This window comes from Leucoraja erinacea, chromosome 15, assembly GCF_028641065.1.
Source record: "Leucoraja erinacea ecotype New England chromosome 15, Leri_hhj_1, whole genome shotgun sequence".
NCBI classification, from domain to species: Eukaryota; Metazoa; Chordata; class Chondrichthyes; order Rajiformes; family Rajidae; genus Leucoraja; species Leucoraja erinaceus.
The window spans coordinates 25,905,842-26,017,304 of NC_073391.1; the positions used below are offsets into that span (position 1 = coordinate 25,905,842).

Here is a 111,463-nt window from a genome sequence, read left to right on the forward strand (position 1 = left end):
TACACTGAAGAGCAAGCCTGCACCACATTCTACTGTTTCTTTGAGCTGGAGAGGGGTGTTCTGTCGAAAGTGGATCTGTTGTACAGATCAAGAAATTGTTTTGGATGGTGCCGATCTTAGAATTTTGTTGAAACTGCATTCATCCCGGCAAGTGGACAATATTTCATTGCACTCTTTAACTTGCCCTGAAGGTAATAGAAAGGATTTCTGCAATCAGAAGGTAAATTAGTTGTTGCAGACAGCCCAGCTTCTGGCAATTTTCAGAGAATGTTGGATGAAGAAGCATGGGAGTTTGATGTTCTGCCTTAAAACAAAGTGGAAAATATCAGGGCCCCAGTTTCATCTGGTTCACAATATCCACAACTTTTTACCACAATGATGCAGCTTGATAAGCATTGGTTAAGCCACATTTGAAGTATTGTATGCAGTTCTGATCGGCCCATTGCAAGAAGGATGTGGATGCTTTGGAGATGGTGCGGAGGAGGTTCACCAGATTGATGCCTGGATTAGGGGGTATTAGCTACTGGGAGACGTTGGACAGACTTGAGTGTTTTCACTGGAACACCAGAGATTGTGGAGATCTTACATAAGTATATAAAATTATGATAGACTTTTTTATGGTAGACAGTCAGAACCTTTTTCCCAGAATGGAAATATCAAACACAAGAGGGCTTTAAGGTGACAGGGGAAAAGGTATTTTTATTAACATAAATACATGGTATAATTCTACCCCCCCCCCCCCCCCCCCCCCCCCCCCCCCCCCCCCCCCCCACCCACACAAAATATTATTTCCAACATATGCAGAAAAGGGTAGGTTGGCAAAAAATACATCAAACCAACAAAATATGCTTGTTATAGAAGGAAGTATAACAATTTGATCAATCTATATCTTGCTGAAATAGTGCACATAATATGTATAAACAGGTTATCTGGAACATGCTAAACTGAAGCAATTATTTAATGAGAAAAAAAGTTCTTCATGCTTAATATTCCAGTCAGATGATTGAATATTCTTTTCCACAGCCACCTTCTAACACTTTTAATTTCAGTGACTGAGTGGTAAAGATAGAGGAGTTCAAGAAACGCAGTGCAGTTTTTCCTTTCTTCAGAGTGGAATGCCCATGACATGGCAATACAGGGACCGATAAAGTTCACCTCACATAGGCGACGATTCTAAATCACAGAGAATCTCCAGGCTTGAAAATACAGCCTTCCGGTGGTAAGCAGAGCTCACAGTGGCTGAGCTTGTGAGCAGGCAGAAATAATTATCATTTTACTGTTCATGTTACGAAATTGTGTCACCAAAAGATACGACGGGGCCTGCTTAAGGTTATTTATAGAATGGCAAAATCCTCTTTCAAGCTCCTTGACCATGTTCAAATTTTAAGCACTTGAAGGCTAAATCATTCTCAATCGGTTAATGTGCAGCTATGGAAGCAGCAGGGCACAATCATTGTTATATTCTTGTAAAGTGTTTCCAGATGACTCCCTTGAGATTGGATTGAGAGTGCAAGTGCAGGTCAAGTGTTTCACATCTCAATGCTCACTTAATTTTCATCCTGTGTCATGACTTCACATATAGCCCATGTTACTTTTTGTTTCCCATCTTTTCTTTGCTTCAAATCTGGATTGTATTAAAACAAAAAGGTACAATGTTAGTTTATCTGGGTTCAGAGTGTTCTATTTGATTCAAACACTTTTTAAAGTGGGGTGAATCCAGAATCACAGCAGAGGAAATAGGCAAATTATCTCCAATCTCTGCCTACCAACATCTGACAGGTAACAGCAGGCATGAAGGTACATGGGACTAGTTTCGGGATACTTTCAATACTTCCCTTCTTTCTTGCTGTCATTTGTTTCTAACATGTATTTGCCAAAGCAATAAAGGCAGTGATTTTGGATGAGAATTATCGCATATAAACACACATGGTACCTAATGGGTACTCCAATGTTCAGCACCATTACGCTATCTAAAACTAATGTATTGCACCATTGACAAATGACAAATGAAAACATTTTTTTAAGCTGTGGCATCCTATGAATTTTTAACAGATTTTCCTTGCTAGAAATATTCTGAAGATAAGATTCAGATGCTGTTCCCACTGTAACTAGTCCAATTACTCATGTTATGTATTGCTGCCACACAATATATGCTCACAGAGTATTGTTCACATTGAATCCATAATTGTGATATGGACAGCTGGTGAATACACTGTTATTGTGTCAAATTTTGCTGTTTCAGCATCTAGGCCCTTGGCTTAGTTTGGGCATCACCAGAATCATGAAAGCAGCAGCAAGAAGCTTCCAACTTGAATCATTGATTGTGGATGCAAGGAACAGCAGATGCCGCTTTACAAAAGATGACACAAAGTACTGGAATAACTGAGCAGGTCAGGCAGCATTTCTAGTGAACATGGATCGACGATGTTTCAGGTCGGAACCCTTCTTCAGTCATCGTTGATTAGCTGGTGTCCACAGGTCATAGAAACAGGAAAAGGAAAGGGATTGAGTTGCCGCTGAATCGACATGGGGGCAGAGTTATGCAACCCTCCCTTGATATTAAGATACTAAATGGCCTACATTGTTATATGCCATATTGATTTTCACAGATACATCTGCACCAAGTAGTATCTTAAGTGCTGAAAATAATTCACTCCTGCAGCTGTCTACTGCATTTTTAGGATGCCACTTAGATTATGTAGGGTAATTGTAGGTCCCAACATTTAATATCTAGAAACTGCTTTTTAGGATAAGAAGATAGACACAAAGTGTTGGAGTAACCCAGCAGGTCAGGCAGCATCTCTGGAGAAAAGGAATAGTTGACGTTTCGGGTCTGTACATCTTCAGACATCTTAGGATAAGGCTGATGTTAAGTGTTTAGTGCATAGACTGGGTGTAAGCAAAGAGACACAATGAGTTGGAAGTACACAATGTTAGTTGTGGTTTTCAACAAGCAATTTGGTCTGTGCACAAGTTTCAAAATAAAATTGCCCAGCAACTCAATTTTCTTCAAATGTTTCTGCTGTCTGCTGGTAAATTTTCCCACATGTTGGGTTGTTCTTGCTAACTGCCTGGCTAACAACTAAAGGGCCTGTCCCACTTCGACGACCTAATCCACGAGTTTAGAAGAACCTCGACGAGTTGAAAAAAATGTCAAGGTCGTGTTGACTCGCCGAAGTAGACGACCTCCTACGACTATGTCTACGACCTCCTACGACCATGTCTACGACTTCCTACGACCCCCCTCGACGTCAGTCTTCCACACCTAAGACCAACTACGACTAGCTACGAGTGGAAAATGATCACATGATAAAATGATGTCATGTTGGCATTTTTTTTCTCGGGCCAGTTACCGACCTATGACTACATACGACCACCATCACGACCTACCTACGAGTAAAAAGTATCAATTTTTTCCATGCGGACTTTTTTTTACTCGTGGACATTTTTTATCAGGCTGGAAAAACGCCGCGGCCTACTTGAGGCCACTGGTACGCAGAGACCACTCACTAGCATGAGGAAAAGTTACGAAGACCTCCTACGACCTCGTGGCGACCATGTTGCGAGTATGAGTCAAGGGCAAACTTGGCAGAGGTCGCCAATTAGGTCGTGAAAGTCGGACAGGGGCACTAAACTCATAACATGTTAAGCAAATGATTACATCTTCTGTGATTTGAACCCGTGACAAGAGACATGTCAAGCCAATATCTTAAGGGCCTGCCTGGAATTTGTTAAAACAAAAAGGAACTATAAATCTTAACACGCTTTAACATAACATGGAAAATTTCAGATATTTTTTGTTCCCCCTAATTTTAAAACAAGTCATAACATATTGTGCACATTATCAGGTTTATGATAAATGACCCAGATTTTCCTGTCAAAATACTAATGTGCTGGCAGAGATTTATGTGCAAATGGTATGGTAACTTCAGAGCTAGAGAAACAAACGGCTTAAGTCAAGTATTCAAAAGTTGCTGTTTGGCTTTGCCGTTAGCTTCATGGAGATGGGATCTCGATCTTCAAGGCACCATTCACATGGAGAAAGTGGGTTGAATTTGATGTATGTGCAAGGCAAGTATAAACTAATATCACTAGTTGGTTGCTAGTCTATTTCTATTCAAACCTCTTTTTTTGAGAATAGAGAACAATTATTGCCAAACAATTTCTATGGAACTGAAAATTTAACCACTGTGGAATCTCAGTCTTTTTTGTTGGAATTATGTGAGATTAAGAAAATCTATTTTGATATTGACATTTGCCCTTCTTTTAGTCAAATCTCCCTTTCCCTCTATTTATTTCCCATTTTGCAGCTAATTGAACTTTAAACTTCCTCCTGTTGCTTGCACATCTTGTTTCAGAACCCTTCAATCTGGACTGTCCCAGAAAGAATGGAGTTACTTATCCTCAGGCTCAAGATGCTGGACTTCTCTTTGCAGTGAAAAGACTGGACTAACTCAGCGGGTCAGGCAGCATCTCAGAATATAGATAGGTAACGTTTCAGGTCAGAACCCTTCTTCAGACTGGGAGTCTGACTGGGAGCCTGACCCGCTTAGTTACTCCAGGACTTTGTATCTTTTTTTGTAAACCAGTTCCTTGTTTCTACTTCTCTTTATATAGACATTGTTATGTCTAATTCTTACTTCCAGCATCTATCTGTAAAAAAACATTTAATACCCGAATTTGCAGGGCCAAGTCTAACTAACTTCGGAACTAGGCCAGGGAATTTGGGATAGTTAACGGGGATATCTTGAGGGCAGTCCGTATTATGGTCAAGTAGGTACTGTACGTCCTAGAGCAGCTGAAGGCAGGTATATCTCCTGTGCCTCATCAAAGATATCCGAGGGTACTGTGGGAAGCTAGAGCACAAACTGTGGCAGCTTTTGCTGAGATATATGAATTATCATTACACACGAGTGAGATGCTGGATGACTGAACAGTGCCTAATGTTGTGGCTCTATTTAAAAGGGCTGCAAGGAAAAGCCTGGGAACTATAGACCAGTGAGGCTAACATCTGTGGTAGGCAAGTTACAAAAGAGAATTCTGAGGGATAGAGTATATATGCATTTGGATAGTCAGGGGCTGATTAGGGATAATCAAGCATGATTGTGTACACAGGAGGTTGTGTCTTTTGAATTGATTTGAGTTTTTGAAGAAGGCAAGACCTTAGTTGTCTATATAAACACCATATGGACTCCAGCAAGGCTTTGCTAAAAAATAAGATATTCATTAAATGCGTCAATGTACAGTGCAATCAGGAAGTATTGAGACCCCATCGATTTTCCACATTTTGTTACGTTACAGCCTATTCTAAAATGGATTAAATTAATTTTGTTTATCATCAATCTACCCACAATACCCCATAATAAAAAATCAAAAACAGGTGTTTAGAAATTTTTTGCAAAGTAATTAAAAAGAAATAACTGAAATATCACATTTACATAAGTATTCAGACCCTTTACTCAGTACTTTGTTGAGGCACCTTTGACAGCGATTACAGCCTCAAGTCTTCTTGGGTATGACGCTATAAGGTTGACACCTGTATTGGGGTAATTTCTCCCATTCTTCTCTGCAGATCCTCTCAAGCTTTGTCAGGTTGGATGGGGAGCGTTAATGCACAGCTATTTTCAGGTCCCTCCAGAGATATTTGATCGGGTTCAGGTCCGGGCTCTGGCTGGGCTACTCAAGGACATTCACAGACTTGTCACGAAGCCACTCATGCGTTGTCTTGGCTGTGTTGGAAGGTGAACCTCTGCTCCATTCTGAGGTCCAGAATGCTTTGGAACAGGTTTTCATCCAGGATCTCTCTGTACTTTGCTCCATTCATTTTTCCCTCAACCCTAACTAGTCTCCCAGTTCCTGCCGCTGAAAAAGATCCCCACAGCATGATGCTGCCACCACCATGCTTCACCGTAGGTATGGTATTGGCCAGGTGATGAGCGGTGCCTAGTTTCCTCCAGACGTGGCGCTTGGCATTCAGGTCAAAGAGTTCAATCTTAGTTTCATCAGACCAGAGAATCTTGTTTCTCATGCCTTTTGGTAAACTCCAATGATTTGGAAAAACTCCAAGCGGGCTGTCATGTGCCTTTTACTGAGGAGTGGCTTCCGTCTGGCCACTCTACCATAAAGGCCTGATTGGCGGAGTGCTGCAGATATAGTTGTCCTTCTGGAAGGTTCTCCCATCGCCACAGAGGAACTCTGGAGCTCTGTCAGAGTGACCATCGGATTCTTGGTCACCTCCCTGACCAAGGCACTTCTCCCCCGATTGCTCAGTTTGGCCGGGCAGCCAGCTTTATGAAGAGTGCTGGTGGTTCCAAACTTCATCCATTTAAGATGACGGAGGTCACTGTGATCATCAGCATGTGCAATGTTGCAGAAATTGTTTTATTCCCTTCCCCAGATCTGTGTCATGACACAAGCCTGTATCGGAGGTCTACGGACAAATCCTTCGTCTTCATGGCTTGGTTTTTGCTCTGACATGCACTGTCAACTGTGGGACATTATCTAGACAGGTGTGAGCCTTTCCAAATCATGTCCAATCAATTTAATTTACCACTGATGCACTCCAATCAAGTTGTAGAAACATCTCAAAGATAATCAATGGGAAACAGGGTGAACCTAAGGTTAATTTTGAGTGTCATAGCAAAGGGTCTGAATACTTATGTAAATGTGATATTTCACTTAATTATTTTTCATTACTCTGCAAAAATGTTTAAACACCTGTTTTCACTTCTTCATTTTGGGGTATTGTTTGTAGATTGTTTTTATTTTTTGTCTAGTTAAATGTAGTGTTGGTGTTTTTTAATACTGGTTTTAAATGTGTATATGTGGGGGGCGGGGGGGAGGGGGAAACTGTTTAAAATCTCTTCCCTGTCCGGGAGACCCGACCTTTTCCCTGTCGGGTCTCCGTTGTCGTTGGGGCCTAGCACCGTGGAGCGGCCTCCAGCCTGAACGACCCGGGGGCTCGGGAGACTGCGGAGCTGCGGACTGCTCACCATCGTGGGGCTGGCCGACCTCGGAGCGTGGGGAGCGGTGGTGGCTCGCTGCTGCGACTCGACTCCTGGGGCTCGGAGGCTCCAGCAACGCAGCCGCAGGTCCGGTGGACTGGGACATCGGGAGCTCGCGGGTCCGGGTGGAGAGACCGCTTCCCGGAGCTCCCGCAACGCGACTTCTCCAGCCCGTGTCGCGGGGTTGGAACGACCCGGAGCAGGGACGTACATCGCCCAGCGCGGCTTTAATGGCCGTGGGACATTACAACGCCCGCCGGGGGTTCCAACATTGTGACTTTTCGACCGGGAGCGAGGCCGTAAATCACCCGGCACGGCCTAAAATGGCCGTGGGACTTATCATCGCCCGCCTGGGGCTTGGACATTGGGAGAGAAATGGAGAACAGGGGAGAGAAAAGACTTTGCCTTCCATCACAGTGGGTTCACTGTGATGGATGTTTGTGTGAATTAAATTGTGTGTATGTCTGTAGGAAATTGTCTTTGTTTGTATGGCTGTGGAAACGGAATTTCGTTTGAGCCTCACTAAGGCTCAAATGACAATACATTGTATTGTAATTGTTGTGATTGTAGATTGATGAAAACATGTTTTAATCCATTTTAACGTAACACAATGTGGAAAAAGTGAAGGGGTCCAAATACTTTCTGAATGCACTGTAACACAATGTAGTAAAGTGTTGAGCCATGAATTTTGGTAGTAGGAATAAAGGCATAAACTATTTTCTAAATAGGGAGATATTCAGAAATTGGAGATGCAAAGGGATTTGGGAGTGCTGATGCAGGATTCAAGTTAATTTGTAAGGTGAATTGATAGTAGGGAAGCCAATGCAATTTATTTTGAGAGGGCTACAATACAAAAATAGGGATGCAATGCTGAGGCTTTATAAGGCACTGGTAAGACTGGATTTTGGAGTATTGTGAGCAGTTTTGGGCCCCATATCTGAGAAAGGCACTGGGCCTGTAGTTTAGAATTATGAGGGAGGACCTCATTGAAACTTACCAAATAGTGAAAGGCCTAGATAGATTGAATATGGAGAGGATGTTTCCACTAGTGGTAGAGTCTGGAACCAGAGGTCATAGCCTCAAAATAAAAGGATGTATCTTTAGAAAGGAGATGAGAAGGAATTTATTTTGTCAGAGGGTGATGAATCTGTGGAATTCATGGCTGTGGTGGCCAAGTTAATGGATATTTATAAGGCGGAGATTGACTGATTTTTGATTAGTAAGGGTGTCAGGGTTTATGGGGCGAAGGCAGGGGAATCGGGTTGATAGGGAAAGATCAGTCATGATTGAATGGTGGAGTAGACATGATGGGCCGTATGACCTTATTCTGCTCCTAGAACTAATGAGTGTGCACACTCTCACTGTTACTGTGTGGGTTTCCTCTGGGTGCTCTGGTTTCCTCCCAGATCCCTAAGATGTGTGGCTTTGGAGGTTAATTGGCCTCTGTAAATTGCCCTGTGTATGTAGCGAATGGATACAAAAGCGGGATAACATAAAACTAATGTGAACGGGTGATTGATGGTTGGCGTGGACTTGGTGGGCTGATGGGCCTAGTTCCGCACTGTATCTCTAAGTACATTCAGCTTAATATTTCAGTACACAATCATCCAGCATAAGAATCACTTATCATGAGAAAGATACAGCAATCAATGCTCTTCAGGTCTCTCTTCATAGGAAGGTGAATGGGTGAAGAAGTAGAAATAAAGAACTGTAGATGATGATTAATACACAAAAGGACACAAAGTGCTGGAGTAACTCAGCAGGTCAGGTAGCAACTCTGAAGAAACGGACAGGTGACGATTCAGGTCGAGACCCTTCTTCAGACTTCTATAAAATCCATAGAGGGTAGAGGGCTGGCAAGGGGGAGGGGAGTCCAGAAAGAGGGTGAATGTTAGATAGGGGAGAATAGGTTTGCACTGGGAGACGAGGACTCTTTCCCATAGAAAATGGTCTGGAGGCAATGGAAGGAGAGCTCTACATCATGGTGGGTGTATGAGAGTAGTTTTCACTAGTAGTTAGTAATGGGAACCAAAATAAATGTTCATGTAAAGTCAACCCACCAACTGTGCAGAAAATGGAAAACAAAGTCTTTTTTTAATGATAAAAGACTGAAACGAGTTGGTGTTCAGAAGGACTTGAGTGTCTATGTCCACAAATAACTGAAAATTAACATGCGGCTTCAGCAAACAATTGAGAAAGCAAATTATCATCCTTTATTGTGAGGAAGTAAGCACAAGGGTAGAAATACGCTCTAATTATATAGGGCCCTGGTGAATCTATCATCTCTGTGAAATATTGTGGAATGTAAAGGGATTAAGTATATATCAGTAGATGTGGTAAAATGGTAGTGAGGTAAAAGGTCGGTCATGATATTGTTGAAAGGCAAAGCTCAAAAGAGTCAAGAGTGTGTAATTGACGTGTACTAAAAACAGAACAATGAAATTCTTACTCGCAGCAGCATAACAGATCTGTAAACACAGTACGCATAAATGACAAAATAAATAGAAAAATATTCAATAATTATTTTTTTTTAAAACAATAGAAGCCCGACGTCTCTTGCTCAAATGTGAGACATAATCCTTTTCTATTTCTTAAGCTCAGCTTTCTACTGATTAAATTACTATGTAGTCAGGGAATACTCCAAATCATTATTTCTATTATTTCTAGCTTCTGTCCCATACCAACTTCTTTATCCATTATCCCGATCATCTTGTATTACACATTTACTTCAGTGTCTATAAAATCGCTTTTTTTGTAGCGTTATCCAACATTTATCCAATTCTCCTGACTTCATAATTCAAATTCAAAGCCAGAACTATCTCATTCTCATTTGGCTAGAATATTGCATCGGTTGTTTTTCAAGCAGCCAGGGAAGAAACTATTAATGTTTGCTGATTGCCTCAATAGATTGAAATATCAAACTGCTGACATAATCTTCGGACAATCACAATTTTAATAGAACATGCAGGTAGGCATTATAATCAGTGATCCATCATGATATCAGTCAGATCATGATGTGTCAAAATAAGTTAGAGTTTGTGATGCTCCAAGCTTAAACTATATTTAAAACTTAATTGTGCACGATGGTCTATTGCTGAAATTCACTTAGAACAAATGTTTATTCTATTATTGTAATGTATTCATGCATATTCATGTATATGTTAATGAGTTGGTGTTCAATATAAGCAGGGAATATATGCCGTCCTTTGGATTGTATGAGATTTTCTTTTGTCGAGTTCTTCAAGCTGAATAGCCTTTGTACAGCTAAGTTTTAGGTGAATTGTTACACCAGAACAGACAGGAAATTGGGGTTTATGAACGGACTTTAAAAAAAAAGAGAACAACACGATGGCAGCGTTCATGGGCTATATCTTGGCACTTTTGACTAGAGAGCCGTTCAGCTCCTGTATGAAGAGAAGGAACATGTTTTTCACAGTAAACAACATAATGGAGATAAGTGGTGAAGGAGAGATAGTGACTAAAACAAATAAGGCCGTTTGCAAATGCATGAAAGCGATGCTGCTCACGGAGATCGGACCTGAAGTGTACGGCACACTCGTGAATCTCCTTGCGCCCATAAAGGCAAAAGACGTGCCATTCAATGACATTATGAAGAAGTTGGAGGAGCACTTCAACCCAAAGCCTCTGGAAATTGCAGAAAGCTATAAATTTGGCACTAGAAACCAGAAGCAGAATGAGACAATCAATGAGTACATTGTTTCCTTGAAAAACTTAAGTTTGCACTGTAACTTTGGAACCTTTCTCGGACACGCAATACGCGACAGATTTGTTTGTGGTCTAGTGGATGAATGAATTCAGTCCAAACTCATGAACACTCCAGATCTTACATTTGAGAAAGCATGCAAGATTGCTACCACAATGGAGATGGCATCAAAGAATGCTCGCGAGTTTCGTCCACCACAGACTGCAGTGGCCGTTTACAGTCACAAGGCAGTGCCTATGGCCAAACCAAGAGGCGCTAAGCCAAAACATGGCGGGGAGCCAAGTTCAGCCAGTTGTTAATGTTGCAATGGTAATCACCCATCCTAATTTTGTCAGTTCAAAATGGCCAAGTGCTATAACTGCCAGAAGAAAGGCCACATCGCCTCAGCATGTCGGGCCAAGCTTAAAACAGGAAACCAACAATCTGCGGGAATCGAGCGACAACACCAGAGAGGAGTTCACAACTTGGAGGTGAACCCAGATGGAAATGAACTTGGGGTGTACACCATTTATGCAACCAACATCGATAAGCCTACAACCAGCCATGGCAAGAACTTTCAAACTAAACTATTGATAAATGAACAGTTAATCGATATGTGTATTGACACGGCAGCAGATTGTTCGGTCATGAGCAAAGACCAATATGAAACAAAGTTCACACAGATACCATTGTTTGAGAGTAAGGTCAAGTCGAGAACCTACTCGGGCGAAGTTTTGGAGACGTGGACAAATGAACTGTAAAGTTCAGCAAAATGGTTAGTCAGTAACACTGCCCATTATCGTGGCCAGCTACAGAAATAAACCAACCCTCCTTGGAAAGGATTGGCTGAGTAGAATAGAGTTAGACTGGAAGAACATTTTCAGCGTCAATTTGTCCAAATCACGTCTTGAAAATGTCATAAGCAAACATGCAAACATTTTTGCTGTCAGTTACACGGGAATAACAGGGTACTCTGCACACATACGACCTGTACCATATGCACTAAAGCAACAAGTGGAGGAAGAACTCAATGTCGACAAGGAAAGTCACCAGTACTTGACAATCAACACACATAAGGGCTTGTATTCATATACAATGCTGCCCTATGGTGTGAAATCCTCCCCGAACAATTTCCAGTCTGTCATGGACAAAATGTTACAAGGCGTTCCGCACAGTGTGTGCAACCAGGGTGACCTACTGATATTCACAGAGGGCATGGTAGAACATCTGGAAATCCTTGAGCAAGTTCTCACACGACTGAACTGCCACAATGTCAAACTGTGACAAAGTAAATGTGCATTTGCACAGTCAGAGGTGGTCTACCTTGGACTCAAAGTAGATGCCAACGGACTTCGCTCTTCGCCAAAACCCAATAATGTCAGAGCTACGATCATTCCTTGGGATGGTGCAGTTCTATGCACGATTCCTTCCAGATTTAGCAACTGTGCTAAAGCCACTACATCATCTGCTACAAAAAGATGTGAAATGGACGTGGGGAAAGGAACAGCAACAGCAACGTGCATATGCAAGGAAAACTTGACAAGTGACAAACTCCTTGTTCACTACGATATCACACGCTAGATGAAACTTGCTTGCGATGCTTCAAGTTATGGTGTAGGTGCAGTGATCTCCCACATAATGAATGACGGAAAGGAAAAGCCTATTGCTTTTGCATCCCGCACCCTATCACCGAGTGAACGCAATTATGCACAGATAGAAAAGGAAGCAGCATCGTGTTTGGAATCAAGAAATTCCAAGTTTCTTCTCAGCAGACCATTCACCCTAGTGACTGATCCCAAGCCACTACTAGCAATACTTGGTCCCAAGTCAGCTATACCTTCCATGGCGGCATCAAGGATGCAGCGCTGGGCAATTTTGCTGTCCCAGTATGACTACAAGGTTGAGTATAGAAGCTCCAAGTGCAACGCAGTTGCAGATGCGTTGTCCCGGTTGCCCCATGAGAACTCTGACGTGGGAAGTGAGAACTCAATTTACACACTGCAAGTTGTAGATGAAGACTTTCCAGTGACTGCAACAGAAATTGCATCTGAAACCGAGAAAGACACTGTGCTGAAGTGGGTATATGAACAGACATTGAACGGTTGGACTGAAATCGATAGTGGATTGAACTCAGAGCTGAAGCCTTTCCATAATCGACACCATGAATTATCATGTGAGCAGGGATGCATTAAGTGGGGTTACAGAGTGGTTGTACCAGAGTCTTTAAGAAACAAAATTATAAATGAACTTCATGCCGAACATCCTGGCATGGTAAGCATGAAGTCAATTACCAGAAGTTTTGTGTATTGGCCTGGTATTGACAGTGACATTGAGTAACTGGTGAGCTAATGTAGCATCTGACAAAATTGCCACCAAAATTGGAGTAAACCACCAAAATCACCACTGCAACCATGGTCATGGCCAAGTAGACCTTTTCTGAGAGTTCATGTAGATTTTTGAGAAAAGGGTAATGATCACTTTCTGGTACTAGTTGTCATTCCAAATGGATTGAGGTTAAGCATATGGGATCAAGCACTACTACTGAGTGTACCATAGATGAGGAGATCAATTTTTGCAGGGAAGAGCTTGTTTCTGATAACCATATAACCATATAACAATTACAGCACGGAAACAGGCCATCTCGGCCCTACAAGTCCGTGCTGAACAACTTTTTTTCCCCTTAGTCCCACCTGCCTGCACTCATACCATAACCCTCCATTCCCTTCTCATCCATATGCCTATCCAATAACGAGCCTCAGTTTCGTTCAGAACGGTTCAAAGATGTCATGCAACCAGAGTTTACAACAGAATGGTGTAAAACACACACTTGTTCCCCCATACCATCCAGCCTCCAACGGGGCGGCGGAAAGGTCTGTTAGAGTTGTCAAAGATGCTCTCAAGAAACAGGTTTTGCAGGGTAGTTCAAAGCTCAGCATGAAACATCGTTTGGCTAGTTTCTTGCTGAAGTACAGAACCACACAATACACAACAACAGGTTACTCACCTGCAGAACTGTTGATGAAGAGAAGGCTAAGAATACGCCTAAGTCTAATTCAACCCTATTTGGCCTTGAGAATTGAACAAAAACAGTTGAGTCAAAAACGCCATTTTGACTCCCACAAAAAGGAGAGATACTTCAAGCCAGATGAGCAGGTTCGTGTTCATGTTCACTATTCCTCCCAACAAGTCCAGTCGAGATAAACGGGGTGTTGGGAAAATAGTGGAAGTGTGTGGAACAAAAAGATGCTTAGTTGAAGTTGGAGATAGGATTAAAAGTGTTCATATTGATCAAAGATTCCACCCAAAGATGAACCAAAAACTGAGCATGAAGTTCTAATCCCTAAGTTTTTATTTGAAAGCGAGTTGGAAGAGACCACTGTGTTTGAAACACAAAGTTCAGTTAATACAGACAAAGAAACAGATTCCTCGGGTCAAAGTCAGGGTACTAAAACAGAGCCAAACAAGCCAACAGTTGAGTCAACACCTAATACTGTTACATCTGTTCCTGTTAGACGATCAGGCAGGGTCCGTAAACCAGTAGTCAGGTTAGGTTTGTAAGTTAAGTAACTTACTGTATAAGTAAAACGAAAATGTGTAGATGTAAAATAAATATATTATGTTTATCATTTAAGATTTCATAAATACTGGTTTAAATCAAGTATCACAACGATAAAATTGTAACTGAGTACTTAGATTTAATACTTTAAAAAAGGAGAGCAGTGTAATGTATTCATACATATTCATGTATATGTTAATGAGTTGGTGTTCAATATAAGCAGGGAATGTTGGGTAATAAATCTCTCTCTCGTGATCCAAGCAACTAGCCTGTAAGTTGTTATTCATTCTGCTGTGCGGAATATAACAATTATATTCCAGTTAAATGGAGAATGAATACATTAAATGGAGTAAAGGACTTGCATTCAAACCTTTCACAAACTTGGGACATCCCAAAAGCACTTCATAGCCATTTAAGTACTTTTTGAAATATTGTCTCTGATGTAATGCAGGAAATTTGGAAGCCAATTTGTGCATAGGCTTGACAAAAATCATGATGATAATGACCTAATAATGTGCGTGCATTTAAAAAAATAATTGATTGAGTGATTGATTGAAAGATACAACAAGGAAACTGACCCTTCAGCCCATTGAGTCCATGTCGACCACTGATTACTCGATCACACTAGTTTTATGATAATCCACTTTCACATCCACCATCTATATATACCGAGGGTAATTTACAGACACCAATTAACCTACAAACCCGCACATCTATGGGATGTGGGAGAAAAACGGGTATGTTGATTAGAGATGTTGATTGCAAGATAAATCACGGGATATAGCTTGTGCTTCCTTTTCCTTCTTTGAAACTTTGGCAGCAATTCTTTTATTTTCCATCCATCTGAGAGAGCAGTTGACTCTCTACTTAATATATCAACCAAATCGCAACACTTATAACAGAGCAGCACACAGTAGTCAATAGTGGTCAATTGTACATTATTGTGACATGTACCTAGATGCAGTGAAATTGTTGAAACAAATAACTGCAGATGGGTCCTGACCCAAAACGTCGCTCTTCCTTTTAAAATGAGACATGAAGAACAAAAGTTTCTTGTTTATTAAAGTTTTACCTTGTTGCCTGCCTCAACAGATTGACGTATCAAACTCATGATCCACAACAGCAATGGAATGGATAAACATTACAATAGTTAAGATACAGGTTATAAACGGCAATGCTTCAAGCTTAAACTGTGCTTAAACTGTTAATCATACAATGCTGTCATGGCTGAAAATCACTCAAACTACAAGAGTTACCATATTACAAACCCAGCACTGCAAAGTACATTTTTGAACACTCCATAGCTAATTGTGTAGGAAGGAACTGCAGATGCTGGTTTGTACTGAAGATAGACAAAAAGTACTAGAGTAACTCAGCGGGTCAGGCAGCATTTCTGGAGAAAAAGAATGGATCGGATCCCTTCTACAGATTCCACACTACATAATTAACTGATCCTTATAAAAATATAATCTAAACTTTCACTGAGAGATTGATTAATTATTAGGTCTGTGCAAGATAGCAGCATGGAACAGGGTTGATTGAAGTTCCCAATGACCAACGACCCGAAGAATCCGAAGGACATTTCTATGAGTTCTGGAAAATACTGCCCACTAATGCCGACATCAGTTTGCGAATAAATTACCTCCAAAACATCCTGCTCTACCCATTAGCCTAAACTAAGTCACTCAAATTCATCAGGAAGTGTTTGAAATGAATTTATAAAGCACAACTCACCCCCATGGAAGTTGCTTCTTCTTTGGGGCCTGCTGAGAAGCCTCAGCCTCTTGCTTGGCTTTTGCAAAATCACGACAATCAACAGCCTTTGCAATTTGCACACCCAGCTATTAAAAGATCAAAGACCAAGGTAAGAGTTAGTCACAAAAATTGATGCAAAATTCATTCTGGTATTGCACATCTGCTTTTTCCATTCCCAGCATTTAAACTAGAATCTCAGGACTGTTTTGTTTATCATAATTTTGATCAACAGGTCAAGCAGCATCTCTGGAGAACATGGGTCGAGACCCAAAACGTCAACAGCCCAACTATTCTCCTATTGAAACAAAGAATTCATTAAGTGGTTGAAATTGCAGATGAATATTTTTTTGGTTTAATAAAATAACAAAAGGACACAAAGTGCTGGAGTAACATACAACAGGTCAAGCAGCATCTCTGGGGGGGGGGGGGGAGAGGTGCACATGCGGGTCGAGACAGAAAACGTCACTTATCCAGTGTTCTCCAGACTATGCTGCTGTTTGTCCTACTGAGTAGCGCCTTCCAGCACTCTATTCTGTCTTCTTGCCCTTAAGAATATGTCCATTTCTCTGTCTGTCCTGATCACCTTCCCTGTCTCATGGTGAGATTCATAATGCAAGTCAGCAGGTTGAAATTAAATCAGCAAGGTTAAGTCCACTGAGGACCCTCAGGAAGTGCAGCCGCTGCTGAGCCTTCTTGATGTTGTCCGTCCAGGAGGTCAGCAGCGATATCGAGAAAAAGTAAAACCCTCTCCACACAATCCTTGCTAAAATACAAAAGAACACAGCAAAATGTAACTGAATTAAATTACTGCCAAAGGCACAGCCTCCCAAACCATTAAACTGAAGTGTCAGCATTCCTCTATTTCAACAAATATGTTGCTTCTCTTGAAATTTAGGAAGGGGATAGGGGTGGAGGTGGTTGGGGGAAGAAGGAAACCACAATAACTTTATAGCTTCTTCTTCTGTCGTATGTCTTTTAGACCTGCAGCTCCATTGAGGTGAGCCAGGCCAACGTGTCATCGACCAGGTCATTCAGACCTCGTTCACCATTCGGTGGCCAGGGTTTGGGGCAACTGGTGAATATGTGCTCCACTGTCTGTGTTGGGTCCCCACACTCGCAGGAGGCGCTGTCCACGGGGCCCCACCTCTTCATCGCCACTCCATAGCGTCCGATGCCTGTCCTCAAGTGGTTGAGGGTTGTCCACTGCTTTCGGGGAAGGTCCTGGCCAGGGACGTCCATGGGGTCATTGATGTACAGGTGTAGCCTAGACTTTATAGCTATGAATGGAACAGTGAACCAATTTTTCAAAACCACATGATTTGTCACAGGCTGATCAAGTGAATGGTCTGCAGTATTACATTTTCAGTAGATTATGTTCTAACCCTCGTTGGGGCTCATGTCCTAATATTTCAAGCTACTCGTAACCACTTTCCACATCATTGTTTTTAGTTTAATTTCATTTAGAGAAAGCGCAAAAAGGCCATTCAGCTCACCGAGTCCATGCCGACCAGTACACTACATTATCCTACACACTAGGAACAAATTTAACCTACAATCCCGTACATCTTTGGAATATGGGAGCTAACCGGAGCACCTGGAGAAAACCCAAGCGATCACAGGAAGAAAGTACAAACTCCATACAGACAGCATCCGTAGTCAGGATCGTAGCCGGGTCTCTGGCACTGTCTCATTACTAACATATTTAACGTGTCATACAGGTCTGTTTGGCCCTTACGCCGCTAAAGCTTTCCTATCCATGTACCTGTCTAAATGTCTTTTAAATGTTGTTATTGTACCTGCCTTAACTACTTCTCTGGCAGCTTGTTCCACATACCCACCATATACCCATATGAAAATATTGTCACTCAGGTTCCTATTAAATCTTTCCTCTCTCACTTTAAACTTAATGTTCTCTGGTACTTGATTCACCTACTCTGGGTATTTCTTTGCTATTCTCCCAAAGATTGGCTCAGATTACTTGTGCACTGTGTATCTTGCAGTAGCACATTTAAAGGGTCACGCTTCATATAAGCCTGGGCCACATCAAACAGGCTACGAAACCAGCTGTAAAAAACCCCTCCATAATCAACAAACATGCACTTACACACTCTTAGGAGGAACCAACTAGGGTCAAAAACCCTTCTGGAGTTCTCCCTGCCTCAGCCAGAAGGACTGGAGCCAGTTGGGTCGCTCCAAGCGTTCTTTACTGAAGCCAGAAATAAAATCAGTGTTAAACTTGGCCTGTGCATTTTACAACTAAGCTATTAAAAAGACATCATCTTTTTTTCCCCTGGCAATTAGTTTTTCCAGCTCCCTGAATTGTTTCACAGCAGACTCTGCTTCATTTTTTCATCAAATGATATTTAGATTTTCATGACTATCCTCTCTTCCAGGTTAGCCAGGCCTTGCACCATTGTCCACTGGCATGCAACAGAGTACTTGGTTCCTCTCATCAGCATTCTCTAGCTACAAGATGCACAGGACTAACCTGGGGTAACTACCGATCCTCTGTGGAGAACCATCAGGCATCAGTCAGAGTATTGAATACAGACGTTTGAGGTTATGTTGCATTTCCATCTAGGGGATTTATCGCAGTCGCTGCCTCAAAAAGACTGGCAGTATCATCAAAGACCCACACCATCCTGGCCACACACTCAGGTAGAAGGTACAGGAGCCTAAAGACTGCAACAACCAGGTTCAGGAATAGCTACTTCCCCACAGCCATCAAGCTATTAAACCTGGCTCGGACAAAACTCTGATTATTAATAACCCATTATCTGTTATTTGCACTTGATCCGTTTATTTATTCATGTGTGTATATATTTATATTATGGTACATGGACACACTGATCTGTCTTGCAGTAAATGCCTACCATGTTCTGTGTGCTGAAGCAAAGCAAGAATTTCATTGTCCTATCAGGGACATATGACAATAAACTCACTTGAACGAACATTTAAGATATTGGTGCAAGCACGGAAATCGCTATCAAAATATGGGAGGGACACAATTTCTTGCGTACAATTTCTTGCGCATGCGTACACACGCGAGGCTTCGACCGTGGGCCCTGTGAACGGTAACATCGGAAGCTGTCCTGATTGGTGACCGACTCCGAACTCCAACAACAGCAGGTTCTTCCGCCCCCAAATCGTGGGGCTTCAATCGGCCCGTCCGCGGGGGCTTTCATCAGCCGGCAGGGGCTTCAACATCATCAGCCTCCATCGCAGCAATTTGATTTTAAGCCGCGCCGGGCGCTGAAAGGCCCCACGAACAGGCCGATTCAGGCCTTAGAAGGCGTCTGATAAAGTCCAGATTACAAAACATGGGGGGGGGGGGGGATTGTCCCCCAACTCTCAAAGCATGGGGGGGATATGCCCCCCCCCCACCCCCCACCCCAGGATTTCCGCCCATGCATTGGTGAGGCTACATTTATAGCATTGTGTTCAATTCTGGGCACCATGTTATAGGAAAGATGTTGTTAAGGTGGAAAGCTTGGGTACAGAGAAGATTTATGAGGATGTTGCCAGGACTCGAGGGCCTGAGCTATAGGGAGAGGTTGAGCAGGCTAGGACTCTATTCCTTGCAGCGCGGGAAGACGAGGGGCGATCTGGTAGACGCACAGAGTCTCTTTCCCAGAGTCGGGGAATCGAGATCCAGGGGACATAGGTTTAAGGTAAGGGGGTAAAGATTTATTCAGAACCTGAGGGGTAACATTGTCACACAAAGGTGGTGGGTGTATGGAACAAGCTGCCAGAGGAGGTAGTTGAGGCAGGTACTATTGCGACGTTTAAGAAATATTTGGACAGGTACATGGTTAGGACTGGTTTAGAGGGATGATTTTATAACCAACTGGCATCTTTGTGCCTGACTTTGAATACTTAGTGACATTTAATTGCATGCACAAGCCTGTTTACAAAACATGAAACGATTAATGATTCAGTCACCAAATTGCCCCTCCCAATCTCTGTAATCTGTGCTCACCATAATAACTCTTCCAAAAATTTAATTCCTCTATTGTTTAGGTTCAGGATTTTCTTTTGTCAATCTCCCTCACTCACCTGAACATCTTCCTTGCTACCTACCAAGATCTAGCTTTTTGCTACTCTTCCCGAGAAATCCGCTTTTTTTGGCAAAGCTGTTTGATTAATTCTCTGTGAAGTACCCTCAGATGTTTGACTTCATTAAAGGCATAGTGCAAGTCCAAACTGTTTATAATTGGAACATATCTTCTTGCTATCACTTTGTAGAACTCCCATGTCTGAATCAGTTGATAGGTTTAGAGCTGTGCACAAGACTCAAGGCTGATGTCAGAGTCATTTACCAGGTGAGTTACAAAACTGAATCCTCATTTCCACTGTGAAGCATAAATAAAGGACCTTGTGGCTCATGTTCAAAGAAGAGCAGGGAGCTATCCCTGTTATCTTCATGCACCAACATCTATCTTGTAACCAACATTATATTGCTCTTTATGAACATTTATGTCCACAAATCAGTAGCATTCACAAGGTGTCAACTGAAATAACTGTAGTTGCTGCTAGAAGCAATCTATTGAATAATGTGAAAGATGAAGATTTTCTGTGAAACCCTGCTGGACCTGATCAGCGCCGCCGTGCTTCACAACAGATTTTGTGCGATATGATTGGGTTGTGTGGTTGCGATAAGACAAGCCAAATCTCACAATACTGCTGGGAAAGTATTTGACAAACATCAAGAACATGCCATCAGTTTTGCTCTCTGACAAATGTGGATATTTTTATATTACTCCAGATATTCAAAAACAAGCAACAGTGAAATAAAATTTGTAATGTTAAAAATTATTTAAAACAATAGTGATAAAAATTAATCTAATAGCACTATAGATAATAATGGCCACCACTAACAATTATAAATGTAACTTACCTTATTCATACTGTTCTTCCTTATGATCTAAAATCTCCATTCAAACAAATTAACTTGTGGTCCTGCATCATACAAAATCTAGCCCAGGATTTTCAATCAGATGCCACTGCTCAATTACAAAGTCAAGTAGAAGATTCACATACAAGAATCTGTCAGGAAGCCTGCAACTTCCGCCTATTGATGCAGTGTCCTAACTTTACAGGGTTTTATGTCAGTAGACACTACTACATTACTGGGGAACTGCCAAGAAAACTTATCTTGCCCGTCTCAATGTCCCTTGCACTGATGAACCTGAAGATGAGGTAAACATATTGAATATGCTTCCAATTAGGGAATTAGCAAATCAGTGCTTTTATTTTTGCCTCTGTTGACACTTAATTCTGATATTGTGGGACTTTTAAGATACATTCAACATTTCATGCCAAGATAAGCCGAATCAGTCAGTAACTATAATTAATGTTCTCAATCAAGATTTAACAGGATTTCTTGAACCATGTCAATAATATTTAGAGATGAGTGAGAGCAATATAGAACAGACTGCTCCAGCTCTGCCCATACAAGCTGAACTGACAGAAATAATTGCAAATGGCATAGTACGTTTTGTTACTAGAGATTATTAGAGACACCTATATTTCAGTATATTATAATTTCACCTCTGACGCCACCAATTGCATTTAAGATTTAGCAAAATACACTCATCAAGGAAACAATTTTTTTTAGGAAAAGCAGGAGTGAGTGCTGACCATATTCATCCATCACACCAATGGTTTTTATGATTCCACGTGGAAATGCTTTCTGCTTTCTTTTAATGTCAAACAGTTATAATATTAATCACTCATAGTAAATGTTCACTTAATTTTTATCTTCACTGTTTAAACAGCAAAATGTTTGAATCTTATGTAACTAATGTATGCAACAAATTTATATTGGTTTCCATTTCAATACATTATGCATTGGGTAGGACTTATAAGCCATTTGTAGATTCATTAATGAATAACTAGAATTTTAAATAACAGAAATATATTTTATATATAATTCTAGCATCTATATTCAGTGTCTTAAATATGCCACAGTGAATACATATTTCCCCCATTGGAGGCACTACAGCGCCACCACTGGTGACAGGGTGTGGTTTCATCAATTTACTAAAACAGCTTTCCATATAAATTTGTGTATGGGAATGAATGAGTTACACCCATACATCCCAGTTTAATTGCTCGAGTTCCCCAGGGAATGGACAACCAGTCAAGCAGGATACTGGACGTAGATGCCAGTAAATTTGTTAGATCTACTGCTGAGTTTCCAGAGCTACTTTACAATTGTAATGGAAACCTCACTTCCCTCAGAGTTCCAGCAAGATAACACTGGACACTGGACATAAGCATATCTGAGTTCCAAAGATTTTGTTGGACTTCAAATTAAAACCCAAATAAGAAGAGAATAGAATTCAAACAGTTAATATGAAAGGACTGCTGATGTATTTTGGATTACTAAGTATCTCTACACTAACATTATGGTATTTTAGACCACATGGGGGACATGAATCTCCAACGTTGGGGGTTGGAGTGCAAATTAAGTGCTGAAAGTTTTGGTTTTAAATGTTACCTTAGTTTAAAATGTTACCTTATTCTTTTCAACTACATCTCGCGCATTATTCATGGCTACGTTTGGTGTTCTTTAAATTCAGTACGTGAATTAAAGAATAACCTTGAAGATCTTTTTTTTTTAAATTTCAGAGCAAAACAACTAAAAACATAAACTCGGCGATTAGAACAAGATGTCTCCTTTCCAAATCCTAATATAAACACAATTTAAAATCACACATATATAATTTAATACAGATTGCTAATCAATAGACGTGACATATTGATATCCATGTTTTTAAGAGACAGACCGCACACCAATTTTTTTTTTTCTGCACTTTATTATATTTTGGAATTAAGGAATATCTTTCAATTTACCCCACAAGATGGCTTTTGTGGGATCAAGGTATGCTTTAGATTAACGATTACCTACATTTCTCTGGCTGATATATGTCCCATGTATTAAAGTGGGCTTGAACATCTCTTTGGAACTGTGCTGATTTATATATAAAAGTTAGTGCCTTTAACCTGAGCTGGAATCAGTGCATAACCTTTCTTATATTATTCAGTTGTTTAGAATAGATGGACGTGATCAAATTAATAGTTATATAAAATGCCCATTCAGAATATTAAGAGACAGTAAAACTCAAGATTTGTATCTTTTCTTACTAATTAGTCACAAAACTAAAATATAAGCTCTCCAATTCCAATACTGCCTCCAAAATACTTGGCAGGCATTAGGATTTTAGGTAATATGGTGCAATTTAGGTAATATATCATTTTCCTGCACTCATTATAACACACAATATTTTCATAATCTTTACACTGCATTACAGAGATTTTGGTAAACAGGGGAAATTGCAATGTAGGCTGAGTGAAGCTGATGGTCAAGGTAATATTGTGTCACATCATTGTGTGGATCTAAAAGCTGGTGCAGCTTAGATGCAAATGTAGGGTGGAGAGGACAGATTCAGAGCATGCAGTAAAAGAACTGAACGCCAAAGACTTTTTATCACTGTATTTCAGGAACCAAGGGTGTAAAATGTTCTAATTTGGGTTATATTAAAAGCCATAAAAGGTCTTTCAAAAAGATTAATGGTACTTTCTTGGATTGAAGATAAGGGTTTTAGCTGGCTGGAAATACAAGGTTTTTGCTGGGCCCTTGAGGCATTCATCTATACAGCCACTTGGAAGATTTGTAAAAGCGTCTGCATAACCTCCAGCTAATGAACAGTAAAGATTTTTTTCCAAAATTCCTCATAATTTAATAAAAACATTATCATTAAATCCATTGGGAATGGGGGAATAACACAAACAAATTATATTAATAATTCAGGTTGTATCTGTAGCTGTTTTAAAAGAAACATTTTTAAAGTGGAAACTCTACTGTGATTTGTGTGTTAAATTATGTTATCAGTTCAGTCTGTGGTTTCCTTGATTGTCTTTACTGGAACTCTGCATTAATGTCTATGCAAGTTACCTAGGAGACCAAACAGATCAAAGAGACAAAACTCCAATGTCTGATTAATCAGCCTACAAACGGCTTATTTTTTTTTGCCTTCATGCAAGTATGAAAATTAGATTCTGGGAACCGTACATTGTGCAGATTTGTTCATTCTTATCAGAACAAAGCATGCAGCAGCTTATTTCATGGATCACTGGCACAGTTGTCAATGCAACACTGAGCAGGTGACAGCTCTTCATTTCATAGGTTGAACAAAATTAGTGAAATTCAGTGTAAATTAGCCTTTCATCTTGTAGGTAATACGGCAGATTTTCAATTTCCAGGGTCTATATGCTAAAAAGTCTAAAATATTCTTATTTCCCCCTCCCTCCAACAAACACATAGCCAGTCCCCCTGTTTTCACTTGTTCTTTATCTCAGCTCTTCCAAGTGAGAAAAAGCTTATTAGTTTGCTTTGAACTTCAATCGCATTTACAACAACAGTTTTATAAGCTAATTAGAAAAACAGATTAATTAATGACTAACTAGTAATAAAATGGCAATCAGGAAGAAAGAAACAGGGTGCTAAGCTTCAACTACCATCAATTAATACCTAATTACAAACAAATTATATATGTATTTTGCTGTGGGCTCCAATTTACGGAAAAAAATGACTGCAATTAAAAAGAGAAAACATGTTGCTTAATTAAACTGCAAAAAATCAATAGCACAAAAAAAGGCTTTGCCTACCTCGGCAATTAGTAGAATACAATAAAACTAATTCTGTTGCTTGACTTTCTTAGCCTGTTAATTGAAGCTCAATAACATGCTCCACTAATTTAAAACTTAAAAAAAACACAAGTAGTGTTCCTCAGGTACAAAAAATATTCCAGAAAATTATTCTTAACAATTATTATCCTAGCGTTCATAACTTAGCAAAGAGTAATAACACTTTTAACAAGTGGTCATCTTTATAAACTTGACCAAACACTTTGGGTGGAATGCATTATAATTTATTCCTGATATTTCAAAATTCCATGATCTAAGTTTAACCCTAATATCAATGTTTAAAGAAGGCTTGCAAAGTGCCAATTTCAATTACTATATGAGTGACGTCATCTTCTTAAACCATTAAGTCAGTAAATAAGCATTGACTTTTTGATAAAGTGTCATATAGTATCTTAAAGTCTTTTACCATAATAAAACAATGTATTATAGCAAATTCTTACAATGAACCATATAAAAGTTTTCACAGAAAACATCTATTCAGTATGCCAGTACAGTTAAAAGTTAATTGCATATCCACAGAGGCAACAATCATAACATTAAAAATTCATAAACTGTCTTCAAGTCAATTCTTATGATATTTTTGATTTGCAGTTACCTTTAGTCAAATATATGGGTTGATTAAAAAACACAATTCAGTTATTTGTTGATTTTTGATCTTAATTGGCAAGGCACTCCTTTATAACTCCAAGAACTAAAACTAATCAACTGCTCTATAATATATTAGATATTTTTTCCTTGATATTCAATGGAGAATTGTGACAGCATCTATGTTATGGTTATAGCACATAATTTACATTATTATAAACGAGATACATGAAACGATGGTTGCCTTATGTGGAAAGACTGTGACGAGCATACTGTGGTGCAGAATTTAATCTAACTCGCAATTCCACCCAATTTTTTGAGAGAAGGGTGTCAATGGATACTGTTAGCAGAAACTCATAATGGCATTTCATATGACCCACATGCATGGTTTGGCTTGGCCACTAACGCAATGCGATAATAATCAGCTAAAAATGATGCAAACGTGGTTTGCGCTCAATGCAACACCGTGCTATATTTTCAAATTCCTTTATATGACACTATATTGGCTATTTGCAACACTGACTGCCTTTAGGCCAGTAGATCTCAGGTGTTCTCATCACTGGGTATCAGTGCTACAGTGTATAAATAGTTTGTACATACTCGTACAGATAATAAATGTGCACAAAGGCTTGACAATTTTACCTCCTGGTGTGACCATAAACAAAATAATAAAGGAGAATGTAATTGCAGCCCCATCAAGCATTGTAACTTATAATTTTTAGAAGGATATTATTAGACAATTTGATGGAACTATATAATTATCAACTATCAAAGTTAACATTGTGTGACATGCATCCTCATTACATTTTCCTCCTGCAACACCTCATTACCAAGGTTATATTCAACAAAACTTGTGACATTTCACAGATCCTCCTAACAATTGCTCGGGATGATGGTTTTAGAAATAATGTAAACAACTGAGAACAGACCAAATGAAAATCAAAGCATTTTCAGAGACCAAAATCTCATGGAGTAAATAATAATTGCAGTATCAAATACTACAAAACTTAAATAAATTAGTCTCTAAGAAAGATGTTATGGTTTTAACTAAAACGGTTTCCACACAAAAATAAATATATCTCAATCAAAGAATGTGTTGTGCTGAATTTCATTCTTCCCATCCTTGACCAAAATCCCCAATCAATTCATCTATCCTCATGATTTTCGAAATATGGTGATGCACAGACAGCCATCAATAATTCAGCCAAGTGCCCAATCTGTGTTGCTCTCTTGATAATAATTATCTGCAAATATTGGTAATGGGATCTCACAGGAAGATATTCTAAACCAATGAGTGCTCATGTTTACTTTACATCAGGAATCCAAAAAAACCTGCAAATCAGCCAAGGACCAAAGTAGTTTACAGCAAAGCACGGAAATGTTTAGGATATTTTGCTTACATTCACATTGTTACAGCATTGCTATCATTGCCCTACTCTTTTTCTCAGCGGGTCTTTACCTTTATTACAATTCAAGTAAATATCGGGTTAGGTTAATACTGCAATAGTTATGGCAATATAGCTCTGACAGATGTGTTGTATTTTGGATGAAATATTGAATAGCTAACCCATGTGCTTTTTTATCGAACAGGAAATATTTCACAGCATTTCACAGTTTCTTGAGGTCCAAGAATGACTGCAATTCAAAATGTGGCTATAATAAGTTAGGGCATTCTGATATTGTGAGAGTTGTTACATAAATTTAAATTTTCTTTTCATGAGATGTATTTGAACTTCTTGAAAAAGTTGCTAAATAACTCCCCCTCCCATTCCCATTGTCAGAATGAGGCCCAGCGTAAATTGGAGGAACAGCACCTCAAATTTCGCTTGGACAGCTTACACCACAGCGATATGAACATTGACTTTTCTAACTTCAAGTAACTCTAGATTTCCCTCTCCATCCTTCCCCTTCCCAGTTCTCAATAAACAATAGGTGCACGAGTAGGCCATTCGGCCCTTCGAGCCAGAAATGCCATTCAATGTGATCATGGCTGATCATCCCCAATCAGTACCCCGTTCCTGCCTTCTCCCCATATCCCCTGACTTCGCTATCTTTAAGAGCCCTATCTAACTCTCTCTTGAAAGTATCCAGAGAACCGACCTCTGCCGTCCTCTGAGGCAGAGAATTCCAGACTCACAACTCTGTGAGAAAAGGTGTTTCCTCGTATCCATTCTAAATGGCTTATCCCTTATTCTTAAACAGTGGCCCCAGGTTCTGGACTCCCCAAACATCGGGAACATGTTTCCTGCCTCTAGCATCTCCAACCCTTAATAATCTCATATCTATATTAATAAAAGTAAGATCTTGACTGCTTTTGACTCACTGCGATGTGAGTTCCGAGATAGCGCCACCACTTACGGCCGTCATTTTTGGCCACCTCGCTCAGAGCCCCCCTCCGCCAGACTGGATTGGAGGATTTTTCCCATCGATGAAAAATCAGAGAGATATTAATGTTTTTTAAAAAATCGCCATTCTCTTTGCTGCCCCTGCTGGCGGCAGGGGGGAGGGACTATAAAACCCGGAAGTGGGGTGGCTCACTCAGAGGGTGACATCAAGATGGTGCCGAGCGCAGGCGCCGTTGAATAATTCAGGAGAGCTGCTCTGTCTATGGTGAGTGTGTTTGTTGGATATTATTTAAAGCACGTTTTTGTTTCAGCACCAGCAGCCTCTACAGGAGGCTTTAAACATTTCTTTTACACACTGTATATTCACCATGTTCTGAAGTTACTTGGCATTTTAGTATTGGCTGAGCGTGTGTGAGTGAACAAGTGTGTGTGTGTGTGTGTGTGTGTGTGTGTGTGTGTGTGTGTGTGTGTGTGTGTGTGTGTGTGTGTGTGTGTGTGTGTGTGTGTGTGTGTGTGTGTGTGTGTGTGTGTGTGTGTGTGTGTGTGTGCGCGCGCGAGCGAATGAGTGTGTGTGGGTGTGTGTGAGTGTGTGTGTGTGTGTGAATGTGTGTGTGTGTGTCTGAATGAGTCTGTGTGTGTGAATGAGTGTATGTGTGTGAATGCGTGTGTGTGTGTGTGAGAATGAGTGTGTGTGTGTGTGTGAATGTGTGAGTGTGTGTGAATGAGTCTGTGTGTGAGAGTGAGTGTTTGTTTGTGTGTGTGTCTGTTTGACTGAGTCTGTGTGTGTGTGTATGTGTGTGTGTGTGAGTCTGTGTGTGTGAATGAGTCTGCGTGTGTGTGTGTGAGTGACAGAGTGGGGGGGGGGGGGGGGGGGGTGAAGGGAGGAGGGGTGACTGAGTGAACTGCCATCGTACCAGGCGTGAGTGACTGCACTGCCAGTCCACGAGCCGTGAGTAAGTGAACTGCCAATTACTGGTTGGGTGACCAGCCCTCCCGTGTGATGCTGGGACAATAAGGGGATGTTTCAATAAGATCAAAACTGCACACAATAATCCAGATGTGGTCTCACTAGGGCCTTATACAACTGCAGAAGGACCATTTTGCTCCTATTCTCGACTCCTCTTGTTATAAAGGCCAACATGCCATTCGCTTTCTTCACTGCCTGCTGTACCTGCATGCTTACTTTCATTGACTGATGAACAAGGACCCCCAGATCCCGTTGCACTTCCCATTTTCCCAACTTGACATCATTCAGATAATAATCTGCCTTCCTGTTTTTGCTACCAAAGTGGATAACCTCACATTTATCCACATTAAACTGCATCCGCCATGCATCTGCCCACTCACCCCTGTCCAAGTCACCCGGTGCATTCTCATCGCATCCTCTTCACACTGCCACACAACTTTGCATCATCTGCAAATTTGCTAATGTTACTTTGAATCCCTTCATCTAAATCATTGATGTATATTGTAAATAGCTGCAGTCCCAGCACCGAGCCTTGCGGTACCCCAATAGTCACTGCCCACTAATCTCCTATGTGGGACCTTTTCAAATGCTTTCTGAAAGTCCAGGTACCCATTAATCCCTTGTACTTTTTGTTACATTTCCTGTCAGAAGCCAACCATGATTTTCTATCCTTGTCAGCACTTTAAATATGCCGCCCTTATAAATACCAGCATCTTCCCCCTAATTTTGCCCACTAATCCCCTCCTCTGTTCTTAAAAAGTGGGGACCTTTCAAATGCATTTTCTGATCGTATGCTATTCTAAATTCACTTGCGATTCTTATAAGTACATGTTTATACTTGAAATCTTTAGAAAAAGTCCAGGTACACCTACATTCACATCAGGAAGATTGTTGGTGTCCTCCTTAATGAAGACGGATCCAAAGTACCTGGTCAACTCAACTGCCATTTCCTTGTTCTCCATAACAAATTCACCTTTTTCAGTCTTTAAGGGTCCAACTTTGGTCTGAACTATTTTTTTTCCTCTTCACATACCTAAGGAAGCTATTATTATCCTCCTTTATATTCTTGGCTAGCTTACCTTCGTACCTCATCTTTTCTCCCCATATTACCTTTTTAGTTATCTTCTGTTGCTCTTTAAACATTACCTAATCCTCTTGCTTCCCCCACTCATCTTTGCTACGTTGTACTTCTCTTTTATTTTGATACTGTCCCTGACGTCCCTTGTCAGCCAAGGTCACCCCTTGGAATCTTTCTTCCTCCTAGGAATGAACTGATCCTGCATCTTCTGTATTATTCCCAGAAATACCTGCCATTGTTGTTCCACTGTCATCACTGCTAGGGTATCTTTCCAGTCAACTTTGGCCAGCTCCTCCCTCATGGCTCCATACTCCACTTTATTCAACTGTAACACCGACACCTCCGATTTACCCTTCTCCCTCTCCAATTGCAGATTAAACTTGACCATATTATGGTCACTACCTCCTACTAGCTCCTTGACCACAAGTTCCTTTCCTCAAGTTCCTTTATCAAATCTGGTCCATTACATAACACTAAATCCAGAATTGCCTTCTCCCTGGTAGGCTCTAATACAAGCTGCTCTTAGAATTCTCTGACCAGTCTTACTACATTTCAACTACATTTTATCTGTTTGCTTTGTTGTTACCTTCTCCCAGCTAACAATGATCTATTCTACATTTTTCTTGTCTACATTTTACATGTCAATTCCCTTTGTCCTGCTTTCACACTTCCTTATCTATGTATCTCCCTCTCCCCTGACATCAGTCTGAAGAACGGTTTCGACCCGAAACGTCACCCATTCCTTCTCTTCAGAGATACTGTCTGTCCCACTGAGTTACTCCAGCATTTTGTGTCTATCTTCTTGAAAAAGGTTCTCATTTGTTTTAAATGTTTGGATTGGGTGAAGCAATATACTTGAGGCAAAATCAGCTTAAATTAACTGATTCAACATGATGTCAACTCTTTTACATAGATACTACAATTAATAGTTTCTGAAAAATGAACTTATTTAAGCTTTGGAGAGTATCATGATGGGAAGCACCACAATAGATGCAGGAACTTGGAGATCAATATCAAGGTATGCTCCAAAAAAAGCAACCTTGCACAAAGAAAGCAACCAAACATTTGAATTGATCTTAAAATTTCCATGAAATCAAATTTTACTTTCTATCACACTGAGTAAGAGTTTACAGAGCAGTCTGAAAGATTAGTGGGGGTTGCTGAAATGGAGAGAATTCTGTCAAGCCAAAATAAGTAGAGGTGAATTTGTCTTTTAATTTAAACATTTGTTTTTTTTGTACCATTGAGCTTCTCATATTATTTGAAATATTATTTCTCACAAAAATACTAGCAAACATATTAGGTCTAAAATATGAATCAAAGCAAACAGCTAAGTGATGTTTATTTTAAAGAAGTATTCCTTATACAATTAACATTATCAAAACAACTGTAATCAAGAAATATGGAATGTTTTAGTCTATGACTAACATGGTTTAAAAATAGATATAGAAAGATAGCCACAAAGTCATAGAGAGATCTATACCGGAAATAAGTGATTGGCCCAGCATCAATCGCTCATTTACATTAATTCTACAATTATCTAATTTTTACTATTCTCTTCACATCCTCACTAGCTCATCCCAGATTCTACCCCTCACCCACCTACACATTAGGGGCAGCTTACAGTGTCCATTTAACCTACCAATGTACAGTATGGGAGAAAACCAAACCCACTCAGCCAAGTTATAGGCAGACCTGCGATCGGTGGTTGATGAGTGTGTGTGTGTGGGGGGGGGGGGGGGGGAAACGGACCACTGTGAGGGTCGGTGGGAGAACAAAAGGTGACCCGGTGTGGGGGAGGGGGGCACTCTAGTTTGTCCTCTGCCCAGGGGATAAGTCCATGTTTGTTTGTTCATTTGTTCTAATGAAGGCGCTGTGCACATGGGAGCCAGCCAACAGCCACTTGTCTATTTCTTATTGTTTTCACTTTTAATTTCAAGTTTTCGTGTACCTTGTTGTGTGTTGGGACTGTTGGCAGACCAATTTCCCTCCGGGGATGAATAAAGTTTTATTGTATCGTATCGTAGGTCAGAATTGATCTCTGGCGCTGTGAAGCACTGTGCCTCCCATGATATGGTAGCTATAATGCAGTAGGCATTTTTCTTCAAATTACAAAAAAAATGTTGAACTGCTTTCAAAACATATAAGACCTTAAGTACCTTAAGAGAATGCTCAAGGAGAATTCTTTGAGACCCCCAATTTTTCCAATGGTAATTATGTCAAAACAGCGGTGCAGTTAGTTTTGTGAGAACAGTCAGTTTACAGTGTGATATTGTTTAAACAGTGCTAAACCTTACATCAGCTCACGCTAGATATAATTTGTGCTTGACATTTTGAGGCAAACTGAGCTGAGAGAGCCACTGAGTTGTCATTAGACTAACTGGTAATAAATATAATTGGAAATTATGTACAAAGAGTTATAATCTTGCTTTTGCTAATCATACGTTGGTGTGACCTGTGTTAACCTTCAGCTGATGATGTCAGCCCACAGGGCATTATCAGTGGTGCAACCATGTCATTAAACTGCTGTCCTTGCACCATGGTCAGGCAGGAATGAATTTCAATACAAAAGGAAACCACTGCAGATAAATCAGATAATTTTGAAAATGTTCAGCTATTTAGGCAATATTTAAGGAAGGAGCAATAGAGATAATCTTTAGGTCAAACATCATTGTTTGCAACAACCTGACAAAAAAACAGTGAAAACTGAAAGTGCACCCTGAAAGTTTGTAATTTTAATGGAGGTTAAGTTGAAATCAAGGCTAAGTTTATTTCAAGGTTAGCTAAGGCGAAGATCTACATTCAATTGTCAACCACAACTTTCTGAAAGTGTGAATTAACAGTGGATGGATGGATAGTGCTCTTGGCTTACTATGCATTGGAATCACAAGTGAAAATAAAAAGCTGAAACAGGAAAGTCTAAAACCAAAGTATAAGCCTAATTAATTGCTGAATCAATCCTTTGCTAGAATCAGGTTTAAAATGATCAATTTACATCTTACTTTGCCCCATTCCTTTGATATATATTGTGTCAAGTTGATTTGTTTTGACCAGGTAATAAAGTATGATCTTGAGATTCATTGTTATAAGTAAAAGCAGAAAATAGTGGACAAACAGTTCATTCAGTTCCTGCGTTAACATAATTACATTTGTGCACTTCCACACTCGCCACCATCCATAATGATGAAAGCGTTGCTTTGGTCTTAACCCTCCACCCTAATAGCTGTCCCATTCAAGAGATCATACAGTACGTTGCAATTTACAGCACCTTTAACATCAGTCACCACCAGAGAACAAGTAACTTCCCTTTATATCATTATGAATGGTTTGTTAACATGACAAAGGGACTGTTCACTCTAGGGCACGCTTCCATATGCACCTGCTCCTCTTCTTAAGCCACTTTCCCACACAACCACAGGAAAGTTAGCAATTGCTCTTTTACCTCTGACATTCCCACCATCTAGTGACCCCCAACATTCCTTCTGGGTGATACGGCAATTTGCCTGTACATCTAATTTATTGCATTATATTCAGTGTTCATGATGTGGACCTTCCACATCACTTTGCAAAACAGCTCAGTTTAGCCCAAAGGTCTGCCCCTGAACTTACAGTTTCTTGTCACTTTAATTCTCCATCCTACTCTACCTTTTACCTTTCCGCTTATATCCTGTTCCAGTGCAGTCCAGTATAATTATGAGGATTAGCACCCCACCTTCTGACCCGGCACACTGAGTTAAAAATTGTGTGCAAAGGCCTTTCAAAAGAAATCTAAAAACTAAATGTAATTATCAAATGATCCAAAGATCAAAAGGTGCAGATAGAGTAGCCTGTTATCAATCTGAGGAACCTTTTCAGATGCTAGTTGAACATATTCAAGTTTTATGTCCTATTGCTCGAAGCAAAGCTTCCCCTAAATAAAGATTGATATAGATTCATAAAGTATATAAAGTATCCTGTTAAAGTTAATACAATTATATTGCACAACCAATTTATAACTGAGTGCAAGAAGAAAAAAAGATGCAGCTTATATCAAATTACTACTTTGTGTGAGAAGAATTCACGATTATCCAATAACAATTTCTCTAAATTACACAAAATCTGTAAATATATTTTGGCAGGTTCTTAAATGAGGTCAATATGTTTTATTGTAATTAAATTGTTGCCTTGGGCCAGAGTACTCACAGACAGTACGGCACCTTTGCAAAAACAAGAGTTATCTAAAGCTACAAATCAAATTTGAAGTTTGAGTTTTAGCCAAACACGAAATTTCAGATGAAGAGATTGCTTCAGGCCAATAGCAAACACGTTCTGCTCTTAAAACACAGGCATGCAGGTAAGCTGCAGATTTCTCCGACAGGTTAACAACTCCCCAGCAGTTACCTTATAATACCCCAGCATATATCTTTTTCATCAGATATAAACTTTATTACTGCTCTATTAAACGATTTTAACAATTACTTTCCAACGGTGTTTAAACAATCCAATATTTTATTCAAATTAATCACTATTAATCAATGCATGTCGTTCTCTCAGCTACTTAATAATATTCCCAGAGAAAGCATTGGGCATTAGGAAAATGTTCAGTTAGTTGAATAGGGTCAATTATGAGTGCTGCTACACCCCCATTTCGACATGATAAATAGTCTCTGAATTATGTGATGTAGCCGGAAATGACCACCAAGGAAATACTCCTATTCATAGTTTCTGTTGATGGCAGTTTCTTTAGACACTTAGTTCACTGATTAATTCAAATAATACATTTATACCTGAATATTTAGTTAAGTGTAAAGTCATCTTGAATTACGGGACTGGTGCCTAAAATATTTAACACAAAACAAAATGGTACTATGAAGACCATACTGAAAACATACACCTTTTCCTCATTGTTTGTTGATAACAATATATTAATATGGGTTACATTCCAACTACAGTACAATCTTAATTTATGGCATACATATGGCAATAGAGACATCTCAGTGAATATTACGAACATCTCTGAAGATTTGTTGCAAGTACAACAGTGTAGTCAGAAAACCTTTATATAATAAAATCTCTCAGAAATCTCAGATGCCCCAAGTGCTTTACCGTCAATTAGATATTTTTTGAAGGATAATCACTCATGGAATATAGGAAACAAGACAACCAATTTTCACAAGGCAAGCTTGCCTAAGCAGTAACATGGTAATGACCATATTTCATTGAATTTCTTTAGTTCAGGCTCAGCAAGTACATGCATTTCCTAGATCAGACTATGTTTTAAAGTTTGGGAAGGTGGTGCTGTTGCCACCAACACTTACAGGCTGATGTCAGATCAGAAGGTATTCTGACCACACCGGGGAAGGGGAAAATACAAGAGTTTGTCACGTTGGCTTCTTTTAGGCAGGGAATATTCTTAACTAGCAGGTCACCTACCAATCCTTCTGGGCATCTGTCTGCTTCCCATTAATGTCAAGCACAATAACTCAAAAAAGACAAAAGGCACTGGAGTAACTCAGCGGGTCAGGCAGTATCTCTGGAGAATATGGATAGGTGACGTTTCAGGTCGGGATCCTTCTTCAAACCGAATGCAGAAATGGAGAGAAAAAACTACAAGAGAGGTGGGAGTGGAACAAAGCATGGTAAGTGATAGGTGGATACTAGTGAAGGGGGGGGGGGTATAATGGTTGGACAAAGGTCAGAGAAGAAAGGACAAAAGGCAGTAAGATAAGAAGATATGGAGAAAAGAGACATGAAATGTGATGCCCAATAAAGGGGTATGTGGAAGGGGATGGGGGGAGGGGAAAGTGAGGCTGGTTTGTGGGAGAAATTGGTGCGCATCCAGGTGGAGCAAAGTGAAGGGAGGGGGGTATAATTTGTTGATTAGTTACCTCAAATTGGGAAATTCAATGTTCATACCATTGGGTTGTAAGCTACCCAAGTAGAATATGAGGTGCTGTTCCTACAATGTGTTTGTGGTCATACTCTGTGAATAGAGGAGATGCAGAACAGAAAGGTCAGTGTGGGAATGGGAAGGGGAGTTAAAATGGTTGGCAACTGAAGTTCACTTCAAGTTATTGATATAATGTGCTCCTGCAAGAAATATTTCTGGATATTAGAATGAAGGAATATGTGGCAAGGGTAGGAAAATTAGTTGAATCAGTCATGTTCTTGTTGAGTGCTGGCGTAGGCACAAACATCCAAATGGCAACTCCTGCTCCTATTTCTTGTTTATGTCATTAGTTAGGTGTTCTGTGGTAGGTGAATACAATATTGCTACAATAATGAATGCATAGTAAAGCACTGTCACCCTAGTGTTAGGGACTTTAGACTTTAAAAGCATGAAATGATTATCAAAAGTGAATTCTATCTAATACCGTAAGCGTTGCTATACATATTTTACTTTTCATTCAACTGAAAAACACGTTGATACATTAGGCAAGGCCAACACATCAGTTGTTTGTTTAATTGTCTTCATTACCCAGCTTGTCATCTTTAGGATGAGAAGCGTTCATGCCATGTCATAACATCATAAGGAATAGGAGTAGAATTAAGCCATTCATCCATCAAGTCTACTCCACCATTTAATCATGGCTGTTCTATCTCACCCTCCTAATCCCATTCGCCTGCCTTCTCCCCATAACTTTTGACACCTGTACTAATCAGGACTCTATTGATCTTTGCCTTAAAAATATCCACTAACTTGGCATAAACAGCCTTCTGTGGCGAATAATTCAACAGATTCATCACCCTCTAACTAAATAAATGTCTCCTCATCTCCTTCCTAAAAGTTTGTCGTTTAATTCTGAGGCTATGACCTCCAGACCTAGACAGTGAAAGGCTTGAATAGAGTGGGTGTGGAGAGGATATTTCCACTAGTGGGAGAGTCTAGGTATGTTTCAATGAGGTCTCCCCTCATTATTCTAAACTGCAGCGAATACAGGCCCAGTGCCGACAAACGCTTATTATAGGTTAACCTACCCATTCCTGGGATCATTCTTGTAAACCTCCTCTGGACCCTCTCCAGTTCCAGCACAGATTTCCTCAGATATGGTGCCCAAAATTGCTCACAATATTCCAAATGCAGCTTGACCTTATAGAGCCTCAGCATTACATCCCTGTTTTTGTACACAAGCCCTCTCGAAATAAATCCGTTTATTGCGTTTGCATTGCGTTTGCTTTCTTTACTACTGATTTGACTTGTAGATTAACCTTTTGGGAATCCTGCAATAGCACTCCCAAGTCCCTTTGTACCTCAGATTTCTGGATTCTCTCCCCATTTAGAAAATAATCTATGCCTTTAATCCTTTAATCCTACTACCAAAATGCATGGCCACATTTTGCTACACTATATTCCATCTGCCTTTCCAGTTCTTAACTTCCAAAGAACTCAGAAGGGGAAGAAAGGTTTTGCTTTTGGAAAAATAACAAGAATAGAAAAGCTAATTAAAGCTAATAAATAAATGGCAAGAGTCTTGGCAGAAACAATTACCAAATTCAGCAGATGGAAGTGATTGGACAAAAATGGAAATTATTATAAGGTCGAATCTTCGAGGCATGAAGAATAATTTAAACCAGATCATTACAGTTTAGGGTGGAGAGAGGTGGACATATATGGGTGGGGAAGTGGCAGGCAATCCAAGCAAAGCTTACTCCCACATCCTTGCTTTCTCCCCACAACCTTGCAAATACATGTCAATTATTTCAGCAATTTTTTACCAAATCAGATTCTATTACCTTTTTAGGCAGGTAAAAAAACCTCACATGTATGAAAAAAAATTCAAATTCACTTTTACTTCTTTGGCAAATTATTTAAAATTTATGCATCATGATAATCAACCAACTTGCAAGAAACAGCGTCTCTCTTCTTGTTCTGTCAAAATTGTGCTTACTGCAAAGAGATCACTTTCCGTTGAAGCAGAACAAGAACAATCTCTCAACACAATTTAGGTCCATTTAGTTTAGTTTAGAGATACAACGTGGAAACAGGCCCTTCGGCCCACCGAGTCCGCACCGACCAGCGATCCCCGCACATTAACAATATCCAACACGCAGTAGGGACAATTTACACTTAGAGCAAGTCAAACCTACAAACCTGTACGTCTTTGGAGTGTGGGAAGATCTCGGAGAAAACCCACGCAGGTCACGGGGAGAACGTACAAACTCCATACAGACAGAACCCGTAGTCAGGATCAAATCCGGGTCTCCTGCACTGCAAGCACTGTAACAGCAATTCTACCGCTGTGGCACTGTGACACCCCAATTTAACTTGTACCATATCTCTTTTGTTAAATAGTGCCTAGAGCTGTACCACTGTAACACTGGTTGAATTTCCATAGTGAAGTGAGACAACCTGGAAATGGACCTTATTACGTTTGAGTCCATGGTAAATATATTTGGTCTTTATTATATTTCAGTTATCTGAAAGGCCCAGTGATTGCTAAAGATTTAACATAACTTTATTCTTTACAATACGTATCTCTATTTACAAAGTCAAACATACGTTTTGCTTTCTTAAATGTCACAATAGTGAATCTGTGAAATTCCTTGCTACAGAAGGCTGTGGAGGCAAAGTCAGTGGCTATATTTAAGGCAGAGATAGAGATTCCTAATTAGTAAGGGTGTCAGAGGTTATGGTGAGAAGGCAGGAGAATGGGATTAGGAGGGAGAGATAGATCAGCCATGATTGAATGGCGGAGTAGACTTGATGGGCCGAATGGACTAATTCTGCTCCTATTTCTTATGATCTTATGTCATAAATGATGGGAGCAGAATTAGGCCATTCACCCAGGCCCAGTGCCGTCAAACGCTCATCATGTTTACCCACTCATTCCAAGGATCATTCTTGTAAACTTCCTCTAGACCCTCTCCAGAGCCAGCACATATTTCCTCAGATATGGTCACCCAAAATTGCTCACAATAATCCAAATGCGGCTTGAGCAGTGCCCTATAGAGCCTCAACATTATATCCTCGTTTTTTTATTCTAGCCCTCTTGAAATAAATGCTAACATTGCATTTGCTTTCTTTACCACCGATTCGACTTGTAGATTATCTTTTTGGGAATCCTGCACCAGCACTCCCAAGTCCCTTTGCACCTCCAATTACTGGATTCTCTCCCCTTTTAGAAACTAGTCTACACCTTTATTCCTACAACCAAAATGCATGACTCTACACTTTGCTAAACTATATTCCATCTGCCACTTCTCTGCCCACTCTCCCAACCTGTCCAAGTCCTTCTGCAGTATCCCTCCTTTCTCTACACTACCTGCCCCTCCACCTATTTATGGATAATTTGTCCTATTCATTTGATATCCACCTTGTAAAAAATGGACATATGGTGTTCATGGTCCCTGTGATCATGCACTCTCTCAAAGTAGTGCCATTTTGGTTATGTAAGGTTTGAAATTCAATCGCACTGTTCAATGGGATTGAATTGTAGTGCCCTTTATGGGCGACTATTAACATACCTTGGGCAACTCTACTCCTGTGCCACCGTGCTGCCCCAAAGTTGTAGTGTCTACGCTTGAGTGCCATCTAGAGATGATAATTTATTTTGTTAGTACAGTGGTGTCTAGAAATTCAATTGAGTGGTGACTTTTCAGCATTACTCGATTGCAAACATATTTACCATAGACTGGAATGTAAAAAGGGCTATTTTCCAGGTTGTCTACCTTAACTATGGAAATTCAACCAGCTATGTGTACCAAAATATTGAATCCCCTATGCAATACAGCTTTGAAACAGTGCAAGAAAATTTAAATCAAATTGACTGCAATTCACCAACATAGAGCAGTACAGTACAGAAACAGGCCCTTCGGCCCACAATGTCTCTGCCAAACATGATGCCAAGACCAACTCGTATCTGCCTGCACATAATCCATAACCTTGCATTACCAGATACCCATCCAAAATTTTCTTAAATGCCACTATTGTATCAGTCTCCACTACCACCTCCGGCAGCACAAAACAAAACCAGTATTTCCACAATGATAGTTTCGCAGTGCATTAGGTGGGCAGCTCAAAGGCAATTAGAGATAAGCAATAAACGTTAACTTTCCAGTAATTTCCATAAAGCGATTATGACAAAAAGTGCAATGCAAATTCCACAGTGACACAATTCTGATTCTGCCATTCCTGTTTTTACACAGGTATCAAATGACCCTGCATCCTCCGGGAGGAATGTTGGCTGGAATGCCACTGCATCAACATTCTGCTAACATCCAAAGCCGACAGCAAGAAAGTTTCATGGAGTCATGCAGCATGGAAACAGGCCCTTCGCCCAACTTGCCCACACTGACAAAACATGCCCTATCCACACTTGTCCCACCAGGGCTCTCACTTAACTTTTTTTCTCTGTTTCCAGCCGGGCAATTTAGGCAGTTTTTTAGGTTGCCAAATGACAGTTTAGGTGGTCATTTAAGACGGCTTGCATGACGCGTGTGATAATGTGCTTGGACAAAGTTACCAGTCGGAATTATGCTCAATGAAGCACTCGCATATTATTTCTGCTTCAAATAAAGTCACAAACTAAACATATTTACCAATCAGGACACAATATATATCACAATGACATGCAGCAAAATTATAATACAGTATATACCGTGTCTCAACTCTTTTACACGTTGCAATGAATACAATTTCTATTATTTCTTTCCATTTCCAAACAAAAATGTGGTTGGATTATTCAGCGTATGATCAACCTCGGTGATACCGAGCACAGGCTTGGCGATCGCTTTGCACAACACCTCCACTCAGTTTGCAATAATCAACCTGATCTCCCAGTGGCTCAGCACTTCAACTCCCCCTCCCATTCCGACTTTTCTTTCCTGGGACTTACCCATGCCCGAGTGAGGCTCACTGCAAATTGGAGGAACAGCACCTCATATTTTGCTTGGGTAGTTTACATTGGCTTCTCCAATTTCAGGTAGTCCTTGCTTTCTCCCTCCTTCCCCTCCCATTCACAGCTCTCCCACAGCCTACTGTCTCTACCTCTTCCTTTCTTTTTCCCTTGTCCCACCCCCCCCCCAATCAGTCTGAAGAAGGGTCTTGACGCGAAACGTCGCCTATTCCTTTGCTCCATAGATGCTGGCTCATTCACTGATTTTCTCCAGCTTTTATGTCTACGAAGGGGATCCCACCACTGGCCTCATCTTCCCATCTCCTACTCTGTCGGCTTTCCACAGACACCGCACCCTCCGTAACTCCCTGGTCAATTCGTCCCTTCCCACCCACACCACCCCCTCTCCTGGCACTTTCCCTTGCAACCGCAGGAAATGCTACACTTGTCGCTTTACCTCCCCCCTTGACTCCATCAGTCGCCATTGGCACCCAGGCACCCGTTAATTTAGAGCCCTGCCCACCTGCCCACGCTTGGGCCACATACCTGTTAACGCATCCTATCCGTATACCTGTCCAAATGTCTCCTAAACATCATCATACCTGCCCCAACTACCTTCTCCGGTAGCTATATACCCACCATTCTCTGTGTAAAAACATTAGCAGTCAAAAAGGTTGGAAGACAAAAAGCATTGACGGAGCAGCAAGAGTTAGATATTCCATTGTGCCACATCAAGTTGGGATGGCCTCAACTCATACAGCAAAGGGTTTCTGGCTTCTGTTGTCAGACATTGCATTGCCGATGGCTCCACAAGTGTTGGAAAAAAATGGGACTGAAGCTCCACACAGAATCATGTACATAGATGGAGCTGGATTCCATTTATAGATTCATGGAGATTCAAAGGGTTATGAAGTAAAGAAACAGGTCCTTCGGCCCAACTCATCCAGCTGACCAAGATGTTTACCTGAGCGAGTACCATTTGCAGTTTGGTCGATATCCCTCTAAACCTTTACTATCCATGTACTTTCTGAATGATTTTTAAACATAATTGTTGCACTTCTGGCAGGTCATTCCATATACCTGAGATTCCACCACCCTCGATGAGAAAACGTTGCCCCTCAGTTCCCTTTTAACTCTTTCAACTTTTATCTTAAATCCATGTCCTCAGGTTTTTGACTCCGCTACCCTGGGAAAAGGAATATTTGTCTTATCATCGCCTCACGATTTTGAATTCTTCTCGGTCTCCTAAACTCCAGGGGATAAAGGTAAAATCAAGTATAGAAAACCAAACATAAAAAGGCAAAGAAAGATAAGATTAGATGAGAAATAAGATAAAGGAAAACATTGAATAATGTCCATTATAATTTAAAGAGGCATAATTTAAATGGCATCAGTAATTAAAATCTGAAGAATTAAGTCTCGTAAAAGTACATTTTCAGTTCCAAAGAAACAGCATGGAAGCAATTAATATATTATGTCTGTAAAGAATCATTTACATGATTTGTCTACAGAATAAAAATGCTGCATCTCCATCAGTGTTTTAATGCCATAAACTTCACCTGTTGATTTCAGTGTTGTACTGTGCTGGTACCCAATTCGTCCCTCCAAATAAGCTAAATGAATGGAGGGGCATCCATAGGTGCCTACTTTAGACTTTAATAGAATCACATGTTGTTTTAATTGATTTCCTGTTTAAGAATACAAGAAAAAAAAGTAGCGGAACTAGGTTCCTGATCTCTTAAGTCTGCCCCACCATTCAATCTGATCATGGCTGATATGCCCTTGGCCTCAACTCCTCTTCTGTGCCAGTTTATCATAACCCTCAATTCCCAGCTATTCCCTCTTTTAATCTACTCCCTCTTTTAATACTTTCATACTAGCCTTCACAATGCCCCAGGGTCGATGATTCAATGGAGGTATTCACCACCTTTTGTGAGAGGAAAATTCCAATACATCTGATTTTAAATGATACCCCCTTATTTTGTTACTATACCCCTTTGTTCAAGACTTTCCCTCGCATGGAAACATCCCAACATCTGCCCTGTCATACCTCCTTACAATTATATATATTTCAATAAGGTGGCTTCACATTCCTCTGGTGATGTACTACATAGTATTCCCACCTTCATTCAAAATGAAAAGGAATGTTTCTCCCACATGACTGAGCATTTCATTTGCATTTCTAAATGCATGGATCACAAATTCTTGTCAGTGATCCAGAAAAAAATTCCAATGGCCCCACTTTGAAAAGAAATTTAAAAAACATTAAATCGTGCAAGAATAATTCAAGATTGTGCACTATGAATTCTGCCAAATGATCTGAAATACTTCCAATAGTTATCATCACCGCATCAAAATAACACTCTTGGATGTGTTTTGGCCAAATATAATGGACTATGAAACAGCGCCTTCTGGCACTCAGAAAATATCAATATACTTGAAGCATATGTGATAAAACCGGCAACTTTGGTCACAAAAGCTTTTCACAGTGCCTCGGTACACATGACAATAAACTAAACTAAACCAAGACGCAGCCACCAGGTTTGATTTAACCACAATAATTATAAAACTTTACTTGCAGATGATACTATTGATTTCAGTGAGGACGATAGAATAGTGCTATTGTTATATCACTTCCAGATTACTCATACAGGTAAAACAAGAGTGTGGTTCACAAGGCTCCATACTATCAATGCATCAACAGGTGATTGCTGTTCAATATTTCACTGCAACCACTGTCTATTCCCTATACAATACACCCCAACAATTCTGGAGCGGAGCTGAAAGTAGAAAATCAGTTAATCTATCTATATTACTAAAAGTCTGTTCTTGACCGGTTTTGGCCATCTGTGCTGCGATTTCCGAGAGAACGCCGCCACCTACGGCCGCCATTTTTGGCCACCTCGCTCAGAGCCCCCCTCCGCCGCATGTGTGCCGAGGGTTTTTCCCGTCGATTAAAAATGACAGAGATATTAATGTTTTTACAAAATTCCCCATTCTCTCTGCTGCCCCCGCTGGCGGCAGGGGGAGGGACTATAAAACCAGGAAGTGGTGTGCCACACAGTCTCTTCAAGATGGAGGAAGGCAGAGGGTCACGTTTCTCTGAGCTGTGAATAACACTGAACACATGTCTACTCAAATGTAAGTGTCCTTAGTGGTTCTAAAATGCTTGCAAAATGTGTCTCTATTGGTTCTAAAGCTTGCAAAAAATGTCTATTGGTTCTAAAGCTTGCAAAAAAATGTCTATTGATTCTAAAGCTTGCAAAAAAAATGTCTATTGGTTCTAAAGCGTGCAAAAAAATTGGTTCTAAAGCTTGCAAAAAAATGTCTATTGGTTCTAAAGCTTGGAAAAAAATGTCTATTGGTTCTAAAGCTTGCAAAAAATGTCTATTGGTTCTAAAGCTTGCAAAAAATGCCTATTGGTTCAAAAGCTTGCAAAAAAATGTCTATTGGTTCTAAAGCTTGCAAAAAAATGTCCATTGGTTCTAAAGCTTGCAAAAAAAGTGTCTCTATTGGTTCTAAAGCTTGCAAAAAATATGTCTATTGGTTCTAAAGCTTGCAAAAAAATGTCTATTGGTTCTAAAGCTTGCAAAAAATGTCTATTGGTTCTAAAGCTTGCAAAAAAATGTCTATTGGTTCTAAAGCTTGCAAAGAATGTCTATTGGTTCTAAAGCTTGCAAAAAGTGTCTATATTGGTTCTAAAGCTTGCAAAAAAATGTCTATTGGTTCGAAAATGGTTCATACTAGCGCTCCAGAAAGCCCTCCCCTCCCCCTCCCCCTGGTTGGCTTGGCTTGGGTGTGTCTTGAAATTGAAAGGCACTACTTATTGCAAATGGTGGCATGAAGTTAAAAGGCACTACTTACTGCAAATGGTGGCTTGGGAGCTTTGGTTTGAAGTTGAAAAGCACTATTACTACAAATGGTGGCTTGGTTGCTTTGGCTTGAAGTTGAAAGGCATTACTTACTGCAAATGGTGGCTTGGGTGTGCATTGAAGTTGAAAGACACCACTTACTGCAAATGGTGGCATGAAGTTGAAAGGCACTACTTACTGCAAATGGTGGATTGGTTGCTTTGGCTTGAAGTTGAAAGGCACTACTTCCTGCAAATGATGGCTTGGGTGTGGCTTGAAGTTGAAAGGCACTACTTACTGCAAATGATGGCTTGGGTGTGGCTTGAAGTTGAAAGGCACTACTTACTGCAGATGGTGGCTTGGGTGCAATGGCTTGAAGTTAAAATGCATTACTTACTGCAAATGGGGGCGTGAGTGCATTGGCTTGAAGTTGAAAGGCACTACTTACTGCAAATGGTGGCTTGGGAGCTTTGGCTTGAAGTTGAAAGGCACTACTTACTGCAAATGGTGGCTTGGGTGCTTTGGCTTGAAGTTGAAAGGCACTACTTACTGCAAATGGTGGCATGAGGTTGACAGGCACTACTTACTGCAAATGGTGGCTTGGGTGCATTGGCTTGAAGTTGAAAGGCACTATTTACTGCTAATGGTAGCATGAAGTTGAAAGGCACCTCTTACTGCTAATGGTGGCTTGGGTGTGGTTTGAAGTTGAAAGGCACTACTTACTGCAAATGGTGGATTGGATGCAATGGCTTGAAGTTAAAAGGCATTACTTACTGCAAATGGCGGCTTAGGTGCATTGGCTTGAAGTTGAAAGGCACCACTTACTGCAAATGGTGGCATGAAGTTGAAATGCACTACTTACTGCAAATGGTGGCTTGGGTGCTTTGGCTTGAAGTTAAAAGGCACTACTGTAAATGCACTTACTTCCTGTTTGCACTGTATATTGATTTTAGATAAAACGCTACCACTTACGGCTGTGATTTTTGGCCATCTTACTCAGTCCCCCTCCGCTGAGCAGGTGCAGAGAATTCTTCCCATCAACGAAAAATAAAAGTGTTATTAGTTTTAAAAAAAAACATTGAGAATCTCTCTCCCGTCAATCACTCCATGAAAGCCACACCTTTTCCGGTGGGGGTGGGGGTGGGGGGGGAGGAGAGGGGTTATAAAACCCCGAAATGTGGGTGTGGCTCAGTCTCTGCAAGATGGAGGAGGGAGAGGTCACGACTCGCTGTCTTTAGTAACTTTGCACCCTACTTCAAATGGTATGAAACTGCACTTGAATTTGGTGGCCTTGCACCCTGCTAGAAGTGGTAAGAAACTGCACTTGAATTTGGTTGCCTTATACCCCGCTTGAAATATAATTTCAAGGATTAGCCGTGAGTCAACTACCAGCCCACCAGCCGTGAATGAGTGAGTTGCCAGCACAACAGGCTTGATTGACTGAGACGCCAGCCCAAGAATCCATTTGGCGCACAATTTGCATACTAGCCCTCTGGAAACCAGTCCCTTCAGCCCACAACACCCATACTAGCACTCCAGAAAGCCCCCCCCCCCCCCCCTCCCCCAACTGGCCACCAATATTAGAATTGGTGGAGAGGTGGAATATTGGGTTGGATGACCCAACGGGTCCCACTTAGTCTAGTATTGGATAAAATTATTGTTGTGAACCACAACGTAGTACCAAACTTAATCTAGTGTATGTATAGAATTCACACAACACTCTTTTTGTTCTAATTGCTGCTGCAACAGCTACAATTTGGTGTTTCTGCAAGATTATCAAAATACAGAGCATTGAGATACTGAGCGAAGTCACTCTGACTTTTTTGAGAGGAATCCAAAGCTACTGCCATTGTAGTTTACACATTACCCTATCGTTCATTTCCACTGCTTCACGTGCTGCAAACAACTTCACCCAACTCCTAAATTACTCAGTCCAGTTTCAAAATAATCCCACCAGTATAATGTTATAATTTCCTTTTTGAAAGAGATTTACATAACCAAGTTACACATTTCTTAATCCCATAGATTCTTCAGATTAACAAAACAAAAGTAGAATGTAAAAATATGGAGCATATTTAAAGTCCTTTTAGAATGCAAGGTACATAATTATGTGGAAATGTTTCCAAAGATTGTTTTTGGAAAACTGCCTGCACGAATGTCAGCATTAGGATGGAACTCCTAAAATTCAAGTGTTCTACTTAATATCTGTCTCACACGAGAAGAAGGGTACTTATGTAAAGTATCAGTATCAGGGCGGCACAGAGGCATAGCAGTAGAGTTGCTACCTTACAGCACCAGAGACCCAAGTTCGATCCTGACTACAGGTGCTGCCTGTACGGAGTTCGTACGTTCTCCCTGTGATGTGTGGGTTTTCTTCCGGTGCTCTGGTTTCCTCCACACACATACGGGTTTGTAGATTACTTGGCTTCTGTAAATTGTCCATAGTGTGTAGATAGTGCTAGTGTACGAGGCGATCACTGGTCAGCACAAACTCAGTGGGTCAAAGGGCCTGTTTCTCTAAAGTCTAAATCAGAAGGGCAGGCAGCAATTGTGGTGCCCAAATAAGGATTCGATTTTGCAGCTGGTATGCTTTGAGCTTCTCACAGACGTTTTATGCATCTCTGCTTGACAATTGACAATAAATGAAGAAGCATTTTATTTCACTACCCTCCAGTGAATCTGGTGTACGTAGTAGGGCAAGGGGCAGAATGATCTATTAACTGAACCGTTTGAAGAATTCTCTCATGCACTTGGCCTAAACCAAGAAATTAGTATATTTAATTCAATTTAAAAACATGTACAGCAAGAAAAATAGAGATGGAAAGGAAAAAGGATCAAGGGAGTGATAACAAACTAGGAAGAAAATTAAAAATAATGTCCAATTTGACAGAAAGAAACTAAACACTTGCTGAAGTAAATCTCTGGTGCCAAAAAGGTTGCCACTGCCAATTTAGACATAAACCATTGAAAATCCAATTACACTCTCCAGCCCTAACATTTACTGTAATGTTTACTAGGTAAGCACTGAAACTCATGTACTTCATATGTCAAGACACTAGAGTAATAAAATATGTGAAGGAGGAGAAACGAAATTCATAACATTTATTTATCGATGCTTACAGATACTGAAAGCAATAATTTGATTTATTCCAGAAGTGTATGTAGTTGCTTTTACCACAAATTCTGAGCTAACGTCATGAGCAAAAAATAAAACAATTCCTTTTTATAGAAGTTCACCAATGAGGAAATATAAAAATAAATAAACATAGATTCCATGAATTCTTTAAACATTCTAGCATTTGTTTTTCCCGTGGAAAGACCTAAGAAATATTAATGTACTGTAATTTATCAAGATGTAGGCACAGCTTGTGGCTTAACAGCTTACCTTACGAACAGCAAGGTTGTCACTCAACCGTTCTGCTTCATCTATATCCCCTGTGGCAATGGCCTTGTCAAGGTTTTTTTCCAGATTTGTCTGAAAGAACAGTTTAATAAGTGAATTGCAAATAACAGAATGTAAAACTTCAACCACCTGAGGCTACATTTGATGGGGGGGAAAAAAATTTGTTATAATAAAAAAAATTGTATCAGTTGTTGCCGAGTACTTTCAACACTTTCTGTTTTTGTTTCAGTTATTATCAACTAGTCCTATACTTGTAAATACGATATTAGTGATTCCAAGGAGCAATGATACAAAGTGTAGTTGGGCAGTATCTCTGGAAACAACCCATCCCTCCCCGACGAGCTCAATGTATTCTATGCTCATTTTGAAATGGTCAGTGGAATGATGTCACCCACTCCGGCAGTCTCAGGCACATCTGAACCCGATCCCACGGTTACCGTTGCAGATTCACATCAGCCTTCCAGATAGTGAATTCACTGGAAAGCGACTGGCCCGGGTGTAGTCACCAGCCGTGTCCTCAAAATCTGCATGGAGCAGCTGGCCGATGTATTTGTAATAATCTTTAACCTCTTCGTACTCCAATCTGAGGTTCCCACCTACTTTTATAATTATAATCATACTTTATTAGCCAAGTATTTGTAACATACAAGAAATTTCACCATCATCTTGGTTCCAAAGAAAAACAAGGTAGTGTGCCTCAATGAATACCAACCTGGTAGTGCTCACATCCACCATCGTGCTTTAAGAGGCTGGTCATGGCATAAATTGTATTGTATTGTATTCAAATTTATTGTCATTGTCTCAATTTGAGACAATGAAATGAATTTTCCTTACAGGCAGTATCATTAAAAAAATCACAAAGAAATTATAAAAATAAATAATAAATAAATAATAAAACATATTAAAAAATAAAATTGAAATTGAATTAAAAAATTTTAAAAAGCACAAATACAGAAGTCCACGACACAACATAACATAAATGGCACCCAGGTGAGGACGGCACCATAGTCCAGCCTTCCAGATAGTGAATCCACTATCCACTATAAATGAACTCCAGCCTCCCAGTCTTGATCCTTGACTTCCTTACCCAAAGACCGCAATCATTGAGAATAGGCCACAGAACTACTTCCTCGATTATTTTCAACAAGACTGCATTCTCAACACCCTATACACTCACGACTGTGCAGCCAAATTCTGCTCTTAATCCATTTACATGCTTACAGACTACACCACAGTAGCAGGCTGGTTCTCGAACAATGAGACAAAGTCCAAGAAGGAGAACGAGACCTTAGTAACATGGTGTCAAAACAATAACTTTTCTCTTAATATCAGCAAAACGAAGGAGCTTGTTATGAATTTTGGAAAGTGGGGTTTGAGAACATTCCCTAGTCGACATCAACAATGCTAAAGTGGTGATGGTTGAGAACTTTAAGTTCCTTGGTTAAGTATCACCAACAATTTGTCCTAGTCTAATCACATTGGCATTATGACCAACCCCTCTACTTCCTCAGAAGGCAAAGCAAATTCTGCATGTCTCCAATGACACTTACCAATTACTGTAGCTGCACCAAATAAAACATGCTATCAGAATGCATCACATCTTGGTTTGGCAAGTGCTCTGCACAAGACTGTAAGAAATTGCAGAGTTGTGGACGCAGCCCTGTACATCTTGCAAACCAGCCTTCCCCCACCCCCATTGAGTCAATTTCAACTTCATGATGCCCAGGGGAATCAGCTAACATAATCAAGGAGAACATAATCACAATCAACATAATCACACCCAGCCATACCCTCATCTTCCCTCTCCCTCAGAAGATACAAAAACGTGAAAGCACTATTCAACGACAGCTTCTTTCCCGCTCTTATCAGACTCTTGAACAGATCTCGTATGAGCTCAGGATGTATCTTCATTCTCCCAATCTGCCTCTTTGCCACCCTTGTAGTCGTTTTTTAGAGGGCAGTGGCAGATGTGCATTATTCTTGCTGGAGATCTGTGACCAGTGGTATTCCACAGGGATCTGTGTTAAGAACTTATGCCATCGCCCGCCGGGGGCTTTGACTCTGACATCGGGAGGGGAATGGGGAGTGCAGGGGAGAGATACGTTTTTTTGCCTTCCATCACAGCGAGGAGGAGATGCGCTGTGATGGATGTCTGTTTAAATTGTGTTGTGTCTTGGGTCTTTTTTTTCATGTGTGTATGACTGCAGAAACAACATTTCATTTGAGCCTCTATGAGGTTCAAGTGACAAATAAATTGTATTGTGTATTGTGTGTGGACGTAAATGTGGATAGATTAGTTAGTACATTTCCAGATGATACCAACATTAGTGGAATTGTGGACAGTGAGGAAGGCTGTCAAACAATACATATGGATCAGTTACAGATATGACAAAAAATGGCAGATGGGTCTTAATCAGAGAGGTTCTGCAGTTGGGAGGTCGAACGTAAGGGGAAAGTATACAATTGATGGCAAGACCCTTAACAACATTGATGTACAGAGGGATCTTGAGGTCTAAGGCTCTGCCCAAGACCGTAAGGAATTGCAGAGTTGTGTCTGTCTCCCAAGGTCTAAATGTCAATGAGAGGGCATAGCTTTAAGGTCAGAAGAGGAAAGTTTTAAAGGAGATGTGCGGGCAAGTTTTTTTTTTACACAGAGACTGGTGGGTGTCTGGAACATGCTGCCAGGAGTGCTGATGGAAACAGATATGACAGTAGATCTTAAGAGGCTTTTAGACATGGATGTGCAGTGAATGGAGGTATATGGATCTTGTGCAGGCAGAGATTAATTTGACATCAAGCTTGGCACAGACAGCCAAAGGGTTTGTTTCTATGCTATGCTGGTCTATGTTTATTCTGTGTAGGAAGGAACTGCAGATGATGGTTTATATTGAAGATAGACACAAAATGCTGGATTAACTCAACGGGACAGGCAGCATCTCCGGAGAGAAGGAATGGGTGACATTTCAAATCGAGACCCTTCTTCAGATTGAGAGTCAGGGGAGAGGGAGTCTAGAGATATTGAAGAGTAAAGTGTGAAAATGACAGATTAAAGCAGACGGTGATAAGGAAATGTAGAATGGTGATAGACTTCTAACCGACATACACTATAAACCCACTGACTCCCATGGCTATCTGGACTACACTTCTTCCCACCCTGCTTCCTGTAAGGACTCCATCCCCTACTCCCAATTCCTCCGTCTACGCCGCATCTGCTCCACGGATGAGGCGTTCCACACCAGGACATCTGAAATGTCCTCACTATTCAGGGAACGGGGGTTCCCCTCCTCCACCATAAATGAGGCTCGCACCAGGGTCTCTTCCATACCCCGCAACACTGCTCTCTCTCCCCATCCCCGCACTCGCAACAAGGGCCGAGTCCCCCTAGTCCTCACCTTTCACCCCACCAGCCGTCACATACAAAAAGTAATCCTCCGTCAGTTTCGCCACCTCCAACGTGACCCCACTACTCGCCACATCTTCCCATCACCCCCCATATCTGCCTTCCGCAAAGACCGCTCCCTCCATAACTCCCTTGTCAATTCTTCCCTTCCCTCTCGGTCCACCCCCCCCCCGGGCACTTTCCCTTGCAACCGCAAGAGATGCAACACTTGTCCCTTTACCTCCCCCCTCGACTCCGTTCAAGGACCCAAGCAATCGTTCCAGGTGCGACAGAGGTTTACCTGCATCTCTCTTCCAACCTCATCTATTGCGTCCGCTGCTCTAGATGTCAGCAGATCTATATCGGTCGGTGAGACCAAGCGGAGGTTGGGCGATCGTTTCGCCGAACACCTCCGCTCGGTCCGCAATAACCAAGCTGACCTCCCGGTGGCTCAGCACTTCAACTCCCCCTCCCACTCCGCCTCCGACCTCTCTGTCCTGGGTCTCCTCCATGGCCACAGCGAGCAGCACCGGAAATTGGAGGAACAGCACCTCATATTCCGTTTGGGGAGTCTGCACCCCGGGGGCATGAACATCGAATTCTCCCAATTTTGTTAGTCCTTGCTGTCTCCTCCCCTTCCTCAGCCCCCCTGCTGTCTCCTCCCATCCCCCAGCCTTCTGGCTACTCCTCCTTTTCCCTTTCTTGTCCCCACCCACCCCCACCCCCGATCAGTCTGAAGAAGGGTTTCGGCCCGAAACGTTGCCTATTTCCTTCGCTCCATAGATGCTGCTGCACCCGCTGAGTTTCTCCAGCTTTTTTGTGTAACCCTAGAATGGTTCATTATTAGCTGAGGGGAAGGTGACAAGGAGTCTTACAATCAGTAAAATTGATCAGGACAGTGAAACTAGTTGCAGAACCAGGGTGGGGGAGGGACGGAGATAGGGGGGGAAAGCAAGGGTTACTTGAAGTTAGAGAAATCAATATTCATACCGCTGGTTTGTAAGCCCAAGCAAAATATGAGGTATGAGATGTTTGTTCTACTATCTGCACTTTCTCTGTAGCTATAAAGCTCTATCCTGAATAGTCTGATTGTATTCATGTATGAACGTTTTCCTTGGATAACAAGCAAAACATACTAATAATAGTAATATTAATAACCAATAAACCAATCCACAGCAATTTGCCTACTTCCGCAACAGGTCAACATCAGATGCTATCTCCCTCCTACATTCATCCTTGCAACATCGGTCAGATTATGCAAAAGCTTGAAAGCATATATCACCAGATTCAAGAACAGCTTCTTCCCGCTGTTATCAGACTCTTGACAGCACTCTCATGAAGATGAATTCCCAAGCTTCAAATCTAGCTCATTATAGCCCTTGCACACTTTTTTACACTGTACTTTCTCTATATTTGTAACACTATTTGCCGCAAATTGTTCACTTTTTCTTTTTTAATATATTTTATCTTATTTATATATAAATTATATACTCATGAATGGTATGATTTGCAGGATAGAAGGGGAAAACACGTTTTTCCAGTGTATCTTGGTAGACGTGACAATAACAAACCAATATCGATATCACCTCTCCACCTGGATCCATTTTAATAACATAAAAACCTTAATGCTCATTTGGCAAATACCAGTTATCTGCTTTTTTTTCCTCGCAGCATTTCCACATAAAAATGAACAAACAGTAAAAGATCTGCAGTAATGTATCATGCTGGCAAAAAAAAAAACAGTAACAAGAAATGCTTAATTGTATCACAAGTAATAATGTTTCTGTATTTCATTTTCCAGGGTATTAAACTGGAATGACTGCAATATATTTATTTGGTATCCAGGAACTAAATACTGAGAGCTGTCAACTTGATGTACAATGTTTAGACAATTTTATGATATAGTCATTCTGCTACTGGCACAATTTTTCTTCACACACAAAATTCTTACCTCAAGACATTGGAGATTTAAATCATCAGATGATAGCTGACATACAATAGAGTTTAAATGATGGTGTGATAGATGAATGTTTGCGATCCGCACTTTACTGAACTGGTTTTAACCTGTTCTACATCAATTATATATTTAACACTAGTCCATCAATACAGTCCCTGAAGCAGAAACAATTTTTCCTTTCTTTTTTACAATGCCATTAAGGTGACATAAAGCATACTGATTAACATTGTCAATCTGCATCAGGTCTTAGAATGTCTAAATATTTAACTTTGGCATGCAGGCATTCTGCATAGAAAAAAAAACTGCAAGTGGCTACAAGAAGAAGCTAGATGACTGAAGTTTGAGTGAGCATGAATATGCTACAGTAAAAGAAGACACGCTGCATTGCTTTGCTCCAAAACAGAAAACTAAACTCTGCATACATTTTTTTAAATTCCATGTTAATAATAATCTGCGTTTTCGTGTTTCACTCTGCCTAGCTGCTACGCACCACTCCACAACCCCTCCTCCCACCATTCTGGTCAATTTTCCTCTTACCCTCTGGAACTCTGAACATTCTGTCAAGCCTTCTCTACTTCACTGAGCACCTCTAAAAGGCACCTCTTCGCCGTTTAACATGGCTGTTGTTGTGGCTCACGTTGTAGCCCCTGACAGGACAGGCTTTCTTCACACCACTGCCAACTGCTGCGTCACCGTAGGGCTCCCTCCCTTCTCACCTGCTGTCGCTTCCAAGGTGGAGTATGTTGTTGACTCCAAGGGAGAAGGAGGGGAAAGAGATCATCCAAGTTATTTCTACATCCCTGTCCCCTTTACCCAATTCCTTTCACCATCTCACCCGAAACCACCTACGACTTGTCAGTTCCTGCCCCACCCCATCCTCTCATCTCTTTTCCCAGCTTTCTTCCCACTACTCCATCAGTCTAAAGAGTCCCAAACTGAAACATCGTCTGTCTCCGCCACAGATGCTGCCTGACCTGCTGAGTTTCTCCGATATTATAGTATCTGCAGTCTCTTGTGTCTCCATTAAAAAAAGCTGTACTGAGTTACTTAATGAAACCATAATGTTGATATGAACAACTTGGGAGATTCTAACATGGGAGATTCTGTAAATTAATGTTTGATTGTAACACATCTCGTAATTACACTTAATACATATTCAGCCAACTGGGAAATGCTGGTATTTGCACAATGAAGTACCAGCACTTAGTTTTACAAATGGCAAAACATTTCTGTGCAAATTCATTTTGTTAGTTTTTGAATGATTTTATTCATGTTTAATAGCATTCGAGAAAGTTGACAGTTTTGCAGATGCAAAGCGTGAGGGCACGACATGGTCAACTGTACATATTTTTGTGGAAGAGGCTTTTCTCTGGTTCATCTGCATGATAGGTTACGTGCACAAAGCCCTGCTGTCACGTAGTACTTCACCAATTTGGATTTTGACCTACACTTCATATTAGAAAAACTAACCTTGATGAATCAGCTAAATGTATGGTTAGCAGTGAGAACAGGTGGTGAGCCACTCCAGCAAGTTCAGGACAACCACAGTAATAGTCAAATTTTAAGGCTGAAAAAGATTGTAACCTTGCCAACTGCTCAATCTTTAAATAAGGCATTTGAATCATCACCAAGACAATTAAATGTTTGCAACAACAGGGTGACAAAATCTTTACTTTCTTGTTTCAACTATCCTGATGCTCTTTTTCTTGAGCATCTATTTGTCACATTCCATACATTTCCTACTGTCTAACCAATAACAGCAAGTTGCACGTGTGTGCGATGTAATAAAATATTTTGTTACACTTCACATTAAATTATCAAACAATATTTGGCGAATATTCCGGTAGGCGGCGCGGCTCTGGCCAGCAGCGGCCTCTGCAGCCTGTCCGCGTTTTTATTATTTTTGTCTGTGTTTTTATGTAGTGTTTGTTATTTTATGTTGGGGTGTGTGTGTGGGGGGGTGGGGGTGGGGTGGGGGGGGGGGGGAAACTTTTTGAATCTCTCCCTGCACTGAGACCCGACCTTTTCTCGTCGGGTCTCAGTCGTCGTTGAGGCCGTAACGAGGAGCGGCCTCCAACAGGAAGAGACCGGGGACTCAGGTGTCGACTCACCTCACCGTCGCGGAGCTGGCCGGGTCCGGAGCGGTGGAGGAGCGCTGCTGCTGCTGGTGCTGCTGCTGCTGCTGTTGCTGTTGCTGCTGCTGCTGCTGCCGGAGAGTCAGAGGCTCTCTACAGGTCTGTGGACGACGGCGCCGAGCCCACGGCTCCCTGGGGGGAGACGGCTTTTCGGGGCTTCTGCCGCGGCGACTTCTCCCGCCCGTGTTGCGGGGTCGAAGAGCTCCTGGAGCGGGGCCTAACACCACTGCCCCGCGCGGCTGGAATGGCTGCGGACTCTGCGAGCGCACGCCGGGGGCACCAACACCAAGACCCGGTGTGCGACCTCGCACCACCCGGCGTGGCTTTAATGGCCGCGGGACAATCGCCATTGCCAGCCGGGGGCTATGACTTTGACTCTGACATCGGGGGGGGGAAGAGTGCAGTGGAGAGATACGTTTATTTGGCCTCCATCACAGTTATGTGATGGATGTTTATGTTAAATGTAATTATGTTGTGTCTGGGGTCTATTTGTGTGTTATGTATGGCTGCAGAAACGGCATTTCGTTTGAACCTCCAGGGGTCCAAATGACAAATAAATTGATTCTGATTCTGAATCACAGAAGAGGAAGAGAACATTTTTGGGGGGTGGCAGGAGAATCAATGTGAGGTGATCAGAGCAGGATGAATAGATTGGGGCAGGGGGGGTAGATGGGGAGGGGAGCACAGGGGATGTCAGACTGAATAGAGGCGGGTATGGGGATCAGTGTGGGATGGAGAGGAGGGGTCCCAGGGTAAGAGGGGTGGAGGGGGGCGTACAAGAGAGAGAGAAAGAGAGAGAGAGAGGGGAAGGGGCAGAGGAGGTGGGGAGGAAGGAAGGTCAGCGCTCCTCGGACGTCGACCCGCTGCCTTGGCCGTCCCTGTCCACCGCCAAGTGCCGCCGCCAAAGCGGGAGGGGGTTGGGATCTCCTCGCCACCGCCTCCGCCAGCCAACAGCAAGGTGCGGGGCCAAGCGGTGCAACTCAAAGATCTTATTGCTATAGGATCTTTGGTGCAGCTGCATCAGACGGCGGAAGGAGGCCTCCCCCTCCCTCCCTCCCTCCTCCCGGCCTCGGCGTGCGAGAAGGTTTCTTTTGAAAGCGCCGTTAGCGGATTTGCAAGCAGGGGCCGCTATCAGGGCGGGCGGGGTGTGGGAGGAGGAGGCGGTGTAGCCGCTTTCGCGGGTGCTGCTGCCGCTGTGCGGGGCCCGTCATTCGCTCCGAACCTTCGTCAACCTGCACCTAGTATCTTTGCTCCGCACAGCCGTCGCCGACACGAAACGACACGTTACTTTTCTCCAAAGATGCTGCCTGACCCACTGAGTTACTCCAGTTTTTTGTGTCTATCGATATAAACCAATATCTGCAGTGCCAAGCCGGGCAAAATGAGTCGGCTTTTAGGTTGCCCGGCGGCACTTTGGGTGGTCAATGGCACCCGGGCAACCGTTAATTTCGAGCCCTGGAGGATATTAGGAAACTTATATTAGGATTCAGGTAGTTCTCACGGTGCGCCTCAAGGCAGAAAACAGAAATGGTGAGACAAGCAGGTTTAGGAAAATAATTTCAGAGCACATAAGATAAATCCAACAGCAATGAAACTATTAGAATCAGGGATGCACAAAAGGCTGGATCATCAGGGCGGCAAGGTGGCACAATGGTAAAGTTGCTCCTTAGTAAGCCAGAGACCTGGGTACGATCTTGACTACGAGTGCTCTATGTGTGGAATTTGTACGTTCTCCCTGTGACTGCATGGGTTTTCTACAGGTGCTCCGGTTTCCTCCCACACTCCAAAGCCAATTAATCAAAGGTTTGTAGGTTAATTGGCTTCAGTAAGTTGTAAAATTGTCCCTAGTGCGCATAGGTATGTGTATGGGGCGATCGCTGGTCAGCACGGACTTGGTGGGCCATGGGCCTGTTTGCACACCGTATGTCTAAATTCTAAATAGAGCGAGCAGTGCAGCGCAGGACAGGCCATATGCTCATGATGTCTGTGCCAACCATGATCCAATTTAACTGGAAAAAAATCCAATGATGCTGTCTGACCTGCTGAGTTACTCCTGCATTTTGTGTCTATCTTTGGTAAAAACCAACATCTACAGTTCCTTTTTATTATGCTTCGTTCTTTGGCACTGCTTTCCACATTATGTTTTAAATTAAGCCATTTGCTGAGCAAACTTTATCAGTGGTCCCATATTCTACTGAATCGCAAAATCCTTAACTTACCATCCTAGAATTAGTACCCAGGTTTTACTTCACCCCAGATAGACACAAAAGGCTGGAGTAACTCAGCATGTCAGTCAATTGAGGAAGCCTAGAACAGAAAGTCTGAAGGGTCTCGACTCAAAACGTCTCCTATTCCTTTTCTCCAGAGATGCTGTCTGACCCGCTGAGTTACTCCAGTTTTTTGTGTCTATCTTCGGTTTAATCCAGCATCTGCAGTTCCTTCCGACACCTTACTTCACCCCATCTCTACAATCTGCTTCCTCTGTGCGGTGACACTGTTCTTTTACATATTCCTCCTTGCTTAGCCTCATCATTGAGTTACCTCAATTCTACTTCTTGACACTTTCTTCCTAAATGTTTATAACTCAAGAGCATTTATTTGACCAAGTATTCAGTCGCCCCTTCTATTGCTTTCTTGCTTGCTCTGTTAACAGTGCTGCATTGGATTATTTATGGGACACTTCAGACTTCCTTTCCTGCATACCAAACAGACCTTTTGCAGAGCCACATTAAGTTACACACAATAAAGTTATATAAATAAATATTAATACCTTTGAAAGCAATGTGCTGCAAGCAGGAGACTTAAATCTATCATCTGCTCCAAAATATTGCCTTAGTTCATTCCAGTGGGCCTCTCTCATGGCTAGCTGGCTGCTAAAATGGAACACAACATCAACATTACCAGCATAAAGTTCATTCCAATTTGAAAGAAATGGTTTCAATTGATTAGTTTTGCTATCTTATATCATTATGATTAAATTGTTTTTGACATCAGCATTATTTTCAACATAAATCATGGTAAGAGAATTATTGAGAGTAATGGCATTAACTAATATTTTTCACGTGAATTGAGGATTTCATTGATTAAATTGTGTTCAGGAATATCTAAACATAAGTATATTTGAAAAGATATCTTTGGATTTATTCTAATAAAATTGAATTGAAGGTTTAAAATTAAAAATATTAAATAATCACACAACTGTCTAAATTTGTCAGAGGACCGATAAACTATGTACATAAATTCCAGTTAAATACCTTTCAGCCTCAGATTCCTGCTCTTGCTTAGATTCCTGCGATTTGATGGAAGGGTCCTCACTATTCCCTCCCACGTTTGTCAGGCTTTCTGCACACATATAATTTTAATTAGATACAAAACTATTAAATATGATGATCAAAAAAAATTGTAATACTGACCATTTTTTTCATTCAACTGTAAAGGGTTAAATGTAAACGATGACCAGAATAATATAGATTACTATCTATTTTGAATTATTGATTCTTGAAATTATTCTCAATTATTATTGTCCAGATAAAGGTAAGGGCTTTTTGCTCCTTACTAATGGAGGCACAAGAAACTACAGATGCTGGAATCTAGAGTAAAATACAAAGTGCTGGAGTAACTGCAGGACATTTTGGGTTGGGATCCTTCTGAAGAATAAGGATGTCGACCCAAAACGTTGTATATCCATGGACTTCAGAGATGCTGCCTAACCTGCTGTGTTATTCCTGCACTTTGTGTTTTGCTCCATATAATTTTTTTTACAGTTCTAAGTATATTATCAATATAGGTTTCTCATTGGGATGATTTTTTATTCCTAAATTCTTAACTGTGCAAGGTGTTGGTGAAGTAGGTTTGGTCTCTGCACTTTAAAAAAGTATCTATATTATATAGTTTCACCAGACTAAATTATGTAATATTACCTGAAAGACCGAGATAGAGTGGCCTTTACTCACTGGAAATTAGTATAATAAGTAATCTTCCCTAGATGTACAAGATTTTGAGCCCTTCTGAGGTTCGAGAATAAAAACTAAGGAAACATTTCAGAATGAGGAGTCGGCATCAGACTGAGATTAAGAGAAGTTTTTCATGCAGGGTTGAAAATTGTTGGCATTCCCTACTGAGAAGGTCATGACTGCTCAGTCAATTAAGATACTTAAGGCTGAAATGGACAATATTTTCAGCACTGAGGGAATCAAGGGAAATAGAAATTGGGATGGGAAACAGTACACAATCAGAGGACTGATAAACTGTGTGCATTAATTCTAGTTAAATACCTTTCAGTCTTTAAATGGTTCAGCCATTATCTTATTAAATGACAGAGTAGCTCAAACGGATGTAGAGTCCATTCATTCTTCTATTTCTTGTTTTTATTCATTTTATAATTTTGAACATCAGTTTGAAACCACCTCTATATATTAATCAGTGGGAATGACGGGTATTAATGTCATAGAAATGAAGAATTCATATAAAGTGTACCATTAAAAATGAGTAATTATCCCGTTGGAATAATAGTGCTAACTCCCTCTTTTTGAACTGGCCTCAACTACCCTCTGTGGCAGAGAGTTCCAGCATTTATTGAAAAATGTACAATTAAAAATGAGTAATTTCTTGGAATAATAGTGCTCCTTTTCCAGTTCAGCATTATTGCAGCAAATGTTGACTACTTTAAAGCTCTATAGTTTCACCCAAATGCACCTCAGGGGCCTGTTTCCTGTTTCACATGTGTTTACATGTCAAGCCAAATGAGAAATAGAGGTCCAGTTCAAAGTAGAGATAGACAATAGCAACTTCATCCAAAAATATAACATAACAATTTTAGATGCATTAATCAAATAAGGAAAACCAATAAAAAAAAGAGAATCTCAGCCCAAATTTCCATTTCATTAATGTTATTTCATATAACACGAGTACATAATTTGATAGCAATCTTCATTAATAATTCAGTGAACAATTTCTAATACAAATCATACCTGCACCAGCAATTTTTCGTTTCCGTCTCGCTCTCTTTTTAAATGAAAATTTGTTTATGGCATTCCTTCGTTCTTTCAACTCCTGAAATTTCTAAGAAAAATAAATCAGGAGTAACATGACACAAACTTGCTTAAATTATCATTATTGTGCATGCTTCAATTCAATTCAGTGTGTCTGAATGCTTATTTCACAAATCAATCACTACTTCATAATTGGGGCAATAATACGTAATAATATGAGAAGATGCAGAAACACTCAGCAATCAGGCAACATCTATAGAAAGAGAAAGGAAGTTATGGAATAAGTTACAAGTTACGGAAAGGGTTGGAATAGATTAAAAAAAAATCCTCAGATGGGCCAAGACTTGGGTTGCAGTGAATCTACTGCAAATCTACTTAGTTTAACGGAATTTCCTTTCTCAAGACACTTCGCAGACAGCTAACAAGAATAAAATTGTTGTGGCAACACTGCCAGATCTTATTATCATTATGCTGTTTCGATATGTTCCTTGATTACTGCAGGCTGTATTCTGGAATTCCCTATCAATCATTTTCAGTTTTTTTCTATATTATTAATAGCTAATTACTCACCTTCCCACAGAAGGAAATTCATCTACTATATACTTGCTGGTCTTAATAGTTTGCAATCGAAAACAAAATTGAATAAGCACATGAAAATATAATCAAATAACTATTAAATAAAAGAAAAACATACTTTCCATAATTGCAGAGAAACTCCAGATGGGCACTCTTCATCTATATCTTTCACATTGTCGGAAGATTTCTTTTCCTTTGAACAGCTATCCAATTTGCTTACATTGCCACTTTCTTCTGGTAGTACACTAAAATAAATTACAAAAAAAGAAAAGCAATGGGAAGCACTGAAGTGACACAGGCATGACAACTCCGAACAAGATCCTACAAGGCAAAGATTCTTAGTCTGAAGAACGATCTCGACCATACCTTCCATCCAGAGATAGATTTTGTGTCTATCTTTGGTGATTCTTCAGAAGTTCTACATTATAAATCTTATTTTTGAAAACTAATACAAATGGTGAATAAGTGTCCCTAATAATCACAACTGCAATGCAGTTTTCAATAGTTCAACTGATGCGTTAGGTAGCCTTTCCAGTAATCATAGATTATTACTTTTAGCAGATTGCTGAGCAGATTTCATGACGTGAACGTTTAAGTCTAGTAAAACTTTGGTGGTGTTAATTTAAGATCTACTTAACTAGAAGATCTCAACCAACACTTAGCTTTGGGTATAAAACAGAGAAAAAAAAGATTTGAATTAAATTAAAAATAGGTTACTGAAATGTTTAATTCACGACCCTTTGCGATTTATTTTGTTCTCTTTTATTTAAATCTCATTCTCCCTTTGAGACAAACCAAGCTAGATCTGCACAGTGAATATTGATTCAAATTTTATATTGCTTTTGTTGATTGCACACACTCACATTAAACTTTTATAATTTATTATGCAAATTTATTTACTGCTGAAGTATTCTTACCAGATAGGTTTTTGGTCTGTGGAATCCATCATTAGAGTTTCTGGGAGTAAAACCTTGAAAGAAGGAAAAATTCATTGTATATGCATTCTCACTGATCTATATGGAATTAAGGGCAATATATCAAAAAGCATTCAAGTCAATAGTACCGAAATTTCAAAAATGGATAATTGTGCCAACACATTTATATTCTACCTTCAGCTCATCTGAGCAGAAAGGAATTTCTAATCTTTACTCTGTATTTGTGTTTTGCTCCCAGTGAAAGTGCTAATATATGCTCTACAACTGATTTTAATGTTTGTGAGATAAGGAAGATGAAAAATAATCATTTTAAGGGTGTAAGTGGACGGCGCCCCCTTCAAATAACCACACAGGAGGGGGCGCCATCCTGTGTGCTATGGCTGCCCAGCCTGCAGCTGTTCATTTTTCACTCTTTTAAAAAAAAATTTATTGAGTTTTAGTGTTTTGTTTTTGGAGCTCTAGTCTTTTTTTTTGTGGGGGGGGGGGGGGGGGGGGGGGGGGGGGGGGGGGGGGGACTGCTTTTCAGGGTCCCTACCTGGTCGGAGAGGCAGCTTTTCTCCGGGCTGTACTTACGACCCATCCTCGCGGCCTACCAGTGGGCCTGGAGCGGCGTTTAATGAGGGGTCCGTCCCGTACCTCGGCTTCGGTAACGGCGGCACAGCACTGGAGCGCTATTGTGGAGCGGGCGATGCCTTGCCCGGGTCGCAACACTGGAGCTGAAGACCGCCGATGAAACATCGTGGAGCTGCGGGACTATGGAGCGGCCAGCTGCGGGCGGCGGCACTGAACTTTTCATTGGGAGCCTGGGATCTCTCGCCGAGATCGCCAGTGGTGGAGCTCCATCCATTGTTGGCTTCGGAAGCCGCGGTCTTCGGTAAGGGATGCGGCCGTTCCAGGTTTCCCATGCCGCTGTGAGGATTCTCCTGACGCCAGAGCACCATCACCCGGCGAGAACGGCCTGGAATATCGGGCCTCTGTAAAGGCGACTGTGGAGGCCTCAATAGGCCCGACTATGGGTGGACATGGGATGGGGACTGGACATTGTGCCTTCCCTCATAATGGGAACCATTGTGGGGGGATGTTTTTATGTTTAAATTTCTTTATTACTGTTATGTCTGTATTCTTTCTTTATGTGCTGCATTGGCAAGAAGCATTTCACTACACCTAGGTGTATGTGACCAATAAAATAACCCTTGAACCTTTGAAGAAAGAACTGGTTTAAATCAAAGGTAGACACAAAATGCTGGAGTAACTCAACGGGCCAGGCATCATCTCTGGAGAGAAAGAATGGGTGAAGTTTCGGGTCGAGACCCTTCTTCAGACTGATGTCAGGGGAGTGGGCGGGACAAAGATAGAATGCAGTCTGAGACAGTAAGATTGGTGGGAGAACTGGGAACGGGGAGGGGAGGGGATAGAGAGGGAAAGCATGGGCTATTTGAAGTTAGAGAAGTCAATGTTCATACCGCTGGGGTGTAAACTACCCAAGCAAAATATGAGGTGCTGTTCCTCCAATTTGTGCTGGGCCTCACTGACAATGGAGGAGGCCCAGGACAGAATGGTCAGATAGGGAATGGGAAGGGGAGTTGAAGTGCTGAGAAACCGGGAGTTCAGGTAAATTAAGACGGACTGAGTGGAGGTATTCAGCGGAACGATCGCCAAGCCTGCTCTTGGTCTTGCTGATGTAGAGAAGTTGACACCTGGAAGAGCGGATACAGCAGATGAAGTTGGAGGAGGTGCAAGTGAACCTCTGCCTCACCTGGAAAGACTGTTTGGTGCCTTGGATGGAGTCGACGGGGGAGGTAAAGGGACATGTGTTGCATCTCCTGTGGTTGCAGGGGAAAGTACCTGAGGAGGGTGTGGTTTCGGAATTAGTTGACCAGAAAGTTTTGGAGGGGATGGTCTCTGCGGAAAGCAGAAAGGAGTGGAGATGGGAAGATGTGGTCAATAGTGGGATCCTGTTGGATGTTGGAGAATTATATGCTGTTATCATTATCCATATCAATTTAAGGGTGTTCTCCTGACTGTCCGCTGTGCTAACCGTTTGCTCTTTTTCGTGAATTGTGCTGGTAAATCTGCTGGTGCTGTTGTTGAACATCAGGTAAAATCAGGCCCTTTAAATAAAATCAGAGTAGCTTTGAAACCCATGTTATTCATGCCTTCATGCTCTGTGGAACCCAGACCGAAAATTTAAAAATATGACGAATTAAGTTTTTTTTTTAATAATTCCAAGACATGGCACACAAAGACGCTACATTAAAAATCTTATATTAAGCAAGATATCCCCTTTGATTTTAACTAAGACAAAATAAATAATTCATATGTCACTTTACACTACAAAAACATCCTTACTTGATAAAAGTTAGGTTAGGTTTTAAGTGTGGTTCTCTAACTTGTTGCAATATGTTATTGATATTCTCTATGGATTGCTAAATTGTATTCACATCAAACACGGCAGTGATTTAAGGGCCTGTCCCAATTTCCCGAGCTGCTTATGAATTCTCCCGAGTTTTCCCCTTGATTCAAACTCGGAGAACATTCGTAACGGGTCCGTAGATATATCTTGTTATGTGGCTTGTTATGTCAGCCGTAGGTACTCGGGGCATTAAATGTTGCAATTTTTCTCCTCCCGACTATCTTTTTACTCGTGGACATTTTTTGTCATGCTGGAAAAAACATCCCGACTTACCTGATGCCCCGAGTACCTACGGCTGACATAACGAGCCGCTACGATATATCTACGGACTCTTACGGACCCGTTACAAACATTCTCCGAGTTTGAATCAAGGGGAAAACTCGGGAGAATTTGTGAGCAGCTCGGGAAAGTGGGACAGGCCCTTAAACATCCTTGGTTAACCGAAATATCAAGTATGGGGAAATGAATTACTGGTAGATATATAAAATGAAACGTAATCAGCATTGTAGTAATACCGGCTATTAATCAAAATACTGTATGTAGTAATTTTACATACTCATGAAAACATCAGAATCATTTTGACACTAGCAAGAGTAACTTTGACCATTGCAAAAAATACTTAATCTCCCATGATCAAAGATCTTTCAAACCCAGTGATATTAGTACTTGGACCAAGTTTGCTGATGACACTGTGGTGGTGGGCCTGATCTCAGAGAATGATGAGAAGGCCTACCGGGAGGAGGTGGCTGATCTAGCACTCTGGTGCCAGGAGAACAGCCTCCTCTTGAACATCAAAAAAACGAAGGAGCTGATCATGGACTTTAGGAGGGCACATCATCCGAGGACGTACACTCCATTGAGTATAAATAGGGATCCTGTGGATAGGGTGAACTGTTTTAAATATCTGGGAGTCCACATCTCTGAGGATATGACATGGTCATCACACGCCTCAGCACTGGTGAGTAAGGCAAGGCAGCGTCTTTACCACCTCAGGCAATTGAGGAAATTCAGAGTGTCTCCGAGGATTCTACAGTGCTTCTACGCAGCGGCGGTGGAAAGCATCTTGTCCGGGAACATTACCATCTGGTTCGGGAATTGCTCTGCCAAGGACAAGAAGGCCATGCAGAGAGTAGTGCGTTCGGCCGAACGCACTATGGGAACTTCACTCACCCCCCTGCAGGAACTATACAACAGGAGGTGCAACTCCAGAGCAAACAAAATCATGAGAGACCTCTTCCACCCCTGCAACGTTCTGTTCCAGCCGCTACGGTCAGGCAAACGCCTCCGTTGCCATGCAGTGAGAACGGAGAGGTTGAGAAGGAGTTTCTTCCCAGAGGCAATTCGGACTGTAAACGCCTTTCTCACCAGGGACTAACTCTACAGAACGTTTTTCCTTCTATTATTTATTATGTAAAAGAATATGTGTGTTATGATTGTGTTTATAATTTGTTTGGTTGTTTTGTTGTTTGTCTTTTGCACAAAAGTTCGCGAGCATTGCCACTTTCATTTCACTGCACATCGCGTATGTGTATGTGACAAATAAACTTGACTTGACTTGACTTGATAATGCTCTTACAGATAGACAACATTTGCCTTTTACAAACATACATGTTCTTAATTAGCCCACTCCTTCGTGGGGAGCATTCCATTTTATGTTGTTAGCTTATCCAATTCAGGTGTTAACAGTCTGATTTATAGTTGTCGCTTTCACCTGCTTTGAACAGTAATGCACAAAGGGATCAAGGACCACAATTTCACTTCAGAAAACATCCCAATGCATATGTCGTCTGAAAATAGGTGCAGGAGGAAGCCATTCGGCCCTTCGAGCCAGCACCGCTATTCATTGTGATCATGGCTGATCGTCCCCAATCAATAACCTGTGCCTGCCTTCTCCCCATATCCCTTGATTCCACTAGCCCCCAAAATCTCTATCTAACTCTCTCTTAAATCCATCCAGAGATTTGGCCTCCACTGCCCTCTGTGGCAGGGAATTCCTCAAATTCACAACTCTCTGGGTGAATTACCTTTCATAAATCCATGTTGGACTAATCCTTTTACTGCTATTCAAATGCCCCATTATTACCTCTTTAATAATTGACTCCAGCATCTTTACCACCACCGAAGTCAGGCTAACTGGTCTGTAATTCCCTGTTTTCTCTCCTGCTCCTTTCTTGAAAAGTGGGATAACATTAGCTATTCCTCCAATCCACGAAAACTGATCCTGAATCTATTGAACATTGGAAAATGATCACCAATGCATCCACTATTTCTAGAGCCACCTCCCTGAGGACCCTGGGATGCAGACCATCCGGCCCAGGGGATTTATCATCCTTCAGTCCCATTAGCCTACCCAATACTATTTCTCGCCTAATGAAAATTTCTTCCAGTTGCTCTACCCCCTTAGATCCTCTGTCCTCCAGTACATCTGGGAGGTTGCTTGTGTCTTCCTTAGTGAAGACAGATCCAAAGTACCTGTTCAACTCTTCTGCCATTTCCTTGTTACCCATAATAATTTCACCCATGTCTGCCTTCAAGGGACCCACATTTGACTTTGCTACTCTTTTTCCCCCATAACATTTCTAAAGAAGCTTTTACTGTCCTTCTTTATAGTCCTGGCCAGCTTCCCCTCGTACTTCATCTTTTCAGCCCGTATTGCCCGTTTTGTTTCCTTCTGTTGTCCTATGAAAGTTTCCCAATCCTCTGGCTTCCGGCTACTTTTTGCTGTGTTATACATATTTTCTTTTTGTATTATTATATCCCCAACTTCTCTTGTCAGCCACGGCTGCCTCCTACTCCCCTTAGAATCTGGTACAAGTTGCATATCTAAATGTTTGAAATATTGCAGTCATAACTTCCAGATCTAAATAATGTTCAAAATATTGCAGTCATAGCCTCTGATATTTTAGATACGAGTTCCTTCAGTATTCAGGTCCCCAAGCCTTTTCCACTAGATTATGCCTTTTTTGTTCAAAATTGCTTCTATGTAGATGTTTTGGCCAATTATTCTACCTCCCCTCCCAGCTTTGCAATCATACTACCACACCCTGAAAACTGAAGAGAAATCCTCAATTTTTGCTACTCCATCATCTATAATTTTGATTTATTTTTCATCTTTATGTGACATATAGTATATTTATTATTACTTAAATCTGTTCATTAAGTTCATTACCTTTGTTGCACCAACCTACTCATTACTTTGTACCATTCTTTCTGTAATTTTACATTGTTTTTCATTATGTATTACTCTAGACTTGTTATGTATCTAATGAACACTTCCTCACCTACAATATTGTTAGTAATTTTAAATACATAGTTGCCAAATGTTATATTAAATTGTCAGTTATTATCTATATAACGGGCACAAGTTCACCACCCTGCACAAATACAGAAATTCTGAATTTCCTTTCAGCTTTCACTACAAAGATTGTCCCATTTCAAACCATATTCACTCTTAATTTTTATTGTGAACCATTTAATCTCTTCTGCCTCATACCCTTTATTTTTTTTATCACTTGTCCGAAAGGACCCACTCGAATTTTCCCTGCCTCTGCACTTGTTCAAATTCCAAATACATCTCTAACATTTTTCCAATTCAGACGATGTCCTGAAATATTAACACTATCTTTTTTCACAAATGCATTCGGTACTTACAGTACCTTTCTTAATTTCCAATTTCTAGCATCTGCGGTGTTCTGCTTTTTTTCTGGGTTTTCAGAGTGACTTCCCTTTGAATCTTATTTAAACTGCCTTTTATTCCATCACAATCAGGTGGCTCTGATCACAACAGCTCCTTTTCATTCCTGTACCCAAATATAGTTGCTTGCTTTTCTTAATATTATTTTTTTTCTCCACTTCATACTTCAGAATATGAACTAGGAATGGCTCTTTGAACCAGAAAATGTGTTGATCTGGAAAGCAGTCTCAAAAGCTTTGCTCAAATTCCTTTCCTTTCCATATGTATTATTCTTCTTACATTGGTATGACTGTTGTACAGTTAAATTATATACAATATGGTCTCAAATGACTAAATTTCCTTCCCATTTATTGTTGATAACCAAACTAACTAATCAGAATGCATAAGTTTGCATAGTTTATATCTCTCATAGAACGAGAAAATATTGGACATAACATACAGACTCAGTCCAACTAAGCTTCCACTTTGAAATCACTTTAGGTGTTTAATGCAGCTTTATTAGATGATATAGGATTTAAAAGCTACAGACACTTGATTTCCTTGATAATTTTGAATATATTAAATGTTTATACTTTGACCATTCATTATTGTTATCTGTCAGTTTCCTGCTTCAACTCCAATCCGTATCTAGTCTGCCTTGCAATGTAGACACGTTTATAAAAATTATAACAGATATGCAAATAAAAACCTGCCAATCTAAATTAAAGCGTCTGTAGCTTTTAAATGTTAAAAAAAATCTCTGTAAAAAGTAATGAACGCCTGGGAGATATTATAATGAAAATGATCTTATCGTTGCATTCAGATTATGATGACTGCTTGAGTTTTGCTCTTTCACTAAAAGATGCCAGCCGAACCCCTTAATGCAATTGGTTTCCATAATTACTCCCACCAAGTGAAAACTCAATTGCTGACCTTGAGCATCAGTTAGAAAGGGTTTGCTGTCAAACACTGCATGCCACATTCAAAAGCAGCAAATGCTAACAGTGAACCAAAGGCTGTTATCTCTTTGTATCTTCTCCGGAATTAACTGTTCTGTTACCTAAATTCTGATTTCCATTTTAAATTGCGATTTCCAGGAAAATTTTAAATTATGTTGGCTTTCTGTAATCTTGTTCATTTTATTTTTGCCATTTATAATTTGTCTGAAGGTTTGCACTAAACGTTTGTGGGAGGAGAGTGTAGAAGTTACTTTATTAGTGAATTCAACATTTAGTGGGAATAGGAAGGGGTGTTAAAATGGTTAGTACCCATGTACTTCCTCTAACATCTACTGCATCTGGTGTTCCCGATGTGGGCTCCTGTACATTAGTGCAACAAAGCGTAGACTCAGCAACCGTTTCACTGAACACTTACTCTTGGTTCGCCAAGGCCTATAGGATCTCCCGGTTGCTAACCATTTTAACTCCCCTTCCCATTCCCATTCCAATTAAGAACTTTCTTTCCTGGACCTCCTCCATGCCAGCATGAGGCAAATTGGGGGAACAGCACCTAATTTTTCACTTGGGTATCTTACAGTCCTGCAGTATTCAGATTCAGATTCAGATTCAATTTTTTGTCATTGTCAGTGTACAGTACAGAGACAACGAAATGCATTTAGCATCTCCCTTGAAGAGCGACATAGCCAGTATGGTATGAATGTCGAATTCTCTAATTTTAAGTAACTTCTTCCACACCCCCCTCACCCCTCCCTTCCTTCCTTGCCCCTCCTCCATTACCAGAGCGAGGCAAATTGGGGGAACAGCATCGCATATTTCGCTTGGGTATCGTACAGCCCTGCAGTATGGTATGAATGTTGAATTCTCTAATTTTAAGTAACTTGTTAGAGAGTCAAAAACTTCAAATTCCTGGGTGTGCATATTTCCGAAGATTTTTCCTGGACCTAGCACACTGATGCAATTATAAATAAAGCACATCAACGCCTCTACTTTCTGAGAAGATTACGGAGATTCGGTATGTCAGAGAGGATTCTCTTGAACTTCTACAGGTGTACAGTAGAGAGCATATTGACTGGTTGCATCACGGCCTAGTTCGGCAACTTTAACGCCCGGGAGCGGAAAAGACTGCAAAAAGTTGTGAACACTGCCCAGTCTATCACCGGCTCTGACCTCCCCACCATCGAAGGGATTTATTGGAGTTGCTGCCTCAAAAAGGCAGTCAGCATCATCAGAGACCCACACCATCCTGGCCTTGCATTCTTTTCACCACTGCCATCAGGAAGAAGGTACAGGAGCCTGGAAACTAATGTCCAGGTACAGGAACAGCTTCTTCCTTACAGCCATCAGGCTATTAAACACTACAATCTCAAATAAGCTATGAACTTCAATATATTATTATCATTATTATTATTATTGAACTTCTATTGTTTTTGTTTTGAGTATGTATGTGTATATATATATATATATTATATATATACACGCACATACATACTGAACATTTTTTTCTCTATCGTTTATATTGTTTACAGTGTACTATGTTTACATGTTCTGTGCTGCAGCAAGTAAGAATTTCATTGTTCTATCTGGGACACATGACCATAAAACACTCTTGACTTCTTCTACACCCCCCTCACCTCTCCCCATCCCTCTTTGCCCCCCCTCCCCTCCTTGCCCCCCCCCCCCCCCCTTCCTCCCTGCCTTCCCTTGCCCCCCCCTTCCCTTGCCCCCCCCCCCTCCTCCCTTGCCCCCCCTCCCTTCCTCCCCTTTTCTCCTCCATTGCCTCCCTTCCCTCCATCCTCCCTTGACCCCCTCCCTTCCCACCCCTTCCCTCGCCCCCCCTTTCCCTCCTCCATTGCCTCCCTCCCTTCCCTCCTCCATCTTCCCCCCCCTCCCCTTCCCTTCCCTCCTCCCTCGCCCCCCTTCCCTCCTCCATTTTCCCCCCTCCCTTCCCTTCCCTTCACCCGAGTCGTTTAACCAGCTCCAAAGTGCATTACAATGAATCCCTCTCGATCACATCTTCCCTAGCCAACAATTGTCTTATCAGGGTTACACTCTATCTGAGGTTATCTGTTGCCGGCCCCGATTTGTCCAGGTCTTTTCTTGCCTCCAGTTATTCCCCATCCCCCCCTTTCAGTTTGAAGAAGGGTACCGACCTAAAACATCACATGTATTTTCTCCTAAGATACTGTCTGACCCGCTGAGTTACTCCAGCACGTTGTGTCCAGCTACGGGTTTGAAATATGTGTTTAAAGTGGGTAGATGAGTTTAGATGGGCAAAAAGATTGACATGAACCTGGTGAGACAATGGGCCTGTTTCTATGTAGTATAATGCTGTAACTCTAGAGCACAGTTTAGCTCCTAGTTACCAGTAAGAACTAGTGATAAAAACACTTCCTCAGTGGAGGATTAGACAGAGTACAAAATCGTTCCCACTGGAGGGGAGCGGAACCCAGTATTGTCCTCAATGGATGAGTGGAGAGAATAACATGGCTTTGCTCCCAGTGAAGGAATGAAAGGCAGAGCACAGGTTTGTTACAATGGAGGGGGGAGGAGACTGGAGGGTAAAGTGCATGGGAGTTGAATGAATAGTGGACCAAGTACATTGGGAAGTACATTGACACCCCTGAGTGAAGAGCAGAGCACAGAATGATTTCCAATGAAGGGCAGACCACAAAATAATTCCCGTTTAAGAAGGAACTGCAGATGTTGGAAAATCGAAGGTAGACAAAAATGCTGGAGAAACTCAAGCGGGTGAGGCAGCATCTATGGAGCGAAGGAAATAGGCAACTTTTCGGGTTGATACCCTTTTTCAGACTGTTTGGAGAGAGAGAACTTCTTCAAAGTAGGCATACCTTGAGGAGATTTCGCAGTGGAGTAGACAAAATGTTTAAGAAGGAACTGCAGTTGCTGGAAAATTGAAGGTAGACAAAATGCTGGAGAAACTCAGCGGGTGAGGCAGCATCTATGGAGCGAAGGAAATAGGCGACGTTTCGGGTCGAGACCCTTCTTCAATGAGTCTGAAGAAGGGTCTCGACCCGAAACGTTGCCCATTTCCTTTGCTCCATAGATACTGCCTCACCCGCTGAGTTTCTCCAGCATTTTTGTCTACCTACGAAATAGTTCCCAATGGGTGAGTGGAAGTCAGAAGGAGAAACAAGAAACTGCAGATGCGGGTTTACAGAAAAAGACACAAAGTGCTGGAGTAACACAGAGGGTGCCCACTACCTGGCGTCACCACTGTAGAGTGTCTTGGTTCTTTAATCCCGCATGTACGTATAATCTCCGTATCTGATGGATCACCATCACTACGCATTGACTACATTTATCCCAGATGCTATTGACATTACCTCGCCCACACGGCGCCACAAGTCACGTCTCCCTCCCGAGAATTAAGATGGCGCCAGTACCCATCAAGCAGCCGCCGGAACGAAGGGACAGAGTCAGCGGCGCCTGCGGAATGGTTAGAGAGCGGCGCACACCCGGGCGCGCCGGACAGGTTATACATGCGCACTGGGTTGCCATGGAGATTGGCGTGGTCACGTCCAAAGGTCCTCTAGCATCTTTGGTCACGTCTCCCTGCGTCGATGTTTCTCTGTGTTACCGACAGAGTCAATGCCTTGGCTCTTCAGAGTCCCAGTGTTTACTTTGTTGCTGATCCATTCCGTAAATCTCTCCATTAAATGCCCTTCGACTCCGCGTTGGAGGCTTTATTCTAGGCGTGGGGCGAGGTTAGTGGAGTATTTTTTGGGGAACTGGAGGAAGATAGTTGGGTGAGTGAATGGGACTATTGACGTTGTCGTTGTGGGGCGAACCTGAGGGCATAGAGTTATACAGAAAGGAAACAGACCATTAATGTGGGTGAACTAAGGTACCATGTAGGGTGTGCAAGACCTGAGGTCATAGCATGAGGCCTTGAGGTCTCGTGACCTCAGATCTTGAGGTCTCAACCTCATCTGTTTCCATACAGCATGGAGATACAAGGAGCTGCAAATGTTGGTTCGGCCAAATGAAACAAACTGTCAGATTAATTTGTAGAAACAAGGAAGTGCAGATGCTGATTTACAAAAAAAGACACAAAGTGTTGGAGTAACTCAGAGGGTCAGGCAGCATCAGAAATCAGTCTGAAGAAGGGTCCCAACCCACTACTTCATCTATCCATGTTTTCCAGAGATGCTGCCTGACAAACTGAGTTACTCCAGCACTCTGCCGTTTTATTTTAATGCAGCATGGAAATAGGATTTTCATGGGGATGAACCAAAGTACGGTGTAAGAAGAAGTACGTCTGTGGTCATAGAGCTATGAAGCATGAAAACAGGTAATTCAGCCCAATTTGGCGATGTCGACCAAGTTGGCATTCTGGGCTAATACCATTTGGCTCGTATCCCAGAGGGGGGGAATCCATAACTAGGTTTAAGATGAAGGGGGATAGGTTTTATACTTAAGGTGAAGGGGAAAAGGTCGTCCACTGCGGCGGGCGTGAAGATTTTAAATCCCGAATTTCATCGGATGAAATTCAGCGAGCAAACGCGATAATTCCCGATATTTTGGATCTCTTAAAATCACCACGGCCTCGGAGGCTTCAGAAAATTTATTCCGCGCTCAACATCGGGCCAAGTGGACGACAACATCGAGAGCTCACTGAGAGGTCCCAGTTAAAAGGTTGAGGGGGTGACTCATTTGACCTTGGTGAGCTCACGCTAACTTAAGGTGAAGGGGGAAAGGTCGTCCACTGCGGCGGCGGCGACCCGACTTCGGAGCCTCGGAGGCTTCAGCCGCGGGCCAAGTGGACGACAACATCGAGAGCTCACAGGTCCTAGGTTGGTGACCGGTTCTCCGGAGCTCCCGCAACAACAGCTTCGTCCGCTGGACTGGAGGGTGGCAGCTTCGTCCGCCCCGGGCCGCGGAGTTTGAACCGGCCCGTTAGCATAGCTCGGATTCAGCCGCGGGACTTACCATCACCTGGCGGGGTCACAACATCGGAAGCCTGGATCGCCTCAACTCAGAGGGAGAACAAGGAGGGAAGAGACAAAGACTTTCAGACTTTTGCCTTCCATCACAGCAAGGAGGTGCCTGTATACTAACTGTGGTGGATGTTAAACCTGTGTTCATTGTGTGTTTTGTTATTTTATTCTATGTTATGACTGCAAGGCGCGAAATTTCGTTCAGACTGAAAAGTCTGAATGACAATAAAGGATACTTTGACTTTTGAGAAATCTGAGGTGTAACGTTTTCACGCAAAGGGTGGTGGGTGTATGGAACGAGCTGCTGGAGGAGTTTGTTGTGGGAGAGACTATCGCAACATTTAAGAAGCAATTAGATGGGTGAACGGATAGGGCAGATTTAGAGGGATATGGGCCAAACGTAGGCAAGTGGGACTAGTGTAGATTGGATATGTTGGTCGGTGTGGGCATGATGGGCCAAAGAGCCTGTTTCCACACTGTATAACTCTATCCCTCTAAACTGTTCCTATCCATATTTCTGAGATGGGGGCTGTTACTGTACTTAAGGGGAAAGCAAATTATCTCCAGTTAGGTTGACTATGAAACTTTGTGACAAGGTTCTCAATTATTCCAACAATGACAGCCACATTTTCAACTACCAGGATTCTAAGGACTAACATTCCCTCCCTAACCCTCCATCTTCTTTCCTCGTAGAGTTACCCTTTCTAACTTTAGACACTTTTAGTTTTCTTTCCTAACATTGCTTTGTGATTCAGTGTCAAAACTAGCTTGTAAATATTAATGTCAGATGTATTGATCTTGTAATGGTGTTGAAACATTTACATGATTTTAAGAAATGAGGCAGCCATTTTGTATTGCGATTCACAATGATACATTTTTTATAATAGACATATGATTTTTTTTATGGTGATGACGTAGTGAATGTTACCACTCTAACACTCCAGTGGTTATGTTCAAATTCCTGGCAATTCAGGAATAACATTAAATTATTTTTGGTTCACTAACGTCATAGAAGAAGATCTGCCATCCTTTGCCGTCTGACATCTTTGTGATTCCAGGACCACCAATGTGATTGATTCTTAAATGTCCCTTGAGATGGCTTAATTAGTCACTTACAGCAATGCTATATTTAAACAGGAAGTAAAATCAGTTGGACCACCAACGTTGATCCAGGCACCAAATTTGTATCCAACATTGTCAATCTGAAAGAGCAAATAGTCAAATCTAATAGTCAAATCTAAAATGGAGTCGTTCTTCTACAAAAGCATGGACTAGTAGAAGAAAAGAATGGCTCGGTGCCAAGTCTGAATGACATTGCAAATTATATGGAACACAATATGGAGGACAGGTTGTCTTTTCAATAAAGACATTAAGATGGCGCCTGCGTAATAACATGTGCTTCTTTTCAAGGCCATAAAGAAGCCAAGATTGAAAAAAATAGCTGGCCAGCCAAAGATAAGTAATAACTTGTTATTGGATGAGCTTGATTTTGACCCAGCTTTCCTATATTCTGAAAGGCGGCAGAATCTTTCAGTCATGCCATATTCAGACTTGGTAGGCGTGTTTTGCTGATAAGAAAAATGTATAATTATGCTAACTTTCCTTTGTTCTCTGAGTGGCGCCCGAGAAGGACTGAGCAATGTTTATGCTCATTGTAGATCTTTGCCACTCCTGTCTGACGAATCAATTAAAGATTGCCATGGTCTACCTTTAACGTTTGTTGCTATCTGCTTTTTAAGAAACGAACCTTGACAAATCTGGCAAACCCTTCCATCTGAGCATTGGTATCCAAATTAGATGAGTTGCCCCACAGTTAGCAGCCTGCCATTATCAAAATGCAAAATAATATGCAGATGCAAATTCTGAACTAGAAAATACTCATTGGGTCCAATAGTATCTGCAAAGGGAAAACAGTTAACATCAGAACTGGAAAGGTGAGGAAACAAGCACATTTCAACTTTGAAATGGGGAGGGGATGGAGAGAACAAAAGGAAGATGTGTAATAGAGTGAAGACCAATGTTGTCAGGTGACACAATTGCTTTTGGTGCTTTGTAGAGGGAAATAAATGCATTCAGTTAAAGCTATTCTGTCTGGAGCAGTACAAGTAGGGGAAAATAAATGAGTCTTATATGGCGAATAGCCTCCCACTCCTGCCCTCCCAGAATCATACCATGCTTACCAGACTTCTGCTTCACAATCTCTGGGTACTGTGGCAGCAGAGATCCACCAGTAGTGAAAAGCAGGAGGGAATGTTCTCAACATTGACGAGAGCCCATGAAGTCTTGTGGCATTGGGTCAAACAAGGATGTGGAATCATCCTCTTGATTACCACTTATTGTCCCTCATACATCTGATGAATCTGCTCCTCCATAGTTTTTGACTCCAGAGCCACAATGGAAGTAGTAGTGGTACACAAAGTAGTCTGGGTTGGAGGTTTCAAATATAATCGACAAGGATGCCTTGGTGGCGGCACCACTGACACAGCTATCTTTGTCAGTCTGAAGAAAGATCTGGACCCGAAACTTCACCCATTCCTTACTAAGTTCTTTAGTAACTTGTCAGTTTCTTTGCTGCCTGTCCCGCTGAGTTACTCCAGCATTTTGTGTCTATTAACTATCTTTGACTCCTGACTGACAGATACCATACTGGAATGTGCAAATAACAAACAAACTGAACAAGGGATTAACCCCCTTTTCATTAATCTATCCTTGACAGATGCAACTCATCACAACATTAGTATAAGTGGCATACACCCGATAATGTCGAAAGTCACCAGAAATTGTTCAGTTTACAGAAAGCAGGGCAATTCCAGTCAGGTTCATTTCCATAAACCTGCTCATTAGCAAAATAGTGATAGTTATCCTGAAAGTATTGACAACTGTCACTTGGCCACAATTACCTTCCTGCTGATGCCCATTTCAGGTCTCCCAGGACTGCTCAGTTCCACAATTATTCAATGCAATGATCCATACAGCTGAATTCCAAAGGTGAGATGAAAGTAATTTTTTTCCCCAAGGCAGTGTTTAACTGATGTCAAGGAGCCCTCGTACCATTGTGGTCAGTGGGCATATAGGGGAAAACGCTCAGCATAGGAAGATAGTTGAGTTGTTGGAGGTCAATCATTGCAGGCCAGGATATCGCTACAGGAGTTCCTCGGGGCTGTCAGCTCACTGTCTTTACTTGCTTAATCAATAGCACTCCTTTCACAATACAGCTGGAAGTTGGCACGTTTGCTGATGATTGCACACAGTTCAATTCCATTTCAACAACTGCAAATCAAGCAATTTAGAGTGGCATGCAATAAGATCTGGTCATCATTCAATTATGGGTTGATATATTTCAAGTAACATTTGTGCTGTGAAAGTACCAGGCAATGACCAATGTCAATAATTAACAGTTGAAGCACAGCCTTGATAGTCAAAGCCATTACCAACATTGACTTCCATACCATTTAGTTCCTGGAGAACACCATTAACTGGAAACTCAATTGGAGCAGCTGCATAAATACTGAGACTACAAGAGCAGATCAGAGGCTGGTATGCTACGATTAGTGAATTACATCCCTAAGCTTCCCCACCATGCACAAGACAGTATTCTTCCATTTCCTAGATGAGGGCACCTTCAACAACAGGAGGCTCAACATCATCCGGGGCAAGCACAAGTTGCTTGCTTGGTACCTAATCCACCGCAGACATACAGTGACTGCAGATTTTCTTGTCTCAACTACTTTAACAACCTCCCAAACTTTCAATGTCTCATCACCACTACCCGCAAGTTTCATTCCAAGTCATATACCAACCTGGCATTTAAATAATCTATATTACTAAATCAGTGGCACTCACATCCATTCTTTCCAAGTGTATGGAGAGGGTGGTAAGTGATCACCTCACTGCTATGGTGGTGGACAGGCTTGACCCACTCCAGTTTGCCTATAAGGCAAGGCGTGGGGTGGAGGATGCCTGTTTGACTCTCCTGGACACAGTTAGCAGACAGCTGGACTCCCCACACCCCCACACACGGAATTTATTTATGGACTTTTCTTCAGCTTTTAACACAGTTAACACGGTCGCCCTCTGCAACCGCCTTCTGGATCTACAAGTCAACCCATCACTTATCCTGTGGATAAAAGACTTTCTGCAGGACCGGCCTCAGCATGTGGTGTTAAATGGTTTTAAATCCAAGAACATGATTTTAAACACTGGTGTCCACCAGGGTTGTGTCTTATCACCGATTTTATTTTCCATCTACACAAACAACATAACAAACAATAAAAGTGACATTTCCTTTTTTAAGTATGCAGACGATATGGCCCTGGTGACCCACATCAAGGATCACACTTCTCTGGCTGCCTACTATCAGCAGGTCAACACCCTGATGCTGTGGATCAAAGAGAGCTCTCTGGAGCTTAACATCTCCAAGACCAAGGAGCTGTGTTGTGGGGGGAGGCAAACATCTTCCCCCCAACCTCTCTTTGAACCTCTGAGGCTGAATGGGCAGACAGTTGAGCAGGTAGAGGCCTTTAGATACCTGGGCACAGAGATTGACACCCACATGTCCTTCTCCCAGCACACAGACTCTGTGTAGAAGAAGGCACAGCAACGCCTGTTCCTGCTGAGGAAACTCAGGAGCTTTGATGTCAGACAGGACATTTTAACAGCTGTCTATAAATCACTTATAGAATCTGTACTCACCTTTAACATCACATCCTGGTTCACCCTCACCTCTGTCAAAGACAAATCAAAGCTTTCCCGGATCATCAATCAGGCAAGCAAAATAACTGGCAAAACTCAAAATCAATTATCAGTACTCCACACCCAGGCAGTTAAAAGGAAAGCCAACCTCATTACACAGGATCCCACCCACCCCCTGCACAAGTCTTTCCAACTTCTGCCATCAGGCCGCCGATATAAAGTCCCCCTATCCAAAAAAAACATCCACAAAAACTCATTCATACCCATTGCCATAAACAGCTTAAATAAAAAATGAACAATGGACAAATTAACCCTGACGCGTTGTCACTTTACACGTATCCACAACTTTTATCTTGTCTATTTTTACAGTTTTTAATCTTTATATTTGCTCTTAAGATCGATACACACTGTGTGTGCTCGCAGAAATCTGTGTTGTATGACTGCTTATCAGTACATTGTCCTGTTTGTATGTTGAGCCACGTCAAAGAAGATTTTCTGTTACGACAGACAATAAAGTTTTCTGATTCTGAATCTGAATCTACTTACTGCAAATGGTGGCTTGGGTGCTTCGGCTTTACGTTGAAAGGCACTACTTACTGTACATGGTGGCTTGGGTGCTTTGGCTTGAAGTTGAAAGGCACTACTTACTGCAAATGGTGGCTTGGGTGCTTTGGCTTGAGGTTGAAAGGCACTACTTACTGCAAATGGTGGCTTGGGTCCTTTGGCTTGAAGTTGAAAGGCACTACTTACTGCAAATGGTGGCTTGGGTGCTTTGGCTTGAAGTTGAAAGGCACTACTTACTGCAAATGGTGGCTTGGGTGCTTTGGCTTGAAGTTGAAAGGCCCTAACTGCAAATGGTGGCATGAAGTTGAAAGGCACTACTTACTGCAAATGGTGGCTTGGCAGCTTTGGCTTGAAGTTGAAAGGCACTACTTACTGCAAATGGTGGCTTGGGTGCTTCGGCTTTACGTTGAAAGGCACTACTTACTGTACATGGTGGCTTGGGTGCTTTGGCTTGAAGTTGAAAGGCACTACTTACTGCAAATGGTGGCTTGGGTGCTTTGGCTTGAGGTTGAAAGGCACTACTTACTGCAAATGGTGGCTTGGGTCCTTTGGCTTGAAGTTGAAAGGCACTACTTACTGCAAATGGTGGCTTGGGTGCTTTGGCTTGAAGTTGAAAGGCACTACTTACTGCAAATGGTGGCTTGGGTGCTTTGGCTTGAAGTTGAAATGCCCTAACTGCAAATGGTGGCATGAAGTTGAAAGGCACTACTTACTGCAAATGGTGGCTTGGCAGCTTTGGCTTGAAGTTGAAAGGCACTACTTACTGCAAATGTTGGCGGGTGATTTGCTTGAAGTTAAAAGGCACTACTTACTGCGCATGGTGGCTTGGGTGCTTTGGATTGAAGTTGAAAGGCACTATATACTGCAAATGGTGGCTTGGGAGCTTTTTTTTAAAGTTGAAAGGCACTACTTACTGCAAATGGTGGCTTGGCAGCTTTGGCTTGGTTGAAATGCACTACTTACTGCAAATGGTGGTGGGTGATTTGGCTTGAAGTTAAAAGACGCTACTTACTGCAAATGGCGGCTTAGGTGTTTTGGCTTGAAGTTGAAAGGCACTACTTACTGCAAATGATGGCTTGGGTGATTTGGCTTGAAGTAGAAAGGCACTACTTACTGCAAATGGTGGCTTGGGTGCTTTGACTTGAAGTTGAAAGGCACTACTTACTGCAAATGGTGGCGGGTGCTTTGGCTTTAAGTTGAAAGGCACTACTTACTGCAAATGCTGGCTTGGGTGCTTTGGCTTGAAGTTGAAAGGCACTACTTACTGCAAATGGCGGCTTAGGTGCTTTGGCTTGAAGTTAAAAGGCACTACTGCTAATGCACTTACTTCCTGTTTGCTCTGTATATTCATTTTAGATAAAATGCTACCACTTACGGCTGTGATTTTTGGCCATCTTACTCAGTCCCCCCTCCGCTGAGCAGGTGCAGAGAATTCTTCCCATCAATGAAAAATAAAAGTGTTATTAGAGTTTAAAAAATGTTGAGAATCTCTCTCCTGTCAATCACGCCCTGAAAGCCACACCTTTTCCGGTCAGAGGGGGATGGGTTATAAAACCCAGAAGTGTGGGTGTGGCTCGGTCTCTGCATGATGGGGGAGGGGGATGGGGGGAGGGAGAGGTCATGACTCTGGCTGATCTGTGAATCAACTGAACACACTGAATGTCTACTGAACTGTGAGTTTGGTGTTTTGTGTGGTTTTATGGTGGTTTCACCTGCATGAAATGGTATGAAGCTGCATTTGAATTTGGTGGCCTTCGACCCTGCTTGAAGTGGAATTAAACTGCACTTGAATTTGGCGGCCTTGCATCCTGCTTTAAGTGGTATGAAACTGCACTGAATTTGGTGGCCTTGCACCCTACTGAAAGTGGTATGAAACAGCACTTGAATTTGGTGGCCTTGCACCCTGCTTGAAGTGGTTGGAAACTGCACTTGAATTTGGTGGCCTTGCACCCTGCTTGAAATGGTAGGAACATGGATTTGAATTTGGTGGCCTTGCACCCTACTTGAAATGGAATTTCAAGGAATAGTCATGAGTCAACAGCCAGCCCACCAGCCGTGAGTGAGCTGCCAGCAAATCAGGCTTGAGGGACTGAGCTGCCACCCCAAGAACCCATACCAGCACTCCAGAAAGCCCCCCCCCCCCCCCCCACTGGCCACCAATATTGGAATTGGTGGAGAGGTGGAATATTGCGTCGGGGGACCAGCCCTCCCGTGTGAACATGGGACCCAACGGGTCCCACTTAGTAAATAATATATTTAAATATAAATAAGTGATGTTTAAATAATAAAACTAACATTTAAATATGTTGCTATTGGATTTGGATCGTCATTGGATTTGGACACTGGAATCTCCTTCCCCAATAGCGGTGGGGGAGCCTCTTCACCTAAAGGACTGCAGTGATTCAAGATGGCTAGTCTCCTCAAGGGACTTGAATCAGTTCTCTAGATCAGCAGTCCAGAACTCTATATAGCAAGTACACTACAGTAAGTTAACCACCTTGATACCATACCCCATTTAGAACTTGATACATTGTTTAAAAATACTGATACAAATTTAAATAAACTTCTGAAAATTAGTGTTATTTATTTTCTTTCTTTAAAAACTAACTTGCTGAAAATAAGTGTGCAGAAATGGATAAATACTCAGGTAAACGGGTAAATACTCAGTACTCCCTTCAGCTCATTACTTTACGAACCTCACATTTTGAACTTTATGTCGAACTTCCTTGTGACGCGATTCCCTATAAACATTGATTTGTGTTATAAACATTGACTTGGAATCTCAATAAGTTAATGATTTGATTAGATTTTAATCAGGCTTGTGTGTGTGACGTTCACTCATCAAACAATAGAAAGATAAACATGGTTGAAACTATCTGATAGATTTTCATCAGTACTGAAAAATCAGGAAGAGCATAAAATATTGCAAGTTCTATAAAGATAAACCAGAAAGAAACACAATAGTTAATTTCCAACTATATTTTTCCATTTTTCCCGTTTGGTCTACACATTATAAATTAAATGTTCTCCATCTTTTCAATTTAAAAGCCTAATAAATGTTGATCCATTTAATTCAGGATACAATAAAGATTGAATAGGGTAGCTTTTGATTTACAATTTCTGTATGGAAAAGAAAATAACTTTCAGAGGTCTTTACACCTCAGCCAAAACTGAAAGCGTGTGCTATTTTCCTAGCAGTCAATGTATCCACACCATTTGTATTTGATAATTCGATTGACTGGTTTGGTCAACAAAGTTGGTTAAATTATTAATAATAATCCTGCATTTCAAGATTTAGATTTTAAGTATTGATACTGAGCCTGGTTGTATACACTTTCGTTATCATTTGTGATCTTTTTAATAACTTTAAATACATTTCTTCACTGCACATTGACATTGAATTTACATTCACATTTTAATACCATTTCATGTAATTCAATGTTTCAAGGCACAGTATGAAGGGAAGGAATGGAGACCACAAGCAAGAGGCTTAGATACAATAGAAAGTTAACTTTGTATGTTAAATTTGTAGAGGTGGAATGGTGAAGGGCTAAAGAGAAAAATTATGTTGAACAAGTAAATGATGGGAGCAAAAATAGTAAAGTAAGGGATGTCCATTGGCCCATAATTGAAGGAACAGATAGTGCGATTTTAATTTACGAATGGAAAAATCAACTGTGACGGACTTGGTAACCCTTCCCCTTTTGGGTTCTCTCAGAGTGTTGCGTACTGTTAAGGCCTTCAATAAATTGACTAGTTTGATAGACTCACCACTGTTCTACAAACTGCTTTATTTTGTAATAGGTTGTTGACCTTTCTGAAGTGGCCATTTTAACAGAAATTGGAAAGGCTGGTTCTCTGAAATTGTTGAATTCAGTGTTGAACAATATGAAAGGCCAAATGAAAAGAGATGAAAATAGAAGTGCAATGGAAAATTAAACTGATAGGACAGGAGTATCCGTTTGATTTTTACATTGCAGAGATCATATTGTGATCATAGTTCACTAAATTGGAAGAAGTTAATCATTGTTTCACCTAAAAGGAGTGTTCGGGTCTTGTACGGTTTAAAGGAAGAAATAAAGGGGCTGTCACATCTCCTGGGGTTTTGTGTGGGAAGTACTGAGACAGGAGTGGGTGTTGCAGGAGATGGAAGAATGAACCATGTGATCACCAAGGGAATAATCTCTTGGGAATGTCTAAATGGGAGGAGTGGATGAGGTAATTAATTGGGCTTAGTGATGGCATTATGTTGAAAGTGGCAAATTGTGGAGAAAAGTCTGTTTTAGGTATGGTGATTCAATGAAGGAAAAACAATATCTTGCATTTATACGACACTAATAATGACCCCGACTTTGCAAGGCTCTTGAGAGTCAAGTAAATAATTTAAAAATATGGTTTTGGTTATAATGGATTAAATCCATACACTTTGCACCTCAAACTCCAAAAAAAAGAAATGTAATATTAGACAGGTAATCTATACCAGTGATATTGACTGAGGAAAAATATTAGCCAAGATAGTAGGGGTGCACTTCCGAATAGTACAATGGAATTTTATATCCACCTCAAAAAGCAAATGGATCCTCAGATTGTCGTCTGATCTGGGTAATGCACCATTTACAGTGGAATACTCTTTTAAAAGCAAAAGTTGTGTTAAATTTATACATATTTGGTACTTCGCTGAATTGCTGGGGCTATAATATTAATTAGGTTTATCTTTCATTATTGCTCTCTGATCTTTATCTTCACTGAGCATAAAATGACTTCACATTTTAAGGCTCTGGCTCTCCATAGAAACAAACCCGCACGATAGCATTCATTGTTTGCAAAATGTTAATACTACATTAAGTTCCAGACTGCACATTCAAATCAATAATCAGATTTTCATAATGATTTTTTGCTTGATGATCCTATGTTATACTTAATATGAAAAATGTATTTTATACAGCAGCTTTAAAATTTCCTCAGCCCTAACATGACCTTTACAATTGCCATGTTGGAGACACTTTGATGTATTTTGTTACATTTTCTTCACCAAGCACGAACGCAGATATCAGGACTCTGGCGTGTCGAGAAGAACTCACTTTTCCTCCTCATCTTGCAAACCAAAGAACTGCAATTTTTAATGTAAAAATAGAACTGCATTCCTTTTTGCAATGTAGAAGTAGGTGCAGTACATGTATAAGGACTTCTTAACATTGCTCACATTGTCTTTTTATTTTTTGGGGAGTTCTTAACTTGGAGACTACTTTCACATTTGCCCTGCAACACTGGTTGTCCAGGAGTTAGAAGAGATCAATTAGTACATTATATAATTTATTATTTAAATAAATTAGTATTTATTTTCCCCATACTTTTTTTTCTCGTAAATTAAGTGCCACTTTACCAATGGTGCAGGCTTCTTGAGGTATGTGTGCCACAGATGTAACTTTGAAAACCGGGTAGCAGACTAACAAACTGTCTTTGCTTTTTGTTGCTTTTCAAATGCAACTCCCATTACTGAATCCATTTGCATACATTACCAGAATGAAATTTGAAGAACATGAGCCATCTAAATGCTCAGAATTTGTTTGTCATAATGTCTGTGTTTTCCCAATAACCCAATTAAAATAAAAGAGAAAATGATTATTAGATGCCTTGTTTGTGATCAGCCCACATCTGCACTTATTAATCTTCATACCTGTAAGATCAATATCTTGCCGTGATCAACCTATTATTGTAAATTAGACGTGATCTTATCACTGCTCTTTGTGTACATTTTTTACTGACATTTCTCTTCTAAGTAAAGTGCAATTGCATCATTGAAATGCAGAGTGTGTCACATCTGTCAATTATATTCAGGTCATTTCTAATTTTGGTTCTGATGTTAGAGAGGAATTAAGTTCAAAACTCCAAGCCTGCAGTTAAGTTCGGACTCTGGAGGATAAGAGGAAATAAGCGCTGCAAGATAAACTAATCATCTAAAAACCGTAATTATATGAGGTATCTTTGTACAGCAGGCTGTTTATACGAAGCATTTGAATTGAGTTTGAAATGAAAAAAGCATATCTATGAAAGTGGTAATAATTTTTTTGTCATCTCACTCTGGTCAGGGGTTGCAGAATTCATTAGCACAGATTAATACATAATGTACAAAGTAGTTGAGATATCTAATGGCGAATGCAGCGGTCCAGGGATTGCTAATTCTGTGGTGAATGCCATGTGTGGATAATATTTGGTCTATGAATTTTTTTTTTTAATTTGCAGAGGAGTCCAAGGATACAGGGAATAAAGCAAAACCCAAAACAGATCATAGAGCTTTGGCCTTCCTGGCCAGCAAACTGAATTGTTTTTAGACTAGTGAAGAAGGCTAATTATCCTGGGCACAAGGAGACAGACAGAAAATAATAAGATTATGGAGAATAATTTACTGATATAATTACAACAAAATTGGGTACACACAATTGTCAAATACATGTATTGCTTGACCCGGGCGAGTCAGTGAAACAAATCCTCCTTCTATAGCCATCATTAATATGTTTTTATCATCTCCAAGTGGTATTTGCACAGGCAGAGCAATTTGCATGTGTAATGTGGCTATACAAATTTTCAACAAGTTGATAATTCATGAAATGAGCTGCTTGCCTGGACTGCCTCACATGCCTACATCTTATAAGGTATTAGAGAGGAACAAGGATCATAAATTAACATTTTCTCTGGCAATTCTTTACCTAATTGTCTTCAGGTTGCCGTTACACCTATTATTTATTAAAGTATAATTCATTTGCTTATATCCACTTTTATTGGGATTAACAACATGCTTTATAGTATATTAATATTAAATAATTCTGAGATGACACACTTGTAAGCAGTAAAGCTATATTTATAATACCATCATCAATTTATGTGTGGGCTCATAGTTAACTGAGGCAACTGAGAGTATAGTCTTTTCCAACAATCTTAACAAAATTACAGTAATGTTAACTACTGCTGCTATTAAAGCACATTTTTTTCTCTTTGGTAAAAATACTTCCTATTTTATTCTGATTTTGGGGACAAACGCTTTTGTTGCTTTGCTATCTGCGGACATAGGGAATCCCAAAATGGTTGTAAATGAATTGAGCAGCGTTATAAAGGAGAAAAGAGGTTTATTTTTATATTTTTTTAAGTTACATGTAAAGAGGACAAAGTATTGGGATATAGTGGAATGCACCCAGTAATCTAGAGGGAGATGGGGAAAAATGTGTTGAGGTGGCTAAGATTTGATTTTGAAATCCTGTTAAAAGTTTATTGGATTTATTTTCTCAGGCAGACTACCTTGGTCCTATAAGTGTAAGAAAAGTGGTAAATATGACCAAACTCAAATTTTCTGTATTTTAGCTTTTCAATCCCAGATACAACTACATAGCAAATGCTTTTAACCAGTGTTCAAATATGACTGCCACCTTAACTACATGGATCTGTAAACAAAATTAAATAAGTACAATGAAGGCATCAAAACATAACAAACACTTTTGTTATTTTTTAGATGTGCTTCTGTTGGATTATAAATAGATACAGGGCACAGAACAAAGGTCCAAACTTGTATACACAGAAATATATATTTTTAAACAGATATCACATATGCTGAAGATGTGATGAGAAGTCATCAAATCAACTGCTGCCTCGTCTGTTGGGTGTTTGCAGCACTTAAAGTTTTTATAATAGTTCTCATAAATATTGGAGGGCACTGAGATATAAAAATCAGAGGAAAACAAGAGCCATTAAATTTTAAATTGCCAATATTTTTCTATTTTGAGATTAGAGATATTATCAGCTGCAAACTATGATTTGGAAAGTGAGAAAGGAAGCTCAAAGAAATTAATGATTCTTCTGGCCATTAAATAATTCTTGTAGATGTGGCAGAGATTACTTCATTGTAAATGTTTGAAGCAATAAGAGATATAAGGCTATGGGGAATAGGGTAATTTGTTACTGTACTAATGAAAGCTAGCACAGTCACGATGGGGTAAATGGCCCCATGATATAAACTTACAGCCACAGAAATTAGGAGCATGAGTAGACCAATTGGCCCCTCAGGCTGCTCTGTTATTTAATAAGATCTTAGCTGATTTGATTGTAATCTCGTTCACATCTGCCTGTGGTAACCTTTCACTCTCTTGCTTATCAAGTATCTATCTACCTCTGGCTTAAAAATATTTAAAACATTTTGCTTCCACCAGCTTTTAATGTAGAAAGGTCCGATGATTCTCAGATGATTAAAGAAAAATCCACCTTGGTTCTGTTTTTAATGTGCGACCCCTAATTTTTAAACAGTAATCCTTTAATGTTGCTTTATTGTCAAGAGGAGGCATCATCTCCACATCCACCCCACAAAACCATTTACGATCTGTTTCAATAATTAATTAAGTCTCTCATGCTCTTTCACATTCCAGCAGGTACGAGCCTGGTCAGTTCAATTTTTGCTCAGAAATCGTATATGAGCAGGATATCTTGGGCTAATGTAGGTGACCCCTGCAATAAGCTGTTCAGGTAACATAAATTTGCTCTTACAAATTTCACAAATCATTGCCCCTAAAATTTAAGATATAATATAAAATTTGCTCTCATGGAATTTATGTGGGTAAAATAAAAAAAATGTAAAAATCATTTCTTGATAGGTCAGTTACAGGTGTACAGTAAGAGCACATAGACAGATTGCATCACGGCCTGGTTCAGCAACTCGAATGCATAGGAACGAGGGACATAACAAAATGTGGCTATTGCCTGGTCCATCATGGGTACTGACCTCTCCACCATCAAAGGGATGTAGGAGGCGCTGCCTCATAAAGGCAGCCAGCATCATCAAGGACCCACATCACCCTGGCCCAGCTCTAATGTTGCCCCTGCCTTTGGGAAGATGTTATAGAAGTCTGAAAACCAGGTTTCAGGAACAGCTTATTCCCAACAACCGTCAGGCTCTCGAACACCTCACCGAACTGCGTTGGTTTGCACTAGGAACATCAGGCTTTTGTTTTGTTCTGCACTAATATTGTTTTTTTAATTGAACTTTTATTTGTTTTATTATTATGTTTTCTATTGAGTACTGGGTTACATACCTGTTATGCTGCCGCAGATACGAATTGCATTGTTCTGTTTTGGCACATATGGTGATTAAACACTCTTGATTCTTGACGCATGCACAGATGACGTGGCTTCTCAGTATGGAAAATTGCTACAGTACATGGATCTTTCTAGGAACGCAACCCCTTCCCTCCACTGTGACAAAGGGATTGCTTGTAATTCTCTGAAATACCTGCAATATATTAACATCCTCTCTTAAATAAAGAGATACGCACAGTGCACTGAACTCAAAATGTGCTATCAATAATGCCCCCTATAACTGAAGTAAACCTCCATATTATTGTATTCCCCAAATAATAGTTTATACATGAATACAATCAAGCTGTCCACAGTGCACAGATAAAGTATAGGCACAAACATTTGTGGAAGATATAACATTGAAATCAGATAAAGCCCAAGTAAAGATAGTTCAAAGATCTCCAAGGAAGGGGAAGGGAGGTCAGGACCGCAATCAGTCAATATGCACATGTAAGCCTGTCAAGAATTGAGGAGGAAAAAAATAGTTTGCGATTATTTTTTACTTTTTATTTCATCCACATAAATTCCATGACTAATATTTTACTTTATGTTTTAAATTTTGTGAGTAATAATTTGTGAATTCTGCAAGAGCAAATTTCTGTCACAGTAGCTGATGAGAGGACCGCTCAGTTGCCTGATCTGCAAAGAAACTGCTCCTGAATCTGGAGGTATGCGTTTTCGAACTTCTGTACATCTTGCCTTATGGGAGAGCGGAGAAGAAGGAGTGACTGGGATGAGACTGGTTCTTGAATATGCCGGCAGCCTTGGCGAAACAGAGTGATGTGTAGATGGAATCGTTGGCAGATTGGTTTGCGTGATGGTCTGGGCTACGACCACTACGTCTGTTAGCTTTCTAAATTACCCGCTGTTCCTGTGCATTAGCCTTCCACAAATCATGAACTTGGTTACATATATTCCTCTGCATCTCACAGCTCTGCAAACTCTCACCATTTGGATAATATGCTGTTTTTATTTTTTCCTGCCAAAATTCTCAATTTAAAATTTGTCGTTCAATTTTCTGATTTTTTTCTCACTCGCTTAATTTATTGATACTTCCTTGCATTCTTTTTATATCCTCTTCAGGGCTTCATTTTTTTTCCATCTCCTTTTAACAAATTTATCACCATACCTTATGTGCTTTCATCCAAGCCTATTATAAATTGTAAAAAGTAGATGCAACAGCACTGATCCTTATGGCATTCTAGGTGCTACCTAGGCTAATGCGAGGATAATGCAAGGATTTTGTTTGTTGATTTTAGCTCTGCATTCAACACCATTGTGCCAGAGCTACTACACTCCAAACTTTCCGAGTTGACTGTGCCTGAACCCCTCTGTCGGTGGATCACCAGCTTCCTGGCAGACAGGAAGCAGCATGTGAGGCTGGGAAAGAACATCTCGGATCCACATACCCTCAGCATAGGAGCACCACAAGGCTGCATACTCTCCCCTCTCCTCTACTCTCTCTACACCAATGACTGCACCTCCACTGACTCCTCCGTCAAGCTTCTCAAGTTTGCGGACGATACAACCCTGATTGGACTGATCCAGGATGGGGAGGAATCTGCCTACAGACAGGAAGTATTAAGGCTGGCGTCCTGGTGCCATCGCAACAACCTGGTGCTCAATGCTCTTAAGACCCGTGGAATTGATTGTGGACTTTAGGAGAGCTTCCCCTCCCCTCACCAGACTCACCATTAACAACACCACAGTCACATGTGGAGTCTTTTTTCCTGGAAACCATCATCTCCATGGAAATTAAGTGGAGGGCTACCATCGACTCCACAGTCAAAAAGGCACAACATAGGATGTATTTCCTGCGGCAGCTGAGGAAGCACAATCTGCCACAGGCAATGATGGTCCAATTCTACAGGGCCATCATAGAATCTGTCCTTACCTTCTCCATCATAGTCTGGTTTGGCTCAGCCACCAAGCACAACACCCGGAGGCTGCAGCGAATCATCCGATCAGCTGAGAAGGTTATTGGCTGCAACCTTCCCTCAATTGATGAACTGTACCCTGCAAGGGTCAGGAAGTGAGTGGGTAAGATCATCTCTGACCCCCCTCACCCTGGCCACAAACTCTTTGAATCACTTCCCTCTGGAAGGCGACTCCGGACTGTCAAAGCTACCACAGCCAGACATAAAAACAGCCTTTTTCAATGTGCAGCAGCTCTACTCGATAACCACAAATCTGTAGCCTCCTTTTGCGCTGGTATTTCATTTAATTCACATGCTTAATCAATAATGTTTTCATTATTAATGTTTAATGTTTTATGTATCATTCTTAACTGTCACTGTTAAGTGAGCACCAAGGCAATTTCCTTGTATGTGAATACTTGGTCAATAAACTTATGCATTCATTCATTCATTCATTCATTCATTCATTCATACATCTGGTCGACTAGAAAAGACTTACTAATGTATATTTTTGATATTAGCTGCCCAGTTTTCTATCTGAACAATATGTGCTGTAGACATATATGGTTTTAATATCTGTGGCCAGTGAGTGCTATTTTTCATTGATTCATCTTTGGAGACCTGCTCTCCGTGGAGCTAAATTTTTTAATGTTTTAACCAATGAAGAATTCTATATCTCTTTGACATCATGGCACTTATACTAGGTATGTTACAAAACTTACCTTCAGCGGCGCTGCAATTCTGTCACTGGCCGTGTGCGCGTTTGAGGGGGGGGGGTTAAAGGGTTTTTTTCCGACCTGGTCCTGGATTATATTTGTTGGAGTGCAAGATGTTGCTAAAGAATCGTTCCTACGGCCGTTCTGTGTGTTTAAAAAAAAAATTCACCCGACAAGTTAATTGCTGGAATGATTTTAAAATCAGCTTCTGAAGCCGTCAATGCCGACAACGGGGACGGATTTTATGGCGGACCAGGTAAAAGAAAGTAGTTTATTTTTATGTATAAAAGTGTTTCTTAAGATGTATTTAATTCACATTTTAAGTTGCGAAACGGTGATTTAGTCCCTGAACGAACTGGCAGTGTATTTGCTGCAGATATGGGGGACTAAATTCACCACATACTGAAAGTTCCAAATGGTCCCTTTCCAGAAAATCCCACTCGCAAGCTGATTTAAATGGCCATTAATTTACAGGTATTAAACATTAAATTCCTTCCATTTGGCCTATAAACCCATGACAATGAGATTTAAAAATTATGTTATATTCCGAATTCTTGTGTGAATGTTATTTGGACACTTAGGCTATTCAAAAATGTTAATCTATTCTTAAGAAATGGATAGATGTTTAGATCTAGTAATTGAATTTTGTAATCAGCTACAATTAGGTAACTAACTAATTATATGCTTTAATTTCAAGTCATCTAAGTAAGATTGTTTCATATTTGTTTCAGAATGCTTCAATCTATAATAACTGAAAATGTCTTTCAGTTCTCTTAAATTTTAAGAAAGTTATCGGCCTTTAAATGTTCTCGATCACAGCTTTTGTGTTAAGTCAATGAAAAAGCAATAGGGAACAAGATGCCAATTTCCAAGTATGAAAATGGCCATAACTTTTTTAATACTGAAGATATGAAAGTGAATTAGGTGTCAAATTAAACTTATTTTTATGCTTTATCTGATGGGATAAATTAAAGACGATTTTTAAAATCTCAAAATGTTGTAACATTGCTACTTATACTTATGCTGTGGCAGTCCACTGCATTGTAGTGGAGTCTGCTATATTTTAAACAAGCTATAAGAAAGTAGATAATTGAGCAATTTATACACAGCAAGAATTCACAGTTGTCAGAATAATTAGTTGATCTGTTCTTTTGGTGAAATATAAACATTGCCTTATGAAGTGACACATTTCCATGCTAAAGTACTGTTAAAGTACTGTTAAAAGCTGAACTGATGCTATGGAGAAGGCTGATATACAGTTCAGAATGCTTCATTTATTCATCATCGTTGAAAACATTAGCAACGCAGTGGTGCTGGTTTCCGAGGGCAAGGGTGACGGAAGCACCACACACCTCTGTCCTTGGTTCCTGCGGACTTCTGCCGCTGGAAGTATAGGATTTTAGTGTGTGTGCTTTATCATCCTTCCTTACAATGCTATGTATGACAGTGATCGCAACTTCTACTGAAGTGTGGATGGCCGTTGGCTCTCTAGAAGCTGATCCGCCCTTTGACAGGTCTTGTTTTTGGTCCTGCTGGGCATCCACAGCCCCATTCTCACCTGGCAAACCAGGTGGGGGAGACGGATTAGGTGCCGACTATCCGACCATGGAGCAGGTAGCACGGGATTACATGGTACCTGTGGCGGATGGAACTCCCCCCGACTTGTCCCAATGCTAACAGTGAACTATAAGCAGTGAACTGCATCAGTTAGTTATATCATCACACCCTGTGTGCAGGTTACCAGTTTCTTCACATCTGTACTATATGTGCTACTATTGGCCATGACATCCTAGGTTCATGAAATTTGTAATTTTTCTTCATCTAAATTTCACTAAGAAAACATAAACAAAGTGGCGGCACCTAACGGCAGCGGCTCGACAGCAGTCTGTCTTGTCTTTAAAAAAAAAATTTGTCCCACTAGATGTATGTTTTTTAGCTGTTTATATGTGGGGGGGGGGGGGGGAAACCGTTTAATCTCTTCCCTGTACGGAGACAAGACTTTTTCCCTGTCGGGTCTCCGGTGTCATTGGGCCTAACATCGTGGAGCCTGTGGCGGTCTCCAACCGGAACCAACCTGAGGGCTCCAGTCGCAGAGCCAGCAGACTTGCCATCACGGAGCTGGCCGACTTCGGAGCGGGGAGAGCTGTGGTGGCGCGCGGCTGCAACTCGACTTCAGAGCTTCAGAGGCTCCGGCCGCAGGCCCGGTGGACAGGAACATCGGGAGCTCGCAGGTCCCTGGTGAGAGACCGTTTTTCGGAGCTCCCGCAACGGCAACATCGCTCGCAGGGTTTAAATGACTCGGAGCGGGGCCTAACATCGCCCCACGTGGCTTAAACGGCCACGGGACTTACCATCGCCTGCTGGGGCTTTAACATCGTGAGCCCCAGTCGCCTTGATGCTGCAGTTTGACTGCTGGACCGCGGGAGAAGAACAAAGGGAAGAGATAAGACTTTTCCCTTCCATCACAGCGAGGAGGTGTTGGAGATTCACTGTGATGGATGTTTGTGTAAATTGTGTTAAGTGTGTGCCTTGGTTTTTTTTGTAATGTCATGACTGTAGGAATGAAATTTTGTACAAACCTTGTCTGAATGACAATAAAAGGCATTCTATTCTATTCTAAACAAAATACTGCATTGATATAGCATCTTTCAGAAGCTCAGGATCATTGCTGTCAATGAATGAAATGTAATCACTATTAACCTGTGGTTAATGTGGCAGCCTGTTACTCAGGTGAAGTTCTGTAACAAGGTAAATAGCCAGTTAATAATATTGGTTGATGGATAATGAAAGAAGATTTCTTTGCATGTACAATATATGTGCAGTTTCACCCTACAGGATTCTCAGTACTGAGAATGAATTTTCAATGAGTTCTGTGCTTTGTATGCAGAATTTAAGACCAAATACATATTAGTAAATATTCCGTAGCTTTACTCCTGGTAGGGCAGAGAATCTACTAAATGATGGACATTTAATGGTAAATGTTGTACTTGCATATATGCTGATCAACAATTTTAATGTGTTTTTCTTGTCATGTTCAAGTGGCGTGGATAGAAGTTAAAGGATAATTGTGCAGATGTAATTCTGTCCCATTTTAAAGCTCTCTCTTCACATTTTGTCCTTTGTTTCGGGGAACAAAATTGTCAGGAGCTTAACATGTTTGTCTTCAGCTTTTTTTAGAGATACTGCATGGAAATAGACCCTTTGGCCTACCGAGTCCACACTCACCATCAATCACCCATTATCCCACTTACTCATTCAATCCCTACACACCAATTTACAGAATGCAATTAACCTGCAAACCCGCACGTCTTTGGGATGTAGGAGGAAACTGGAGCACCCAGTGGAAACCTACACGCACAGGTAGAAGATGCAAACTCCAGGCAGACAGCACTTGAGGACAGAATCAAACCCAGATCTTTAGTGCCGTGAGGCAGCAGTTCTACCAGTTGCGTTACCTCCCAAATTTCTAGAAGGTATTGTCAAAGAAGCTTTGGCAAATTACTGGCATGCATCTTGAATATTGAACACACTGCAGTCATGGTGGGCAGGTTACAGAAAGGATGAATATTTAAGATGGTGAAGCACAGAATGTCAATCAAGTTGGCTTCTTTGTCTTGGATTGTGTTAAACTCATTGAATGTTGTCAGAGCTACACTTAGCCAGGCAAGTGGAGACTTTCTCATACCTATGGTAGAAAAAACATAGGGAGTCAAGGGGGAATTATCCAACTGCACATTCAATGTCTACCTGCTCTTTTGGCCATGTGCTTACTTGGCTAGATAAAGAATAAGGTTTAAGATATTATCTGATATCTTATCACTTTGAGTCACATAACAGAGGCTAAATTAAAAACACTTCTGAAAGTGAGAGGAAATTGTTCTAATCCATTGATTCACCCGATTACTAAGAAAGATTGCAAATGAGTAGCAGATGTACGATGTTATCAATTGCATCCGATGGTGATTTTATTGAAGGGAGCAAAACATTATTTCCTTTTTCAGTGGCACCAAAGATCGATCTAATTTCTCGATGAAGTGTTTGTTAGTTGTTGATGAATCTTTAAGACAGGTGTCATCAAGTTATTCAGCTGAGAGGCATTATAGCTAAACTCACACATCTTCTAATATGTATAGTGAGAACATGGCCAACTTTGGCTGTTTTTTCCTCCTCCCTAATCAAGAATTTCCATACTAAGTTGCAGCATGCTTAGTCAATCTGAGGCAATTCAGCACACCAGAAATCAAAGCCAAGACCGTTCTAGTCTCTTTTGATTCAGCTATTGACTGAACGTTTGGGGAAATGGAAACAGGTTGCTGTTTAATTAGTAATTTTACACTGCCACTTCAACAGCTATTATTCCAACAACAAGATGGTAAATAAATGATGATCACAATGATTAAAAAAAACTTGGACCAATCATAAAATGTCACATATACTATAGAGCTGAGTGATTACTGAAAAATTAAGCAAGTAGCTTCAGGCTAACAACTCGTGAGGTTGCAGGTGGCAATGAGACAAGAAGTATGTATCAAGGGAGGTTTATTTTTATCTAATTGATTCTCCATCATATAATCTATTTATCCTGCATTGAAATACACAATTATATGGAGATGCAAGTCATGTTATATTAATTTTAAGAAAACATGAGGTTAGGTTAATGATGCGATATTAATGGTGCTACATTAGTTTATATAGTCAGTCACTATCTGTAGAGAAACATAAGCATTTTAGATGTAGGGTCCTTCACATGCTCTCTTCAAGAGGGCGATAAACATGAATATTTCCAGAATTTTCATTTATTTTATTACTATAACGATACAGCATGGAAACAGGCCCGTCGCCCACCGAGTCTGTGCCAACCAACGATCACCCTGTACGTTAGCACTATCCTACACACGAGGGATAACTTTACTGAAGCCAATTAACCTACAAACTTGTGCATCTTTGGAGTGTGGGAGGAAGCCGGAGCACTTGGAGAAAACCCAAGAGGACACAGGGAGAATGTACAAACTCTATACAGACAGTACCCATAGTCAGGATGGAACCCAGGTCTCCGGCACCATAGGGCAGCAACTCTACCGCTGTGCTACTGTTCTACCCTAATTGCTAATTTCCAGCATTTCTGACTTTTATTTTTTCATTGCAATTCAGTTATATATTGTTCAATCCCACGTCTTTAAGTTTGAAAACTGAAAGCGCAATAACAGGTTTTAGTCGGTAGCTGTATTGATTGCAAAGAACAAACAAAAACTCTTTGCTGAACGCTGTGTTAAATACCAATATGACTACATAATTCCAACAATTAATTACCTTTGTAGATTTAACAAGAGTGATCATACTCACTTAAATTGCCTACTTGTGGGGTTCCGTAAATTGCTGTCAAAGTAAAGTGAATGTATCTTGATGGGTACATTTGACATGGCCTGGCGATGCTGTTGATGTCCTCCACCACTGCTCTTCTGATCTTTGCTGCTGCAGGCCACATCTGATCTGTGCACTTGCCCAATCTCAGTGGGGCCTTCAGTGGTGTTTGATCCAAGTGATCCCCTGGCTGTTCTCAGGCCTCTAGTAGCCCGCTCCATGGATATATCAACCTGCAAACTTGCCGTCCATCATCTCCTGTAGACACTGCTTCAGCTCTATGCGTGAGGGCGCCACCTGCAGCTGCCCTCAGAACCACCAGGGTGCCTCCAACGGTGTGGGATATGGAAATAATTGGCAAGGCCAGACAATTTTTTGACTTAAGAAAATACTGTCATTGAGAAACCAACAATGAGCCCATAAAACTACTGCAATCCGTCTAATCAAGGTATCTCAAAGTTTTAACGTAACTGAGTGATGTACAATGTCATTTCTCACGCCAGTTAAGAGATAATAATCTCTAATGACAAATAGCCCAAACAGCTGAGGTCAGATGATCTGCTCTAAAAGACATAGGTAAATCCACCAAATGTTTATGAAAGGAGTAGAATGATTTTTGACAACAAAGTTCACTGGAGGTAGATGGAAATGCAGCATTGAAGTTACAGGCAAATCAGGCATAATCTTACTTCATGGTGAAGCAGGCTTGAGGGGCCAAGTGACCTACTGTGGCACCTAAGAATTTGTTTGCCATGTTTTTCAATTGATGAATATCAAAGCTACCCCACCTTTGTCCTCTCGTGCCCTTTTGCATACCACCACTGCCTAGATGTGCTTCATTCTTTCTCTGTTGGGATATTTCAAATGTTTGAGCTGGCAACATTATCCATTCCTTGAACTAATGGTTCCTGTGATGTCAATATGACCTTGATTGTGTGTTAAACCATAAGAAAGCAGGATATTACTCTGGGAGCATTTACTTGAAGTTGGCTGGGAGCATTGACATCATGCTGACAGCAAGGGAGGTTTAAAACTTAATTTGTGGGAGCAGGATGAGCTTCTTCATTCCTTAACCAGGAAGTGAAGACCTCCCTAACCAATTATCTGAATGGCATGTAAAACATAATTCCCAGAGGAGACATGTTTACCTGTTGCAGCTGGAGTACGAGTATTGTTCATTTGGTCTATAGCACCACTTAATGGCCTAAGACAACAACAAAATTACAATATGAGACAAATAAATATTAACATTAGGTGACCCACAAGACATTCAGACAGATTTTGTTTTCAGGTATAGGCACATTGATTTGAGAATAAGTGGCTGACTAATAAGAGAAAATGAAACTCCATAGGAGTCCAATCGCTGATAATGGATAAATCGTACCCAATGGCTTTTGGCACAAATTTGATAAGGGTAATAATGGTGAATTTGTTGGCATTCATCATCATCGCCTTAAAACTGGCATTAATTTGGGTATTTTTGTACACAAAAATGTTTAAATTGAAAACCTTAAGTTACTGTCAGTTATTCAACACATCTGAACAAGCTATGGAATATCATCATAGTAATCTGAATTTTAAATTTTTTTGAATTAGTCTCGATATAAAATACTCAAAAGTCCTAGACTTAGTCGCATAAGATTTTAATGGCATATTAACAAAAATAAATACTTTAAATAAATTATTTGTGATATTTTCAGTTTTCCATTTAACTGAATATATGTTTTAATATTAAACATTCTGCATATTGTGTAAATAGTTCATTCAAAATTGCTTTCTGGTCTGCTGCATGTATGATTTTTTTTTAAGCGATTGGCTACTCAGCTAGTGCAATGGCTTTGCAGTGGTGTGCCTGGGAATCTTTCCTTGGAACTATTATCTGACAGCAATTCGTATTGGAAAAAGGTTTGCAATATAAACCTCTGAGTCAGTGGTCTTTGAAGTCAGTGAAGATGGCATCAGTTTGCCACCGATGCAACTACTGGGCCAAAATCTTCATGTGAATAATGGCATGTGTTTTGAACAGCTGGGAACTTGTTTCATTAAAACAGTACAATTTTTCTGAAATTATCACCAAGTAAATAAGACTAATCTTACATAGAATGTAGTACAGTACAAAAACAGGCCCTTCAGCCCACACTGTTCATGCCGAACATGATGAAATGTTCAATAATGTCCTCTGCCTGCACATGACCCTTCTAATCCCAGCAATTCTTCTGCCAATTGTCCTGGAAAACCAATAAGGTGCAATCTAAACGGTTTATTTCCTACCATTATTATGTTTGTGAGTTACTTAAGGAGTCGTGTGTTTTAATAATAAGAATGCCATGAATTTGTCTTGAGAATTAACAAATAATTACCCTTGTAAGTAATGATGTGATTTTGTTGCTATTTAGTTTAGTTCAGAGATACAGCTCAGAAACAGTCCTTTCAGCCCACTGAGTCCACATTGACCTGTTCACACTAGTTCTATGCTATGCTGCTTTCGCATTCACTCTCTACACACTAGGGGGCAATTTACAGAGGCCAATTAACCTACAAATCCACATGTATTCGGGTTGTGGAAGGAAACCAGAGCGCCTGGAGGGCACCAACTTGGTCCCCGGGAGAATATAAACTCCACACAGACAGCACCCGAGGTCAGGAACAAACCCAGGTCTGGCGTTATGAGGCAGCAACTCTATCGCTGTGCCACCGTGCCGTTCCATTTGTCACTCAACAATGCTGGAAAATTAAAAAGAACATTATCTGATGGATTTGTTTGTGTAATGCAGCTGATAACAGAACAACATAAATTACCTGGAGCTTTGGCAAGCGTTCAAATGATCTTCAATTTATCTTCATTAAAAGTTGCTCTTGCATTGCCTTATTCTTAGGCTTATTAGGTTTTAATATGAACCAGACATGGAAGCTATACAATGTGTAGCATCTTGGGCATCTGGAAGGAGTTTAAAAACATTTCAGGTAAATCTAGATTCAGGTTTACAGAAGGACTGTATAGGCCTCTGCAAAATTAGTTGGAACAACACACAGACACCAGTAAAGTCTAATGTACAGTAGGAAATCATTTCAATAAATATCTAACAGCACTTACCACCAATGTAATCATCAATCAGGAATGATTGCAGGTATACTTTAGACAGCAACTTTTGATTTTTTGAACTTGTTTGGGTTTTAGGAGCGATATTAGGTGTTGCCTGTAATCCATAAAAAGCAATTCCTTTTTTGCATCCTGGAGTGTAGATATTAGCAACCTGGGCTATCACACTTATTACCCAGATGGTAACAATAATGTTATATTTTATCTTTGATCACTATTTCGTCACTGTATCTACAGCCACATCTTTATAACATTATGAATCTTTTTTTCCTTGAAAGATGTGGATAAAAGGTATAAAATAATTGTCAATAGAAGAAAGGGGTCAGGAGTATATAGAGGCAGTGATAAGGTCATGCTTTGCATGTTGCTGTTGCCATCTGTCTGTGGTTTCAACTTCTTTTGGGGATGGAGGCTTTTACAAATACTATTCATCAGCTGACATATGTGTGTAGGCAGATGTGCATTTATGGTCTAAATAGAAAGTGGCTGCAAGATGTGTAAGAGACAAGTCTGCATTGCATCCTGTTCTGTCCAGAACCACCCAACTTCCTTTCCATTGCAAAATCTATTAATGAATACACAGATATTTTCGTGGCTTTAGCAATGTCATTCATTCCGTTAAGCTTTATGGTTTCCTTTATGGTTTCCTTTAGCACAAAAGTTAACTTCCATTGCCTCGTATCCAATGGTGCAAGTCCAAGGAGTGCAGCACCCTTCAAAAACAAGTGCTCGGTGCTAAGATCTACTTTGAATTTTCATAGCTTCAATGATGATGGTGCAACATCTTCTGTCTTATTTGCATCTTTCTTGCTTCTCTTCCAATAAGAGTCAAGTATTTTATTGTCATATGTCCAAGATAGACCAATGAAATTCTTATTTGCAGCAACATGACAATATAATTTAAAGCAAAAAAAAAAATACTACTCCAAATACCTTTACGGGTTCTCATAGCCACTCACTGCTTCTAAAGGCAAAATTATCATAAAGGCTATTGGAAGCAAGTGGAAAATTGTAAGGAGTTAGCACAGGCATAAAGACTTAGATAAGACCATTCTCTAGTAGGATTCTGTCACCTACAAATTAATTCCTACTTTAGTGTTCACTGTTTGATTCAATAGTTTATGCACTTCAGTGGAACCTGATTTCAGAAGTTGGATTCCAAGTGCAGATGTGACTATATTGGATGTTTACTGTAACAGGCTCATGGTTTCCACCATTTCCGTATTTTTGAAAAAATGCTTAAAAAACTTTACTCTTGTCTTGTAATCCGCAGACATTCAACATTCTGCAGATTTTTTATATTCTAAAGGACTGCCAATTTCAGCTAATCCTGGTGCCTGGTCATTTTAAAAAGTTTGCGCCAAGTTACCATGAGAAATAATTTCAGGCATTCTCTCCTCTGTCCCTAAGTTTAATTGATTAGAAGAATGTTCAATGGTGTGTAGTCGAGACATCAGTTGGCTCAGTGGTGCTGCTGGTAGAGCTGCTGCCTCACAACTCCAGAGACCCGGGTTCAATTCTGACATTGAGTGCTCTCTGTGGTAAGTTTGTATGTTCTCCCTGTGACCACATGGGTTTAGTTTAATTTAATTTAATTTAGTTTAGTTTAGATTACAGCATGGAAAAGGCCCTTTGGTTGAATGATACCCCTACACATCTCTGGCACTTGGAGGGTTGGTCTGGGAGGGGCACCTCAGTCGTATGTTGGTTGACCTGCAGGAAGCCTGTTGCGGTCAAAGTGAAGGAAGGAAGGACAAACTCATTACTCAGCAAGCCTCTTAATTTTTCTGAGATGAATGGCTTTAACATTTAGCTCACAATGCCACTTTCCTTCATTCCACTAGAAGTCTGAGTTTACCTGGGGAAGAACAATGATATTATAGAGGAACTGAAAAGCAAAAAATGCCCAGACTTGCTGAAACAAGTGTTTATTCAGCAGTTGCACTTCCATTGAGGTGTGGACATCTTGCTGCCTCTGATCCAACACCAATATTCTGAGTTACTCCAACAGTTTGTGGGTTTTTTTTTTGTAAACCAGCATTTGCAGTTCACCCGTGATGCTTCATGACCCGCTGAGTTATTCTAGCACTTTTTTTTGTAAACCAGCATCAGCATCTAGTTTCATGAAAATTAATAGAAAGAAAGGAGGGGAATAATTGAGATTTTCTCACAGCTGGAAGAGGAATATGCAGCTTGATTTACTGTTGGCTTCCTGATCTATGTCAGCGCTGTGTGGAGGGATGGGTCACAAACCTCTTAGATTGGATGGAAAAATTCTAACGTGTAATGCTGATTTGTGCTTTTCTAATTGGTCACCGTGAACACCTACTGTGATGTGTCTCTCTTGTTCTCTCTATCTCTCTCCAATCTTTCTTCTTGCACCCTCTCTCTCACCAACTATCGATATAAAGAAATGTTGAGTTTTTTGTAAATAATTCTAAAGATTACCAACAAAACACAGTTTGTAATTAGTTTATTTTTGATTAGCACGTTAAACATAAAACAAGGAAATACCATCTGATCTGTTCCACTGCGATGCCTTATTCAGTCTTACACGCACGCTCGTTATACAGTTGGAGCCTTACAATCTCCTGGGAAAGATGAAACATTAGATAACAACTGAGACCAATTAAGAAAAAAAAAGATCTGGAAATTTCCTCTCTGCCCTGTTTGTTTGAGAAAAAAGAATCAACTCTGTTTTGTGAAATGAAACAATGGAACTTAAATTAAAATGTGTATTGGGGTTAGGGGTGGAGTGGGTGGATGGAAATTCCCCAGGATGGTATTGGCTGCCTGATACAAACTCTGAAGCAGAAGCTTAATAATGTTATACACCAATTCCAAACCCAACAATAGTTTGCCTTTGTACAGCTCACATATTATGGCCATAATCAAATGGAATGACAGAAAAGGTTTGAAGGCGTACTGGATCTACCCCTTGCTAACCATTTTAACTCTCCTTTATCTACCTCACTGGAGACCCTCAAATTATCTTTGATCGGACTTTATTGGATTTAATCTTGCATTAAACATTATTCACATTATTCCCTTCATTATGTACAGTATCTGTATACTGTGGATGGCACAGTTGTAATCATGTATTGTCTTTCTGTTGACTGGTTAGCATGCAACAAAAGCTTTTTACTGTACCTTGTTACACATAATAATAAACTAAACCCAACTAAACGTCACTCAACTCAACTCAACTCAACTCATTCCCACACTGTTCTTTCTGTCCTGGGCCTCCTGCATTGCTAGAATGAGGCCACATGCAAACTGAAGGAACACTACCTCATAATCCACTTGAGTAGCTTACAACCCAATGGTATGAATATTGAATTCTCAAATTTCCAATGACTTTTAACCCCTACTCCCTCCCCCTTCTCAACCACACCATCGGGAAGACAAGGAAAACCGTTTGAAACAGCTGAAAAAATCAGCTTTTACCACAATGTTTTGCCAGATGAGTTGCATATAAAACTATTAATGAGAATTAATTCCACAGACAGAAGTCGTACCTCACTAATAAATATGACACATTGTTCCTGTCAATTGTTTACCCTTCTCTCTGCAAATGAAAGCAACCAAATTAATATGTCTCCCTTTTTATTTATACATGAGATGAATCCAGAAATGGTGACCATCTTTGAAATTTTCACAAAACCCCACAATTTTCTTTCAGTTTTCCTTCAGGAATTACGCATGCATTTAAGCACAATTATAATATGTTGCTTAAGATATGAAACAAGTGGGAATAAAAGGCCCAGAATTTCTGGTAATGTGTTGTGACATTTGCACGTTCCATGGCCTTTTCAAATTTTCTCATCACTGTTTATTCAGCGAGATTGTACATAATATTGGTATGTGTGTGAATAATTTTTTATATGTAAGTGTCATTCTGATGTTAATTAAAGCCTGTGCTGAGATTATATCACATCCACTATTTTTGTTTGTTTTTATGATGCATCACCAGATGCCCAAAAGGATTTAATTAATTCCTGTCTTCTTGTATTAAGCTCTGCAGTGATGTTCAGATATAGGAGACTGAAGACAAGAATGTGCTGACTGTACTTTACACAAAAGACCAAAGTGATTTCCCTAATGACTTTGTTAAATAGGATAAAGCTCCCTCCTTTAGCTACTTGTATACATTACTGTTTATCTGTCATTTATTTAGTGACATTGACATTGTAATGTAAATCATATGTGTAAATAAGGGCATTCATTTTGAAATAAGAATTACATTTATATACTCCCTTTCACATAATGTCCATAAGCACCTCAGAGGGGCATGAGGAGGAGTGCAATGGACAGTAAGCACAAACCTGGGGGTAGGACCCTAAATCTGACTGAAGGTGTGATCAAAGCAATAAGTTTTGAGGATGTCTTTGAAGTCGGGCGGGTAAGATTAAAGTATAGATGATATTCTGGAGCATCCGAGACCTTGGGGGCATTGTTAGTTGAGGGTTGTGTTACCAAACCAAAGCTGAAAAATAAAATGAACCAGAATGAAAATGTGCTGTATGGTACAATTGGAATAGACTGAAGAGCTAACATGAAACAAGACCATGCACAGACTTGGTGACGGGAATAAGTACCTCGGAGTTGCAATGCCAGAGGGCAAGGAGCCAATTATGAAATAATAGATTTTCCTTGAATTTTAACATCAAGCAGAACCAAGGAAGTTGGAAACAAGGTTCATCTTAACACCACATCTTTTTTTAAGTGTATCCCAAAGTCACAGCACTCCTTATTGTGCTGAAACATCAGACTATTGAAGTACACTTGTATGGAACTCAATCTCATTCCCACAGTAGTAGGACATTTGTTATAATGCTCAAGATAACACTGGTTCTGTTCTGTACACAGTTGAATATTGAATTGGAAAAACCCATATTATTTCACTTTGGCAGCCTCAGAAAGGTAAAATGGGAAAAATTTGTAGATATTACCCCCAACAATGATATTTTCTTCTTTGTTCACTAAGTATTTTTTTTAAATAACATTTAAGAAGGAACTGCAGAGGCTGGAAAATCGAAGGTAGACAAAAATGCTGGAGAAACTCAGCGGGTGAGGCAGCATCTATGGAGCGAAGGAAATAGGCAACGTTTCAGATCAAAACCCTTCTTCAGACTGATGTGAGGAGGGGGGGAAGAAGAAAGGAAGAGGTGGAGCCAGTGGGCTGAGGGAGAGCTGAGAAGTGGAGGGCCTATTTCCTTCGCTCCACAGATGCTGCCTCACCCGCTGAGCTTCTCCAGCATTTTTGTCTACCTTCTCTTTAAATAATGTCTATTGAACACATCCTTAATAACATCCTCCAAATATTGTGAAAGTAAAATGGTATAAAATTAAAAAGTGTAATAATATCCTGTACGGTATTATAACTCTTCAAATATTGTTTAGCCTGTCCAATTCATACAATTAAATGCTCTTCTCAGTCACAGCAAGAATATTCCACAGTTAAATGGAAAGTAGTCTGATGTCTGGTGCATTGGCAGCAGAGTGAACATATGAGCATGACATTAGAAAATAGACAGACAATGACAATTGCATGTGATTCTGGTCACCCCATTACAGAGCAGATGTCGAGGCTTTGGATAGAGGAAAAAAAGATTTAGTAAATCGATATGCAGTAGAATTGCTTGCAGTTCCAGTCACCCCGTTGCAGGAAGGATGTCACGTTTCTGGAGAGTATAAAGATGCACCTCAGCGAATATGTTTGTGACTTCATTTGTGTTGTGACACAGACTACGTGTTGTAATGCTGGCTCAGTCCCAGTGTTGCAAGTCAGGAAATCGACGATACTTTTATGAGATTGCCTCCCAGTATGTGTAGTTTATGTTTTTCATTGAGATCCTTGGGCTAGTGTAAAGCACCCGAGCACCAACAGTGTAAGAATTTCACTTCAATAATTAAATGCATTTTAATAGCTTTTAATAAAGCACAGCATGATTTGCTGTTTGTTTAGAATGAGATGCTGCAATCTGTTCTGTTTGCCTATCTAGAATAGATGGATGTAAAGGGAAATTCCTTGTGATAAAATTCTTAAGAGGCTGACACGGTTCTGAATTTGTCTTTCACTTTGTCTCCTTAGAGCTGATTTTGTTTTATCTGATGTCTTTATTCTTTTGTTTCTTATCTACTGAGCTTCTTTGATATCAACATTCATATCGACAGGGAATATTTAAGTTTAAACAAAAATAGCTGAATATACTGCCTGAAAACCTATTGGAAAACAGCCTGTAATTGAAGTGTTGACTGGAATTTATCTGTGCTGTGAGAACATCAAAATAGGAGGAGATATGAAAAGCAGATTTTACGCTAACTTCCGTGGAAATTCATGCAAGTTTGCGAGTATCAATTGCAAAGTCCCACAAATCAAAGAATTGATGGCGTTATTCATTTTCCATCACCATGACCTTTGCCTTTAGCTGCTTGGGCCACACCCTCGCAGACTGATTACTAATATGATCAGGCGAGAGAGAGTGCAGAAAATATTCACAGGAATTTTGCCTAGACTAGAGGCCTTGAGTTATAAAGAGAGATTTGAAAAGGCTGCGATGATTTTGGGATGCTTCTTTAGGGAGACGTAAGTTAAACAACATTGACAGTGGATGGGTGTCCCAGAATATACAACCTTGCTTGCATCTGTGGCACTATAATAAGTGGTCCTGCAGAACCTGGCAGTTTCAATGTATTATGTAGAAGATATATAGGCAATTTAAGGGTATTTTCAGCCCATCATGTGTTTCCATTGAATCTTTGATTGAGAAGGTGATTCATATCATGAATTAATTGGCATGCTTGCCAAAATTAAAGCACAAGAGGCTAATTATGCATTGGGCACAGCTCAAATTCAGTTGAAAAGTTCCCATATGAACTGCACCTCCGCGATGTGGAAGTGTGGGTAGATCGATCTCTTTAGCTAATGATTTTCCAAATAAAGGTTTTGCTTGCCTGATTATTAGTTCGGAGGACTTTAGAGTCATAGTCACAGAATGTGAAAACGGGTCCTTAGGCCCAATTTTACCACACCAACCAACATGACCCATCTACATTAGTCCCACCTGCCTGTGTTTGACCATTATCCCTTTAAACCTATTTTATCCACGTACCTGTCAAAAATGATTTTTAAACGTTGTAATAGTACCTCAACTACTTCTTCTAGCAGCTCGTTCCATTAACCCACTACCCTTTGTGTAAAATAAAGTTACCCTCAGGTTCCTATTAAATCTTTCCCCCGCTCACCTTAAACCTATGTCGCCTGGTTCACGATTCCCCTATTCTGGGCAAAAGGCTTAGGAAGGGGAAATCAAGCTTGACTAATCTTCTGGAATTTTTTGAGGATGTAACTAGGAAAATGGACAAGGGAGAGCCATTGGATGTAATGTACCTGGACATTCAAAAAGCATTTGATAAGGTCCCACACAGGAGATTAGTGAGCAAAATTAGAGCACATGGTATTATGGGTAGAGTACTGACTGACATGGATGGAAAATTGGTTGGCAGACAGGAAACAAAGAGTAGGGATAAACGGGTCCCTTTCATAATGGCAGGCAATGACTAGTGGGGTACCGCAAGGCTCGGTGCTAGGACCGCACCTATTTACAATATACATCAATGATTTGGATGAAGGGATTCAAAGTAACATTAGCAAATTTGCAGATGACACAATGCTGGGTGGCAGTGTGAACTGTGAGGAGGATGCCATGAGGATGCAGGGTGACATGGACAGGTTGGGTGAGTGGGCGGATGCATGGCAGATGCAGTTTAATGTGGATAAATGTGGCAAAAACAGGAAGGCAGATTAATATCTGAATGGTGCCAAGTTGGCAAAATGGGAAGTACAAAGAGATCTAGAGGTCCTTGTTCATCATTCACTGAAAGTAAGCATGCAGGTACAGCAGGCAATGAAAAAAGCTACTGGAGTATTGTGTACAGTTTTGGACTCCAAATTTGAGGAAGGACATTCTTGCTATTGAGGGACGGCAGCGTAGGTTCACGAGGTTAATACCTGGGATGGCGGGACTGTCAAATGTTGATAGAATGGAACGGCTGGGCTTATGTACTCTGGAATTTAGAAGGATGAGAGGGGATCTAATTGAAACATGTAAGATTATTAAGGGATTGGACACGCTAGAGGCATGAAACATGTTCCCGATGTTGGGGGATTCCCATATTTGGGATGTGGGAGGAAACCATAGCACTCTAAGGAAACCCATGCTATCACAGGGAGAATATGCAAACTCCACACAGACTGCACCCAAAGTTTGGGTCCAACCCGGGTCTCCGACGCTGTGAGGCAGCAGCTCCACCAGCTCTGCTGCTCTTCCTTGACTTCAATCCCTCAATCAGAAAAAAAGCAGTATTATGCAGAAAGCAGTAATTACATGAGTATTCCTGGCTGATCCTGTGGTGTAAGTCATGGCTTTTGATACCAATGCATATTAAGGCAGGAAAGCATTGCTGTATCAGTGTTCTTTGGAGGCAGTAGTAAAGGGAATGGAAGTCATGAACCACTGTCAACCATTTTTTCAAAAACCTAGCCAAATGATTGAATGGCTTCATGTCTCCACATTACGTTAAATGCAGATCGCAGCCCTTTAAGGGCATACAATCTTCTGAGCCATCTGTGATTTTTGCTGGTTTCAAATGTCTAGACTTGCACCTATGTCTCCCCTCTACCTACATTCCTTCCTCTGGCATCACAATTCTATTATTGCACTACTATTGTTTGTTTTTTGTGTGTATGTATGGGTGCGTGCATATATAGAAATATACATATATATGTGTGTATATATATATATGTATGTATTAGAAAAAACTCCGCCACTTACGGCTGTGATTTTTGGCCATCTTACTCATAGTCCCCCTCCGCTGCACAGGACAAGAGGATTTTTCCCATCGATGAAAAATAAAAGAGTTATTAGTGTTTAAAAAATGGTGAGATTCTCACTCCCGAAGGCCACGCCCCTTCCGGAGGGACTATAAAACCCGGAAGTGTTGAGTGCCTCAGTCAGTCTCTGCAAGATGGGCGGGCGAGAGGGTCATGTCTCTCAGTCAGTCTGAGCTGTGATTAACATTGAACACATGTTTACTAAACTGTGAGTGGTTTGGAAATGCTAAAGTTGTGGTGCCTTTGGTTTGGAAATGCTAAAGCTGTGTTGCCTTTGGTTTGGAAATGCTAAAGCTGTGTTACCTCATTAAAGTTGCCTTGCCTAATTAAAGTTGCCATGCCTAATTAAAGTTGCCTTGCTAATTAAAGTTGCCTTGCCTAATTAAAGTTGCCTTGCCGAATTAAAGTTGCCTTGCCGAATTAAAGTTGCCTTGCCGAATTAAAGTTGCCTTGCCGAATTAAAGTTGCCTTGCTTTCTATATAAAGTCTAATCTTGACCACTTCCTGTTTACGCATTATATTGATTTAAGAAAAAAAGGTACCACGTTCAGCTGAAATTTTTGGCGATCTTACTCAGTCCCCCTCTGCTCATCATGTGCCGAGGATTTTTCCCATCGATGAAAAATAAAAGAGTTATCAGTGTTTAAAAAATGTTGAGATTCTCTCTCCTGTCAATCATGTCATGAAGGCCACACCCCTTCTGGTGGGAGGGGGGAGGGACTATAAAATCCAGAAGTGTGGGCATGGCTCAGTCTCTGCAAGATGGGGAAGGCAGAGGTCACGACTCGCTGTCTTTAGTGGCCTTGCACCCTGCTTGAAGTGGTAAGAAACTGCACTTGAATTTAGTGGCCTTGCACCCTGCTTGAAATGGAATTTCAAGGAATAGCCGTGAGTCACTGCCAGCCCACCAGCCATGAGTGAGTGAGCTGCCAGCACAACAGGCTTGAGTGACTGAGCCACCAGCCCAAGAATGGGCCCCATTCTTCCCACAATATACATATAATGTGTGCCTCTGGTGTATATATATAAACCAGTCTCTATGTTTATATATTCTGTTGGCTGCAGCCACTGAGTCCGCACCGAACCATCCTGGGACTCCGTGCGCCCGCACTGCCATGCCACCACTCGTCATGAGCACTTAATGCACACCATGTGTGTGTAATGAACGGCATGCGCACATCACGCGCGCATAACGACGAGCGTGTCGTGCATTGTGGCGGGTAAATGATGTCGCGTAAATGAGAACCCATTTGTCTCACACCTTTTTTTCAACCTGAAAACCTGTGTTCTATTGGAGTGTCGGGAGGAAACCGAAGATCATTCTGAATAAGGGTCCCAACGTGAATCCTCACCAATCCTTATCCTCCGGTGATGCTGCCCAACACCTTGAATTAGTTTATTTGACTTTAGAGATACAGTGCGGTAACAAGCCCTTCGGCCCACTGAGTCCGCACCGACCAGTGACCCCCGCACATTAACATTATCTTACCTACACACAGTAGGGACAATACCAAGCGAATTAACCTGAAAACCATCTTTGGAGTGTGGGAAACCGAAGATCTCGGGGAAAACCCACGCAGTCATGTGTAGAACGTACTAACTCTGTACAGACAGCGCCCATAGTCGGGATCCAACTCGGATCTCTGACGTGGCAAGCACTGTAAGGCTGCAACTCTACCGCTGCGCCACCGTGCTGCCGAGCATTACTCCAGAATTACTCCAGCACTTTGTGCCAATTTTTTTGTCAACAAGCATCTGCAGTTCCTTGCTAGACATTCTAGCCTTCAGTCCAGCATGTTCCAGGAGATGGATAAATAAGGCCAGCTGGGAGTAATCTCAGAGGGTTCTCAGTGTCAAGTATTTGTGTTGCTCAAATTCTGCTCCGAGCATGTCGCCCAGAAAATCTGATTAAATGACTGTATCGCCAGCTGCCTTAATATCTTCTAGAAATCAATAGAAGTGTAGAAGATTTTAACACAAGTTTGGAAAGGATTAAAAGGAACAAATTTCCCAGGATTAGTTCAATTGTTTTAAGATGTATGACAGCACTACAATGAGTGGGAACATCAGAGGTGAATGAGAAACCGCAGGAATTGGAAATCTGTTCAAACAAAGTTCTACCCACAAAATACTGGCAATAGACAGCCAGAGAACATAAAAGGAGATACCCAGAGTCCTAGTGAGATGCACCATCAGAACTCAGAATGAAATCTTATCAAAAGCGAACAGCTTGAAATACATTTGCAGTTTAGTTTAGAGATACAGCATAGAAAAGGCCCTTCAGCCCGCTTGTCCATGCCAACCATCGATCACCCGTTCACGTTAGTTGCATGTTATCCCACTTTCCCATCCACTCCCAACACATTAGGGGCAATTAGCCTACAAACACACGTCTTTGACGTAGGAAGAAACCAAAGCATCGTGAGGAAACCCAGGTGGTCACATGGAGAATGTACAAATTCCCCACAGACAGTAGCCAAGGTCAAGATCTAGCCCAGGTCTCGAGCACTCTGCTAGCTGTGCCACAGTATTGTCTATTTTTCTCTGAAAGTAATAGACATGAAGAATATGTTGGACAAATATTTGTGTTATGAATACTAATTGCATGCTTGCGTTATTTTAACTGACGTTTTAATTCTATTGATATTTTTAAACCATGTTTCTCCTTTTATAATGTAATTTGATTTATGCTTTGAAAGTGAGTATAGTGCAAAAGTACATTTTTAGCATGGCTTTGGACTATCATAAAAGCCTTAGTCAGTTAAGTTAGCACCGGCTCAGGTAGGCTCTCAATATTAGCTCACAGACCATTGTGCAAATCAGCATCCATTAAAGGGAAGGAGAAAAAAGCTGTCCTCATTACACTGCTGTCATTTACTCTTCATCCCCTGTCCTCTTTAGCAGCATTAACACTGGATGTAAATTTGCCAGTTAATGCTGTTGGAAAATGGATAGTTCAAGAAGGGCAGGAATTAGAGATCAGTATTAGGTGCTGATAAGCTTCTTTCCCTCTGCAGTGCCAGCTGTTTAACATTCATGGGAAAGTAATCATCAAACAACGTTATCGCAGCTCTGTTGACAGCTGAGGAACATCATATCAGTATGATAATTTTTTATTGCTGCCAGCAAAGAAGCATATTTTTTCTCATGTCCATTATTGTGATCCCAGCTTCTTAGTATTGGGCACTGCAAATCTTTGCTTCTCAAACAATGTTGAGAATTCTGTAATAGTGATTTTGAACATCTTTGCTGATAAAACATAAGTGTATGAATTGTCCAGTTATGTCACAAACCAAGCATCGTCTCTCCAACGGAGTGGCATAGAAGTTGATTTGAAAACCTTAGATTGCAG

At 40.8% G+C, this 111,463-nt stretch overlaps 1 protein-coding gene across 1 annotated transcript; it reads right to left on the minus strand.

The window, feature by feature from the left end:
* Positions 1-1,059: 1,059 nt before the first annotated feature.
* Positions 1,060-72,258, minus strand: fam204a (family with sequence similarity 204 member A). The gene is made up of 9 exons (XM_055646938.1): positions 72,136-72,258; positions 61,729-61,781; positions 60,930-61,056; positions 60,215-60,305; positions 58,499-58,586; positions 58,015-58,117; positions 47,756-47,845; positions 15,998-16,104; positions 1,060-1,624 (listed from the first exon to the last, which is right to left on the minus strand). The coding sequence occupies exons 2-9, from the start codon at positions 61,758-61,760 to the stop codon at positions 1,573-1,575; spliced, it is 690 nt and encodes a 229-aa protein (XP_055502913.1). The 5' UTR covers positions 61,761-61,781; positions 72,136-72,258; the 3' UTR covers positions 1,060-1,572.
* Between the last annotated feature and the right edge of the window lie 39,205 nt (positions 72,259-111,463).

Excerpts from the sequence above, each read along its gene's own strand:
- fam204a (XM_055646938.1), bottom strand. The coding sequence starts at position 61,760 with ATGATGGATTCCACAGACCAAAAACCTATCTG. Across the intron at positions 47,846-58,014 it reads GCAGCACATTGCTTTCAAAG|ACAAATCTGGAAAAAAACCT; the intron begins GTATTAATATTT and ends CTGTTCTTTCAG. Across the intron at positions 16,105-47,755 it reads ACAACCTTGCTGTTCGTAAG|CTGGGTGTGCAAATTGCAAA; the intron begins GTAAGCTGTTAA and ends ATCTTTTAATAG.